The 144,179-nt window shown below is 43.5% G+C and overlaps 1 protein-coding gene across 1 annotated transcript; it reads left to right on the top strand.

Moving 5' to 3' along the window:
- The first annotated feature begins 83,427 nt into the window (after positions 1-83,427).
- On the top strand, positions 83,428-143,931 carry KNG1 (kininogen 1). Its single transcript, XM_086944352.1, has 10 exons — positions 83,428-83,770; positions 89,009-89,125; positions 97,491-97,578; positions 99,065-99,237; positions 102,204-102,305; positions 106,137-106,218; positions 109,429-109,601; positions 129,662-129,769; positions 136,953-137,045; positions 143,261-143,931. Exons 1-10 carry the CDS (start codon positions 83,576-83,578, stop codon positions 143,900-143,902), a joined length of 1,773 nt encoding a protein of 590 aa, XP_086800478.1. The 5' UTR covers positions 83,428-83,575; the 3' UTR covers positions 143,903-143,931.
- The last annotated feature ends 248 nt before the right edge of the window (positions 143,932-144,179 follow it).

Here is a 144,179-nt window from a genome sequence, read left to right as displayed (position 1 = left end):
GGTGAACCAGGTCCTCTCTGGAATGGAGAGTTTCTCTGCTGCTTACCTGGATGACATTGCTGTCTTCAGTAGCAGTTGGGAGGACCATTTGCAGCATTTGCAAGCAGTTCTCCAGGCCCTGAAACAAGCTGGATTGACAATCAAGGCCAGCAAATGCCAGATTGGGCAGGGGTCGGTTGTGTACCTTGGACACTTGGTGGGTAGGGGGACTGTGCAGCCCCTGCAGGCAAAGATTGGGCAATCATGTCCTGGGAACCCCCCAAGACACAGACTGAGGTCCGAGCTTTCCTGGGCCTCACAGGCTACTACCGTCGCTTAGTGAAGGGGTATGGCACTATTGTAGCGCCTCTCACAGAGCTCACCTCAAAGAAACAACCTCGACGGGTAGTTTGGACGGGAGCTTGTCAGCAAGATTTTGAGAAACTAAAGCAGGCGATGTGTGCGGCACCGGTCCTGAAGGCCCCAGACTTCTCCAAGGAGTTCATTGTCCAAACAGATGCATCAGAACATGGCATTGGGGCAGTGTTATCGCAACTAAATGAAGAGGGCCTGGCTCAGCCTGTAGTCTTCTTATCCAGGAGACTGCTTCCCCGGGAACAGAAGTGGAGTGCAATTGAGAGGGAAGCTTTTGCGGTGGTGTGGGCTCTGAAGAAGCTGCGGCCATACCTCTTTGGCTCGCACTTCCTGGTTCAGACTGACCACCGACCCCTTCGTTGGCTGATGCAAATGAAGGGGGAAAATCCCAAGCTGTTGAGGTGGTCCATCTCCCTACAGGGAATGGACTTCCGGGTAGAACATCGGCCTGGAGTGGACCACGCCAATGCAGACGGTCTCTCAAGGTATTTCCGCCTTAGTGATGAGGACTCCCAAGGGTTTGGGTAGTTCTCCCCACTTTCAGCTGGGGGGGACGCGTGTTAGACCTGTCTGGCTTCTTGCGTAGTCCCTCCAATTTATTATTTATTTTGTCCCCTTTTTGCCCCTCATACCTTTAATAATTTTTGTCCACTAACTTTTTCTAGGTGTTGGTCAAGGGGATAGGTGTTCTTTTCCCCCCTCATAGTTTTTCACCTCAGGCCTAGAAGCCTGTTCTGACAGGAGAAATAGTTGGAGTCACAAAATGGTGGCTACCAACTGCCCTAACTGCCAAACCCAGAACCAGCCCCATAGAGTAGTATAGGGCTTTCCAGAACCTTCTGGTCCCTTCTGGACTCCAGAGGGTCAGCCTATAAACGGCAGAATGCTGGACAGCCATTTTGTCTGTCAGTGAGGAGCAGCTAGAGTGAAGGCTGAGGTCTGGTAGGGGTAGGATCCTGAAGGGTGGATTGCTCTACAAGGGTAGCCCTCTGTCAAGGCTTTTCCACCTCCCATCTCCTGTTGTCCTAGCCAAGTTAGTTCATCCTGCTGACCCTGGACAGTTAGGTGAAGGGGTTAATTCCAGTAGTCTTTGGAGCTGAGGAGGACCCTGCCCTGGGAACTAAAGTAAGAGTTCCCCTGTGCCCCTAAGTCTGTCCAGTAAGGAGGGATAGGGGCTCTACTCTGAAGGAGCCCCCCCTTTTACCCCCCTCCTCTCTATAGTGTGGAAAGGAAGCACTTACTTGGTATAACAACAAGATTTCCTTACTACTGACTGGTCCTGTGGTGTGTGGCAAGCCTTTCAGCCTGTTAGGTGGAAAGTGAGGGGCTAGGAACTCGTTCTCTTCATTGAATTGGGAGCGGGACCCCTGGGGCACCGATTGCGCTCCGTGTCAGCGCCTTCACAGGATCCACTGAGCCTGAGAAGCCTTGTGAGGCTTTTCTTCGTGAGCGGGCCCCCGGGGGCGCCTACCGCGCTCCAGTCGCGTTGCTGTGCAGCGCCCCGGTTGTCAGGAGAAAGTGAGGGCGAGACACTGCCAAAAGGCGCCTTCACGCATGCCCAAGTCGTTGCAGTTATCCCTGGCCCAGGAGGGGCCTAGGATCGAGCAGGCCCGGGAGTGAAGCGTCCTTCCTTTGAGCGGGCGCAGTGGGAGGCGGCACCAGCGCGAGCGCTACCGCGCATGTCCGCTGGAGAAGTGTCCTCGCCGACCAGCGCTGAGGAGGGGCACCGGTTGCTTCTTCAGCTTGAACACGTGAAGTGTGCTCTGTCTTCTTCCTGCTCGAGCGCCACACGGAGGAGCTTTCACGAGCAGGGAAGGAGAGTTGAGAGGCTCCGTAGGGGCCTGGGGGGCATCGTGGTTTCTGCCTTTGTTTCCTTCCGCTCGAGCGCCTCACAGAGGAGTCGGCCCGAGTGGGGGAGGGAGCACGGAGGAGCCTTCTGAGGCGAGAGAGCTTTTCCAGCCACGGTTCCTGGGCCCCATCATCTAGTTATCCCCCTTGTTTCTGGCGCATGAAGGTTCCAGCTTCAACCTAAGCACAAGTAAGGAGATATTCACGTGGGGGAAGTGACCTTTACAACCAGGGTAAGACTAGTGCCCGTGATTGAGCTCTGACAAGTAAATGAACAGAGAATCTGTCCCCAGGAGTGCAGTGCCCTTAAGGAATCCCTGTCGGGACTTCATTGAATGCTGTGTTAATTGGTTATCACTAGTTATTCTTTGGTTCATAGTAAAGGGGAATTGTAGGGGTACCAATGTAATGGATATTGCATACCTAACTAAATATAAGTGCTGATCTTGCCTCTTCTGAAGTAATGCTGTAATGAAAGGTTTGGAGAGCCAAACCAGCAGAGTTGAATGTAATGTACTAGTGATGTCAATTGATGATTTAATTTAGCAATTCTGCAGGGATTGTATCAGTTTTAGGACTAAGCTGTATTGAGCTGTGAACTCTAATAGGAAAACTGCTTAAAATGTTGATTTAGTAACTTTGATAGACTAAGTGTATTGACAGGATTAAATGTACCATACTGAGCTGTGATTTTAGAAGTATAAAGCAGAGTATATTATTTTTATAAACAAGCTCTTATTTTTCTATACTTTGGTGTAGTGTCCTTTTTGTGTGTTATTGTGTGGATTTACTGCTGGGTGGTTTGCAACCTTCACACTTGTGCCTCTAGAATTGCATGTCTTACCCTAGGCCAGGCTACCCTAGGTGACCTGACATCCCAGGTTCCAACACATGGTCTTTTGCTAAATAGGGTGGACAGTATTATAAGTAAGCTTCCGATGGATCGTACTCCATTGGGCCATTGGAAGAGGATGTCAGCAATGGAGCCAGCGTAGGCTTCTTCGATGTCATTCGTAAGGGTTTATTGTAGCGGGTGCTCAGTTGCAGTTGTGAAGGAATACCTTCTCCAGCAAACTCTAGATCAGGGCCTAAGTACTTAAGAACAATTAATTTTGAATGTTTTATATGTTATGCAGAGCTTTTAGATCTTGTTTGAGGTTCTTCACTGTCTTCCAAAAGTGTGTAGCTATTTTGTCAGGGCCTGCTTACATCAAGAGCAGTTAGGCAATGTTTGTAACAATTATTACTACAGTCCCTAAAACCACAGGAACCAGGTGCAACTGAAAGTTCACTGAAATGCCAATGATTCTCTTTATGCTTGGACTTTCAGGTGGTATCACTGTTTAACAGTGAATGCTTGCTCTCAGAGGGTGGTTTGGTGCAGAATATCTAGCAGCAGCACATGTGTAGTTGGTAATATGTATAATGGCCGAGCCTTGATATTCTTTTGTATAATATATGACTTTTATTATTATTATTATGAAGTTGACATGCTCAGGAACCTGCAGATGTTTTCTTCCTTAAACATATTTTTTCTGAAAGTATATCAACAGTTCTCTTGCACTTACTGTTCTGATCTAGATTTAATATAAAGGGACTGCTCTCTGCTTTATAGCCAAGTACAGTGTCTGCTGGGAGAGTTATTATGAGTACAGTTTGATACCTGATTCAGTTCTTCAAAGTCTTGCTGGACACCTTCAATTACCCACACTTGAGTGTGGACCTAGCGCCTTGCCACCAGTAGCACAGTTGAAGGACCACTGAAGATGGGCCATGTGGGAATCATAGTTCAGGCCAGATGTGAGAACAAACAGCAGGATGGGTGATTACACTGGCCCTCTCCTTTGAGCTGGATATTCAGGGGGGAAATGGGAGCATGGTTCTGCAGAAGCAGGCCCGAAGCACAGTTCATAGGCTAGCATGTATCTCAGTTGTGGAAGGATATGTACAGTCTATAGCATACAGGCTCACATGGCAGTCGGTTGCAGAAGGAGGTGTGCCGTAACACATGGTGCATATAGGCTATAGTTACCCCTGGCGCACCCGCAGAGGAGCAGAAAAAGGGTTGAAGAAATGTAAGGTGTAGCAAAGTCTCAAATGGACATTGACCACTGAGAAATGAATGACAAATGGAAGATGCAGCGCACAAGCTGACAAAAGTGTTAGTGGCAAGAGCAGGAATTTGCTAAATGTAGGGTGCAGGCATTCCAGATGCACCTTCTCATCAAGCAAGGAAGAAGTGTGACTGTCTATGAGGAAGAAGTGCCATAAATGCAGGCAACACTAGCCGACATGATCATCCTGCTCAAAATGCTGCTCGAGTAGCGTTTGCCAGATGAAACCCATCGGTTTCTGGAACCGGTTGTATGAGGAATGGGATCCATCTTTCTCCACACAATTGTTTTGGAGCTGTGAAAGTCAAAAAGTCACCAAAGCAGAATATGCAGATGTAAGTTGGGAATCCCTGTTCATTGTAACATGTCTGCAGCAGTGGAGTAGTGAAACTTAAGGCGGCCCCCCTGCAAAGTACATGGAGGGAGCCCCCAACGCTCTAGACCCACTCAGGAGCTTTTAGGCCAGAGGCATGCTGTGCCGGAGGGGGCCCCCTGGAGTTCCGGGGCCCGCCGCACTTCGGTGGCTATTGTTACAGTACTGGTCAGCAGATTGGCCCTGTCTTTGTGTTGGTGCTTCCCATGGTCAGTCATACAGGGTAGGAGACTGCTTGAACTGGTCTACATAGGTATTACCTTCTCTTCCTTTCAGCCAGACAGCTGCACTTGGCTTTACAAACAGTTCTAGAGTGAGGAGGAATGATAGTAGCAGGGCAAGCTTGCATGGAGATGGGAGAGAGCAAACACTGACTGTCACCAACCCTCTGAAGCAAGCTACAACCTGTGGGGTTCAATATTTCATTTTCCTAGGCACTCTCATATATATATATATATATATATATATATATATATATATATATATATATATATATATATATATATATATATATATGTATATATATATATATATATATAGTGTTGGACCTGGCCCTCTCTGCAGGGTCACCCAGAAAACAGTTGTCGTTTTCCCCCATTTTATGTTGATAGTTAAATAGGAGTATACTCATTAAGCGTATTTAATTTACATATAAGACCCTTGTAGAGTGGTATACCATATACCGAGGGCCTGTAAATTAAAAGCAACTAGTGGGCCTGCAGCACGTATTGTGCCACCCACTTATGTAGACCCTTACAGCATGTTCCAGGCCTGCCATTGCAGCTGTTTTAAATTGTCTGGTCAACTTTGCATTAAAACCCCCTTGGCAAGCCTTAAACTCCCCTTTTATTACATGCATATCGCCCCTAAGTTAGACCCTAGGTAGCCCATAGGGCATGTTGCTGTATAATTAAAAGGTTGGACATGTGTTTTACACATTGTAGTGGAGAAAAACTCCTGCACCCTTTTTTCACCATTGTGAGGCCTACTCCTCCTGTAGGATAACATTGGGATGTGTTATTACATTTAATAAGCTGTAATTTCCAATTGGGAACAGGTAGCCATACCATGCTTGGTGTCTTTGGAATTGTAATGAAAACCCATGTTTAACAGTGAAGTCAGTTTTTGATTACAATTGAAAAAATTCTACTTTTAGAAAAGTGGCATTTTTCTGCCCGTACCCTGGGCTGGGTCACATGACCTGGGTGTAACTGACAGCTAGACATTGTGAACTTCTCCCAGACAGTCATACAATAGAGGAATTAGGTGTGCCTATATGGGCCATCTGCTGGCAGGATGGATGGGTGGAGCTGAGCACAGCCCCACTTGCAACTGAATAGCCTGGGTTCTGCCTTCTTACAAATGACCTAAGAACCTCACATTGACACTGTAGCCAGCTTGGAGCCAGGGCAGGTGAATTAGGAAATTCCATGTACTTCAAAGCCACTGACTAGAAGCTTTTCCCACCTTCCAGAAGGAAGGCACCAGGGTATAAAAGAGGCCCTCAGATACCAACACTTCAGTAAATCTTTGGACCTGTGGATGGATAATCTGCCAGGAAGAAGGACAGCGGTGCTGCTGGAAGGACTACCACTCTGCTGCACTGCTGCTCAGAGCGACTGCTGCCCTGCTGGATTGCTGCCCTGCTGTACTGTTTCTCTGCTGGCTTCTGTCTGGGTACAAGGACTGAATCTTTAACTGTCCCAGGACCTCCAGGGTGACTCACAAGGGATAGTTTGCTGGCCTCCTGTTCAGAGCCCCAGGGATACAACATGCTTCCTTCATCTTACACCCGCACATGGACCCAGCCTGAGTGAGCCCTGGCCCTCCAAGTGGTACCCATTTAGTCCTGGCCTCTTGTGAGTAATGCTTAAGGTACCCAGGTAGACATATCAAAAAGTGAGGACTTAAAAACTTTTGACAAAAGACTGCTCTGAGAAACAGCAGACTGGGACCAACTTATTTGCCTATTCACCTGAGGTACATTGCCGGTCAGCTTGTCCCGCTTTGTTCTCTGACAGCAAATCCATTTCAGCCGTCCTTCACCAAATGTGTAGCCAGCCTCATGGAACTGTCTGTGGCTGCAGCCTTCTGCCTCATCCCACTGGAGATTTTCAACTTCCATTTCAGAGACTAAATCTAAATGTAGAAATCTTCACTGTGGCTTCAACCCAAGGCTAACTGATGATGAAGGCCCCTCTTTTGACACCTCCTGCAGCCTTACCCTGCTGAATATTACTGTCTCAGAACATTTTTCTCAGAAATTCTTCTAAGTCCGAAAGTAAGGGCAGACCGGCCCCAATCCACTTCTTGTATCCGAAATGCGCTCCATTGTGGCCAGCCATATTTTTCGACTTTGACCCAGTCCATCATGGCTAGATGACTGCAGTTGGCACTTTGACCTTTTAGGTACTAGTTTTTACCTTAAACCTTTATAAATTCATAACTACGGTTCTAATGATTGGATTTTTGTCATTTTGGTGTCAAATAATTCATTACAATTTACGCTATGTTTCTAAATTGGTTTGGGATTCGTCTTGTATTGGGTTTTCACTTTATTACTGTTGGTGTGCTGCATACATAATTTACACATTGCCTCCAAGTTAAGTCTTACTGCTTTTGTGCCAAACTACCCAGCTTTAAGCACAGGTTAATTTGGTGATTTTTTGTGGGTCACTCTGCGGATTGTAGCTGTTTCTTAACCAGGGCTCACACCCCAGTCAGCAATCAGCACAATTGCACAGATACAGATTTAACAGGTATTTAAAACGAAAACTCAACACACAGAATCCCACTGTGGTTCAGGTAAGAAGGCCTGTCGCCCACTACTGTAAGAGAACTACTATGGGCCGACCCCAGCCACCCTATAGGGTTCAGCGCTCTACTGGTGAGCAACATGCCATAATCATGAAGCACTCTTGTCAGGAGACTTGTGGCATGAGTCTTCCACATAAGAAAACATATAGGCTCTGTGAGAATGTGTAAATGTAAAAGGTTGTCACTTTGGACCTGTCCCGGGGTCTTTTGAATCTACACATTTCTTTGATACATCTCACTTGTAAAACCTTGAAGAGCCTTTGATCTTGATGTCTGAAACCCTTACTAGGGTCATTGCTGTAAGGAGAGTCTGGTTTGTGCCTGTGTCTATGTATGCACCCATTGCTTCATGTTGTGTACAAAGCAGGCACATTTGAAGAGGATCCCCTTACCAATAATATGCAATCATAGTTTTCAAAAATTGGTGCAATGCACAGGTTCCTATTAACATACCAGTCATCACTTGTTGTTCAAAATAGGGGGTAAAAAGGGTTGGGCAAATGCCCATTCATGTTTCACAACATATACCAAAAGTATACTCCCGTAACAGAACTGCCCAATCTTTCGTGGCCCAAGCCCTCAATATTATCAATGCCCAATAAACTGGAGCAGGGCCACAATGAACTCTGAAGCCCTTGTGTTTTGTCCTGTAATGTTGCCTTTTAGTGGATATATATTTCCAGGATCGTGAATCGGGCAACTGGAGATCTTTTGTTTCAGGAATTCCTCACAATTCTCCATGTGCCAATATATTTATCCAGTCATTTTCAAAAGAAAACCTTTAATTAGTTTGGCAATTTTTCAGCAGAAACATAGGGGAGAATGTTACATACAGGACATTTTCTTTTCAGGGTTTTAAAACAAACATGAGCCTTGTAGGGATTACCCAGAAAATATTTTATTACGAATACAATTTGACAAGCTTTACACTGGATTGGGCCATTTATTCTAAGACGTTTGGTGAGAAATTCACATATAGCAAGGTTAAGCATAGAAGATGGCTGCTAAGGTAACTCAAACCAAGGATGTACTCTTAACTGAATTTAGAATTAGGCCTCATTTAGAGGTTATCATATGCCAAGGCCCCTTTAGAGGCACTTTCTGTCTGCCAAGCCTTCCCCAGCTCAAGCACACTGTTATTTTATTTCCAGTGTGTTTATAGAAGGTCTTCTTCATATATTTTGTGTTGGCGTTGCCAGGGAGATTGACGTCTCCAAGTAATGTGGAGTGGCCATCTTGGATGGAGGTAGAGATGATGAGAGCTGAGATGTCTTCTAGGAATTGCTTGGTTGGTTTGGATGGTCTGTAGATCAGATGAAAAGTTACTGATTTGACGGCTGAAGGATGCAAATGGCAGAAGTGGAGTACTAAAGACTTAGGTGAGTAGAGTTACTAACACTGCAGAGCCAGGATGTCCTGTGCCGGAATTCAAGTCCCCCTCCTGTTTTCAGTGTGCAGTCTATGTGTTGGATGCTATAACCATTAGGGATGAGTATGTCCAGGATGTGTATGGAGGATGGTGTTAACCAGATGTTAGAACAGTGCAATACGGTTGTGTTGGGTGATGATATCAGCGATGTTTGTAACTTGTATGACTGCAGATTGTGCATTGATGAGCATCAATTTTGTAAGCCATGTTGTGGGATGTTGGTGTGTTATAGTGAGTGCTACGTGGATGAGGTTAGAGGCGTTAGATGTGCCTATGGGGTGAACGTGTTTGTGTGAGATGGGTGTGAATGTGAGAATGGTGTTCGCAAGACACATGATAATGCTAGTTTACCTGGAACAGGGATTCTGATCATAGTTCCTTCCAGGTCCAAATGGTGGTGTCCTTGTCTGAGGCTCCCTTACCTGGGGTTGCCCTGAAGACTTGACTAAAATAGCGGAGGAGGGTAGAAAAATATGGAAAACAATTATGTCAGATGCAGTAGAAATGGATGCAGAATGTAGTGATCTCTAAAGTGAACAAACGTACAGGATTGTCATAAGAAGCCAAGTCCTCTTCTTTAAAATTGAACTATGTATATGAAAGGTTATCTTTTAAAGGTGATAACCCACCACTGTTGGTGTCTGTATCAAGTTTTTTCATTGTATACAACTAATTGACTGATTTTAGAAATGTAAAGTATGGAAGAAATCCTTTTTGTGTATATGGTGTTAAATATATGTTCTAATGGGGGGGGCGTGGCTAGCCGAGCAGCGAGATGGCCGCTCTTTGAGTGAGCTCCGCCGGCTACTCCGATTGATCCTTGAATAATCCTGTTCCTGGGGACTGCGGACCCCCAGACCTCCCGAGTTCTGCTGCCTATGCCCAGGGGAACCTCCGATCCGAGTTTGGAGCGTGGGGACGGTTCCCCTTCGAAGCGGAGACGGACTTCTTTTTTGCCGGCTGGCGGGCTGGTCCTGACCCGCGCCGGAAGTGCCGCTTGCTGGGAGCCGCGAGACACTGTGGGCCGCGGCTGTGGGGGCCCCAGCTGCTTGGGCGGTACTTGCCGAGGACACCCCGCTGGTGCACCCCCGCTGCTGCCGGCGGAGAGTTACCGTGGCGGAAGGCTGCGGGGAGATAGCGGAGACCGGCGCGGATTGACAGAACAGCCGCGCCGTGGTGCAGAGATCCTTTGGCCGCTGGAGGAGGCGCTGGCCGGTGTCGAGCCTGGTGGGGATCTGAGCAGTTGAGCCTGCGCCAGCTATATCACGGCGAAGATCGGAGAGGAGGTGAGAAGGCGCTAAGGAGGGTCGAGGTGCCCTGTCGATTCTGCCGTCCCACTGCAGCGCCGAGGCCTCCCGCTGTCATTCAGCTAGGCGGGACACACCATTACACACACGAAGAGGCGCCTTGCAGCCCAGAACCCCCTGAACCCCTGTGCTGCGATTTTCTAGTGCTGAGAGCAGATCCCTGTTTGCACTGTGGGAGCCCGCCATTTTGATTCCGGGGAAGGCCCTAGCTACACGTTGAAGTTTGCTGAGCTCTCTAAGCACCTACAGAGGGCACTATCGCGGCTGGCGCACACGGGCACCACCTGGACAGTCGCGCTCATACGAGACGTTTGCTAGCGGTGGCGCAGAGAGGTGCTGCCCCATTGTGTAGCCGGTAAATATCCCTAGCCTGCTAAGATGGGGAAAAATGACGCCAAACAACCTAAGCTGACTTTTGACAGTAGGAAGCCACCAAAGAACGCGACGATGGAGTCGGATGTTGATGCATCGTCATCGCAGGGTGCTGCCCCGGACATAGACTTTGGGGCCCTCATCATGGAGGTGAGGACTAGCCTGAAGAGCATAGATGCAAAACTTGATAACATGGCGGCGCAACTCGAAACCGTGAAGACTAAGGTGGACACACACAAGAAGAGGCTTGACTGTCTCGAAAATAGGCAGACTGAATGTTGCGAATTCCAGCAACAGGCTAAGCGGCACATCACGACGCTGGAGCGGGAACTAGACAATCTGCGCGCCAAGTCGGACGATTTGGAAGCGCGCTCCAGAAGATCCAACATCCGCATTACGGGCATTCCAGAGACTACAAACACAGGGAAGATGGAATCGTTTGTGTCAAACCTCCTGCATGAACTGTTCGACCCAGATTTGTCCCCTGTGTTCACGGTGGAGAGGGCACACAGGTCCCTAGGGAAAAAACCCCCGGTGGGAGCCCCACCTCGTCCGATCCTGGCCAAACTACTTAACTACCAAGATAGAGACATCATTCTACGCTTGGCGAGAGAGAAGGGTAAGATCACGCATCAGGGTAATCAAATCTCCTTCTATCCAGATTTCACACCTCTGGTGCAGGCGGCCCGGAAGGAATTCTTACCGGCGAAGAAAGTTCTACTACAAGCCGGCGTGCCCTACTCCCTCCTATACCCGGCGAAGCTGAAGGTCCACCACGAAAACACCTCTCATTTCTTTACTGACGCCAAATCAGCCCTCAAGTTCGCTAAACACATTAGTGCTGGGGCCAGAAGGAAATCGCCGAGACTTGAGGAGGCTTCGGAACACCTGAGTGACAATGACTGAGGTCTCTACCATGCTCACCCTGCAAGGCTGCACATTTACCCTGTGTGTCGAAGTTGGGAGCCGGATTGATCTCTCGCACAGGTTTGCTCCTCCCGAACTGACTGCGTGGGGGTAAGTTACTGGGACACTATTGTGCACCGGCTTGTGCTGCCGCCTCCGCGCTCCCACTGGGACACTTGTTGGCTGCAGGCTTTGAGGACCACGGGATGGGGGACTCTGTCAGTACCCAGGAACACTAAAGTTTGATTGTAGCCACCCCGCGTATACGGGGGTGTTTGCCGAGCGCACCACGCCTCATGGGGTGCCTCCCTTTGTTGTTGATGTTGGGGTATTTTCACGCATTGCGTACATGTTACTGGGATATGTCACGACCTGATTGGGGGGTTGCTGAGGGAGGGGGGTGGAGGGGGGGTTTACATATGTTGCGAGTTTTGGTTTGTATTGGGTGCAATGTACTACTACACATGCCTATATTTCTATGCGCTGGGTCTGCAATTATAGTGTCGAGGTGTCAGGATGGCTTCCGGGGGCGGGGATGCGGGATGGGGGTCTGGTGCTGTCAAATGCTCTAATGGGAGGTATCAAACTCTGGACTTGGAACATTAGAGGCCTTGGGGACTTCAAGAAAGCCCGTTTGTTGCATGGCGTGTTGTCAAGACACAATGTAGATATATGCTTCTTACAAGAAACACATCTGAATGCCACACCCTCGGCTAGATTGAAGAATTCAAGATGGGCGCACGTTTATTCTTCCATTTACTCAAATTACGCGAGGGGCGTGGCTATACTCATTCGCAGAGGGTTGGATTGGCGGGAGTACTCCCATGTAAGGGATGCGGAGGGAAGGTATGTCCTGCTCCATGGTTCTTTACAGGGGCGACCCATTGTCCTAGCTGCAATCTATGGCCCAAATGTGGATGATCCTGACTTTTTTAGAAATGTTTGGGCGAAAATTGTGATGCTGGATTGCCAGACGGTTGTGTTGGGGGGGGACTTCAACATAGTGTTAAATGATGACATGGATCGCAGGGGTGTGAGCAGGCCGCAGCACACTAGAGCGCGTCAAGCGATCTCTGAAATCATGAGTGAGGGTCTACTTTCAGATGTGTGGCGAGTTAGAAATCCGGGGGCAAAAGTAGGGACCTGCTACACCCACCATAAGGCTGCTTGGTCGCGCTTAGACTTCTGGTTGGTGTCTCCCGAGGTTGCGACATGGGTATCGAATGTTGATATCATGGCTAGATCACTATCAGACCATGCTCCATGTATGTTGATATTGCATCCCCCTGACACTGCACATAGAGCGTTCCAATGGCGCCTCCCCCCACACGCGCTCACTGACCCTGTGTTTGTGGAGGAGATAAGAGAAGACATCACTAACTATTTTGGTGAGAATGCTGGATCTGCCACATCTGAAGCCATTGTGTGGGATGCATTTAAAGCTGTCATCAGGGGTCAATGTATTGCACGAAAAGCAGGGGTCCTACGCACCATAAGAGACGCGCTGGCTAAGCTTGAGGGGGAACTACGGGACCTAGATGTTGCTTTTAGCTCCGACCCATCTGCGGCGACTGCTGGAGCTCTGAAAGCTAAACTGTTAGCATTTAATGAGGAGGCGGAGCGAGAGGTGCGGTTTCTAGGGAAGCAGGCAGAAGCGCGCAGGTATGGGGAGGGAGATAGGCCTAGCAGGACTCTTGCCAGACTGATTGCTCCTCGCACACAATCGACCTATGTACACACTATTTATGACAACACCGGCAATCTAGTGATAGGCCAAGAGGCGGTGTTGGGCGCCTTCGCAGACTTCTATGCTACCTTGTACACCTCAAGACAACCCACTACACCGGCGTCACTGCGAGACTTCCTTGACTCCATAGCACTCGTGTGGTTCAACAACAACCACAGACAATACATGGACCTCACCGTCACAGTACAAGATATCGCCCAGGTGATTAAATATATGTTCTAATGAATTGTTAGTCTGGGCCTTTTCTGCAGGGTCATCCCCAAACTTTTTGCCTTCGCCCTCCTGTTTTCTGAACCTGTTTTCTTTTTACCAGTGCTAAACTGTGTGTGCTCTCTCCTTTAAACATGGTGAAATTGGCTTACACCCAATTGGCATATTGAATGTACTTGTAAGAACATACCTAGTAAAGTATTAAAGTAGTACTACATGTACCCATGGCCAAATAAATGAATACTTCTAGTGGGCCTGATGCACATATTGTGCCACCCACATAAATGCCTGTATATGCAGTTGTAAACTGCCATTTCGACCTGGCAAAATATACTTTTTGCAAGGCCTAAACATTCCTTTTTAATACAAATCACTCATCCCTAAACTAGACCTTCCACCAGACCATTGAGGAGGGTGTATTGTATTTAAACATGTACTTTTTACTTTTACATTTCCTGGTAGTGAAAAACTCTTACATTTGTTTTTCACTTCTGCAAGGCCTTCCTCTACCATAGGATAACATTGGGTTAACTTGGTAAATTTATTAAGTGATAACTTTTAACTAGAGCAGGTAAGAATGTCGAGTTTAGTGTCTACAGAATTGTAATTTTAAGCCCTCTTTAATTGTAAAGTTGGATTTTGAGTCACAATTCTGAAAAATGACACTTAGAAATTTGGCATTTTCTTGTCCCAACCATTTGGTGCTGTCTGCCTGTATCCTGGGTCACATGACTATGTCTAACTGGCAGCTGGTATTTCTTTATTCCTCCCAAACAGTAAGAAAAGGAGAATAGGTGTTGGCAGGATGGGCAATCTCTGACACATCTAACACACTTGCACATCACAAAGGCTCCACCTGAGCACACGCAAAGGGTTTGACACTAGTCTTTTGTGACCCCAGACAAGCTTTGACCAGGGCATGGAGGCAGTAAATTCCAAACACCTTGGGGTGGAAACCTCCAGAACCATCTCCTACTTCAAAGTAGGCGCCAGATATAAATAATGGATCCTCAGTGCCAGCTCTTCAGTACACCTCTGGAAATGCGGAAAACTCAGAAGGGCTGTTGTGCTGCTCTGCAAGACGGACTTCCCTATTGCCCTGCTGCCTGAGTGAAAGGACTGGACCTGCATCTTGATTCCAGGACCACAAGAGTGACTACAAGGGCTAGTTGGCTGAACTCCTGTTCAGAGCCTCAAGGACTGAAAAGGCTCCATACATCTTGAACCCAGTACCTGGACTCTACTTGCTGTGAGTTTTGCTTATGCTTCACCCTGACAGAAATTGCGGTTGCTACTTGAGAAGGGTTTCATCCCTCTCTCCAGCAGTAACCCAATTACCTACATAAACGTAAAGTGGAACTTAATAAAGATTGATTATGTTTTTTTTATATTTGCTCCCCACAATGATGTATATTTAGCTGCATCAAAGGCTACAACTCCCCAACATTCAAACAGCACCCAGGATGAGAAAGATCTACTGGGTATTAGGGTTGGAATAGAAAATACCAAATGATATCAGAGCTTCCAGCATTAGGCCGGTGCCTTCGCAAACAGTGTGGCTTCTACCCACTGTCTTTTTCTAAATGAAATTGTAGGGGACAATAGAATTCCCTATCAAGGGTGTTCATGCCTTTTTCCTTTAAGTTTAGCGCTCTCATGGAGAACACACTAAAACATGTGGAGGACATGCTAGCAGACTCATTATAGGTGCTCCCCTGACAAGGAACCTATCAGGTTTATCCAGAATGATGACATCAGAAACGAGACACCACATACTCACTGTATTATATTTAATTGGTATTAATAGTACTTCCTTTACTCCTCAAAAGGCGTAAAGCGATCTATTGTGAATGGGACTTCGCACCTTAAACTCAATCATAATATGATAAAAGATTTTCCTTTACAAATATTTATACACAAAGGACATGATTGACAACTTCTCAAGTTAAGAGCACATGGCACTATTCATGCAGTGCTGAATTTGCAAAAGAATAAGTGTCAGGACCCAAAGTTTTCTTCAGAAAGATGAGGCCGGCCCTATCTAAGGTCAGGGGGCAGAATACCAAGGCTGTGTAGTCTTCATTCCACCTCGAGCCTCTTTCATTCACAACCAGACATTACCTGATTCTTTTCCGGACCCCTGCAGGTTCTTCTTCAGCCCTGCTTTCTGGTTTTTGTTACTGTTTTTCAGTCTTTCTCTTCCTCCATCCTTTTCGTGTTTTTTTCTCCCTTACACTGGATTTAAGTCTCTTGAGGAAAAATAACTGCCCTCCTCAAAAATAAATGCCACACCCACAACCACCAGCTCAAATTAAGCACTGCAATTAGGCATGTCAATGAAACATCCTGAATGTAGTTCTCACACCCAAGCCCGGTCCACTGGGCAAGGAATGGCGATCAAGAGACATTCCATCGTTTTAGGTTTGGAATTTTCTGCTGTTCAGCATGACAGGCAATTCTCCAAAAGCTGCAAAAGCTGCTAAAAGCAGAAACATTTTAGCACAATACATATAATGCACAAGCGATAGACATTATCGATTGTTACTGCACAAACATTATTCACGTAACAATGCACAAGTCCGGGGTCAAACGTGAGAACACAGTTGTGTGTCCAATACAACTCTGCCAAATGTTAAAACTAACACAACTTGTATAGGCAATGCTTGGGACGTCAGAACTGGCAGAGACAGGGTCGGACTGGTCTACATTGTAATTAAGGAGTGCCCCAAGGGCTGCTCTGACAGGCCACTGTAAGGGCCATTTTTTGGGCTGTTTTGGGCCTTTTTTATGGTCTGCCGCAAGTTTTTACTGTTGATTTCGCTGACATTAAAAGAAAAAAAAATAACTGCTGTAAGCTCAAGTACATGTAGTCTGTAGTCTTAGATACCTTGAAAAAAACTTAAACAGCCTAGGACCAATTCACGAAGGTAACCGTACACTTTTATGTAAGTTTAAGTTTTGTTTTCTGTTCGCAAAGGTATTTTACTAGTAGTATCTTTACGCCTGTAAGACTGTCCTATCTTTTTATGTGTGGAGACTCCGCACTACAGATACTATTGATAAAATGCCTTTGTGGATTGCAAACAGTCCTAAACTTACACAAAAGTATAAGTTTATCTTTTGTGAATCAGGCCCCAGGACTTTATAAGTACAAAATGGCCCCAATTTGCAAACATGGGCCACTTTTTCAGCTAATTCACTAATAGGGCTACTCCTATTTTGGTACCCAGGCCAATTTTCTGTCCCAGTCCGAGCCTGGAATAAAGATGCTACTTCATGGATCCTGGAGCAGTGTTGTGTGTCTCTCCTGCAGAAGAGGTGCGTGGGCGACTGTGCTGTGACAGCAATGTTTACTTGGACTGATATAGTCAAGGACTAACAAGTTGAACAACCAGAATTCTCTCTTCTGAAGAAGAGGTGTGTGGGCGTCCATGTTGTGAGGGCAATGTTTACTTGGACAGATAGAGAGTCAAGGACCAACAAGGTGAACAAACCGTAGTCTAACTGTTATCTGGACTTCGATGCTGAAATGCACTGCCCTTTGCTTTGTTGACTGCGCTGCGATTGCAATCAGGAAATATCTGATGCACGTTGAGCAAGCCTTGTGGTTAGTAAGTGCTCTGGCACTCACGAATACACAAAATGCAAGAATGATAAAAATGCAAGAACTATACCTGAGGAATCAAAAACAAGTATCCTGGGCATCTCTAGTGCTTAATTTGTAAAATATTAAGTGCCAGGGCTCTGACCGGGAGGCCACTGCAGCTTGCACCTCCCATCGCCCTTGTCATCGCTGCCAAAATAACTACTAATCATCTCTCTCACATGTAAATGCGACAGTTCAGATTATTCCAGGTCCCCAAAGCTAGAGAGATGGCTGGGGAGGCACGTACTTGCAATTTTAATGTATGTTGTATCCCTAAACAACCGTTGTTCTGCTCATCTCTAAATTAGATGAGCAGCGCCACCAAGTGGTAGACTGTTCTAAGGATGGTGCTGACAATTAGGTGTCGGTGCTGAGTACCGGAAACTATTTAAGTGCCAGTGCTTAGCACCGGAAAGCCCCGGCTCAAATTAAGCACTTTACCATACGTTTGTTGGCATCTAGATCATTTTTCAATGGGGAAACATAGGAGCTTATTTATAAGCACCTTGCGCCACCAGTGCGTCGCTTTTTTGACGCTCTGGGGGTGCCGAAGCCTGGTCCATATTTACCAGGCAGCACTAAGCCACTTTTTTGGCTTAGTGCTGCCTTGTAAATAGTGGTCCCTTTAACGCAGTCATCTGCGTTAAAGGGCCGTGCAATGGGTGTTGCTGAGGGCGTTCTCAGCCACATCCATGGCTTTTTGATACTGCCCCAGATTTACGAGAAATCGTAACTCCGAGGCAGTGCCGAAAACTTACGCCTCCCCAGGGGAGGCATAAGGGAGGCACAACAAGGCAATATGGGCCCGATTCACAGACCTAACTTAAGACAAAGTCCTAAACTTACTACTTTTGGTATTCACAGAAGTTAGGATTTTGTCTTAAGTCTGTCTTAAGACAAACTTAAGACAGACTTAAGTCAGACTTGAGTTAGGATTTTGTCTTAAGTCTGTCTTAAGTCTGCCTTAAGTTTGTTTTAAGACAAAATCCTAACTTCTGTGAATACCAAAAGTAGTAAGTTTAGGATTTTGTCTTAAGTTAGTTCTGTGAATCGGGCCCTATATCTTTATTTCTCCTCGTTTTCTCTTTTTCTCATAAAAAAAAAAGAAAAAGCCTCTTGCGATTGTTTTTGTGCAGGAAGTTTTGCCTTCCTACATAAAAATAATCATCCCCGTTACGCAGGCACCCAAAAGGGCTCGCGTTGGCACGCGGCAGTCCATTGTGCACCAGCGCGGAAAAAAGGAATAGGAGTGCGCCATACCTGATAGATACAGCGCATTCCTGCCCTTTTCTTATGCTATATGGCAGCGCTGCAGGGAGGGTTGCGGCGCTGCCCTATGGCAAAAACTCATAAATGAGGGCCATAATGTCCAATTACATTAATAGTAATTGCATTACTCTGATTCTTGTTCCCTCGCTTCCAATTATTACAAAATGAGGCCATTCCACCTTACCAGACATCAACTACCACGGCACAACAAACATAAAAGACCCTCCCTCCTCCACGCCTCCGGTCAGTTACAAGGTACAACTTATTCAACTTCGGTAGACCCGCAATGACTGCGAGGATGGGAAGGGATGTGATAATTGGAAGTGAGGGTACAGGGCTCAGAGTAATGCAATTCCCAGTGAGTAATTGGAGCATTACCTCATAGTCCTTAGCCTTGCTTCCCCTCATTACAGAATGAGATATCTTGAGCTACACCAAGCTAGCTAAAGGTTGCTGCAAGGACCCAAACATTATTGATCTCATAAGATATGATTGAGAATACCATTTTTACACCATAGTGGCGAAAACTTTAAAATCAAAAACATCATTGAATCCTACCTCTTCCACAACTCTATAGGGATGTACGTTGTTACAACGCATGCTTTTACCACGCATGCCTTTACAACGCAGGTTTTTCAACGCAAGTCGTTACAACGACTTGCGTTGGGGGGTGCTGGATAGTGAATAGTTTAATTTACTATTTCAACTCCAGTCCCCGTGGATAGTAGGGAAGGTGTTGGATAGTAAATTAAACTATTACCTACCCTACAGCGCCCCCCAGCGCAATTCGTTGTAATGACTTGCGTTGAAAAACCTGCGTTGTAAAGGCACTGCGTGGTAAAAGTTACGTCGTGAAGGATGTTTCCCCTTATAGTGAGAAGCAAAAGTCATTCGGAGAAACCCAAGTAGAGCGCCTTACAGATTTCAACTGTTTAGCCCCCATGAAGTTCAGCACATTAAGTACACATATTCCTTGTAGACAAGCCTGTGCCCTTAAATGATATGTTTGTCCTACAGGCTCATAAGACAAGGAGATCAAAGACCTAACCCACCATCTTAAAGAAGAATTAGAAGGTTTAAACCACTTTTTTACCATCCCAAAGATGACAAACAATGACTCTGACAGCCAGAAAGAAGCTATTCTGCCCAAATAAATCAAAACTACTCTCCGAACATCAAGATAGTGTAGCCTGATCTGCTCCTCTGTAGTAGGATAACCAAAGAGAGTATGCAAAATTAGCTCCTGGTCCTTATGAAAACTGGTATTCATTTTGGGAACAAAGGAAGGAAAAGGTCGTAAAATCACTCTTTCCCCAAAAACACTGCAAAAAGGATGCTTGAAAGACAAAGATACCCACTTACCCGAGTACTTAGCTGTAGTTATTGCCACCAAATAAATGACTTAAGAGTCAACATCTATACTTTCTAAGGGTCCAAAAGGAGGATACATGAGAGCCTCTAAAATCAAAGAAAGATAAGATATAGGGGTTGTATTATAAATGCAGTGCCTTTCAAAACGTGCACTCTGAGCTAACAAGGAGAGTGTGCCGTATTAGACCGAAGGCTCTGTCCCCTGGGCAGCCTCAAACTCTTGCTCCTTGGGGGTAGTGCAGTCAAGTGAAATACGGGGCGGCTTTGAGACAGCCTCTCCATGTTCCACTGTGCAGGTGTCAACCCGTCACACTTTTAAGAGGGGCTAGACATCACCTTGCAGGTGGGTGCAGAGAGTGTCTGCACTCGCCTGCAAGGGGATGTCATGGGGGTCCATAGGACCACCTTTACCCCCTTCACAGGGCTGCCATCAGGGGGCGCACTGACAGTGTGGCTCCTTTTAGGTAGGGCACTGTTAGGGTGGATCCTGGCAGCTTCTTTACCTTTGCACCAGCATCTATAATATAGTACAGGGGCAGAGGCAAAGAGATTCTCTCATTTACATGGGGTCATGCCCCGGTGCAAATGTGGGAACACCCTCTGCTGATAGCGCTGATGCTATATGTGCACCAGAGCTATGTGTATTGCAGAAGGCAGCACAAGTGTCTGCGGCCCCTTCTGTTATATCAAAGTGCCCAAGGGTGCATAAAGCGGGCACAAATGGCAGTTGTGCCCCGGGCACTTTGTATAATATGACCCCAGGTAGCCTTCCACATTAGAGAGGTTCTTCCTTTTAAAAGCTTTAATTGCTGCCCACTGCAGTTTCAAGGGATATACCTTCAACCCTAAAGAAAATTAAATCCTGAAGGAAAGTCATCACTGAAAATAAGCACATATAAAGGGTGATAACAGATTTTAGCCACAATATGCAACATTTGCTGAAGGTACTATACTTATCTTAGGAATTGTGGTGCATTCTAAGGTGATTTTATCCTATGTAAAATGATAATCATCAGCTGGGATTCGATGAACCATGTTCGAGAGAAGACTGTTTCCTCTCGTGGTTTTCTCATAGAGATTATTGAAGCTGCTCCGGAAGCTAAAATGAGAACATCTTTTTTTGTAAATCCAAACTATCTTCCTCAGCTGTGTGAGAAACAAGTCTGATATAATGATTAAAACGTGTCCTTTCAGCAGCAGCAGCAGCCTGTCAGTTGATTCCTTGTGTTCTACTGCAGCCTCCCTCAGTGTTCTAATGAACAACTAGAGCGCTAACTTTCTCAGGCAGGAAGCTGGACGTTCATGACAGACACAAGGGGCTGTGAGGTGACAGCACAACAGATCACACAGGTCAGATTAAAGGGGCAGAGGCAGCATTACGGACCATGAAGGGCTGGACGGAGGGGATGGGGCATGGACCCGGACAATCTCAATACTCAATTATTAATGTATCATTTCATAGTTAATTCCTTAGTGTTTAAAACTTAATTTGCACTTAGAGTCAATGTTATCTTTTCACTTGGGGGCATATGTACCAAAAACGATTTTGCAATTCTCTAATTGCGATTTTTAGCAAATCGCAATTAGAGAATTGCAAAATGCAATGTTTCTAGGATTTGCTAAACATTTTGCGAATCCTACATATTCCTTATTTGCGATTCGCAAATTGAGTTTCACAAATAAGGAATTCCTTCCCATTCATTCCTATGGGCTAGGAGGCCCATAGGAATGAATGGGAAGACATTCTCAATTTGAGATTCGCAATTAGAGAATCTCAAATTGAGAATGAAATTTCAAGGGTGCCAGAGTGTCTGTTGAACCCCTGAAATATGTTTGTGGGCACATGTGGCGCACATACATGCCCTAAGGGCATGTATGTGCGCCACATGGCAGTTTGAAAAATGCAGAAAAGGGCATTTTTTTCAAAGAAATCGCAAATTACCACCAACTTGAAGTTGGTGGTAATTTGCAATTCCTTAAGGCCAAATTGCACTTTTACTGTGCTTCTTACATTGCATTTAAGGAATCGCAATTTGTGATTCCTTAAATGCAACCGCAAAATAGGGAATCGCAAATTTTGCGATTCCTTATTTTGCGAGGCAGTTTTTCATTGATACATACCACTAAACCCAATTGCAATCGCAAACGCCGAAATTCTGCAAATTTCAACGTTTACGATCGCAATTTGGAATGGTACATATGGCCCTTGATGTTTTATTTGCACCAAATTATGTATGTAAATAAATACATCTATGAATAAAAATTTAAAACATGCGTAGACCTTTGTCCGTTAGAGGGATCTGGTGCATTAATCCCCTTTTAAGATCCATGTCATGCCAATATCAGTATTCATGCAGCACAACTTTCTGATTCATCTAAATTACCTTCCCATGATGTAGTAATCGTTTACGAGCGGTGAGCGCCCTCTTGTGCCACAGTGCCATTATTGAATACATTTCGTCTAGATTAACCATGAGATTATCAAATGATCGATCTTTTAGTTCTAAAACACTGTAGTACACTGGTAAAAAAGGAGGCATTCTTATCAGTAATTAGAACGTGTATAACCAGCAAAATTAATTATAAAATCCTAAAACAACACTCTCAAAGTGCATTAAGAGACATCACAAAACACTTGTATCTATCGGGCTGCACACAGAGATCTAACTCACTAAAGTTGTAAATATTTTTGACTCCAGTTTCATTTTTAGAAAGAATTTTATGAGGTTTTGGGCGTTTTCCTAAATAATTCCTTAAAGTCCTCCTAAAGTCCAGAAATATGACTGAGCCAAAGTTTTTTTTTTACCTGAAGATCCCATAAGGTGTCCGGGGGTGGGGGGAATCAATGGATCGCCCCTGGCCTAACCACGTACTAAAAGGAACAGCAACATCCCATTCACAAACCCCTTAGTTCAAGAGCTTCCTCCTATACCTTTTGAAGAGTGGTGTCACCCCAACTCACAGCTTTAGAAAATGTCCTGCCCAATGTCCATTTGGTTGCTAACAAATAATCAGAATCCACCACCTGCTGGAAGAAAAAAACACAGTGCCTGCTCAACAGCTTCTCCTGCAGAGACAACTGACTAAAGAGACAAAGAAAAGGGCCATTGACAAAGGAGTCGCAGCACCCTACTGCAAAGCACAGCATTCTTTGAATTTACAAGCACGTTTTATACCCATTTTGAATGTTAAATGATGCTATGTTCACCAGCCACTTCTTTTTAATCTAATTCTAGGTCATTTAACCGCAGGACACATTCACCAGTGCCAAGGCCGCTGAAATTATGCGATGTTGGTCGCATTTACCACATAAACCAACATCTGCTAGATAATCTGTTGACTTCAACAACAAAAAATTGTTTCTAGCTCAAGCAGATCAAAAGTTACTAGTAAAAACGCAGCAACACGTTACCGCGCAATGGAAGGCTCTTCGCAAAGGTTTACCAGTCAGTTTTCAGTTGTTCAAACCTGTAGTTGTATGCTAAATTGGCTCCAATGAGGTGAAATCATTGCCCAGAAACTGTTAACGTGAAAAAATGTCAAAACAATTAAGTAATATCATCACATGCCACATACGTCATCTAACTTGCCTTTTTTGCCACATAATTTAGTTGTCTGCCATATAATTGTTGTCCTCCCCTGCCGCATAATTCAGATGGCTCTGACCAATGCATGTTTTTCCTTGCATGTGCGCTTCACCCGCTCCGAACCCTCTTACCTTTTGTTTTGATTGTCACTGCTTCTCCAATCCTTCCCCTGTTGTTTTGAGAGCAAAGTGGCATGACACCTTCTTGATTAAATTTTAGTGGGTGGGCTGCACTCGTGATGGTTTTTGCTTTCTTTTTGGGGGTGCTGACCCATACCCTCTTTTGCCTGTCCCTTCATGCAGTGCTGGCGGTGAATTGATCATACGTGTGTGTAGTGAAGGAGGTCCACTCAGGAAGGTTGTATTTCAAGATGCTTTATTCATAAAGATGACAAGTTGTAAGGTACAGGACATCATGTTGAGAAGTGGTACATCAGAGCCCCACCAGGAGCTGCCTGTCAGCTGCTCAGCCCATGACCAACTGTCTCTCTCTGCCTCTCTCAGTCCCAACATTCTGAGGCATCATCAGACTCCAACATTCTAATGAGTCAGAGCACAGGCACTGGCAGAGCAGGGCTGGTAAAACACCTTACAGAATAATATGCAGGATACTACAGTGTGGTGTGTGGAAAAAAAACTGCATACCCATTAATTCCAGCCCTTATCCGCATGGATGACATTTAAGGGTCGCCAGGGGTTGCATTGGTGACCCCTGCCCCTTGCGACCCCTGCCACTGCCATTGTGACCCCTGGGTCAGAGGTGGCAAGATCAAGGCCACAAATGCAGGGACTGTTCGCCCTTATGGATGTCGGTTGGGGCTTCACTCACCTTGTTTTCTGTAAATTTATTTATTATACTAATAATGAATAATATTGCATTATTCATCATTAGTGTATTAAAATCGAGTACAATCAGCTGAGATGTGACATTCCTATGCAGCTGAAGGAAGTAAAAAAAATGGTGCGTTTAAATGTATGTTGGGTGCTTGCTTGTGGGTGAGAGTGTATTTATATGAGAGAGATAGTTTATAAGTATAAATGTGTGTGTATTTGTCAGTGTGTGTGTGTTTGTGAGTGAAAGTCAAAGGACATGGGATGTCATTTCTGCTACCCCTTGAATTTTGGTAAATTGACGTCAATGCTTATCTGGCACATATCATGCATGTTGCAACCTTGGTTTGGTGGCAGACCAGACAATAAACATGAAGTAAAATAACTGGTATCCCTATGGTCTTACTAACTGGTGCAATACCCTCTTTAAAGATAAGAGCACACCTTAGACCTGATCAATACCTACAGCGTAGAGTCAAGAGAATTGACAAGTCTGCCACAAACATGGGCTTTCAATTTCTTTAACTCACCATCAATAAAGCCCCCAACAAAACCTCCCATACTTGGGCCAGTCAGCCCACAAGACTGCCATGGTGATTCTGAAAATAAAGAGCCAAAAGTTGATCCTGTGGTGAAAAAGCCGGAGGGTCTTATTTATGAGAAGTGTTGCATCTCTGCGTGAAAGCAGCGATGCAACACTTCTCAGTGCGCACTCCTCGCGACATGCAATACTGATGTATCTGTTGGCGCAAAAGTGGCGCATTGCTGGGGTATGTCTGAAAACAGGCGCAACTTCAGCAATGTGTCCTTTCACATTGGCAAGCCTCATGTAAAAGGGCCTGCGTCACCCTTATGCCTGCCATGAGACAGGCCTAAGGTTTTAACGCATTGGCGTCCTAGAAGTGGCACAGTGAAATCTTATTGATTTCACTGGGCCACTTTTACAACCCTTTCTTCCGGGGGAACGCCCACCCTGCATATATTACATTTGGCGCAGGTATAATGTAGCGCAGGGGTTTACGAAGTGACACATCTGCCTAGATGCGTCACTTCGTAAATATGGTGCAACACGGCGCATTATTTATGCCGCCGCAGCATCACAAAAAGTGAGGCAACGGCGGCGTAAATGTGGCGCAGGCCTTCATAAATAAGGCCTTCAATGTACAAATGCAGATGTAAACTACACCAGCCAAAAAAACGTATTACATGGCATGAACAACCAGAGTGAGCGATTAGGTTGGTAAACTATTATTTATCTTTAAGCCCAGAACATGGGCTCTTGACACCAGCATGACAAAGCATACACTGATGCCCACCCTTTCCGAAAAAATTATGGTGGATCCTAACAACCTGGCAAACTACGGCTCGATCTCTAAACACTGATTATGAAGCAAGAAAATAGAAGGTTAGGTCACAAGACACCTTGGGGGATATTTACAATAAAATGTCTGAGCACATGTTACTCCAAGACTGGTAACACAGTGCTCCGAATTTTTTTTAACGCAGTGATGGGCAACATTTACAAAAATATGGCGCACCCCTGCGTTTCTGCTGGTGCTAAAAAGCTGCCTAGCGTCAGCGCAGGCACCCTTGCGCCAAGTTGCAAGGGTTCCTACATGCAGGAGTGCTTGTTCATGTCCAGAAAGTGATACCTTCCTGCACATATTCTTGAAAGGTCATTTGATGATTTGGTGATTTGATGTTTCTATGTGTGCTGCAGAATGCAGCACACATAGGAAGAGCAAAATACGAGGATAAATTAATCATTTCTCCTCATATCACCATCCTAAGACCTGGTTTTTGGTGCTGCCCCATCTGTGTAAATATGTGGCAGCGTCAAAAAGCAATGGGTGTTGCGGCGGAACGCCCACAGCACCACCCATTGCACGCCCCTTTCACGGTAAGTGAAGGATGAAAAGGGGCCTCAATTATTAAGCAGCTTTAAGACACGTTAAGCAGCTTAAAGCTGCGTTGTAAATAAGGAGAAGGGGATATCTCAACCAGAACATCACTAAAAGTGACATTCTGGTGCCCATATCCTCTTGTCAATATGCCACTATATGTCCTTTGTGTAGACTCACAACATCCTTCTTTGTCATCAGCCTGGATTCAGACTATTCAGATTGACGGAAATGGTGTTGGTATTCTTTAGAGGTAAGTTGTTTATGTCTCTCGAATCAAACTAATCCAAAGCCCTGATTCTTCTAGCCATGTTTGCAGAGGATAACATTGTGGACAACAGAATCATTCTAGACCACCTGGAAAGGTTGGTGCTGTCTTACCTTTTGACTGGACTCAAGAACTGAAAAGAAGGTCAACACTCACATGTAAAGGAAAAACATCTTGGGGCAGATTTGCAAGCCCCTTGCTTCACTTTTGCGTCTCTGTTGTCGGTGTAATGTATTCAGGGTGGGTGTTCCCACGCAGGAAAGCCTTGCAGAAGTGACCCTTTGAAATCTACAAGATTTCACTGTGCCACTTCTAGGACGCCTGCTGTGAGCAGGTGCGAGGAGTGACGCAACACAGTAATTATAGCCCTAACCATGCATTGCTGGAGTTACGCCATGTTTGTGACACGACTCTAGCAATGCATGACTTTTTGCGCCAACAGATGCCTTAAAATTTCTGATGCGTCTGTCAATCCCTGTGCCATGGTGTGCCGTATTGTAAATATGGCGCATCCATGGTGGCGCAAGGGTTTCGCAAGGAGGCGCATGGAAACTGACACATTGATACAGATGCGTCAGTTTCTTGTAAATTTGCCCCCTTGATTTTTGTTTTTACTCAAGATGCCTCTAGCGGATCAGTACTTTCATAAAAACCGTAACTCACCTGCATGTGATGGTCATCAGAGTATTCACTCACCTGTAACTGGATCACCAAGTCCAAATCCTAGGCTTACTGGTTGTGGAAGCACTTCTGCAGTAGTCTGCATCACCGGTCCTAAAGATCCAAAATCAAGTTGCAAATGATCCAAAATTAGATTGCTAGACTTTTTTAGAATGGGGAAAACAGACCACATTCCTGGTTGAAAGTAGCTCATGTTATTCCCGGTGCAACTAAGAATTGCCTTCAAATTGCCCTACAATCAAAACATTCACCCCCAGTCAAGAGATCTGGGTTAAATCCTTCATTCTTTTGCTCACCAGGCCACCCCAGTTTAGACCTGCTGGCCATATGCAAATCAGTCTTGACCCTGTGCCTCATGGGAACAGTCCAGCCGGAGCTGCCAAGCCAGGTCCTCCCTGGACCGGAAACAAGCATCCTAGGACTGGTTTCGGGGTTTCACCCTTCTTCAGCCAGGATAGCTTGATTGTACTGGCACAGTGAGCCCAGGACCCACGTCTGGGCATACCTTGTGCCCTTAGGGCGAGAAAGCAAAAGACAAACAATTGATGGACGGATTGCAGAACAAATCTAAACTGGGGTGGCATGGTGAGCAAAAGAATTATGGATTTAACCCAGATCTCTTGACTGGGGGTGAATGTTTTGATTTGTTCTGCATTTCGTCCATCAATTGTTTGTCTTTTGCTTCAAATTGCCCTAGACATGCCTAAAACCACCAGTGTTTTATTCTTCAAGTAACTGAGGAAGTGTGTCCTACAATACACATTGGGTCGTAGGTTCAGTTGAGGTAACATAAGGATTGCTGTGAACCTGGCCAACAATAGGCCCTACAAGAACAACAAGGTGATGGATGGAATGCTCAAACTAATCTCGGCCACTGGCAACTGCTCAGCCCAGATTCCAGTCTATAATTATTCACCACCGCCACTCCAGACAAAGGCCCACCTTATGCAAACTAGTACTGACCCTGTTCCTCATTATAACAGCCCGTCCTTAACAGCCAAGCGAGCCCCCCTCCAAAAGGGACCACAAGTAACCCCAGACCAGTTTCTACCACTTACTTCTCCTTAGTGAGATGCATCTTGAATGCTATAGCACAGTGAGTACGGTACTCATGTCTGGGCATACCTGTCATACCCCCAGACGAGAGTCCCATGCTCATTGTGCCGATGGACTCAAGCTACACCTGATAACTGCCCCAATCATTGCAAAGCTGATCTTGAGTTGCATGTCTTCCAGTTTAGGTAGACCTGGCATGGCAGTTCGGGCTTGGCTTCTCCTATTGGAGTAGAGTCAAAACTGAGTTGCATATGGCTGGATCCAAACTGGGGTGGCATGTAGTGCAAAATAATGATGGATTGTTATGCAGTCCTCAAGAATTAGTGACCGAGATTAATTCAAGCATTGCACCTAAAACTTTCAATATAATTCAGTGCAACGCCCTACGGGCGCTGGATATTCTCAGACTTAGGTCACATGCTCACTGTGCCACTGGAACCAAGCTACACATGACTGAAGAGCCCCAATTAGAGCAAAACTAGTCTTGGGTTGCTTGTGTTCCAGTTCAGAGAGGATCTTGCCTGGGAGTTCGAACTGGCCTGCTCATTTAGAAACAGGGGCAATACTGACTTGCATATGCCTCGGTCCAAGCTGAGGTGGCATGGTGAACAAATTAACAATGGACTGGGATGCATTTCCGAGTAATTACCAGTGGCTGAGATTAATCCAAGATTTCCACCTTTCACTTTTAGTATACTTTAATGCAAAGCCCTAAGTGTGCCACTGGAACCAAGCTACACCCGACTGAATAGCCGAATCAAGGTGAAACCACTCTTGTGTTGGTTGTGGTTTCGGGAGCACCAGGCCTGGCAGGTCATACAGTGTCAAAACTGATTGTCAAATGGCTGTTTCTTAGCTGAGGTCCTTCTCGATACCCTCTCACCAGACGTCTCCTTCTTTACAGAAACCTGGACCAATGCCTCCTCTGCCCCGACCTTGCCACCGTCATCCCTGACCGATACAAGTTCCAGAGGAAGGACCGCCCAACCGCCCAAGAGGAGGACTCGCCATCGCACACAAGAGCTCCCTCCGACTTACCACCTCCAGCACAAGTGACTTCTTCTCCACCACTGAACACCTTCACTTCCAGTTCCAGCCCCGCCCTAGAACCACACTCCGTGGCAGACTCTCCAACATACCCCCCAGACCCCACGCTTCGTTCGCCGCTACCAACGCCGACCTTGACGCCCCACGCCATCGTCTCCATGGACTGCAGACTCATCTGAGACTTGAAATTCCACCTCGATAACCCCAGCGACCCCAACTCCACCCCCCTCCTAGACAGCCTTGCCTACGTCGGACTGAAATAGTTTGTCATCGTGCCTACACACAAGTAAGGACACACCCTCAACCCCATCTTCGCAGGAGGTAACAACATCCACTTCAGCCACACCACACAACCCCCATGGATGGAGCACCAATACGTACATTTTCACGTCGACAAACCCAGGACGCCCGAACCTGCACCGCGCTCTCCACGAAGGAACTAGAGCAAAGTCACTGAGGAGTAGCTCAACTCCACCCTAAACCGCGAAGCCCCAACCATTTCAACAGGCACCAACTTCGCAGCCAAAGAACTCCACGGATGGATCTCCAACTACACAGACGAGCTCGCACCCATACAGAACCCAGACAGATAGCGCCCGAGGAAGGCCACCTAGTTCACCGCTGACCTCCAAGAAACCAGACGCACCTACAGACATCTCGAGAAGAACTGGAGAAAAAGCAAAACGTCAGAAGATTGCACCACCTACAAGAATGCTGACTGTGTAGAAGAATGTGTGGGGGATTATGCTTTCAGGAAAAATAGTACAGGCCACGGGATATTAAGTACCTAACCCGCTCTGTGTCACCCTTCTGGTAAATCAACAATTCAAACTAGGAAAGGAAAACAGTTTATGCAAATGTATTGTGATACCTTCTTATAGGGGTTACATTCTAGGTTTAAAAACATTAGTTAAAAAATATTATCATCATTTTTTTAAAAAACATGACATAAACGTTAAAACAATGACAGTCAAAAACAAGAGTCGACGCGGCGTTTCGGTGACTTTACAATCTTTGCACCTTCTTCAGGACATTTGGTAATATTTGACTGGTACTCTAAAAAAATTAAAAACAGTATTTTAGATATCTATTAGGAGTGACACAAACATTCTCTGTTCCTAGCGTCTATTTGCCATGTACTATCGTTATGCTGACATTTTTTAGAAAACACATTTTTTGAAGAAAGCATCTATAACTTCACCCCATATTTTTTCTGCATAGATTTAGTCAGGCATAAACCCTGAAATGAACATGCCCTCATAGTAACTACAGTTGTATAGCCCAGTACCTCAAATCGTAGACTTTGGAAATTGTAGTCTTAGTCGATTGTGGTCTTAAACGATTATACTTCTTCTGGTGGTAACAATATCCTTCGGGGAATATAGAAAACCAGATTTTCTACAGTTTATTACCGTTCATTTTGGTACCCATGATCTTAGTTTCTATACTTAGATATTCTTTACCTTCATATTATTATCTGTGCTTGTAGATCGGCACAGAGGAGCCACCGTAGTTTTCTTTATGGCTTTTTTTCAATTGAAATTATCAGATCCCTTCTTCACATTGGAATCCCTGCTGGTAAAAGAATTTTTTTCATGGTATAGTGATCTCTATTAATGATGTCAAAGTATCCGCTATCTTTTTATCTATTTCCCCTTTTGAATGCACACTTACCAATTGGAGTGCTCGTTATTTGCTTGTTAAGAGGTCGATTTGTCCCATATAGGAGGTTAGATTCGCTTCCTCTGGGTCACCAGTCTAGGGGTATAATTACATATATGTATAGTCAAGGCACAATGTGACTTTTATTTCCTAAATGTATATGCACATGAAACATCATAGTTTTTCTTTTTTAGTGCAGCACACTACATTATTCAGTGTGCTGTTCTGTTGCCAGTTATTTAAGCTGCCTGGGAGAAATTGCATGTAAGTGCAGTCAAAGAACACTATATTATTTAGTGTGCTGGTCTACTGTTAGTTGTTTAAGCTGTGTGGGCTAGGTATTGTCCACTCAGCGTCTTAACAAGGATTGGTAAAAAAGCGGAAAGATATGGGGCATATGTTGCTGAATAATGTAGTGTTCATTTCAGGGTTTATGCCTGACTAAATCTATGCAGAAAAAATGTGGGGTGAAGTAATAGATGCTTTCTTTAAAAAATTTGTTTTCTAAAAAATGTCAGCATAACGATAGTACATGGCAAATAGACGCTAGGAACAGAGAATGTTTGTGTCACTCCTAATAGATATCTAAAATACTGTTTCTAAAATTTTTAGAGTACCAGTCAAATATTACCAAAAATGTCCTGAAGAAGGTGCAAAGATTGTAAAGTCACCGAAACGCGGCTCGACTCTTGTTTTTGACTGTCATTGTTTTAACGTTTATGTCATGTTTTTTGAAAAAATGATGATAATATTTTTTAACTAATGTTTTTAAACCTAGAATGTAACCCTATAGGGAGGTATCACAATAAAATTGCATAAACTGTTTTCATTTCCTAGTTTGAATTGTTGATTTACCAGAAGGGTGACACAGAGCGGGTTAGGTTCTTAATATCCCGTGGCCTGTACTATTGTTCCTGAAAGCATAATCCCCCACACGTTCTTCTACACAGTCAGCATTCTGACCTCACTGCCTATACAGGCTACAGGGTTTTTACTTTTTGTTGCTTTCACTCCGCCCTGTTAGCACAACCAGGGGAACCTTCCAAATCTTTTGTTTGTGCCACCTACAAGAATGCCATAACAGAATACCACCAACGCATCAGATCCACCAAAAGGACTTTCATCCAAAACAAGATCCTTGCCAACTCCAGCAACTCCAAGGAACCCTTCAGAATCATCCAGGAATTCACCAACCCCACCACACCTCTTCGACCATGCAAGGCATCCACTCAGGAGCCCCCACGAACCGCTGCCACTGCACATCTTCCACAGAGCCGCCATCGCTCCAGAACTATGATGCACTATCAACGCCGCCTTCAAGACCGGCATCTTTCCCAACAACTGGAAACATGCAGAAGTCAGACCCCCTGCTCAAGAAGCCCTCAGCAGACCCCACGGACCTAAAAAAACTACTGACCCATCTCCCTCCTCCCCTTTGCAGCCAGTCACTAAGAAGACCGCCAATGCACAACTAACAAAATTCATTGAAGAAAACTCCATCCTTGCCCCCTCCCAATCTGGATTCCGCAGCAACCACACCACCGAGACCGCTCTACTCGCCGCTACAAATGACATCCACACCCTTCTTGACCAAGGACTCTCCACGGCCCTGACCCTACTCAACCTCTCTGCAGCGTTCAGCACCGTCTCCCACCACACACTTACCGCCAGACTCCATGACGCCGGCATACAAGGAACCGCCCTCGACTGGGTCAGCTTGTTCCTCACCGGCAGAACCCAATGAATCAGGCTGCCACTCTTCCTCTCTGAACCCACGGAAATCAACTGCGGAGTACCCCAAGGATCATCGCTCAGCCCCACGTTCTTCAACATGTACATGAACCCTTTGCCACGATCGTCAGACAGCACATACTCAGCATAGTATCCTAAGCCGACGACACGCAGCTCATCCTCCCCATCGCCAAGGACCCAATCACCACCAGACTCAACTTCCAGGAAGGAATGAAAGACGTTGCATCCTGGATGAGCAGCAGCTGCCTGAAGCTCAACTCAGAGAAGACAGATGTCCTCGTCCTCCGACCCTCCCCCTTTGCATGGGACAACACCTGGTGGCCCACCACCATCGGCAGCCCTCCCACCCCAACGGACCACGCCCAAAACCTCGACATTGTATTCAACTCCTTCCTCTCCGTGAGCCGACAGGTCAAAGCTGTTGCTTCCAGCTGCTTCAGCACCCTCCGGATCCTCTGAAAGACCTTCAAATGGATCCCTCCTGAATCAAGGAAGGCCATCACCCATGCACCCATCACCAGCAGACTGGACTACGGAAACGCCCTCTACGCTTGGATTAACAAATCTCTGCTCAGCATGCTCCAGACCATACAGAATGCCACAGCTAGACTCATCCTTGGCATCCCTCGACATGAACACATCACCCAACTCCTTCGGAATTTTAACTGGTTCCCCATCGAGAAGAGAGTTACTTTCAAGATACTCTCCACACCTACTAATGCCTCCATAACACCGGACCCCAATACATCAATGAGAGAACCTCCTTCCACACACCCAAGGAAAGTCTCTGATCCACCGATCTCGCCCTCACCAAAACCCCACACATCCGCAGAGCCAGAACAGGTGGAAGAGCTGTTTCCTACATCGCGGCCAAACCTGGAACGAGCTCCCAATTGACATCAGACATCTTCTGGAAGACACTCAAGACCTGGCTTTTCGACTGAACAGAGCTGCTAATCTCCCCCCCCATGCCCCCCAGGTGTGCAATTATCAATGGACTGGGATGCAGCCCGAGTAATTACCAGTGACTGAGATTAATTCAAGCATTCCACCCTTCACTTTTTGAATACTTCAACCTTGGACCCTGGCCTGCCAGTACCCTTTCCATAAAGCCCTGAAAATAGTGCTTAACACATTTTAGGACATCAACCGTGCTTTAAACTTGTGCTCCCTTTAAGAAAGGACTGTATCTGGACATCCCAACACTGTACTAATTAAGATCCCCTCGTCTGAACTGCTTCCACTTATCAAATAGGAATATAGCCTTATGCAACTCACAACATTGTGTTGCTAAGTTCTCACAAGATGACAAGTGGAATGGTATCTTATAAAACATTACAAATTAACTAAGTTTACAAACTATCAAAGATGTACCAAAGAAAAAAATTAAATATTTCTCCATAGCGAAGGCAAGATGACGGCCGATCAGTCAGCTGAGTAAGTTCTTTCACTCGGTCAACCCCTCCTGCCATGTCTCAAACTGTTGGAGTTAGACGTTCTGCTGTGCGTCTATAGAACTATTTGATATGATCTGGGATGTCTAAAGCACCTATTTCCATCAGCATTTGGTACCATTATCCCAGCTTATCTAGTGCCTCCCTCGTAGTTTTTGGTTGGTCCTACTCCAAAATCCTAATGTCGCTGAAGATGGCGAGAGGAGCCAAGGCTCACAGCTTGGCAGACGCTTCCAGGTCAGCGAAGGTTGACGGTGGAGTGCAGCATGCTGGGTCAGTGGCTGCATGAAATTCTGAGCATGCCACAGAGAAAATGTGATGCAGTGGGCCTAGGAAGAAATCCCCCCGACGTTCTTTCTTCCCCTCAAAAAAGTAAGTTGCCAACAATTTATGACAGACAGTGCAACTGCTGGTGATGTTGCTGAAAGTCGAGCTGCCAGTGTATGCGTCCATGAGAATCGGCGAGCGGTGGTTGGTGTAACTGGCCAGGGCACTGAGGTGAGCCTAGTCAAGTGACATAATGTGAACAAAGTCTCTGAGAAGGAAGCAGCGCTGGAGGGGGTCTGGTGGCCTCTGGTGGTGCAGTCTTATGGCCTTCTCTTGTATCCTCAATAATGCTGGGAACAGATGCAATTGACAAGCACCTAAAGGCAGCCAGATAAAGGACATATCCTTAACAGCAACATCTAAATGAAGGTTGAAGAAGCCTAAGACGGTGTACCATAAGGGCCAGAGATGGGCGGAGCAAGTTGAAAGTCCTGATAGTCCTGAAGTCTTGAAGAAGACAGACTCTTGTGAGAATTTTATTTTCCTTTCGAATCCATCCAACTCTTCCGGGGACGAGACTTCTTATGCCTTAAAGCGGTATTCAAGGGAGTGTCACCAGGTAGCAGAGAGAACTAATCGCGCAGCCTACACTTAGAGGAAGAGGAGACTGGAAGTATAAATGCTGAATCAGGCACTGTACGGAAAAAAAGGAATTACCTGATGCAGCTGAACAAAGAGAAGCTGCAGGAGCTATATCATGGGACTAGTCATTTTCTACTGTACTTAGTATTGGTGGGGTTGGTGTGCCAAGACAGATCATTCCAGGTGCGCTTGAGCGCTTTGAGGAAGCCTCACTCTCTGTTATCTACGAAAGTATTATGGCACACAGGGAAAGAGCAGGATGGAGAGCCAAAGAACTCAAGGGGCTTGCCGCAAGTTGCAGAATTCTATTCCCCGAGTTGCCAAGTCGTGCTCAGAATTTCCTGAGAGGATCAGTGAAGGGGAGAATCTAATTTCAATGTTAGAGGATGAGCTTACAGCCCAGAGAACTCTAACTGATATGTTAAGGTCTCAGAAGGACAATACACAATGGAAGCTGGCGGATTTTGAGAATCGTCGTGGGCTAAACAAATTCAGTGTTCTTGGCATACCTGAGGGTGTGGAAGGATTGGATGTCCAGAAATTTATCGTTGAACTCTTTACAGAAGCATTCTCCAAGCTTATGCATTGGTCCTGGGATCTAGAAGTCCAGAGAACTCATTGGTTCCCATTTAAACAAAATAATTGCTCAGGACAGAAAAAACTTAAACCAAGGGCAATTCTTATCTGTTTGAATAACTTTCAGACTCTGCAAGCTCTCCATCACTTAGCACGACCAGATACGAAAAGGATTGGGAAGGAGAATGAGTTCTTCGTCATGCCAGATTACTGTCATGTGACAGTTGAAAAACGCTGGCAACTCTGGCAATTGGTTCCAGTTTTAGCCCAGTTTTTCTCATCTGAGGTGAAATAAATTAAATTAAATTAAATTAAATGGAAATTTATAGAGCGCAAACAATCACCCAAGGGTATCATGGCGCTGAAGGCAAAGTAATCCCTGTAGTCAATAAATGGTTAAAGCTGAGATTCTGCTGCGAGGGGTCATAGGTCAGAAAGTGGCTGTTTGGCAGGTTGGCAGGAATGGATAACATTTTAAGGTTGGCGCCACAAGGTAGTCTTAAATGACTTGGCACGGCAGTACATATTAGACGGGGGTGACTGTAGGCGGTAGGGGGCTTTCCATCATATTGGACTCTCGGGTCTTATTGCCTCGATGTTTGGGTTGGTAAGGGGGGCCCCACCAAGGGGTGATGGGGTTGGGTGGGTCTGGGGGGCACTGTGAGGGTGATGTTGGGGTCACAGGGGGAGGAGAAAGGGGGTGTTCATTGGGGAAGGGGGAAAATAAGCCATGTTGTGGTAAGGTTGGAGCAAAACAGCTTCATTCAGGCTCTTATATTAACTATGTCAAATTTATCAATAGGGAAGGTACACACCTGGTTGAACTGGAGAAGGAGTGATGTCCATTAGGCTACGCATATGTTCCTTTAATGTTTGTGGTCTCAACAAAAGGGCCAAAAGACAGAGAGTTGCTCAGGAGCTAAGAGTAATACAACCTGATGTGGTGTGTGTTCAAGAGACTCATATGCCTTGGGGGAAGCGTAGAATAATCTCGGAATTGGGGTATAATCTACTAGTTTGCACGCAGAAGGGCACAGCACCCCGAGGTGTGGCCATTCTCGCAAAGCAAACCATACGTATTGCTGGTAGGACACTCGTGGATAAGTACGGGTGTTGGCTGAATGTGGAATGTGCTGCTGGCTCTACTAAGTTTGTAATATGTTCAGCCTACAGTTCCAATACAGACGAAGCACAGATCCTGGATTTCGTCAAAACGGATCTTGCATCTTGGCCTATACCTGGTTTTATGTGGGGATTTTAATATTCATCTAGATGGTTCCATGGCACGAATGGGCAGTAGCAAGTACAAGGGGAGGAAAGGTATTTAGGGCGTTACAGCGGCTTTTATCTGATCTTGGAATAATAGATGTTTGGTCAAAATCTAGGTATTCCGACCCTGGTTTTACATACTATTCCTGCCCACATAATAAACTTTCTAGATTAGATTTTTTTAATATCTTTGACATATGCAGCAGAGGTTAAAATACAGATTTTTCCTAGAGTCTTGTCTGATCATAGTCCCTTGTTGTTAGACATCCTGGTTCGGGGCTTCTCCCAGCCACAAAGGTCTTTCTCTTTTGACAGGAAACTTCTGTTTGATGCTTTGTTTGTCAGTCATATCCGGCAGGGGACAGAACAATTCCTGGAAATCAACCGCAATACAGCTGCTTGTGCAGTGGTATGGGATGCCTTAAAGGCCGGTCCTAGTGGGGAAGTTCTCAGCTTCAGTCTGCATATACAAATACAGCGTAAGCTCTTGATACAGGGCTTAAACAATGATCTTAGGAAGGCTGAGCAGAATTTAGTACAATGTTTGCAGGGCAATTTGGCAATTACCTCGACACAAACCGAGGTTGTCCACTGTAGAGCAAGAATTAATCTACACTGGTATAAGGAGAATGCCTGTAAATACCATTTGCATAAAAGGGAATGTTACGAATATGGTGAGGCCACAGGAAAATGCCTGGCAAAACAGATTAGGTGTAAGGAGGTCGAGCGTGTGATTGCCTCCTTTGAAGATCCTTTAGGTAGACTAGTTAAGACACCTTTGGAGATTCTCACAGGGCCGGATTCAAAGAACTAACTTAAGACTAAATCCTAAACTTACTACCATTTTGGTATTGACAGAAGGCACTTACTCATTTTGGTATTCACAGAAGGCACTTACTCATTTTGGTATTCACAGAAGTTAGGAGTCCTAACTTTAGGACTCCTAAATGCCTTCTGTGAATGCCGAAAGTCTTAAAGTCAGGATTTTTCTCAGTTTAGGAGTAGTAAAGTTAGGACTCCTAACTTTAGGACTCCTAAATGCCTTCTGTGAATACCGAAAGTCTTAAAGTTAGGATTTTTCTCAGTTTAGGAGTCCTAAAGTTAGGAGGCGGCAACATTTTATAGAAATCTATTGCTATGGCAGAGAAGATTTTGCTTTCTTCTAATTTGAAGGCACAGCATTCTAAAACCATTTTAATCTCTATTATACTCCAACCAAAATATCTAAATAGGGTGGTATATATGATGGAAGAAGACTGGTGGAGGTACATCCACAGAGACAGAATCCACACCCCTTGAGGAGAAGGTGGAGTCCACCATACAGCCTGAAAGCATCAGCGGGGTGCCAGACATCAATAGCTTCGACATGCCCAACCCAGACAAGGTAAGATGCATGCTAAATCCGCCCTGACACATTACCAACATAATAACACACCCAGGAATGCCCCAATTATGTAGTAACAATGCAACTCCATTCTACATTTTCCAGCCCACCCAGCAATGCATCATGGGAGATGCACTCACACACATGATACAGTTGAGCAATGACACACAGCAATGTATAAGCAGTTCAAGCTAATTAGTAAAGCCAAAAAGGCAAGACAGTACTTAGGTAACCTAAATGCAGAAAACTTTATTCAGTGAACAATGGGACGCAAAACACACAATAAAAAGCCCTTTTTTATTTACAGTTGAACCTGAAACACAGGGTGACAACACCGAAGCCGAGGAGGCAGCACACACACATTACCAGGCAGGGGAGAGGATATAGAGCAGACAATACTGCCAACACCTGTCCCAAGGGGACACTGTCACAACCGGTGTTGGAGGGAGAAGCGGAATCCGTAGAGGATGAGGTACAGCCAGAGCAGGAACATCGTGCACATCAGGTCCATGATCAGCCCCCTATGCACCGTAGGGACGAGAGTTGCAGGAGACGTAGGCTAAGGCCACAAACCAGGGCAGACCCTGTAGAGTATCCTGCGGTATTTTCCAGCCTGGAAGGCAACATGGTGAAGGTTCAGCGCCTGCAAGCCAGAAGTATGAAATTAATACACAGGCAGCGGGTGTCTGTTAACCATAATCTTACAGACATGAAGGAGGGCATCAGAGAGCTCAATCTGAAAGTCGGTGAGGCACTTAAGACCTTTGCAGACAGCATCCGGGAAATGACAGGAGCAATGAAAGAACTCTGCGCCACAATGAAAAGAGACCAGGCATCCAGACACAGGGGAAAACAATGTCTGTTCACCTGTCTGGACACATGTATCAAGGCGGTCAACCGCTTGTCAAATGCCACACGGTGACCATGCAGGTCGAAATGGCACACTGCTGCCAGGATTTTGCCAAAGGGTTGGTGCAGGTCACAAATGCAGTTGACCAGCTGCAGACAGCTACTATAGGCGGAACAGGTCTCCTGGGCTCTGGGGACAGTGAGGAGCTCTCCAGCCGAAGCAGCATCACCCCACCAATTGCAGAAAGCAAGGCGGCGTAGTGTGAGGCAGGGAACTCCATCAGATGCCTCGAGGAAGAGCATTCAGCACCCTTTGCGTACAACTACAGGACTTGCACGCAAGAAATGAACTGTCACCACAGCAGAATGCTAATGGGTGAAGTAACCCATATCATATGGACATTTGTTAACCCATTACCCATGTCCCTGTGGACATGACATGTGCAACAGGATGTGTCGCACATAAAGTGTGTTTGTAGGCTGAGTGACTGCTATTTACCTGTAGCTAAAGTACATTAAACCACAGTCATTCTTAAATCATTATTTGCATTGTGTCATCATTACTCACCTAGAAATAGTTGTGTGTTATCTCATCACGTCTCAGTCGGCCCGCAGCTGCCCCTACACCACCTGCTGGTCTGCAACATGGACCTGGTACCTTATCCTCATCTGATTCTGTATCTGTGAGGTCCATTGGTATGCCTTTTCTAGTCACAAGTTGTGCAGCATGGCACAAGTAGACACAATCTTGCAGCAGGCCTCTGGGCTGTATTGTAGTGCTCCTCCACTTTTATGCAGGCAGTGGAAAATGCTCTTCAGTATATCAAATGTCCGCTCAATTACACAGCGTGTTGACTTGTGTGCACGATTGTATCTTCGCTCTGTTGGATTAGCTGGATTGAGGTACAGTGTGAGGATGAATTCGAGGACTGCTTATGAACTGTAACCTACAGGATGAAAGACATACGGTTAATCACTGTCCTCTCACTTCAGCCCTTAACTGTATGTAAGAGTGCTTGACATGCATTTACCTAGCAGGTATCCCTCGCCAAATTCGCCCACAGTAAGACGTATGTATATCCCACTGTGTCTAGAAATGAAGGAATCATATGTACTGCCAGGGTATTTTGCCACTATATAAGTTATGATATATTTTGCATGGCAGATGACCTGTATGTTGAGTGAATGGTAGGATTTGCGGTTTCTGAAAATGTACTCATTGTTTTAGGGTGGTGAGAGGGGTACATGGGTGTCATCTATGCAACCAATGGCATGGGGAAGTTGGGCAATATGGTAGAAGTCCAGTTTGGTTTGCTGCAATGCCCTGTTGTGTGGCAGGGAATGTGATGTGATGATGTAGCCTCTGTACCATTGCATCCAAGAATACATGGAAAAAGCGCGACAGGCAACTCTGGTAGACCCCTCCTGTTGTCTCTATCACCACCTGGAAGCATCCGGATGCCAGTAAGTGCAGTGAACACAGGACCTGCACATGTGGTGGTATGGTTTGGGTCCTGCGGGTTGGGTGTTCAAGCATTGGTTTCAGCTCAACAATCAAGTCAATATGGTAACTGAGTCCAGCTTATACTTCTCATGTATCTCTTCCTCTGTACGCACTCTGAAGACTCGTTCCTGTTGCCTCCTTCTCTGTGCTGCTGCTTGAATCTGCATCCTCCTGGCTATCACATACAGTGCTGCCATTGTGGAAAGCCCTGTGGCATTGTGGGCCTGTTTAAATAGGTTGCACCTGGTTACCACCTGCTTTGAGTTTGTGGTAATCAGGTGTAAAATTGTGAATTTTAAAGATTCGTAATTTGTGAATTTTTTATACATATGTTTACGAATTCGCAATTTGAAAAAATGCTTTTTGCGATTATCGCAAATAGCGTGTCAGTATTTGTGAAGTCGCAAAAATAATTCAGAGTTTGTGGTCCTCGCAAAATAGGTATTCAAAATTTTTGTGAATACCTATTTTTCACTGCAATACTCAGTTATACATAGTAGGAAGATATTTTGCGATCACAAACACTGTTTTTTTGCGATTCACAGCGTTTGCGAACTCAAAATAGCTTGATAAATATGCCCCAACGAGTATTAAAGTGAATTTGAGAAGCTGAAGAAAGAGCTGGAAGGGATACAGAGTATACCAAGGTGTTGTCCAGATCATGAGAACATAATATAGATGGATGCCAGAACTTAGTTGCTGTCTTGATACAAATACATGGAAATATGGAAAACACTATAATTTTTCCTTCATGGAATTTAAAAGATTTGGAAAAAATATATAATATATAAATATATAGACAGAAGCTTTGGCAGTGGTTTGTGCCATTAAGAAATCGAAGAATTTTGTTTGGGGTAAGAGATTTGCCCTTAAAATGAATCATAAGTCCCTCAATAATTTATTTTCTAATAAATGGAATAGATAATAAATCTAGCAGAGTAAGCAGATGAGTTGCTTTACATGATATGAATTTATTTGAGGGTATGTATGTTCCCAGCAGGTGTAATATTGTGTCTGATTGCAGTACAAGGCACAACAGCCAAAGCCAGAAGTGTTACTACTGTCCTGATGCTCCACTTGCTTAACAGGAATGTGGCATTTCTCGTGATGCCGCATTCCAAGCGTTTGGCTATCCTATGCCCATGGACGCTGCGCAAGCCCGGAGTGTTGAGCACAATTTTCTTTGTTGGATCTTGGATACTGGGAAGCACAAATTTCCCAGCTGTTGGGATCACAACAAATTTAACAACAGGTGCTGTCACAACAACAGATCAAATATAAGTTGTCGTCAGCAGCGTATTCATTTTTTTTAATGTTAATGTTAAATGAATTCTGAAATACAGTGAATTGCCCACTCCACTCAGTATATATTAGTCGAAAACTGTATTCCAATTAACACCCAGGGTTAATCCTGCTGACTCGAAGGAGAACAGTTTAATAGTTGAAGGGGGCTCATATACCTCATCGTAAAGAGTGTGAGGGGGGGAAATTGGTTCCTGGGAGTCACAGTTACCTTAAGAACAGAAAAGAAGTGTTGTACTTATCCAGGTTTACACTCATGGTGCAGTTCAATTTCGGCTACACCTTTACTCGTCAAAAACTACATGACATGAATGTGCACTTAGCACACATTTCTTGTGTGGTCTACTAACATTAAAATGAGTGTTGCACTTGACATTATTACTAAAGTGCATTCACTGTAGGATTAGTGAATTTACTCATACGGTGTGCCTTAACCATATTAAATCATACATTCTTTGAAGTCATGATGAATAAACTCTCTCAACCCAGTAGATATGTACTTACTATAAAACTAATTTGATATACTGAATGTGCACCTTAATCCATTAATTGACATTTACCTTTTACATGTTCGAGGAGAACCGAACCCATCCTCACGTTATGAAATCTCATTTTTATTAGGAACGATTTATGATTCAAGTAATGTGTACAGTAATGTTTCATATATTGCATTAGAACACAGGTACTCATAGTACGGCCCGCGGGACGCCAGCGGCCCAGCAAGCCTTCCTTGGCGGCCCGCGGACCCTGCAGACATTTTACCTGTGTTTTTTTGTGTGTGTTTTTTTGTCGGGCGATTCTAGCGATATATGGAGATCCAGGGGCGCTAAGAAGAGGTGAAATACAACAAAGCCTCATTAAAAAGTAAATGGTCATTTAAAGACCTGTGAAGTACTCGGGTGCGGCTGTGTGTGTGCCCGGGAAGCTGTCTCAGGCTGACACACATGCGGGGTGAGGTGACAGAGGGTGATAGACAGAGGGAGGCAGACAGGGGGAGGGAGCTAGAGGGAGGGAGACAGAGGGATGGAGACAGAGGGAGAGAGATATGACAGACAGAGGGAGACAGAAAGAGAGGGAAACAGAGAGAGTGAGGGAGAGAGAGGGAGACAGAGAGATAGAGAGAGAGAGGGAGACAGAGAGAGAGGGAGACAGAGAGAGAGGGATATAGAGGGAGGAAGACATAGGGAGCGAGAGGGATGGAGACAGAGGGAGGGAGATAGAGGGAGGGATATAGAGGGAGGGAAACAGAGGGAGGGAGACAAGACAGACAGAGGGAGACAGAGAGAGGGAGACAGGCAGAGGGAGACAGAAACAGAGGGAGACAGAGACAGAGGGAGACGGAGGGAGAGAGAGGGAGGGAGGGAGGGAGGGAGGGAGGGAGGGACAGAGACAGAGGGACAGAGACAGAGGGAGACAGAGAGGGAGACAGAGGGCGACAGGCAGAGGGAGGGAGACAGAGGGAGGGAGACAGAGGGAAGGAGACAGAGGGAGGAGACAGACAGAGGGAGGAGAGTGACAGAAGGAGGGGGCAGAGGGAGGGAGAGAGACAGAGGGAGGGAGACAGAGGGAGGCAGAGAAAGACAGAGGGAGGGAGTCAGAGGGCGACAGAGGGAGGCAGAGGGAGGGAGACGGAGACAGAGGGAGGGAGTCAGGGGGAGACAGAGGGAGGTAGTGGGAGACAGAGAGAGAGGGAGACAGAGGAGGCAGAGAGAGAGGGGGAGACAGAGGGAGACAGACGGAGGTAGGGAGACGGAGGGAGGGAGACAGAGGGAGGGAGACAGACAGAGGGAGGGAGACAGACAGAGGGAGGGAGACAGACAGAGGGAGGGAGACAGAGGGAGGGAGACAGACGGAGGAAGACAGGGAGAGACATAGACAGAGACAGAGGGCGTCAGACAGAGGGAGACAGAGAGGGAGGGAGACAGACAGAGGGAGGAGGGCGACAGAGGGGGGAGACAGAGGAGGCGAGACAGATTGAGGGAGGTAGAGAGACAGAGGGAGACAGAGGGAGGTGGAGGGAGAGAGAGGGAGGGAGACAGAGAGAGGGGGACAGAGAGAGGTAGACAGACTGGTTGAGACAGAGGGAGGCAGAGGGAGACACAGAGAGAGAGAGAGGGAGAGAGAGAGAGAGAGAGGGAAGGAGGCAGAGAGAGAGAGGGAGAGAGGGAGGAAGACAATGAGAGGTAGAAAGAGATAGAGAGAGGGAAGGAGACAGAGAGAGAGAGAGAGAGAGAGAGAGAGAGAGAGAGAGAGAGAGAGAGAGAGAGAAAGATGTGTGTATGCCGGGTCTGGTGGCTCAGTGGACAAAGGCGTCCGCTGCAGGGGCCTGTGTTCAACCTCTTGTTCACAGTTTTTTTTCTCTAGCCCCACCCTCCTCCCCCACTAACCCCGCACCCACTGGTGTGGCCCTCGGCCACAAACCACACAGTAAATTTGGCCCCGATAGAAAGTTTGTGAGTACCCATGCATTAGAATGTAGTTCTTCGACATACTTACACGTATACATTTAAGATTGTACTGTATACCACATGTAATATGAGTCTAATGTACCTACAATTGGTATTCACTTGTGTTTCAATGTGCACATGCTTATTAAATATGCACCATTGAGTTCATGCTTTAAGTAGTCTTTAGTAGGCCTGTGTACCAATCTTCATAAAATATTTCTTTCCATTTTCAAATAATATGCCATTTCTGGCAGGTTAGTTTGAGAACAGCTACATCACTGTACTGGTGATAGAAGAAGAAAGCTTGACGAAAGGAGCTGGAAAGTTAATTGAAAGGCCTATTCAGCAATGTTACAACTAAACCTGAGTGTGAGAAGACAATGTCATTCCCATGTCCAGTGTTAAATCTTTTGGGAATGTTGCAGTCTGCAATGTGAGACTGTCAGAAAACAATAGTACCCCTGATGATGCATACAGAGGGGCGTTGCTCTCAGGAACCTGATTGAAATAACTGTTGTTCACACCATATGAGGTTACCGTACTTTCTTTGGACTTTGAGAGGTTCAGACCTCTATGCTTCCTTTGATTCTTTGCTTAGGGGGCCCAAGTCTAACATTTTCTTCGCTGACCCAAGAAGACTCTTGACCAAGCTTCTGAAATGCTAACATCGTCCTACTTATTTTTACTGCTGGTTCTATTTCCTTTATGGAATTTCCTGATCTTTAGATTCCTTTGATCCCAAAAACCTTATAACCACACAACCACTCACTCACTCACTCACTCACTTATACAACCACTTATTCACCCTTATAACAACTTACACATCCAAACAATCATCCATACAACTGCTCACACACCCAACCAATCATACAATCACTCAGGCAGCCACTCACTCATTCATACAGCATCTCGACAGACCTATTGACACACTTATATACTCACACACCCACTCTCACAACCACTTACATTCCCATTCACTCATCCCTGCAAGCACTCATATGACCACTCACTCACCCACATAGCCACACACAGATATTCACTCTCCAATACAGCCACTGAGTTAACCAAGTACCCACTCAAAATGCCACTCACTCTCCCACACAACCACTTACATACCCACTCACTCACCTATACAGCCACTCACACAGCCACTCAATCATCCATTCAGCCACTCACACACCTACTCACACTTCTATGCAGCCACTCACACATCCACTCACACTCATTCTCCATACAACCACTTGTACAGCCACTCACTAACCCATACAGCTACTCACATACCCACTAACACCAGTGCTTAATTTGAGTTTGGGCTTTCCGGGGGCTCAGCACCGGCACCTAATTGGTGTCCGGTGCTCAGCACAGGGACCTATCTGTCAACACCATACATAAAACAGTTCACCACATGGTGACGCTGTTCATCTAATTTAGAGATGAGCAGAACAAAGGTAGTTTAGGACATTAAAATTACTAATACCTGCCACCCCAGCCTCTCCTTTAGCTTTGGGTACCTGGAATAATCTGAACTGTCACATTTACATGTGAGAGAGATGGTTAGTAGTTGTAGTGGCAGCGATGACATGGGTGGTGCAAGCTGCAGTGGCCTCCTGGTCAGAGCCCTGGCACCTAATATTTTACAAATTAAGCACTGACTAACACATCCATAAAACTGCTCACACACCCATACAGCTACTCAGACATCTACTCACACACTGATATAGAAGTCAGTCAGTCACACAGATAAGATATGTTAGAAATAGTATGACTAATTACTATTACAGAAAGAGTAGTAATTTATTTTATCCTGTAGCTTAGGATATATCTTTAAGTCTCAGAAGTGATTATGAAACACAGGCACTGCATGATGTCATCAGTGATGTCATTTGAGATATCATCAGTGGTGTCATGAGGGATGTCACTGACCATGCCATGAGTGATGTAATGTGTGAGGTCATAGGCAGTGCATTTCCAGGGCATAAGTTATAGTTCAGGTAACTATAACTGCTGAATTTCTGTGGGTTTCTGAGTAGCTGTGTGGGTGTGTGAATGGTTTTATGAGTGTGTGAGTGGTTTTGTGAGTGTGTATGTGTGAGTGGTTGTGTGAGTGGCTGTGGGTTGTGAGTGGGTGCATGAGTGGTTCGATGGGGTTGTAAGCTGGTCTGTAAGTGGTCATATGGATGTGTGACTAGGTGTGTGATTAATTGTATGGATGTATGAGTGGGTGTGTGAGTTGTGGGGTGTGAGTGGGTGTGTGAGTGGTTGTGTGGGTATATAAGTAGGTGTGTGAATGCATGTGAAAGTAGTTGTATGGGTTTGTAAGTGGGTGTGTGAGTGGTTTTATGGGTGTGTTATTGGGTTGGGTGTGTAAGTGAGTGTAGGCGAGTGAGTAGGTGTCTGAGTGCCTGTATGGAGGAGTGAGTGGGTGAGTCAGTGTCTGTATGGGTGAGTGATTGTGTGTGTAAATTCCTGTATGGGTAAGTGACTGCATGTGTAAGTGGCTGTACAGGTGTATCAGTGGGTGTTTGAGTGGCTGTATGACTGGGTGTGTGAGGGGCTGTAGGGGTGAGTAAGTAGGTGCATGAGGGGCTGTATGGAGTGAGTGGGGGTGTGACTAGTTTTACTGGCCTGCGAATGGGCATGTGAGTGCTTATTTGAACATATGAATGGGTGTATGAGACTGCAGGGGTATCTGAGTGGATGTATGAGGGTGTGTGACAATGATGTCATGAGTGATGTTATTTGAGATGTCATGAGTGATGTCATCAGTGATTTCAATGGGCATGTCATGAGTGATGCAATATGTGAGACCATAAGCAGCGCATGGGGGATGTAAATTATAGTTAACTCAAGTAACCATAAACTGCTGAATTTCATTGGTTTTATGTATATGAAATAACTCGGTATGTTCGAGGCACTGGAAATCGAAAACTAATACGGACGTTGCGACCGCTCACACGACGACAAACCAGGAAAGTCGGTTATGAAATTGAACGAATATTGAAAGCGAATAGCGTACCATCCGAATATCTTCACCTACGCACCCTGTGGGTTGGAATTATCACCACAATTAAAAAAGATCAGGACAAGTGACGATTGAGCCTTGAAAAAGTCATGGGTCTATATTCCCAATGTGGCGACGAAACACATGTTGGCTGGCTAAGAACATGTACAAATAAAAAAAAAAAGAGGAAAAGAATAAAAGAATAAAAGAAAGGAAGAACCTCATTACTGTGTTTTTTGTAATTGCGTGTGCTTTCGCATGTTACTGTTGTCATGTCTTTGAAATAAAAAACGTGTGCTGGGGATTGCAATTTCGTTCATTTGTAGCCTAGGCCACAGGTTTTGGGGCAGCCGGTGGTTCTCTCAACCCCACAGCATTGTTGTATTAACACAGTCCTATATATTGATATTTTGTGACATCACCCTTTTGGCACCAGTTTTCCTACCATTAAACACCCAACCATTTGTTTCGCGTTTTCATTTAGCCCCAGGGAGGTGGCGGTCCCTGGGACATGGGGCTGCCCGAGAGGCCACATATTTATCTATGGTAGCCCCAGGGAGGTGGCAGTCCCTGGGACATTAGTGGTCTAAACACTCCCCCCCCCTATTTCTTTGTATCTATCTCGGGATGGGGCAGTCCCCGGGGCTCGAGGGTGTCCATGTGGCCCACATAATTTATTATTAATACCTCAGGGAGGTGGTGATCCCCGGGGTTTTATAAACTCTAGGAGGGGGCCCCATGCACCCCCTCCTTAATTTTTTACACGCCCCAGGATTTGGCCCACCCGGGGGCTTTCTGAAAAAGACAATTGGGAGACTGTGCATCTTTTTTTTATTTTGGCTTGGATCCACCTGAGAATCAGCAGCAAAACTAAATTTTAAAAAATGCTTTTAACCCCCCGCTGGGTCCCTGTGGGACCCCGTCATCACTCCTAGGGGGGTCAGGGTATCCCTACCCTGCCCCCCTTTCTTTATTATGTCTGTTTTTGTTTAGACTCAGTTTCGAGCAGAATCGCAAGATGGCTGCCAACAATTCCTGGTTGAAGTGTCGGCAGCCAATCAGATTACAGCACGGGGACTATTGGATCCATGGGTAACCCGCATCCTCAGATATACAAATTTGTTTTCCAGTTAGTATCTCCCAAACTACTGAACACATTTTCACCAAATCACAGAAAGCTCGATCTGTGTACCAACATCTACCTTCCTGGCAAATTTGGTGTAATTCCATCCAGCGGTTTGGGCCAGAGCAAGATTGGGAACCGAAAGCGGCCCTGGCAAGGAGCACGGCCGGCCCGGGAGGAGACAGGAGGGGGAGGGGGCGGGGGGGTTAGTGGAAAGCTTTGTGCCGCTTTTATTGCAGGGAGCCAATATTGCAGCTATCTATCAGGGGTATAAAACCGGCCTCCACCCAGGCAGCCTACTGGGGAAACGCCCGGTGCCCTCTACGGCCGGTCCGGCCTTGGTTCAGGCCTATGGGAATTAATATGGCAAGAATATGTTTTGGGACCCCCCCTTATTTCTCAGACTCCACTTGATGACCTACCCCAAAACTCTTCAAACAGTGCCTGCAGTACCGGGCTAATTGTTTTGGAAAGGTTCATGGAGATTCATCAAGTTGCACCAAAAATATAGGCACCTGAAAATGGCCTTTTTGATAGAAACTCCATCCTCACTATAACTTCCTACTGATGCCCGCCAGTAGTATATACATGCATATATATATATATATATATCGTAGCAATCCTGACCGCTATCAGCGTGGTTTCAGACAGGCGCAGACCTTTTCTCCTCTTTTTCAAATGAATTCAAGCTTTGAAGTAAAGCGCCATGACACAATCGATCGTGTCAGCAGTGGTAGTTTATTTTCAGCAATTTACAGAGCAAGTGCTCTCCTCGACGCGTTTAGCTCCGCAGGCGGAGCTTGGTCACATGACGCGCCAAAAGTAGGTATTGCATTATATAGTGTTTAAAAAGCTCAATCACCCATCAAAAAAGGGATGAAAAGCAAGGATAAACAAAATGGCATAATAGCACTTAATAAGACGTTCATGACAGCTTGTATGAAATACAAACATAAAAAATACAAAGCAACATTGGGAGCATAGTGCTCCTATCACAAATTAATGACGTGGCCAGATGGAATTAGTTGTGTGATGGCATGTGCCTAATCACCGAGAACCACAAAAGCAACATTACCAAAAACTAATTAACAACAGTGCGCACAAAAATACAATTAGAATAAAAAACAAATGCAATATTCAATAAATTGTGCACATAATAAGCGTTAAACAAAATTCATCCAAAGGTAAAGTGCAAATGAATTCTCTTATGGCCTCAAAACATTATAAATGTATTGTCTGTAAAAAGCGATGCAAAAAAGATGTTAAACATGATATGATATATGCCAAATTGACTAAAGTGCTAGTGTCTAATGGGTGAAAAAGATATACAATTAAAAAAACATTTTTGACAAAGACGGCTGGGACAAAGTTATGAAAAACCTACTAATTCATGTGGGTATGTATGAACTTCAATTACAGTGAATTCATAAACCTTACGTTTTTCAAAAATAGCCAACACAAGGAAATAACACTACAGAAACAAAATGATGGAGACTAAGATGCCTTATTTACAAGAAATTATGGAGTTCATCTATAGCATTCAATCCATTAGGTGCCTTAGAATCTAGCAGCAAAATAAAGTACGTTTCTTTTTGCCTAAGCAGTTTTTCTCGGTCACCCCCCTGTCTGGGGTTAGGGACCGATCCCAAAAGCGTATACTGCAAATCTTTCAATTTGTTTTCATGGACAGCTTTAAAGTGGCGAGCCACAGGATAGTTGCTGTCCGAGTTAACTATGGCTCGCACATGTTGTAAGATGCGTTGATTAGCCGGCAACTTTGTGCTGTAATATATGACAGGTTACAAGTGTAAGTTAATTGGTAGATAACAAAATCACTGCGACATGTAAGGTATTCATTAATGGCGATAAGTTTATCATTAAACGCTGATTTATAATGCGTGCCATTTCTCGCAAATGTACATGCGCGGCATGACGTGCATTTGAAAAAACCTGTTTTGGACAACCAAGTGCATTTGGGTGTTAATTCAGGCTGGGTCTTATCCAATGCATCTTTCATGGAGGGTGCCCTCCTGAAGGTGATATCAGGTATTTTAGGTAAGATGGGACCTAAAATAACATCTGTCAAGACAATAGGCCATTCTGAATTAACAATCCGTCTCAATTTACGTTCCTGTGAACAGTAGGTGGTAATGAGGCGGACAGAGCCAACAGAGGTCGAATGGAAAGGGGCGACCACTCGGTCCCCCCGAACGTATGGCGGAGTGCCTCGATCCCCCCGGGAAGCCATTTTGGGGCGGGAAGCGCGTCTCAGCTGGTATGCCCGAAGCGGCGTAGCCGGGGCGCGCTTTTTCCCGCCCTAGAGTGGGCTGGCCTAGACACCGACGTAGCCAGCCCCGCCCTAGGGGCAGGCAGGGGCGGGTTTTCGCCCGCCCTGAAGACGGATAAAAAGAGACACAAGACCAGAAGACGTCCTCTTGTTCTTGTGCTCCGAAGCTGCACCTCCTCGCTACACGTGAGCTCGGGACGGAACGAAGAGCCAATTTTGAGCGTTTTGATCTTTTTTCTTTGTCTTCTAGATACTTCCTCGGAGAGATGCCCAAGAAAGGCGCAAAGAGAATGACGACCGACCAGATGGTGCGGGCCCTTTGCAAAGAGATGTCCGACATAAAGAAACGGTTGGCGGAGCGAGACGGGGAGGAGGGTTCGGGCCCTGCGCCGGCTGGAGGGAGACCTAAGAGGCCGAGAAGGGTTCCAGCCGGTGGAGACGTCCCGGTTCCCTCTGCCCCGCTCGAGGCGCCGACCCCAGTACCGATGGAGGGGAATCCAATCCCCGTTGTCGTCACCCCGACTTCCAAGGAAGACATGCCCCCCGAGCTGGCAGCACAGCTAGCAGCATGGTTGGGGGATAGTAGTGATGGCGCCACGGCTGCCGAGGCACAGGCGCTGATAAAAGGGCTTCGTGAGAAGAGAGATGCAGCTAAAGTGACTGCGCCGTTGGCGGGAATAGACAAGCCGCAAGCGGCAGATGCTGCGTCCGGTTCAGGTAAGCGGCCATTGCCGATTGCAAGGGACGAGTCAGCACCCTCTCGTAGAGAGAGATTGGGACAACATGTGCCTTTAGCTATAAAGGAAAAGATCTGGGCGGGGGAGTACGTGAATATTTTCTCCTTGCTTGTTGATCATTATGAGGTGGAGCATGTTAAAAGTCAGAAGGACCTAATGCATCCGAGTGTTTGGCGCGCAAAGATGGCCGCCTTTAAGGTAAATGAGAATATTGGCAACTGGGGCAATGCGTGGGGTATTTTTACATCAATTTTGGGGGAACGTAGGCCCGAGTTGCTTCCTGAGTTTCCCATTTATCAATCACGAATAATGGGTTACTCGACAGCGTATCAAGGTAACCATTGGTTTTGTTATGACAATCTGTTCAGGAAAGAAAAGGAACATAACAAGAGTTTGACTTGGGATTGTTATGATTCTGTAACATGGGATAAAATGAAAGAATCGGGAATGTTAAGAATACCATTGGTTGGGAGCACTGCTGTTGATTACTCCCGCCAAAATGTGGGGACGCCCTTTCGACCAAGTACGAGCACCGACGATCAGTCGAGGCCCGCAGGCAATACAGGGAGAAAGGGTTTCTGTTTTAATTTCAACAAAGGGAAATGTACCAGGCCTCCGGGATCGTGTAAATTCAAACACGAATGTAGTACGTGTGGGTCGTCCCATCCTGAGTCATCGTGCAGAGCCAGAACGGGTGAGAATGGGGGTAAGGGAGGCGCCAAACAGGTCTAAGCTAGTCCGAGGGGCGCCTTTACCAACCCCGATTGATACCTTGGCAATGATTCCCTGGCTCAGCGAATACCCGGATCGTACTTCTGCTGGGGTGCTGCGGAACGGTTTTACACATGGTTTCCGCATCCCGGTGGGGGACTTTCAGGGTGTAGGGATGTGCAAAAATCAACTTTCCGTTTTACAACATACATCTGTAGTGCAAGAGAAAATTCAGAAAGAAGTTAGCCGGGGACGGGTCGCCGGCCCGTTTAGTGTGCCCCCGGTACCGGATTTTGTTTGTTCTCCGTTAGGGGTGGTCCCCAAGAAGGACCCAGGTGAGTTTCGTTTGATCCATAATCTGTCAGCTCCACATGGTCTTTCTGTGAACGACGCAATTGATCCAGAAGTTTGTTCGGTGCGATACGCATCGTTTGATGAGGCAGTAGCCATCTTGAATCGCCTGGGGCCCGGGACGTTGATGGCGAAATCAGATATCGAGTCAGCGTTCCGGTTGCTCCCGGTACACCCAGACGATCAGCGTCTTCTGGGATTCGGGTTCCAGGGGTCATTTTACATGGATAGGTGTATGCCAATGGGATGCTCTATATCATGTGCTTATTTTGAGCAATTCAGTACTTTCCTGCAATGGGTGTTCACTAAGAAAACAGGTTTCCGAAATGTAATGCACTACCTTGACGACTTTTTGTTCCTTGGCCCCGCCGGAAATCCCGAATGTGCTCAGGCCTTAGCTGAATTCTGTGTGTTGATGGGTCATTTTGGCGTGCCATTGGCACCGGGTAAAACTATGGGTCCCACGACTTGCCTCGAGTTTTTGGGGATCGAGTTGGACTCAAGGGAGGGGTGTTTCCGTTTACCAGCTAGCAAAGTGTTGAAATTCAGGGCAGCCCTCCAAGTATGTTTAAATGTATCTAAGGTTACACTGCATCAGTTGCAACAATTAGTGGGAAAGTTGAACTTTGCCTTGAGGGTGATCCCAATGGCTCGCCCCTTTTCCCGCTCAATTGCCCAAGCGATGGTTGGCCTAAAAGAGGGTCATCATCGCACGAGGTTATCGGCCGAGGTCCGCCAGGACATGCGGATTTGGTTAGCATTTTTGGCGGACTTCAATGGCCGAGTCGTCTGGAACAAGCCAGCCGTGTCCTCCGAAGAGCTTGGGCTATGGACAGATTCAGCAGGAAGCATAGGCTTTGGTGCCATCTTCGGCACAAAATGGTCGGCACAAAGGTGGCCCCTATGGTGGCACGAGAAAGGGCTGACGAGTAATATTGCCTTCCTTGAACTATTTCCCATTCTGGTGGCCCTGAGAACCTGGCCAGAAGGGTTCAGAGATCATTCTGTCGTGTTCTGGTCCGACAATATGACCGTGGTAGAATGCATCAATAGTCAGGCAGCCCGTTGTAAATTGATTTTGAGGCTGCTCAAAGAAATTGTCTTACTGTGTATGCAACTGAACGTGATATTCAGAGCAAAACATGTCCCAGGGGTGATGAATCAGGCTGCTGATGCACTGTCTCGTTTTCACATGCAGGCTTTCTCGGGTTTCCTTCCTTCAGCGGACCCAGAGCCGGCACCCTTCCCCGAAGCTCTCTGGTCTCTCGGTGCCCCGAACTTCGTCACCTCGTGGGAGAGAGTCTAGCACCCAGGACAAGGAAGGCATATGAAGGGGCGTTTCAGGCCTATTTAGCCTTTTTGGGGGCAGAGAGAGGGGGACTTTGGGGTCAGGAAGAGTGGGTAGTATTTTTTCTGATGTCCTTACGTAGGGCTGGGAAATCGGTGGCTACGGCCCAAAGGCATTGTGCCGCCATTTCCTTTGTTGCCAGGGCCCATGGCATCCAGGACCCGACAGCGTCTTTTTCAGTACAAAAGGCGCTGCGTGGGTGGCAACGCCTAGAGGGTCGCAGAGTAGACGTAAGACGACCGATAGGTCTGGATAGGTTGTCCCAGTTACTGGCCACACTCCCTAACACATGCTCGTCTCCTTTCGAGACCTGTTTGTTCCGGACTGCATTTACGCTGGCATTTCACGGGGCTATGAGAGTTAGTGAGCTGGTTGCAAGGAACAAACAAGATGTGGCGGGGGGCTTGTGCAGGGAACATGTTCAGATCAGGGGCGATGCGATGGTTGTCTCCTTTCTCAGGTCCAAGACCGACCAAGATGGGAGGGGGGACTGTACGATCATTCGCAGGATCCCCGGGTCATCCATGTGTCCGGTACAGTGCTTAGAAGATTACCTAGCACGAAGGGTGGCATCATGGGGGGGGGGCATTGTTGAGGCATGCAGACGCCACCCCGCTGACGAGGTTTCAGTTTCAGCGGGTGCTTGCAATGACCATTGCCGCAGCGGGCTTGGACCCGGGCGAATTTGGGACCCATTCCTTTCGAATAGGGGCTGCCACTGAAGCTACAGCCAGGGGTCTTAATGTAGAACAAGTGAAACGTGTGGGGCGCTGGTCCTCCAATTGTTATAAAAGGTATGTGCGATTGCACATGTTGTGAAGCTGTAATCATGTACTCACGCTTCTTGTCTTTTGTTTGTTTTCAGTTGCGCAAGCCTACGCGGCAGGGCGGACTGTGCAGTCGACCCAACACCAGGCCAGCGGTCACACATCACCGGCTGAGAGAAAGGAGGTGTGGGTCGTAGGCCACTCATACGTGAGACGGGCCGCAGACGTATTCAAAGCAGGTGACATGATTCACGTACCTGGGGAATACGGGTACAGAGTGTCCTTCTACGGAAGAGGCGGTCTCTGTATTGACCAGTTTCAAGCATTCTTTGAGGGTTTGTTAGAGCGGATGAGGTCACCGCCGTCCATAGTCATAGTGCATTTGGGGGGCAATGATTTGGTCACCACCGGTAGACGACTTCTCCTGGAGGCTATGCTTTCCACGGTAAGTTGGTTAGCAAGGAGAGTTCCGGGGTGCATAATTGCGTGGTCTCATATGATCCCACGAAAAGTGTGGCGGGGGGCTATCTCGATCCCTGCTTTGAATCATTCCGTTAGAAAATTGAATAACAAAGTGAGTAGGTTGTTCCGTTCCAAGACATTGCATTCGATCTCGCATAGTTGTATTAATGATGACAGTATGTATTTGGGGGATGGTGTGCATTTGTCGAGGGTTGGGAATGAGTTACTCATAGGAGACTTCCTAGCTTGGTTAAAATCGTTAAAACATGACCTTTAGGTAGGAGTTTTGTGGGGGGTCCGGATAGCCGGTCAACTATCCGGACCTGTGGCGGTAAGGTCATGATCGGTGAGCACTAATTGGTAGATCCCTATGAGTGGGCGTCACCCAACACGGATGGGAGCGCTCGGGAGAGGTGGCCATTGGCCCCTCAATGGGGAGGCGGTCCCGTCTAAGGGCGGGTCGCCGGAAGTAAAGGAAAGGCGGTCAAGGCCCCTTCCTTTGTAGGAGGGGTTACAGCCCCCTCCTGGGGAATTTCCCGGGGCCAGTGTCATCTGCGACGGCAGATGCGGTAAGTTGTGTGGGGTGGGGGGAGGTCCACGATACCTTCTAGATACCACACACAAGTCTTCGAACGACCTTTAAATGGCGTCGAGTCTTAAGTGCCCCCGTCAAGTCAAGGGAAATTGTTAGTAGTTGCACTTGAGGTAAGCCTCTGTGCTGTCGCCCCTCCCAAGTGGGAGGGGTAAGTCTGGTTAGGGATCTTGACACCGGTTATGACCTTGCCGTTGGCCCTTAAACGTTAGGATGTACAATTTCAGTGTTTCTAGAGAATGTTTTTTGTAGGATGCTAGTTCGGCTAGGAGAACCTCTGTATTAGAGAATATGTTAAGGTTAGCCAAACATCGCAATGTGATAATGAAATTGTACATAACATGAAACGTTTAATGTTTTAATTTTTTGTTTTAATAAATACGGCCGGGATGGTTACTCCATCCCACATCCAAAAACTTTAAGAACTGTTTCCGGTTTTCCTCCTTTTGGGGATTGTGTTGAGAGGGGGTGGCGGGTATCTCAGCCATATGGAAAGGGGCGACCACTCGGTCCCCCCGAACGTATGGCGGAGTGCCTCGATCCCCCCGGGAAGCCATTTTGGGGCGGGAAGCGCGTCTCAGCTGGTATGCCCGAAGCGGCGTAGCCGGGGCGCGCTTTTTCCCGCCCTAGAGTGGGCTGGCCTAGACACCGACGTAGCCAGCCCCGCCCTAGGGGCAGGCAGGGGCGGGTTTTCGCCCGCCCTGAAGACGGATAAAAAGAGACGCAAGACCAGAAGACGTCCTCTTGTTCTTGTGCTCCGAAGCTGCACCTCCTCGCTACACGTGAGCTCGGGACGGAACGAAGAGCCAATTTTGACCCACCCACCAGCCCCTGAGGACAGCAAGTTGTTGTGCAATAAAGCGAATTTATAAGTTTGCTCTTTCCATTTCGTTTACAGGCTGTGAGAGTATCAGTTTGTTGTTGATCATAATAAAGTATGGTGAATATCGTGTAGGTTGTTATGATTAAAATGATTTGATGTAGTGTTGCATTTTATGCATGTTCTTTCGGTCGTAGCGACCAATGTTTTCATAGGTTTGAGTAAGAATTGTCGTATTTATTTTTTGGTAGGCGGTAAGGTCATGATCGGTGAGCACTAATTGGTAGATCCCTATGAGTGGGCGTCACCCAACACGGATGGGAGCGCTCGGGAGAGGTGGCCATTGGCCCCTCAATGGGGAGGCGGTCCCGTCTAAGGGCGGGTCGCCGGAAGTAAAGGAAAGGCGGTCAAGGCCCCTTCCTTTGTAGGAGGGGTTACAGCCCCCTCCTGGGGAATTTCCCGGGGCCAGTGTCATCTGCGACGGCAGATGCGGTAAGTTGTGTGGGGTGGGGGGAGGTCCACGATACCTTCTAGATACCACACACAAGTCTTCGAACGACCTTTAAATGGCGTCGAGTCTTAAGTGCCCCCGTCAAGTCAAGGGAAATTGTTAGTAGTTGCACTTGAGGTAAGCCTCTGTGCTGTCGCCCCTCCCAAGTGGGAGGGGTAAGTCTGGTTAGGGATCTTGACACCGGTTATGACCTTGCCGTTGGCCCTTAAACGTTAGGATGTACAATTTCAGTGTTTCTAGAGAATGTTTTTTGTAGGATGCTAGTTCGGCTAGGAGAACCTCTGTATTAGAGAATATGTTAAGGTTAGCCAAACATCGCAATGTGATAATGAAATTGTACATAACATGAAACGTTTAATGTTTTAATTTTTTGTTTTAATAAATACGGCCGGGATGGTTACTCCATCCCACATCCAAAAACTTTAAGAACTGTTTCCGGTTTTCCTCCTTTTGGGGATTGTGTTGAGAGGGGGTGGCGGGTATCTCAGCCATATCAGATGTAGTCACGTTTTGGGGGGTCAATAATTCATCTCTCGAAAGTGAAGACGCTTTCAAGAGTGCACGGTTTAAAAGATCTAGCTTGTAGCCGCGCTCAAGAAACCTTTGAACTGATTCAGCTAGGCACTGGTTTGATGTAGTTGGATCTCTGCAAATTCTCTTAATGCGAATAAATTCGCCAAAGGGTATGCTGTTTATGGTGTGGAATGGATGGGCACTTCGGGCGTGAAGAATGGCATTCCCCGTCGTTGTCTTCCTGTGCAACTTTGTATGAAGCTTGCCCTGATCTATGTAGATATACACATCTAAAAACTCAGCCGAGCTATATATGATTATGGCAGTGAATTTCAAATTACGAGTATTGATGTTAATCTCATCTACAAAAGTTTGGGCCTGAACCTGCAAACCTTTCCAAATGATACATATATCATCTATGAAACACCAGTAATAGGCTAGATGTGGAAGCCACTGGCTATGCACTTTATGTAGCACATGCTCCTCCCACCAGCCAACATGTAAACATGAATAGCTGGGGGAGAAGCACAAGCCTATGGCAACTCCTCGTTCTTGGTGGTATATTTCATTTTCAAATTGGAAATGGTTATTTGTTAAACAAATCTTGGTCATCTCCAACAGCATGGTATTATGGTCTCGCAGGACTGCATTGCGTGTATCTAAATAATATTTAATGGCCTCAAGACCCTGAGAATAGCAGAAGCTCGTGTATAGAGATTCAATATCCATCACCAAAAAACAGAAATCAGAACACCAATTAACATCTTTAATCTTAACCAAAAAGTCTGTAGTGTCCTTGAGATAAGAAGGAAGTGAAGTCATGTGAGGTTGAAGAAAAAAGTCAACATATTTGGATAAATTTTCATTAATACTCCCACGTGCGGAAATTATAGGGCGTCCAGGAACAGGAGTTATAAGTTTGTGAACTTTGGGAAGAAGGTAAAAAACTGGGGTGATAGGATGTATAACGCTCAGAAACTTGGCCTCATCCTTGGCGAGGAGACCCTTTCTTTGCCATTGGTAGATGTTTTTCCTGGTGGATTTGTTGCTTTTCAGCATGGCAAATTTGGTGGTTTTAGTATAACACGTGGGATCCCCCAACTGTCTTGCAGTTTCTTTAAGATAATCAAGTTTAGCCCATAGAACCGTGTTACCACCTTTATCAGCGCTTTTTACAATCACAGATGGATTATCCTGAATTTTCCTTATTAATGACAAGTATTTTTCATTATTATAATCTTGTTGTTTCTTTTTTCCCAAAGTAACCCTATTTCATTTCTTTAATTCAATGACTACTCTGTCACTGAAGACGTCTACTGCGTCCTTTGGCATGAGGGGTAGAAAAGTCGATTTGCTCCGAAAAGGACTGGATGCTGGTTTGTTGACTGTGACTACCTGGCTGACAGAAGGTGGTCCTTGCGTGCTGTCTTCATGGGCTAAAGATAAAAGTGATTGCAGGCCTTCGAGATTCCTAACCTGCAAGGGAGCTACTGCTGTGTCTGCTTCTACGTTGTCACCTACTTTGTTTTCTTGCATAGGGTGAAATTGGAAATATTTCATCAGTTTAATCTTTCTAATTAACTTAAAAATGTCTATGCGTGCTTGAGTGTACGAGAAGTTGTTAGATGGGCAGTAAGACAAGCCCAATGACAGAAGCTGTTCCTCCGCTATTGATAGAACAAGGTCTGTCAGATTAATCACAGTGTTTTGTTGTTTCATTGTTGTTTGTTCCAGTTCCTGCTTGAGTTGCCCCTCGCTGTGCCTCGCTTTGGAATTGCGCCTCCTGATGCGGCGCTTTTGGCTGCTACTCTGCCTTGTTGTTGCTGACGGTTGTGGAGGCGCAGGGAGTACCGCCGGTCCTCGCTGACAAAATTCAGCTCGTCAATGACAGAGAAATCTGTTAGATCGGTGGAGTCTACGGAGATAGCTGACTGGCTATCATCTGACCCACTGTGGGATGTCAAAGACATATTATCCGAGTCTATGGGATCAATATTAGGAATTGACGATTGACTAGTTGCTGGACCAGATTTTTGCTGTCCCCTTATTTCTCAGCCTCCACTTGATGAACTACCCCAAAACTCTTCAAACAGTGCCTGCTGTACCGGGCTAATTGTTTTGGAAAGGTTCATGGAGATTCATCAAGTTGCACCAAAAATGGTACACCGACATAATATCGACTAAAAAATATCAAATGGACATAATATCGAGTCCAAAATATAGGCTGGACAAAATATCGAATGGACAGAATATAGACATCAAAAATATTGTTTTGAAGGTAAGTAATGTAATATCGAATTTTAAAATATAGATATTCAAAATATCGAAGTACATAATATAGGTTAATAAAAATATCGAAAATTTAATAATTATATCGAATTTTTCATAGTGTATTTTATGTGTTAACATTGTTTATTTATGTTATAATGTAATTTAATTAATGAATTTAATGTTATTTAAATTATGCGTAATTTAATTCTGTAGCGGGTTGTGGGTTTATAGGGGAATAGGGTGGGAAGTAATTTAAGTATAATTAATTAAATATGTAAATTTATTTATTTGTATTTGTTTATAAATAATTGGGAATTAATTTTTAGTTTGTAATTAATTAAATGTTAATTGCCAATTAATTTTATTTAATTGATTAATTGATAATTATGTTAATTTAACTAATTTATTTTCTGTAGCGGGTTGTGGGTTTATAGGGGAATAGGGTGGGAAGTAATTTAATTATAAATAATTAAATATGTTAATTTATGTATTGTTATTTATTTATAAAATAATTGTAAATAATTGTTATTTGGTAATTAATTACATTTTAAATGACAATTCATTTTATTAAATTTATTAATTGATAATTATGTTAATTTTAATAATTTATTTTCTGTAGTGGGTTGTGCGTTTATAAGGGAATAGGGTGGGAAGTAATTAAATTATAACTAATTACATATGTTAATTTTTTGGGGTATTTATTAGATTTTAATTGTTAAGTAACTTTTTAATTACTAATTAATTAATTGTTAATTTGTAATTAATCAGTATTAATAGATAACTAATTGTGATGATTAATTTAAATTAGTATTTGTAATTAATTGATTATTATATTATATTACATTGGTAATTACTTTTAATTAATTTATTTATAGATATTAATATATATATATTTTTAATAATATATGAAGTATCTACTTTCTCTACTGTTGCACTCACTGGAGTGGGAATAGTAATTTTTATCCCTACGCTATCCAACGCTTTCCCTACTGTTGCACTCTCTGGAGCGGAAATAGTAATTTTTACCCCTACGCTATCCAACCCTTTCCCTACTGTTGCACTCTCTGGAGTGGGAATAGTAATTTTTACCCCTACGCTATCCGCTTTCCCTACTGTTGCACTCTCTGGAGTGGGAATAGTAATTTTTACCCCTACGCTATACAACGCTTTCCCTACTGTTGCACTCTCTGGAGTGGGAATAGTAATGTTTACCCCTACGCTATCCAACGCTTTCCCTACTGTTGCACTCTCTGGAGTGGGAATAGTAATGTTTACCCCTACGCTATCCAACGCTTTCCCTACTGTTGCATTCTCTGGAGTGGGAATAGTAATTTTTACCCCTACGCTATCCAACGTTTTCCCTACTGTTGCACTCTCTGGAGTGGGAATAGTAATTTTTACCCCTACGCTATCCAATGCTTTCCCTACTGTTGCACTCTGTGGAGTGGGAAAAGTAATTTTTACCCCTACGCTATCCAACGCTTTCCCTACTGTTGCACTCTCTGGAGTGGGAATAGTCATTTTTTTACCCCTACGCTATCCAACCCTTTCCCTACTGTTGCACTCTCTGGAGTGGGAATAGTAATTTTTACCCCTACGCTATCCGCTTTCCCTACTGTTGCACTCTCTGGAGTGGGAATAGTAATTTTTTCCCCTACGCTATCCAACTCATTCCCTACTGTTGCACTCTCTGGAGTGGGAATAGTAATGTTTACCCCTACGCTATCCAACGCTTTCCCTACTGTTGCACTCTCTGGAGTGGGAATAGTAATTTTTACCCCTACGCTATCCAACGTTTTCCCTACTGTTGCACTGTCTGGAGTGGGAATAGTAATTTTTACTCCTACGCTATCCAATGCTTTCCCTACTGTTGCACTCTCTGGAGTGGGAAAAGTAATTTTTACCCCTACGCTATCCAACGCTTTCCCTACTGTTGCACTCTCTGGAGTGGGAATAGTCATTTTTTTACCCCTACGCTATCCAACCCTTTCCCTACTGTTGCACTCTCTGGAGTGGGAATAGTAATTTTTACCCCTACGCTATCCAACGCTTTCCCTACTGTTGCACTCTCTGGAGTGGGAATAGTAATTTTTACCCCTACGCTATCCAACCCTTTCCCTACTGTTGCACTCTCTGGAGTGGGAATTGTCATTTTTACCCCTACGCTATCCAACGCTTTCCCTACTGTTGCACTCTCTGGAGTGGGAATAGTATTTTTTACCTCTACGCTATCCAACGCCTTACCTACTGTTGCACTCTCTGTAGTGGGAATAGTAATTTTTACACTTCTGCTATCCTATGGTAATAATATTGGATACTTTTCAATTAAATTATGTTACTATATATATATATGTTTTAACAAATATGATTGTAATGATTTTTTTTTACTTTAAATAATTATTTAATTATTATAAGGTAATTTAAGTATTCCTAAATATATTTTAGTAATTCATTTTTAATATTAATTTAATTTAACGTTGTTTTTAATAAAGTCGATATGTTTTTTAAACTATATTTTTGTAAACAATATTTTTTACTCGATATTTTTGTACTTACCTGTTTGTAGATACAAAGTCGATATTCTGCCTGTCGATATTTTGTCGCCGATATTTTTGATAGTCGATATTATGTCCCTCGATATTATGTCAGTGATCCACCAAAAATATAGGCACCTGAAAATGGCCTTTTTGATAGAAACTCCGTCCTAACTATTACTTCCTACTGATGCCCGCCAGTAGTATATACATGCATATATATATATATATATCAGTCACACACAGTTGCTTGCAATGGAAGACGCCCACAGAACAGGTAAGATTCAGCCTTGATCTTTATTTGAAGCAGCAGCGAGGAATGATGCAAATCAGTAACAAGGTTTGTCCTGCCGACGCGTTTCATGCTTTCTGCACTTTCTCAAAGGCTACGGACATCCAGAGGTAACGGCAATACAATTTCCAACACCACACTTTAAATAATGAAAGTCCCGCCTCAGTGGGCATGGCCACCCCGCGGCCCGATGGTACTTGTGGTGCCAGTATTCCTCAAGTGAGCTGCCATGCCCTTACGTCCAAAATTAAAAAACCCCAGTGGGTTTGAACTGCCATGTACACTCCCTCATTGCTGTGAATCCTCTCCAAATAACCAGCACTGTTCTCCATTGCGGAGGCGTCGTTATGCGTCTCCGCTGGTGGGCCGCCCGCAGCCCCAGGGCATTTCTTCCGCGGCTTCAGGCAAGCCGCTCAAAATCAGTCACACAAAGTTGCCTGCAATGGAAGACGCCCACAGAACAGGTAAGATTCAGCCTTGATCTTTGACGCATAACGACGCCTCCGTGATGGAGAACAGTGCTGGTTATTTGGAGAGGATTCACAGCAATGAGGGAGTGTACATGGCAGTTCAAACCCACTGGGGTTTTTTAATTTTGGACGTAAGGGCATGGCAGCTCACTTGAGGAATACTGGCACCACAAGTACCATCGGGCCACGGGGTGGCCACGCCCACTGAGGCGGGACTTTCATTATTTAAAGTGTGGTGTTGGAAATTATATTGCTGTTACCTCTGGATGTCCGTAGCCTTTGAGAAAGTGCAGAAAGCATGAAACGCGTCAGCAGGACAAACCTTGTTACTGCTTTGCATCATTCCTCGCTGCTGCTTCAAATAAAGATCGAGGCTGAATCTTACCTGTTCTGTGGGCATCTTCCATTGTAGGCAACTGTGTGTGACACACATATATATATATATATATATATATATATATATATATATATATATATATATATATATATATATATATATATATATATATATATATATATATATATATATATATATATATATATATATATATATATATATAGATATATAGATAGATATATATATATATATATATATATAGATAGATATATATAGATATATATAGATATATATATAGATATATAGATATATAGTTATAGATATATATATATAGATGTATATATATAGATAGATAGATAGATATATATATACATATGCAAAATTCCAAAACACGACTCACGCAGACTCGCTGATTAGCGCAGCTTGCCACAGTCTGGACACGGACCCAAGGTATGTGCGTCAAGTTTCTTTTATTCCTTTTCTGTCAAGACGCATTTTGCAGCCACAGCCGCTTGTTCACTCAACCTCAATTGCTGAAGCAATTCTTGTGAACATGTTGTAAGGCTCGCTTCAGGCCGTGGAGGCGACGCACTGCCCGATTTGATAATGGCGGGTCCGCTCGAGGGGAAAATTCTCCTCAGATTAGGCGTTGGAAGTGCAGTGAATTTAACAGACAGAGTCTCCTCCAGAGGCTCAATGGGGGCTGCCTAAACTGTCCTTGATGTAACGTGAGCAATTGAACCCACTGGTGGGCTTAAATTGATGCAAAACGGACTATGTAGCCCAGCATGTAATGTGAATGCTAAATGGAAATGGGCACACCGGAGGCCAATCCAACAGATCTAATGAACATGCAGGGGCTGCTGGTCATGCACGACATTTTTGCAACTGTTCACGGTGGCCTCTAAAGAAGATGAAAGGTATTCATCGAAATGCGTAAGGTCAGCAGGATACAGACACGGGAGGGGAATCTGCCTGTTATGAATATATAAAGATGTTATCTTACCTTCAACGGAGTGCGGCTTCAATTGCTAAAGCAATTCTTGTGAATATATATATATATATATGTATATATATATATATATATATATATATATATAGAGAGAGAGAGAGAGAGAGAGAGAGATAGAGAGTTAGATATAATAAATAAGAGACCTTTACGCCACATCTTTAAATCACACACATAGACAAAGAGATCTTATTGTACCCAAAGTGATGTCATTCATAATGTTAATGGTAAAATAATCTCTCATGTCATGAATGAGATCATTTATGTAATTGGTGTTTCACTAAGGGAATTTGCATGAGTATGGAATTGGGTGGGTGAGGTATTATTTGCATGGTTAATATGTGAACTATGGTTTTCAGAGCTAAACATAACCATAACTGAGGTGTTTCCGGGTTGTTTTGCTTTTGTTTAGTAACCATAACTGCACTTTAAATGTGTTTTTAAGTACATTTCAAAGTTGTGTTTAATATATGTGGGTTTGAACCAAAGCTAGTCTAAATAATGCTTTAACTCTATTTTTCAGTGATTTTCTACTTTTTTTTTAAAAATAATATACTGCATACAACTTGTATTAAAGTGACCCCTTTCACAGGCAGCTAACCACTGCTGTAACTGGGTTCAGCTGATGGATTGCCTGGGGGGTTGGCAGAAGGACCTGGTGTTCAGCTTGGCCATGCTCCCAACCCTCCAAGGCAGCTTTCTATTGTGTATATAAATGTGTGTGTGTGTGTGTGGAGGGGGGGGGGGGTGTAGGTGTGTGTGCGTGTGTGTGTGTGTGTGTGTGTGTGTGTATGTACGTATGTTTACAATTATAAATATATATTTAATTACACACACACACACAAATACATATATCTATATATATATCTATATATTCACTGAAAAAACCATAGGTTTCACACCAGTTATAGTTAGATGGAAATTTTACTCGCATAAAACCATTGAAATTCCCACGTTATAGTTAGTTGGACTCACTATAACTTGCGCGTGCAATGCACTGCTGATGACGTCACATATTACATCACTCATGACATGGTCAGTGACATCTCTCATGACATCACTGATGACATCTCAAATGACATCACTGATGACATCATCCAGTGAATGTGTATCTTTCTGAAAAATAAATATTTTTTATATATGTATATCTAAAGGTTGATGGAAGAATAAATGGGTAAATAAATGTCTAAATGGATTTTTTTTGTGTAAAATTGATTGGTTAACTGACTTATTAAATGTATCTTAGTGAATACATATATTACCGAGTAATGTTTAAATATTATATGATATCTTGTACGTATTCACATATTGTCACAAATTAGCACCACTTTTAAAGGCTCTCACGATATTTAGGTGAGTAGTCCTTTTTTAGCCTTCACTTATTTTTTGGAGAATATCGTTTATATGGGGGTCATAATCAATTACAGTTTTTGAGATCAATGCATGTTTGGGTCTTGATTGAGACATTTCCCCAGAAAATGAATTTGTGTTAGGCATATATAGAGGTCCTACTCCACTATAATGAGGGATTATATATATATATTTTATGCCGCACATACAAACTGTTTTTGAATTTTCCACTAACCAGTACCCGTTGGTACAGTAGAAAGGTAGCCTAGTGGAAACTCAGGGGTCATATACTACAGGATGTATGTATGTATTTGTACAGTTAAATCGAAATATGACCCAATCTAACGCATGATAACACGTAACGCATAGTCACAATGTGTATGCATAAAATCGAAAGAAATGTGATTTATGTAGGCTGCATAGCTCAATGTATTTTACAAAAAGCGCATATGAATAACCCTGTATTTGTACAGTCATATTAGAGCACTATTGTAACATTGCGCGTTTTGGATCATGTGTATTTAATTTATACAACAAATGTGTAATTACACAATATAAACGGCCTACGATTTTGGGATATAACACATAAAGTGATATATGTGATAGCAATCGATATGCATTAATGATAATGTTGCGACCGCTTTTTCCCAGAGCAACATGGCGACTGTAAAAACACAGAATGAAGGAGACTTGAGTCTCGAAGCCCTTTGTCTATTTCAATTACTTGTTGGAAAGGCGCGAAATTGCAATGTTTTCGTTCCCCTTAAATATATGGTTTCTCCAAATCCCTCCCATCAGTGAGCAAGGACGCCAGTCCGAAACGCGTCTGATGACTAGCACCACCACTACCATGAAAATGAAATAAATCTTTTTTTGAAAAAGAGAAGTCTGGCTTGGGTGATTAACTGCAGTCTGTGTACCTGTTTGTTTGCCGACGGTTGCTGGCGACAAGTTGGAAGTATATATATATATATATATATATATATATATATATATATATATATATATATATATATATATATATATATATATATATATATATATATATATATATATATATATATATATATATATCTGTAGGTACTGGATCCCACCAATTAGAAGGAAGCAGAGACGGCACACCAGGAAACCTTGCACAAACCCTTTATTGTGCACTCGTTAACCCAAGACGACGCGTTTCTTCTTCTGCTGGCATTCCGCGTCCTCTTCCTCTTACTTTTTTGGTGCTGCTCTTGCCCCTCGATGTTTGGCCCCTCGTTTGTACTCTGTTCTGTTGGCCTGGTTCGTTCTTCTGGTTCAGAATTTCGAACTCCTGGTGGATGGTCAGCGGAAGCTCGTCTAAAGGGATACCTCGGGTGCGATCCTCCGTGTCGGTACTTAAGTCAGAGCTTGATCCGGATGTGACTGTCGTAGACTTCTTGTTGCTTATTAATTTGGCCCTGATGTTTTTTTGTGCTTTGTCGTATTTTCTGGCATACGTTAGTATCCGTCCCTCGGCGTAGTCCCGTTTGTCCCTAATGAACTTGCGTTGTTTCTTTTGCTTGATGGTTTCCTCGACATAGCCCAATCCGCTAGTTTTACCTACGCATCATAATCAGGGAGCTCCCATTGATTTTCTCGGGACTCCTGTCCCGATCCGCGGTATCAAACTACATTACCCAGGATACCTAGCGGTGACTCGCCAGCCCATGGTTGGAGTCAAACCGATGCAGGCATAAAGTTACGAGGGTATCTACCTTCATCATTGCACATTAAACTGTTTACAATTATTTTCGGCAGGGTTCACGGTCAATTATTACGACCTCAATAACTTTGCCAGCGGGGTTGTCTGACATCACCTACTTTCCGCACTAGACGCACTCACCCAATTGCATACAATGAATGCTGAATTGTTGACATATTGAAACATGAAATATAATTTGTTGAATTGATTTTTTTCATTGAAAATGTTTTACCATTAAGTATTTTCTTTATGTCTATTATGTGCACGAAATAGTTGTGGGACTATAAGTATGGCAAAAAACAAAATGGTGGTTACTTGATAAAGGCTTACGCCGAAACGCGTCGTCTTGGGTTAACGAGTGCACAATAAAGGGTTTGTGCAAGGTTTCCTGGTGTGCCGTCTCTGCTTCCTTCTAATTGGTGGGATCCAGTACCTACAGACATTAAGGTAGCGGCTGCTGCTACCGACGGCATCAGCGTTGTCTGGTTGAGGGTCGTTCAAGCAGCAGTGTGGACGTGATATATATATATATATATATATAAAATTTATATGGCAAAATGAAACCCCTCATTTTGTTCCTTTTCAAATTAAATGTATTAAGTGTTACCACTTTATTCCAATCAAGATGACTACAGGTGTGCCATACTTTTGTCATAAGTAAGACTGTTAGCGTTCTAGTTGTTCTTTAGAACACTCTGGGACATTCTGTCATTGGGCTATAGTTGGGCTACATCTGGCTGATATTTGGGCTACATTTGGGCTCTTTTGTCTCTGGTGACCATCTTGGGAGACTGCATATCAGAATTTTTTTAATGAAATATAAGAGGATTTGAGAAGTCATTCAAAATGTGCCCTAATTTTTCTTTCTTCAGCACTAATCATAATTTCTATGGCAAAATGAACCCCCTCATTTTGTTCCTTTGCAAATTAAATGTTTTAAGTGTTAGCACTTTATTCCAATCAAGATGACTTCAGGTGTGCCATACTTTTGTCATAGGTAAGACTGTTAGCGCTCTAGTTGTTCTTTAGAACACTCTGGGACATTCTGTCATTGGGCTATAGTTGGGCTACATCTGGCTGATACTTGGGCTACATTTGTTTTTTTTGTCTCTGGCGGCCATCTTTGGGCTACATTGGGCTACATTTAGGCTCTAACATATATATAGCCCATTGTAGCCCAATATATATTTTTTCAAAGTTAATTTTCGTAAAAACCACTGGAGCACATATCTTGAGACATAGCAAAGGCACATCGGGCTACCAGTCCCTTCAATTTTGCCAGGTTTGGTGGAAATCCATTCAGCCGTTCGGGCTAAAAGTGAGGTCGACCGCCCTATGGAAATTAACATGGGAAAAACACGTTTTGGGACCCCCCTTTTATCTCGGCCCCCGCTTGACGAATCCCCCCGAAACTTTCAGGGTCAGACCGGAGCTCCGCGAGGCAAATTTGAGGAAATTTTCAGGCAGATTCGTCAACCGGCACCAAAGTTATTCACAATAGAATTTTGAGATTTTGCATTGAAAAAAATCCTAACTATAACTACCTACTGGCGATCGAGGACGTGGAAGCAGAGGAGGAACAGGAGGAACAAACAGGCAAAAAAGAGGAGGATCAAACGCCACACAAGCTCCAATGGGAATGGCGACAAGGAGCAAAAATTCGAAATGAATATGACTGTGGTGAACCTTTCCCGCCATGTGCAAACTGAAGGTGAGAGAGAGATCTTGGCACTTGGCCTTTCCTTCTGTCCATCACAAAATATAAACTTTGCACAGACCCGTATTGACTTGTTTTTGTTTGCAAGAAAGTTAAAATTGAAAAAATGGTACTGCACCAAACCTAAGGAAAAACCAGCTGAGTCTGCTAACAATATGCTCAGTAATCTTGATGTAGATGACATTGTACTGTTAGAGGACATTCATAGGGACGGTGTGAATATGGGAGAGGAACCGGACTGGGAAAGCTGGGGTTTTGACCTAGATAACAACCCAGGGTCGAAATTCAAACCCAAAAGTGTGTTCTTACCTGCAGTTCAATGTGACGCGATAGATGTGTTAAAAAAGGGGTGTATTAAAAGATCTTTTGAAACTAAGATATAAGAAATTACCCCAGAGTAACAAGAATCTGTCTCATATCCAACAATTGTCCATTGAATCCCTCAGAGCGGACAAAGAGATAGTGATACGACAGTCCGACAAGGGGGGGAATGTGGTGGTCCTTGATAAGCAAAAATACCTCCAGGAAGGCTTGAGACAATTACAGGATACTGCATGTTACTGCAGATGTGATAGGGATGATGTTTTAAGATCTACCAGCAGCTTTAGAGATTTACTTCTGGAGTGGAAGGATAAGGGGTTGATAGAAACCGAGGAATATCAATACCTATACTGTGCCCACCCGAAGATCCCAATATTGTATCTCCTCCCAAAACTCCACAAAGATCAATGTAATCCACCGGGTCGCCCCATTGTTTCCTCTATTGGTTCCCTTCTTGAACACACTTCAAAATACATCGATCATTATTTGAGAACCTTTGTGGTGGCATTACCATCATATGTCAAAGATACCACCCAATTTCTGAGTATCATCAATGGGATCCATTGGGAGACAAATTTTACACTGGTCACCCTTGATGTTAGCAGCTTATATACCAGCATTCGACACGAACATGGTTTGAAAGCGTTTAAACATTATTTAAACACCAGGTCGATTTCACTGTTACTGCATTCACAAATGCTCTTGTCTATGATAGACTTCTGTCTCACTAACAATTTTTTTTATTTTAATGACGTCATGTACCGCCAGTCACAGGGCACAGCCATGGGAACCTGCTTCGCCCCCAGCTACGCGAATTTATTCATGGGCTGGTGGGAGGAGCAGGTTGTCCAAGAAATGGTTGAATTCAACAATGTGTCCCTGTGGCTGCGGTACATTGACGATATTTTTTTTATTTGGAATGGGGACATGAAATCTGCAAAACAGTTTATTGACAAATTGAATGTCAACACTCTGAATTTGATCTTAACTGAACACATTAGTAAGACAAAGATGGAATTCCTAGATGTGGAAGTAGAAGTGGTCAACAACATCCTGACCACTAAACTCTTCAGAAAGAGCACATCAGGGAACAGCCTTTTGAGAGCTTCTAGCTGCCATCCTAAGAGTCTTGTTTACAGCATTCCTTATGGAGAACTACTGCGCGCAAGGCGCAACGGTAGCACACAAGATGGATATAAAAGAGAAGAAGTTGTGATGTGTCAGAGGTTTAAAGAGAGAGGATATGGTAAGAAGGCAATTGCTAAAGCAGTAGAACGCAGTAACATTAACCCTTTCGATGCTGATGACGAGCTCAGCTCGTCATCACCCACGGGTGTCATGTGCTGATGACGAGCTGAGCTCGTCATGCAAACAGCAAAATGGTAAATCCCAGCACAGGAGGGGGAAAACGCCTAGCAGCCAAGAGGTTAAAACCAGGGATGAACTATTAGCTCCAAAATTGCCCCAGACAGAATCTGAAACAATCAGATTTATCACTACTTTCTCGGGCAATCCCAAGATGTGAGAAAAGTTTTTAAAAAATACTGGCATGTTCTAAATACCGATGAACATCTTAAGAAGTATTTAAGTGACAACCCCCAGATCACGTTCCGGAAGGGCAAACCCTTACGGGATGAGCTTAGTCAAAACTATGTAACAGACAAAAGTCAATCAGGTCATGCTACGAATGTGGGGTTTATATGCTGCAGAAAATGCAAGGCTTGCAAATTTAGCAAAGATTGTAAAAACTTAACGATACCGGGAACATCAAGAGAATTTGCAATCAAAAAGAAATTAACATGCAACACCCCATACAGTATTTATTTACTAATATGCCCATGCAATAAATGGTATGTGGGTAGCACCAAACACGAGGCCAAAAAGAGGGTGTTAGAACATCTGAGAGCGATACGAAATCTTAATAGACAATATCTGGTCGCAAGACACTTTTTTGAATATCACATGCAAGATGAGACCAAATTACGCATGGTAGTTATTGACTGTGTTGATCTGGGAATACGAGGTGGCAATCACGAACTTTCCATGAGAAAACTAGAGTCTAAATATATAATTGACTTTCAATGTTTAACCCCATCGGGGCTTAATACGAGTGAGGAACTGTCAGTACATCTGTATGAAGAATAAGTATTTACAAATGTAAGTCATTAATTAGAGAATTTGCTGTCTGTATTTTAAACGTTTTAATTTTATTCACAGGTAATGTGGGATACTACTGGATACAATGAATCTTTCGAATACTATCATCGATTTTGTTGGGACACTATGTGCTAATTATGTATATGATTTGCCCACTGGGGCGGGGACGAATCCATGAATTTGGAAATATCAGCAACATTGGCTTATACAATTACCAAACCCGGCAACATATATATACAATTTCAGCCCACTGGGGCAAGGACTTTTGCCAGCTGATACGTGACAATAATTCAAGTGGTTCGATGTCTGCTATACTCGCCCACTTGGGCTGGACTGTCGAGCAATATGTCAGTATTTTACGTGTTGTTGCTATCGCATGTTATTGACATTTCGTATCTTAGCAACGTGAACCAATTGCATGAGGCGTAATACGGGCCTGCTACTGAATAGCCTATGAGAACCTAGGTAACGTGTAGGTATACATCACGTGACCGCGACTGATGATATCATAACAAATGTCGGGTATTGTGAAATAGCCTGGGTTACATTTGGCACTTTATGGGTTCATTGAACCATTTTATAGGCTTGAATGTTGCGTGGTTATAGTAATGGTGGTATTTACGAACATGTCCGACAAATTATGAAAGTTGTTCACAATTCAATTTGTTCAACATGATCGCGTTATATTAACGATATATCAAATGGCATAATGAGCGATTATGGTACCAATACAATGTACTTTTATTGAATCAGTATATATATTGTACAAGTATCCTCACAAATATGGCTGCCCGCATTACCATGGTGATGTTATGTATACACTTGGGGGTGTGTTTTGAGCACTTTAAAAATGGCCGTCATTGTAATCAAGACGAGCGTGAGCAAGCCTTATCGGCGAAACGCGTCGCACTTTTTCACTCTGCCGAATAGACTCTGCAAACAAACTCCAGGTGTCCTGGCTTACTTCTGGAAAGAGGAGGTATTTGGGATATAATTTAAGGACTGTCGGTGGTCTATCCGGGACCGTTCTGTGACAGCCCAGGGTGCACTAACCGGCACTGGAGGAGAGTATATATATGTATATAAATATATGTATATATATATATATATATATATATATATATATATATATATATATATATATATATATATATATATATATCTCAACAGTGACTCCCAGGAACTACCTCCAATCCAGCAGGACCGGGGAAGCAGGAAACAGACCACAGCATTCGGGTAAGTATTTTTTATTTTCCAGTTCTTTCCCGCTACCAACCAAACATGACGCGTTTCGGGCTTTGCAGCCCTTGTTCACATGCAAGGCATAAGTGCTATTTTCAGTGCTTATAAAGTGCTTAAAGTGCTCCGCCTACCGCCCTGTTCCCATAAGGGTCATGTGACCACTATAACAAGGGAAAACAGACTATCTCGCAGTAAACTCAAAACAAGCAAACAAAGATTTTCTTTAAACATTACAATTCCTGCATAAATGCGCAATGTGCACATTGTGTAAAAACACCTATTTTTACATCTATTTACACATAAGTCGAATTGCCGCATACATGCCGCCATTGTAATCAAGACGAGCGTGAGCAAGCCTTATCGGCGAAATGCGTCGCACTTTTTCACTCTGCCGAATAAACTCTGCAAACAAACTCCGGGTGTCCTGGCTTACTTCTGGAAAGAGGAGGTATTTGGGATATAATTTAAGGACTGTCGGTGGTCTATCTGGGACCGTTCCGTGACAGCCCAGGGTGCACTAACCGGCACTGGAGGAGAGTATATATATATATATATATATATATATATATATATATATATATATATATATATATATATATATATATATATATATATATATATATATATATATAACAAAGGTACGCAGCACTTCAGAAGAATGTAAATATGTAAAAAAACAAATTTCTACTTAACGCCCATCCCCAGCCTACGCTCATAGAAAACCTGCACACCCTCAAAAAATATATAAAACATTATTAACTCGATGTGCCAACTGCTAATTATACATCAAAGCAATCAACATCATACATCAACAAGCACACAATGATAAGCAAACACAACTACTTGTATCTGTGCATCCACTCATAATCATACAACAATACAGTGGAGAAGTGTGGCTCACCGGTTAGAGGAGGCAGACCCAGAAGCAGAGGTCGGCCCGGGACCAGGGTTCAATTCCCGTCGTGGCAGGGTTTGGAGCCCAAATGTCCACGGACCTGATAATTCTCGCTTCGGTGCCTACTTGAATCAGGGGTTCACGCTCTGCAACTCTGGGCAATAGCTTGCTCAATCTCCACTACGGCCCCCGCGGCGGGATGCCTGGCTTTCACCTTGGGGGTGCCCAGCTGGGCTATCCCACAGGGAAAACCAGGACGGGTTCTCAAAGCAAGCGCCGAGATACCCTTTGTGGTGATACGTGCGCTATATAAGAAACTGCATTACATTACACTAACCATCATCCAACCGTCCAACTAACATACAGTATGACAGCATACCTAAAAGATATGTACTCACTGCTACTACTATGTAATTGCACTCACCCTTTCACCCAACTACACAGCTACATTAATATGCCCTCACCGACCAATGTATGTGAATACACCCACTATCAAAACTTCACTCAGCCACCATCATACACCTAGACAGGAGCTATCATGCAAAAACCCACAACAGTAGAGGCTCTGAACTACCAACATAAACATAAAATACCACCATCATATGCCAACACACAAGCCTCATGATCACACACCTACAATGCCACTCAAAAAAGTGAGTCAAGCCATCATTCACCCTTTTTCAAACTTACAAATATTTTCAACAATCCCTTCAAAAACACCTCTTCTGCAGCCTTCTCAAAAATAACAGCTATAGGAGCACCTTAATTCATGAATTTTATGATGTTTTAGTATTTATGGATAAGGGTCTGTGAAAACAATTGACAACCTGAACTCCTTTTCAATTTTAGTTTTTTAGCTAATTTTATATTTTGTATTACTTTTTTATCTAGGATGTGTGAATGTATGAAGGTGTGTTCATATATGATGATGGTTGTGTGGACATCGGCGCAGTTAACCATGGCATCATGCTGACCCGTCTAGAGGAGGTAGGAATAGTGGGCACTGGTTTCGATCTTATCTTACCGGCAAGTGTCAGACAGTGGCTCTACCTCCGTTTCAATCTGCCTTTTCCAACATCTGGCATGGTGTTCCTCAAGGGTCTGCCATCAGCCCAATTTTGTTCAACATTTATTTGAGCCCATTGATCAACATAATTCGGGCTCATAATGTAAAATTGGTGAACTATGCTGATTACACCCAGATTATCCTGTCCTTGAATGGAACCCAATCTAACGCCTTGGAGGACTTCATGCCTGTATGCATATTAGTGTGCAGTGGCTTCGTAATAACTCGCTACAATTCAACTCGAATAAAACGTAAATTCTACACTGTACAGTTGGGAAGGTTACTCTGCCCCTCCCTCACAAATTTTGCCCCCTTATAACTTCACCTCCCTTAGTCCCGACCAAGACGGCGCGCAATTTAGGAGTTACGTTCTGCGCCAACATGTCACTGGAGAAGCAAGCGAATAAAACGGTGGGGTGCTGTTTCGGTCTGATCAGAGCACTGAGAAAGATCCTCCCGTTGCTCCCAAACTCGGCCAGATCCCCAATAGTACAAGGCGTTATTTTAAACATACTTGATTATTGCAACACCCTACTATTGGAGTCTCCAAAGTATCTGAGTCAGTGATTGCAACATGTCCAAAATATGGCGGCCAAATTAGTTCTGTCTAGACCACGAGACTCTTCTGCATCATTGTGCTTAGCCGAGTTACCTTGGCTCCCAGTGGTGCAAAGAATACATTTTAATTCCTTATGTATAGTGTTTAGGGCCTTACACTGATTTGGGCCAAAGCCTTTACAGAAGAAATTGGTTTGGTACACTCCCACCCGGAGCCTCCGTTCCTCTTCTGCTTGTCTGGCGAAGGTCTCAAAGTTCAATTAGGTTAGAATGGGAGGGAGGGCTTTTAGTACTGCTGCTGCGAAGCTATGGAAGGAACTACCACTTGAAATTAGAAAATGTAACACTCTGTCTTTGTTTAGGAAAAGGATCAAAACGTGGCTGTTCCCCAGAATCTGATCCTCTGTCTGTGAGTGCTGTCTACTCGGGTTTTACTCTTCCAGTTTTATGAGTGCTTGCGTCACGTTCTATAGTGCCAGGGTACACGTAGGGTGTTTGTTGCGCTTTATAAATGCTATATACATTACAATACAATACATATGAAGGTGGGTGTTTTGGTGTATTATTTTGGTTGTGTGGACATACAATGGTGGATGTGTTGGCATAGGATAGTGGTGGTGTTGGCGTATATGGTCAGTGTTCTAATGTCTATATTGGAGTATAATAGTGGGCATGCTTGCTCCACCCACTCTCTGTGTATCCCTGCCTCCTCTGCATCCCATGATTGTGACCCCTGTGTGCACCCAAATTTGCCCCTGGTGGTCTTCTGTAGGCTTCTGTATCCTCACAGCCCTCTGTATGGCCCACACATGCCTTGCTGCAGCTTTGAATGGTCTTTATCGCCTTTCAGCCCATCTTTATGCAAATGCTTCCAGCACATTTGTGTGCACCCCTCCTCCCCTGTATTTTCTGCAGACTCCTACCCTGTATTTTCTGTAGACTCCTCATGCCCTTGTGTGTGCCCTGCCTCTGCAGCCCATCTATGCGTCCCTCCACCCACCTGGTCTCCTATACCCCTCACTATGTACCTTACCCTCTATTCATTACACTTTTTTAACAATTGTAATACTGAATAACACTTTCCTCTTGGTTTGCACTGTGACATTTTTATGTTGACAAGGAAGTCGCAAAATCATTGTCACTGTTCTAAATAGGTATTACCGCTAATATTGATACAAATGCATAGGCCAGGTACCACAATAATCACATGCTATAACCAAAACATTCTTTCCCAGCTGCATATTTTAGTTTCTTACCTCTATGCTAATGGTGAAAGCACACTGAAGCATGATGAATGAGTGGCAACACTTTAGCTTCAAAGGAGAACATCTGATTTATATGAGTTAAAATGTACAGTTTCAGTCGTGAAGACGTCTAGTGGATGTAATGTAAAGACTTAGGGAGTGCAGTCCATCAGGGTGGCAGAGGGCCTTATGTCGTCCACCCGGACAGACTACCACCTACCAAATGTAAGCTCTCCGCTGGCCCAGCAGTGACCACTGTACCATGATAGCAATGCAGTCATTGTGATTCTTGTCAAAGTAAAAAGAAAATTGAGGACGACCGCTGTCGGTTTTGAGGGCCATTCTCCAAACTCTTACAAAGTTTTTATTTTTCAGTAACAAACTCCCAAAGTGCAATTTTCTTATTAAAAAAGCAAACAACTGGTGACCCAGTCAACAAGGGACGATTTCCCTGGGTGTAGGGGTCATTATTTGTGTAATTGTTGCTCCTCAGTGCCGTGGTTAGAAAAAAAGAACATTACACTTTCCCCCTAAATAGTGTGGGTAGTGTAATGCCCCTTCTTCAACAGCCCATACTCCATAGGGCTATCGGAGGCAGCTTTCTGTCAATGGAGTCAACATGGGATCTGCTGACGGATAGCTGCCCGTCTGACCAACAATAAAGCATGCAGGGGGACCGAAGGTTTGACGGACAGGGAACTTCATCAAGTCAAGACCCTCATGTGACATGCACAATATATGTCTAGGAAGTAAGATCTTTTTAGGAGTAAGAGATGCAAAAGACACAAGGTGATGGACGGAATGTTGCACATTGGCAACACATTCACCCCCAGTCACAGATCTGGGTTTAATCCATTGTTATTTTTCTCATCACGCCACCCCAGTTCAGACATGGCCATATGCAAATCAGTCTTGACCCTGTGCCTCATGGGAACAGTCCAGCCCGCACTGCTAAGCCATGTTTTCCCTGGACCGGAATCAAGGATCTCAGGACCGGTTTCTGGCTATCAGCCATCATCAGCCAGGCACCTGCAAAGAATACTATATACATATACCTTAAAGATTGATGTCAGAAAATATTATTTGACATAAAGCAATTTGGACAAACCCTAAAATGCATAAACTTAAACTCTGTGTACATAAGTTAAATAAGTTTCTGTATGTTCAACACACAGGGACTTTTACTCAACACTATTTAAAGGTATGCATTCCTTTGCGATAAATGTATAAAGGGTACATTGTTTGCATTAGTCTAGTTTTTAACATCCATAGGCAATGGATGAACTTGTTGTATCCCTACTTAAACCTTTCAAAATTATTTTGCTGAACTAGCAGATGAGTGTGGCTTATTGTTCAACAGTAGCTAGAAAAGTCAAACACTTCTGAATAATGCAGTATCTCGTCTCTTGGGGAAAACAACCATTACAACGCAGACATTTCAATTCACTACTGTTACAACCCAGTAATTACAATGCTGCTGCTTTTACATTGCATGCCATTACAACGCATGCCATTTCAACGCATGTCACTACAAGGCATGCCATTACAACGAATACTATTGCAACGCATGCCATTACAACGCATTATAAGGTAAGTAATGGGGATTTTTTTAGTTTTAGGGTGGGTATGGGTTTTGAGGTACATGGGGATAGTATTTTTACCCATACACTATCAAACACGTACCCTACTGTTGCACTCACTGGAGTGGGAATAGTCATTTTTACCCCTACACTATCCAACACTTACCCTACTCACTTACCCTACTCTTGCCCTAAAAGTATTATGCATTGTAATGTTATGCGTTGTAATGGAATGCGTTGTAATGGGATGTATGTCGTTACTATGCATGCTTTTACAACGCATGCCTTTATCACGCAAATTTTACAACGCAAGTCGTTACAACAACTTGCGTTGGGGGGCGCTGGATAGTGAATATTTTAATTTACTATTCCAACTCCAGTCCCCGTGGATAGTAGGGAAGGTTTTGGATAGTAAATTAAACTATTCCCTATCCTACAGCGCCCCCCAGCGCAAGTTGTTGTAACGACTTGCGTTGTAAAAGTTGCGTGGTAAAGGTAGTGTGTGGTAAAAGTTGCATTGCAAACGCTGTTCCCCGTTGTAATGGAATGTGTTGTAAATGTAGTTTCTAAAAATGCGTTTTGATGGCATGCGTTGGAAAATCATGCGTTGTAATGGATGCTGTGATATAAAAACCATGTTGTAAAGGCATACGTTGTAATTGTTTGCGTTGTAACGTCATATATTCGCCTCTAGGAGCGTATTTACTTTGTTTTTCCAAATCTTCTGGTTGTTTTTTGAAGTTTTCGGGCCAATGTTTGAGAATATTGGAAGAAAAATGTGTGATCATTTAGTGTGCATGCACAAGTGTTGTGCATGTACACTGGCATCTAAGAGGCTCGAGCTTGGCCACTTGGATGTTTGCAGACTTTTTCTAATATGGAAACAGTTTGTTATGTATATTGGACATTCATATTTTGCCTTTTATCTCCAAAAGAGCTAAACGAATTTTCAATAAGAATAAGCACCGAGGAGGAGCTACGCTACGATCCAAGATGGCCGCATAAGCTCCCGGCTCCGCCGACCTCCACCGGCAGCTCGTATATCCTGCCCTTTATCCTTCCAGCACGCCGGACTCCCACATGTATGAAGTGCTCCTGACTCCTGCGGTGCAAACCCAGACCCTCCAACTTACCGGGTGACAAAGTTACGTCGAATTTACTTCTCGGCCTATTCCAGAGCTTCCACCAGTACCTCGATTTCTGACCCATCCGGGTTGGATGTGATCAACATCGGCTGTGGGACCAGGGTTGCTTCCGGTCTCCCGACCTCGGTCCAAACCTTCTAATTCCAGTTGGCAACTGAGTAATCGGCTTCATTCAAGGACACGGCACAGTGAGGCATGTGATATCGGTGACCACGGTCGGGGGTCCTATGCCCGGTGACCCCCTGGGGAGCCCGGGTTGTCGGGCTGGCCCCCGCGAGTGGCGAAATACCGACCCTGCCTGTTGTGTGAGCGCTCGTTGTTGTCATAAGCCCCGTGTGTGCCTGGTTCCTGGACGGTGTTTCAGGGATCCGAATCCTGCCTCGTCTCATGTCGGAGGAGATGGGGGATACTGACGGTACACCAACACTGAGGTCCGTAATGGCCGCCATTGGGGCGCTCCGCTCTCACTTTGCCGTCCTGTGCCAACGGATGTCTGTAAAGCTGGATAACGCGCACTTGGAACCGGAAGCGGATAATCCGACAAGCTGTCAGCATGCCTTGGACCCCGTGGATTATTCTCCGCACCATTTAGAGACCCCCGGACGGAAGCCTGTTTTAGCCTATTTTGATGACTCTGGTCTTATGGAGGGTGCACCTGTGATCGTCGTTGGCTTTCCCTGCTCCATTCCTGTTCGACGGAACATTGTTTTGCTAAAGGTTTTTACCGCCAAGGACAGTTCTTCAGTGACTTTCGGAGTGGTTTGCCTTCCTTCTTCATCCTCAATTGTCGAGTTTTCAGATGCCGCCATTTTGTCTCCTCTCCTCGATCCGTCGCCATTGTTTTGAACTGTCTTGGACGCTTTGCCTTCTTCGCGATTGTTGTGGCTTGGACGACATGGGCTTTCGTGAAGAACCGAACTGGTCAAGGTTGACTTTGACATTCGGGGTTAGCTTTTCTATCTGTTTTATGCCAGATATGCACCGTGTATGCTATTGGGAGACGGGAGGTTTTTATTGGAGTTCTCCCCATGTACGTGTTCAATACTTGCTTTAATAGTCGACATGGAATTTGGGGAGGCTGCTGCTGGTGGGGTGTAATGAGGACCGGGAGTGTGTCTATTGCTCTCCTCCTCCGCTTTCTTTCCTTTCTTTAGGGCAGTTCTGGGGCGACAGGCACGCTGTTAGTGGGGTTGGCCGTAGCCATTACAGGGGTGCAGGATGGTGGGTGTTGGGGGGGGGGGGTTATTATTTTAGTTTGTTTTGTTCTATGGTCTCTTTCTCTTTCTTTTCTCTTTCTCTCAGGTGGGGCTTTCCTTCCTCTTCAGTAGGTTGACTGTCTCTCTCTATCTCACTTCTTTCTCTATCTGGCGTCTATACTTGCCTATGCCTTACTTCTCTAGAGGGTGGGTTTTTCGGGATGATGCTCTAGCTGAATCGCTCGCTAGTATACTGATTTTGGCTCCTTGTTTGCCTTAGCGGGCGTAGTATGTTTAAGGCTGTAATGTTCATCATCTGGTTCTGATTACATTGCGGGGTGCGTCCCCCCATCTCTTCTTAATTCTATTCTATGGTGTCACGCCATCGATAGTGCAGCCACTACTGCTTCTTCATAACCAAAAAAATGAAACCTTTGATATCCTTTGCTTAATGGCACATGCAATCATAAGCTATGCTTGTCTCGTTGATATTACGCGGTCGTATACATTTGCATGCCACCTGAATCTATATCCTGAGTTTGCGGCCGGCCCCTGTGGTTGTAGGCCTGCGCTTGTAATGCTTTGATAATTCAATAAAGGTTTTTAAAAGAAAAAAAAAAAAAAGAATAAGCACCGAATAACTGGAAAGAAGACGAACCATAAAAATGTGATCACCACCCCATCCGTTCAGTGATTTGTAGACAAACTTTTTCAATGAGACATTCCGTTTTTGGGTGAGTGAAAACCAATTCAGGATACTCACTTATAACATTTGAACTCTTGGATTGATCTGCACCAAATTTGACATAGACTTAAATATCCATTAACATATTTTCGCCCCAGATTTGCTACGGATTGGTCAAGGGGGAAGGGAGCAAAGTCACTCTGTAGTCAAGGTTACACCTCTGTTAAAATTGAAAATGTATCTTTAGTTCGCTTATTAATTTGGCAAATGTGCATGAAATCTGACACTTGCCAAGTGTATTCCTGTAAGTCAATTTCTGTGCTGATCTGTCCATGGGATGAAAGGTTACAGGAGGGAACAACAAATTGTGTTACCTCCCATAGGAAAGTTTATTCACTGATGAGGTAAACTCTGTTAAATTAAATGATACCAAACCTGGCATGAAACTAGTATTGCACCCAAAATAGGGCTTTTTGAGGCTTGTAGTAATTCCGTGTAATCACTAATGGACACAGAGCGAGAGAAAGTGTATAATCAGTTGCACTCTCCCACTACTGAACATTAATATCACACAGGCAACTGATTCAACAAGGGTTTCGTAGAAATATATCCGACTCCCTCTTCATAACGGAACATCAGGTGTACTCTCTGCTTACTTTCTTACTTCTAATGGGGTATCCAAAGAAAGGTAGTAATTCCGCTCAGTAGTTTTTTTTAGATATTTGTGAAACTAAAAATTGCTTGATGGGCAGCAAAGCATTAATCAGAGAGAGACGTTTGTATCCGCTAGTTCACAGACCTCTACAGGTCTGGATCCAAGACAGATCTGGGAATACACATTTTGAAAAATTAAAAAAAATCCATAAGCAGAGGATATTGTCTTTTCCTTCATCCAATCCCATATTCTGGAGTAATAAAAGTGGAGGAAGCTGGAAAAAAGAGGAAGATGGTGCAAATGTAGGCATTTGCCTAGAAGTGCATTTTGGGGAGCCTTTACATGTTTCTCTGGTGCACACCTGTCAGCCTGAACCCTATGACAATTTATTCGGCAAAGACGAACATCTGCAACAATTGCACACGGTTTTCTTCTGATCTTTACTTCACATGCACATTCTTTAACTCTCGTGTGCTCCACACAGTGGTTAAGGACATCACTCTACAGTTTTCAATGCTCTCGAAAATTCTCACCCATTTTCAAATAATGCATAGAGAGGAACGAAGAAGAGTCATGCTTATGGCACCCCTTAATGATTAGAATGTTTCCTACACAGGTTGCCTTAAGTGTCTCAATGGAGGCTGCAAATATTCCAAAATCAGGTAAACATATTCTTTCTCATGCTCCAGAAACGAGACCCTATGAAACATGCCCTAAGATCACTGTATTTTTCCAGGTTTAGTCAAGTATTAAAGTTCAGATTCTGACCTTCCTTGTGCATAACCCTAGAACAGCTTCATTAGATAAACTGAACATACTGCCTGTGTGATCAACTGTCAATGAGATTAGAAAACAAGGTTTCAAAAGAGTACCATCTTGAGGCAGAAGACTGGGAGCAGAGGTTTCGAAATTCTGAAATTACAGAAACTCAAACATATGCTGCCTACTTCTAAAAAAAAAAAAATTTTAAAGAAATTGTGAGACGTTTCATGTTTTTTTAATGCACCTCGTTTTGCTTTATGAAAAAGGAGCCGCATTAAAAAAAAAAAAAAATTGCTTTATTTAAAAGCAATCACAGACATGGGGATCTGCTGGCCCCAGGAGGCCACCATCCCTGTAATGGCAACAAATCGTAGTGGGTCAAAATTTGCGGCATGAACGAGGTAAGTCGAATTAGGACTCATTATGATTGGGTCTTTTGTGAACCGATCTACTAGTACATAAGTCGGTGCTTAAATACCTTTACTGGCTGGAAAAATGCTGGCCATAATTTGCAACTTGCATTTTGTTATCAGTAAATAGAACCTATGGCCCAGTGTGAATATATATTATCTGTAAAGGCTTTCGGGACATTAAGGACATAATAAAAAGTAAATTTCCCCTTGACCTCCTACGCCTCGTGGCCTGTACTGTTGAAATAGGGAGGCTGCTGAATCAATGATTCTCAACGCCCACTATCTCCTCAGAGAGGTTGACAAACTTTGTGTCCTAGTGAAAATGTTTGCATGAACTTGCCTTATTTGAACTGTTGAAACAAGGTAAACAGGGGGCAAAGCTCGCCCTGCTGCTTCTCATCAATAACAGGTTACTAAACTAGGGTGGACTTTTGTGCACAATCCTCTCCAGGAGCCATCCCTGCAAGGCAGTGGGGTTGGTCACCAGCCATGAAGTGGTTAGCTGTGCTGTTCCTCTGCTCCCAGGTTTTCTCCAGCAGAGGGGACCCCTCAACCATTCAAGATGCCAACTGCAACGACCCGGGCGTGTTTGGAGCTGTGGACCTGGCCCTGAAGAAGTACAACGCGGGCAGGAAAGAAGGGAACCTGTTTGCACTGCGGAGGATCACAGAAGCGGGCACCACAGTAAGGGCGTTCTGTATCCTTGTAGCATCTTTACATTGCCTCTGATGCCTATGGGGGCGCGCTGGAGGGTAAGGGCTGCGCCCGCTAGAAGATGCAGGTTTGCATCTAAAGAAGCATTGGTAGTGCACTGTAGTTTTGGCCATGAGTCAAAGCTCTTTGGATTGATTGATCTATATACCCGTTCTGTGGGTATGTAGTTTACTCCAAAGGTTTTGGCCATGAGTCAAAGCTCATTGGATTGATTGATCTATATACCCGTTCTGTGGGTGAGTAGTTTACTTCGAATGTTTTGGCCATGAGCCAAAGCTCACTGGGATGAAACTTGGATAGACCTGTTCTGTGGGTATGTAGTTTAATTTGAAGGTTTAGGTCATGACTCAAAGCTAATTGGATTGATTGATCAATTTACACATTCTGTGGGTGACTAGTTTACTCTCAACGTTTTGTACCATGAGTCAAAGCTCACTGGTTTGATAGATGGACAGACCGGTTTTGTGGGTGAGTAGTTTACTCCGAAGGTTTTGTACTATGGTATGATAGAACGATAGACCCGTTCTGTGGGTATGTAGTTTAATCTGAAGGTTTTTACCATGAGTCAAAGCTCATTGGATTGATTGATCTATATACCCGTTCTGTGGGTGAGTAGTTTACTCCGAAGGTTTTGGCCATGAGTCAAAGCTCATTGGATTGATTGATCTATATACCCGTTCTGTGGGTGAGTAGTTTACTCTGAAGGTTTTGGCCATGAGTCAAAGCTCATTGGATTGATTGATCTATATACCTGTTCTGTGGGTGAGTAGTTTACTCCGAAGGTTTTGGCCATGAGTCAAAGCTCATTGGATTGATTGATCTATATACCTGTTCTGTAGGTGAGTAGTTTACTCCGAAGGTTTTGGCCATGAGTCAAAGCTCATTGGATCAATTGATCTATATACCCGTTCTGTGGGTGAGTAGTTTACTCTAAAGGTTTTGGACCATGAGACAAAGCTCACTGGGATGATAGATGGATAGACCCACTTTGTGGGTGAGCAGTTTAATCCTTACTTACAAAGTGAATAGGTTTGGGTTTTGTGTAGGGGTACTGGAATTATGCGGCAGGAGAGAACTAAATTATATGGGAGCGGTGACTAAATTTTGTGGCAAGAAAAGGTCACTCATGTGGCGTAATGCGCCACATTTTGTGACAGTATTTCTGACTTACCAAGGTTTTCGCCTCTTTAGTACCAATTTAACACCCAAATACAGCAATAAGATACTGAAAGGTGATCAGTCAAACTTTGGGAAGGGCCTTCCATTGAATGGCAACTCAAGCCACCGCACCTTTAGTAGCATTTGATCCGTTTGAGCATTTTTAGTTACAATCTGCAAATCATGTGGCAAATTCATAATCATCCTGTGAAATGTCACGTCTGAAGAATCGCATAATTCCAGTGAACCTGCTTTTGTGTAATCGCGCACACAAGGGGCACTCATCATACAGGTACACTTGCTCATTAACATATAGGCAAATGACAGTGTGTTTCCACTGATCTTGTAGTTCTGGTCTCAATGATCTGCTAGATTGGTTTGTCAGGAAAACACATAGAGCTTGGTGGTGGCACCATCCCTATGCAAGAACCTTGAAGTCCCTCAAATCTTTTGGAGATTTTAAAGTCTTGTCGGTCAGCAATGATCCACTTCCTTGATGCCATTACTTTTCTATGGGAAGGAAGTCTTTTCCCATGCTTTAATGTTAAACAGACCATATTACCTGAGTCCTTTTGCCGAGCAAGATTTGGCACCAGTCTCATAGAACTCAAGACCAGATAGAGTGGTGAGAGGCCCCGTTGACAGCGCATGGATGGGACAAGTGCCCAGATATGGATATCAGTAAAACCTTTGCTGCTAGAGAAAGGCCTCAACTAAGGCTAGGGTCTTGTTTGGGTTTGTTGCAGACTAGGACAGAAGTGAGTTAATGGCGGCCACTTCAGAAGCTGTCTAGCATAAGTCAGTTTTCTCCATGTGAGACGACCTCTGCAGTTATCCGTGTATTGTAGCACTAATGGATTGGAGTGGGTCTGCTGATATTGCACTGAGGGCATGCATATGTGTATACTGTGGATTATCTGCTTATGATTTATGACACTCAGATGACCCGACCTTGCCTACCATTTTCCTCCCATGTTTGTGTCCCCCCAGTGTGTTAGTCGGACATCGGCTGGTGTCCCACGTCCATCACACTCTGTGTCGTATTCCTCTTGTATTATTCTTATCAAGATATTAAACTGTCCGGCTGGACATTTCGTAAAAATATAGTTCTATTTAGTCTATATTTATTCCCTGAACATTCCCTTTCTTGTCTAAGGACCACTGGATGAATTTGTGACAAAGATGGCGCATGAGGCTGCCCTGATTTAACTGAAATTTACCTATCTCAGGCAATACCACCAGATTGCATTTAATTGCTGTGTGTTGCAGGATACTTGGCTTGTCAGAGAACATCATTTTACCATGTAGAGAAGTAATTGCCACCAAAGACTAATCTGGGGAATATCTGGAGATAATGATGGGAAAATCATGGGGTGCCCAATCCTTGTAGTCAGAGCATTTTGAGATGGTTGACTCGAGATGTAGCTTCCTCCAAACCTCCTGAGCCTTTGTAAAAACATGCAGCTCAATGGCCAGAGCTGGCAAAGGTGCGGATGTGCAACAACCACCAAAAAAGAAATGCCCTTGTTCTCTACTGAGGACACAGGATAATGTTTCCAAACATCAATAGCAGGGTAGTGACTTGGATGCAGGTTCCTATGGTCACTAGTACTGGTGTGAGGGTCAGTGTCCAGTTCTTCCAGCCAACCTCTCATACTGTAGTACTGGGAGATGTATCTATGAAGGGTTCGTCCATTACAGATGGGCTTACTGGAGTGGCTGGGAATGATGTTGATACTTGCACTTGAGAAGAGACTGGTGGTTCCTGTTCAGACATTGGACTATGGGGCATTGAGACTTGTCTCTGAGGAGGTCCTCAGTCCTTGGAAGATGTTGCGGCATCTAAGGGAGCAAACCATGAATAGCAGGATCTACACCAGAGCTACTTCCATTGCCTTCAGCTTCATACTCATAACTGCCAAAAAACTATTCTCTACTAAGGATTGAAAGCAGACAGAAGGCATCAACCTTCACCCAAGGCCAAGGAGCCTGTATAAACACAAAAAAAATTAAGTGCCTTTTTTTGCTTTTGTTGCTCTTGAATATAGAGGTTACAAAACGCTTTGGCTGTCCACTGCCATTGAAGCAGCTCTAATGATTTTCCCTTCCTTGCATTTCTCAGGATAGCATGGTAGTTAATGATTAAAGTCATAATTTACCATACAGTGGCTCACTTTTGGAAGGTCAGTCTGGTTTCCCCTTCTTAACAGATGGCATGGCTGCCAAGTGACCCATGTCGGCCAAGTAACTTCATGTCATGTGTGATAACAGAACACAGTTCTGATGTTTTGTAAGCCGCAATCACATTTCATGACAGGATTCTAGAGCCTATACGTCCAAAGCTACAAGCTGAACTACAATCCTAGAAAGCAGCTTGCTATAGGCTAAAAGGTCTAGGCTGGCTTAAAGTGCCACACATGGCATCGAGCCACTTGAGAACTATTGTGATGAAAGTAGTTGGAACGTGCGGCTCTCAGGATGATCCCCAAAGCCAAAGTTATTAAGGGTTGGAGGTTTAGCCGCAAACTAAACAATTCAGGTTACACGCACATGCACACGCTACTCAGATCAGGTTGACTTACCTCCATTCCCCAGAATCCTCTTAGGCATACCTTGAGGGTCCTGTAAGGCACATCGGACAGAGGATATGCAAGAAGATTCCAAATAACTCTCCCACCTCTTCAACTTTCAATTGCTTAGAGGGTCCTTTATAATTTGTCTGGTGGCCTGCCATCTCACCAGGTTGGTGGAAGCCCTCAACCCCTCAGTGGAGAACCACCCATCATATTTAGATCTGTGTTGCAGAGATCTAATAGCTGAAAGTGCATCTGCAGGTTTCAAAGGTTTCAAAGAAGCGCTTTCGACAAATATGAATGCAGAGTCCGCGGACATGTTTTTCGTACCCGTTTAATCTTTCTTTTAGTTTTTCACATACTACCAACATGGAAGTTTGTGAATATCAAAAACACAATACAACTCAACCGCAGTGAATTCTCTCAATGTATGTGGGCCCATTGTTTATTTTCAGGAGGACCACCCTCAATAAGCGGGCCTCCCAATGCTTCAACAGTAGTGTGCCCGAGATGGATGAGGGGCTGCTGTTGATTGACTGCAGGTGGGGCTCATGGAGGCCCTACCAGTGGATAATCTTTGGTCTTCCACTCTCTAAATCACTTTTGAGATGTTTTGGGGTCTCAGTGGTGGAGAAAGTAAAAGAGCAGGCCCTTAATTTTCTCATTCAGTGCAGTTTCAGTGAAAAATATGCACATATAAATTTCTGCTACACAAGTGAAAATCATGCACTTTTATCAATTTCTACTTCCTGTTGATCAAGTTCACTATCAACGGGCCAGTCATGTCTGCTGCCAATCGGTGAGCTGATCTCAATCGAATCATTGGTGGATCTCTGTTTTTATTCTCATTGCTCACACTATCAAGATAAAATTGTTACCACCCAACTAATCTTGTTGAATGATGGGATTTTGTAAGTAGAGTATTGGCACTCCCCCTCTTGGAATCCTAAAGGCTATGAAAGGTATCGCATGTAATGCTGTAAAAAGCACCTTTTAATGTCTCTCTTAACGTTTGTATATATTAACAAGCACTGACATCCCAGAGGGCCTCACTTCAATGTACTAAGGGATAGAAACAAAGGTTTAAACAAACAAAATGTTCATGCATTAGCACATTTCAGGGGCGGCTTTAGGCATGTGCAAGCTGTGCACCTGCACAGGGACACCAAACCCCAGGGGCCACCACACCAATATATATCCTTAATATAACAATCCTCTGAGGATGGATACATATTTGCGTGGTGGCGGCCTCCGGCTCTGTTCCACTTCGAAACACCCTGACCCCCCCCCCTCTCTTCACTGGCCTCCGCGCCCTGCCCGGACACCCTCTTTCGGGGGCCCCTACCTATGCTCCCTGCCCAGGGCCGCCATGAGCCTAGAGCCGCCCCTGCACATTCAAGCAGGAAAGTGTATTTGCCAGTGTTTGTTTTTTCTGTGCATACACAGGTTAATAATATATGTGGTGTTTTCTCCACAGGTTACAGATGAAAGTGAGCAACAATACCACGTGGCCTACGAAATCATAGAAAGCATATGCGCTGCTGGGGACGGTCACGAGTGGCAGTATTGTCAGTTCAGACCTATCATAGATGCGGTATGTTTTCAGATGGTGATAGAAAATCACAAACATGTATTGGCTAAACTTGACTTTTGCATTTAACTTGCTTAGTATGTTGGTCACCTTGTTCTCTTGTGGCCTCAGTTATGCTAAAAAATGGAAAATAAATAAAAATAAAAAATGGAGCAATTCTACTTTGCACCATTTTTTCAAATGTAAATGATGGACCTACTTAAAACCATAATATATAAAAAATATTTTTAAAATGTTAAAAAATATGTAGGAAGGAATATCCGTTTGTTTCAAAGTAATTAAGTAAATATAGTCAAGACCAGCGTTGACTATAGATCCTGGCACTTTCTTATTCAAAGTACACAGTGGATTCTGTCAATTTGCATTATCGTTTTACCCACCACAGGTTACAGCATGTTGCAATCGTCTTCCCAATTTACCGATTGGCTCACTTGACTTTGTGGCTGCACAGAGCCTGTATATATTGATCAGTTCCACTAAAAAGAGTTTTTTTCTCTTTAGTTGCAAATCTGGTCGAGTGTTTTTTAAAAATATTATTGATACAAGAACTTTAAATACCAGCACTTTATATTGGCACTTTTTATATAACGCGCTAGCCGAAAATGTTTGATTTTACTAAAATTATACGTAGAATATATTTATTTAGAGGGACTTTCGACCACCTCTCTTCATCCACCGGTTTGTTATTGAGTCATTTATGTTTTCTTTCACCCACTACAGCACACAGCTTTGGGCAATGGGTACTGGGTACTGGGCATTGGGAGTCTGAGAGACAGCATTCAGTTCTTTCACTGGGAACACATCTGCACACAAGTAGTTCTATACAGTGTCAAAAACTTCTATGGCAAAGGTGTTTTTTTTAAACCAAAAAATACTATTGCTTTTTGTCAATGTTCTTTTTAATACAATGACAAGGACCCGACAGCTCTCGTTAAACTACATTTTTTTTTAAAACCCTGGTAAAACAAAAATAAGCAATAAAAAAGCCATTGCCAGGCCCATTAGCTTTGCCAATACTTGTTTGTTTCGACTTTTTTCTCTCTGCCTTAAAATGTAGATAGCGAATTAAAATTTTCTGGTGACTGCCTAAAATTCCAAAAACTTGCAGAACATTTGCAAAATGCCTGACATCGCAATGCTAGATAAAACTGCTTTTTACAGGAAATAAATCTGTTTTAATGATCAATATTCCGGAATTAATCATCTTTTTTAATTGCAGTTTTATATAGCGCGAACTCGGCCCAAGGGCATCGGGGAGCTTTACCTAGCATGAAGTTAATTTTTTTCAGGGACAGGAAAATGAATTGATTTGGTCAGAATCACGGGCTCATGCGCCAACGCCAGGGCTTGAAGCTGGTTCCCCAGTACCAAGGTCAGCCGCTCTCGCTGTAACGCCACATCCCCTCCACCTCACTAGGGGCCAGATGTAGGTCACCAAATACCAGTCGGTAACGGCCTATTTCGGCCGTTACCGACCGGTATTTGGTGATTGAGATGTAGGGGGCCTAAATTTTACAGAATCAGTAAATTTACCGAATCTGTAAATTTACCGATTCTGTAAAATACCGATTCGGTAACTTAACCGAATCGGTGAATCTATATGTAGGTGGCACTGCAAACAGTGCCACAGGCCCCTAAGAATTCGTTATTTACCATGTAATACTATTGCATGGTAAATAACGAATTCCTGTGTACATGCACATCTGTGCATGTACACCTGTGCCATGTGGCACACAGACATGCCCTAAGGGCATGTATGTGTGTCATATGGCACACAAGCCTAAATCAGGGGTGCAACAGGGTGTCAAAGTGACACCCTGTCCCCCTTGTCAATTCGGAAATTTTACCAAATCGGTATGTACCGATTCAGTAATTGCAGATTCGGTAATTGCCATAGGTTCCTATGGGCCTCAAGGCCCATAGGAATCAATGGCAATTACCAAATCGGTAAATACCGATTCGGTAATTACCGAATCATTCCGATTCGGTAAAAATTACCGAATTATTACCTACATCTTATTTACCGAATCTAAAATACGAATCGGTAAAATTCGGTATTTTAGAGTCGGTAAATAAGGTTCACCTACATATGGCCCTAGATAAGCAAGATGAGTGCTCCAAACAATCAGTCCTTCTTAGAATCCCACTCAGCACCTGTGCCACATGCTTCCGGGTCTACTCACACTTTTATCTCCAAACATTTAATTATCTGGACTGTGCCACACACCCATACATGCAAACATTTAGGAAAAAGAAAGTGGGAAGTTTAAAAAAATAATCAGGAGAATATATTTCCACGATTGACTTCTATTGGAGCAGAGGCCATTTCAGGCAGGCGATAAATAAAGTAATTTTTGGCTTTAATATCAGGAGTATCCTGCCTGAATCGGGTCTATTGGCATGTATGTACACGAGACAAGGGTCACCCTAACCCATAGAGGCCACTCTTCCCACCTCTGGGTCTATTCAATTTCTATAATTTTATATTAACAACCCCTCTTAATTTTATTGTCTGTAAATTAAATCACATGATGCAATGCCATGATAGTCCTATTCATTACAGGAGCTTATGTTCACACTGCGTAAGCCAAACTCAGTACATTTCTCCTGTATGCTGTCTGCAGTCTGCAGAATTTGCACTTTTCCCAAACAACTACTCCAGCTTTTTTATTGTAAGCTTTGTGGTCACTCTGACCGTTCTAAAAGACATTGTTGATCCAGCATTTTCTCAAACTTTACTTACTCTTGATCCTCAGAGGGACCATTTTAGTCACATTGAGGGGAAACTAATTTAGCATTTAATGACTTCTGATTTATTATCCAGTGCAACCCATTAGCTACACAGTGAGGACCAGGAATTGGTATCCAAGTTTAAGAATTTTCATTACAAATTTGTAATTAAATTCAAATAAATCACTCTCAATACCATACTATAAAGATACAAGGTTCTTAAAGAAATGGCGGCGGACCCAAATTATACAGACAATCAATTCAGTGGCAGAGATGCATAATAACACTACCAGTAACTGGTGTTCAGAAAACAGTAATCTAAATATTCCAAGCAGAGTCCAAAGGAGAAGATGGTTCAGTTACTCTAATAAGTCTCAGAAATCAACGAGTTCCTTTTAGGAAACAGGGAGGGACAGGGCAAGGTAAATTAAGTAGAACAAGTGTCAAGTGGTCAAGATTTTTCAGTGGGTCGGAAATAAGGGTTAGCCTAAACCACACTTAGGGAAGAATCCGAAGGAAGCTTAGAGATCTAAATCTCTCAAAGTCCATTCAAGGGGTAGTGGGGAATTATGGAAGGGGCCTGCAAGGAATATGAGGGAAAGTTCTGCATAGAGTCTGCAGAAAAGGGAGTTCAGCAAAGAAGTCAGTGGAAAGTTTAGCAACGCTCTGGAGAGTTTCTCCGCAGAGGTTTGGGGCAGCTCTCCTCCAGTCAGCCAGGGTGAACGGTTTATTATAATCTATACAGTCTGTAGGTGACACCACTTTAGTCACACCATCACAGAAAGTCCATTGTCCATGTTTGTTCACATATTGCAGATTGCAACATTCACTAAAGGTCCCACACTAGATATGGGGACAAAATCTTATTCTCACACCCAGGTCAGGAAAGAATAGTCCTTTCATTAGTGCTCCAGTTTCCCATGTGCTTTTGTCATGGTCTGCTTCTCAAGTTATGTACCTATCTCTAGTACAAAAATGTATCTATTCTAATCTAACAATGCACGTGAATACCCACAAGAACCCACGTTAGCAGAAACTGGAATACAGTAACTTATGAAATGCATCATGGTGAAATACAGGCCTAAACCATTATGTTAATTTAAACATTTAATTCTATGGTTCACATTTAATATGTGTGTGCACAATTAAACATATACAACTTCTTCAGTACATTTACTTCATATTGAATAAGGCATTGAGTTAATAAACAAATTACTCAAAGATAAGTATGACTGAGAACTAAGTTTGAGTATACATACATGTAACATTAATGCATATATCACACGTTTTGTGGTTTGAGTTGAAATGACATTCTACACATGTGAGAATGGTTTTGAACTAATATTCAAATCACTAAATGTTACTCAGACAATACCCATTTAGGAATCATGAGTAATATATTAGCAGTAAAGCACAATAACATGAGGAAGGTTTTAGAATTCTAATACATTCAGCTGTCAATGCCCACCACTTTACTAAACATACATCAAATGATTAATTCTCGGTCATCCATTTTATATATGTCTACAAAATACAGATGAGTTCTTAATCGAACATCAAGTAATACTTCAATTAACATAGTTAAACACATACTTGTAAGTACATTCTCAAGTTCTACAGTAAAGGTACTCTGTATTATAGTAGTGTCGAGTGAAAAATTGTCATAAATCATTGAATAAAGTACAAACATGTGCTAAGTACAAGTTCATTGTATGTGTCCGTGGACATTATGTGTAAAGAGCTGCCCTGTGGTTTCTTTTGTTTATTATCAGTATTATTGCTGTTTATCCTTGTTTACTAGTAAAAACTCAATAAGACTTCTTTGAACAAAAAAAATAATAAAAAACCTAAAACGTGGCTTCTACAATTGTTCTCTGAACTCAAACTGCCCCCTAGTGGTGCAACCCTGTTAGCACGCCATATTGGAAAATACAATAACTTTAAGGAAGGCAGCAATTGTTCTCATGGTGGTATGAAATGTCGGAAAAATAAGTTGTTGCGCATCTTGACCTATTTAGATCAATGTAGGGAGCGACCAGGAACTCTGCTTCTGAACCCAGATGCTTACTATCATGTATTTTCTAAACATAATGACACCTGGGAAATTGGAACCCAGTAGAGTAGCAAGGTTGCCAAGGTTCCCAGTGCATGTGGGGAAAATAGGTTGCATGCCTGCTAGGGGCGTAGCTTCAAGGGGGGAGGGTTTTTTCGTATGTTACGCCCCCCCCCCCTAATAAATGTATTTTCAGATGAATAGTTGGGTACAGGTGCTTTCAGTCAGGTATGATGAGATGTCTGTAAATGTAAATCCGTATTTGTAAAGCGCGAACTACTCACCCTTACGGGTCTCAAGGCGCTGGGGGCCGTCGTGGAAATTAAGTGAGCTATTGTCCAGAGTCACATGGTGCTGAGCTGAGCTGCCACCGCAGCCGGGGATCGAACCTTGAACCATGTGCTCCCAAGTCAGCTGCCTGGCCCCTGCACCTCACCTCTCTATCTGTCAGATGTCACCTGGCGTTTTTGCATGCATAGATAGAGTAACACAACCACACACACTCTTTCTCATCTCTGTTTTGAAAACCCTAAAAAATATTAATTATTTTACAAAAAATTGTGTTTCTCTCACTTAGCGCTCCCACCAATCCCCACTCCTCTCTCTTTCACTGCCTCTTAAACCTCTCTGAAGCTCACGCTCCTCCAGTCTCACTGACCAAGCTACATCTTTTCCGGTTCGTTAAATAAATATAGAAATAATCAGGGTTTGGTTGCCCCCACAGTACTTGAGCCCGGGTGCCACTGCACCTGCTGCACCATTCAGCCCTTGTCCAGTGCTGGGAATGTCCCTTATGTTGCTGTACGGGTGCATCTTAACACATTCCTTCCGTCATTCGTGCAATCTTTAGTAAGCCTTCTGATAACTATAACGAGCATCTTTAGAAGGAATGATTTTGGATTGCATATGGCATGCTTTGAAAGCTATTACATATTCATAATCCAGAGCATGGCTTGTATTTTAGAACTCTTGCACTCTGCTCCTCCCTCTTCACAGCCTTCTTCCGCTAAGATCTCTACACCAGTGGTTCTTAACTTGTGGACTGGGACCCCTGGGGGTCCGCTGCTGCTTAGAAAATGAAATAATATTAACAGATTAATAAAGTGTATACAACGAATAGGGCACGTTACAACGTAAACATTTCCAACGCATGCTTTTACCATGCAGTTTGTACATTGCAACATCTGTTACAACGCATGATTATACAACACACGCCATCACAATGCATTTTTAATAACTACGGGCCTGATTCACAGAACTAACTTAAGACAAAATCCTAAACTTACTACTTTCCGTATTCACAAAAGTTAGGATTTTGTCTTAAGTTTGTCTTAAGACAGACTTAAGACAGACTTAAGACAAAATCTTAACTTAAGTCCAGCTCGTCATTAGCACAGCTCCACTGTGCAGTATGACGAGCTGAGCTCGTCACGAGCACCTCGGCGCCGCGCGCGGCCCCTCCCCCGCACCGCGGGGGAATTAGCCCCGCGTGGAAGGGGTTAAAGACCGTAGTGTGTCTTTGGACTTGCTGCTGAAATGCAGTGAGAAGTCTGGTCTGATCGCACTCTACCCCGAGGTTGTGCATTATATAAGGGGAGGAGTGCATAGCACCCCTGTCCAGAGGTAACTTGAGGCCCAGAGATGCCATCGTCTGAGGCCATGCCTTATAATAAGGAGAGGGGGGTTGTGACCCCATCCCCTGGGACACTGTAGTTTCTTTGCCCATTAGAGAAGTATACCTCATGCCCTAAACAACTATAACGCATGCCCTCACAATGCACTGACAATTACCTCACACACATACACATGCACACACACATATATATATATTTTTTATATTTATATTTTTATATATATATATATCATGCTCACTGGGGTGTCCAAGAATTGAGCGGCACTCGAGCTCCAAACCGCTTGTTCCCCATCAAGCCTTTATTAGGTACAAACAGCACGCATTTTCCAGTCTTTTAAAAAGCAGCAGACCGCTGCCTGACGCGTTTCGAGATCAACTCTTCCTCAGAGGCAGTGGCGGTCTGGAGAGGCATGTAAGACTGCAGCTTCCTGATATTTAATTGATCCGGCCTGGATGAGTCACACTTTGCAGCCTGGGAGTTGGACAACACAGTGAGCATGATATATATATATATATATATATATATATATATATATATATATATATATATATATATATATATATATATATATATACTAAAAAATAGTCTTGGCTAATGCCAGACCTAAAAAGAAGACTATTCCTTAACCCTTAATTCCTCAATTCTATCCCTAGACTTCAAAAACTAGTTTGGCAAAAAATTACTTTGTTAACATTTTAATATTTTGAAAGATAATTTAGCTAGCAGGAATGTTTCAAACACAGACCCACTGAAAGCATTACAGAATAAACAATTGAGATCTGGTTGCAGGGCTTTGAAGGAGATCAGCCCTCATTTGCCTCCTAATACAGACATTAGGTGAGCGTTTGTGTAGCACTGTATTCTTCTACGCACCCTCCTTCTCCCACCGTATTTCACCTGTATGCAGATGACACCCAGTCTCTGATCCCTCTTAGACTGAAGATCTAGAAGATGATATAGGCTCTCTTCAAGAAAGGAAAACCTCCCTTGCCCTGAAATTGAAACCTATGAAGGCTGAGTTGATCCTTCTTACAAAATAAATCCCACATGTCTATTGATGACATAAGCCGCTACTCTATTGAGATCTCCTCAGTTATGGTCCCTCATGCAAAATCCCTGTGCTTCATACTTTAAATTGCGGAAATCGCGTATAATGAACTTTTAACAACTTTTAACAATGTTTTACTATTTGTAAAGATTTTAATTAATCATGTACAAATAAATAAATACTTACTTACTTATAAATACCTCGCTTCATACTGGGTGGGTGTCTTAACGGTGGAACCCTACATCACCCAAATAGTTGGGGCTGCCAACTTCAAACTCAATATCCCCAAAAAAATGAACTCCATGTTTTCCATATAAGACTTCAGGACTACTGTCCCATTGTTGGCCCTCCCGCTTGTTCATAGGAACAATGCTGCACTATCAGATTGCTTGCCCCAGAAAAGGCTGTTCACCTCACAACTACCTAGCCAATCGCGGGTGCCAGGCTGCCTCACCCATTTATTTGTCAACCCCAGCTGGCTCCCTTTATGTGCTTGGATCACTTTCACAATTTGATGCCACAAGGATCTACCTTTCTACCATAACAACTAGCTCACTCTCCCTGCAATATAAGAAGCACAACCTGCTCAATGGCTTAAGATCAAAATGATATATCACGCTTCCTCTTGAGCGACCTGAGCCTGGAGCTCTGATAGGGATGAAATCTATCTGTGCCTCACAATTTTATCCTTCCATTTGTTTTTTTTTGTTTTTTTCTTTTCTTAGTTAGTTCTTCTGGTATGCCCTTTTCCCATTACAGTCTTCAGAAGCACTCTCTTACTATATGCTTTATTGTTATGAATTTCTATTACAAATGTAGCAACCTATTTAATATGTTGCCTTAAAGATGCCATATTTCTGCTAAAAGGCTTCAATGAGGCTCACACTTTTTCTTTGTTTTTAGGCAACAGGCATATGCAAAGCTCATATTTATATCAAGAAGGCAGAGAACCGAAGCAGCATCATTTCTCAGCAGTGCAATATTACCCCAGGTATGTAACTATTAATAATGGTACAAAGGTCAAGCCAGGTGCCTGGCTCTGTCTCAGCTCCAGGTTCTTTTTGACCCTTGAGCCCAAACAAAGTAAGTAGAGCTTTCATGTGGCTCCTGCCTGCAACCCACACTCTAACCTCATGCCACAAGAATTGAACACAAATGATTAACCTTTGATGTAAAAGAAGAAAGAGCAAGAGATGCCTATCTAGTGGGTGCATTGCACAATGTGAAACCAGAAAGCCAGGCTTGACAAAACTGTGATCTTAGGCAAATAATTCCTTTCAACAAGCTTTTGTTTTCTTCATTATCACACGAGAGCACCGTGAAAAACAAACGTTTAGGATGTGAAATATATATAAATCTCTTAATACACTGTAATATTGCTCCATCTATATTAAGTCTCTAGGGCAAATACAGGGTACACATGACAATTGACTTCCCACGTACTTCACTAATGTCATTGTGGTCGGAGCGGGTAAGGCCAGGCATGCACCTATGTTTATGTTTAGAAAGTGTTACTATTATTAGGTGCCTCACTGCAGTGAATATAATCTGATGTACTAAGGTGAAATGCTTCTGCATGTTAAAGAAATACACTTTTTTTAATTTTGAAGAAAAGTTATCATTTTTACATGATGTTTGTGATTTAAATGCAAGAGGTTTGCATGGCTCAATTCTTGCAATGGCTGTCAGGGCCAAGCCAGATCCTTGGCTCAGCTGTCCTGTTAATTTGTGGCTCGCTCATCTCTAATAAATGGCAGCCATACATATGGAAAACATATGTCCTCTGCAGTTGGTTTAGCAGTGCTCAAGTTGCATGTTACAAAGAGTTGCAGTGAACCACCTAAGCTTCAGGTAGCCTCTGTAGGCAGTCTTTGTGCCTCTCATTTTCACATGCCTGCTGGCTACTAAACTTCAGTAAACTAGCCATAACCCCTCCTAATGAATAATAAACTCTCCTTCTGGGTTACAATTCCTGCAATGCCACAACCTATCTAACCTATCTACTCCATCAGCTCCCACAAATCACTATGTCTCATTCTGTTTACCCTGTGCCTGATACCTCACAATATCTAATCTCCTCCACCCTATTTCCTCGCCATACTTTTTCACCACACTCTAATAATTACACCTAACTCCTAATAACTTGATAAATCAGAACTTGAAAATTAAGGAATTTACCCAGTTTACATACAGCACAATACTAACCCAATAACCAACAATTCTAATGAATAACTACTGGATTAAACTTTAACTTTGGGTTACTGATTAGTTCATAAAATGTTTGAATGCTTCGTCAGGAGTACTAAGTGCTGTGCCAATGCAATTAATTTAGAACTAAAAAAAATCCCAATAGGTGACACAAATCACATGCCATTGGGTGGAACAACAGAGATGCTGTCCAAGAGGGAGGGAGAGAGAGAGGATTGAAAGGCAATGCTACTTGCCTGAAGCTGACATTTTTTATGTTGTTCTTTAAGCTGAAGGTCCTGTGGTTTCTACACATTATACGTGTCTTGGATGTCCACATCCCATACCCACCAACAGTCAGGAGCTGGTGCCCATCCTCAAAGATGCCGTTAAAATATTCAATGACGGAAGCAACCAACCTAATCTCTTCAATGTGACAAATGTAAAGAAGGCGACCAGGCAGGTATGTATTTGCAATATTTGTATGTGTGCTGCTCAGTGAGTGTCCCTTTCCATATGTTTGGGGGCTATATGTTCTTTCTGACTGTGATTTTATGGTGGATTAATTGCAATGTCTTTTAAAATTGTCTATGTACACTTTTATGATTTCTATATGGAATCAAAATAAAGTTATTTGACTTGACTTGACTTGACTGAAAGGGATTGCATGTGTGTTCATGCGGGCATAGAGCCAGGGGTGAATCTACCAGGTGTACAGCAAGTACAGTGGCACCAAGGCCCTTGGAAGTGAGGGTCCCTCAAGAGCCCAGGTATGACTGTCCCTTCCTGCGGTTGGGTCAGTCTCCTTGCAGGCAGCTTGGATCCATGGTACCCTTGTTAGACCACTGAATAGACAGGCTACATTTAAGGGGTACTGCATGGATCATAGAGTATGGACCTGAGGGAAAGAAGTCACTCCGCCTCTCAATGATCAACACTGCTATTTTGGTAAACATCCTTTACAACGCGGTGTTTACACCGCGCGTCCTTTACTACGCAGCCATTACAACGCAAGTTGTTACTACGACTTGCACTGGATGGCGCTCTTGTTAAAGGAATAGTTTGATTTTCTATTCCAACACCTTTCCTACTGTTACGTGGGCTGGAGTTGGAATAGAAAATTAAACTAATCCACAATCCAGCGCCCTCCAACGCAAGTCGTTGTAACGACTTGCGTTGTAATGTCTGCGTCGTAAAGTACTGCAATGATTTTGATCGTGTTGTACTGACGTACATCCGCTATTTTGCACCACTAAGGTTTTGGTCTACCTCCCACCCTCTGATTCTGGACAATTCTTGTTACAGGCAAGCTTACTTTGCTCTATAAAATCTCACACACAAATAAACACAACTACTTTTAATAGCACATATTCAAATATCCATAACAACCAATCATTGGCAGTGCCAAAAGGTTTAGCATATGTATGAAAGGGCCTTTTTTGTTTTTAAAGTTTTAGGCACTCGGCAGGTCCTCATACAAGCACTCTGTCACTCATCTTTGCACGCATGCATCCATTAATCCATCCACAGACTCATTCTTGCATTCACCCTCTGACACAACCACAATAAAACACACACAAGCTCAACAATATACGGAGGATGAACTAAAAGAATACAAGTAGAAAGAAGAAAACATACTGTCATCTAAACACTACTACATATGCTTGCAATAAGTAATCTAAGCATAGCAAAGGGTGTCTGTACTGCAAAGGTATCGTAAATAGTCTCTTGCTTTAAAGTGGCCGCTGTATTTAGAACCAACGTGTTTGCTATCTTGGTATGGTAAAACAATGATATACCATGGACAACCGAATTCTATATTGGGCGTGTGGTTTAAAAGAAGTGGCTATGTAGGACGTGGTGCACTGCAGATGAAGTGAGCGGCATGCAGACAACCCGTTAGCACTGCCCGGAGAGCTGTAGTATCCTCTTAAGAAAAAATAAAAAAAATGGAAAAGCAAAGCAATAAAAGGGGAACTATATGAGGAGAAACTATCAAACTAAAGACTGGTCAACCATCCCTGACACTGAAGCGCACTAACTTTCAGATCATTTACACATATAATCATTAATACCAAAATGCACAGGGCAAGAAAGTCAATGACTTTACTGGACTGAACCATTACCCCATGCAGTTTGTTGTCATGAATGGAAGTCAGTGCTTAACTTGTAAAAGAATGAGTGCCACTTCCCGGGGCTCTGCTCAGAAGCACACGGCCAGAGCAATTGAAAGTTGGGGCACACAATACCAAGACGCGTAGTCCTGTATCCACCTCACGCCACTTTAATCCACTAACAGACACTCCCTGCCCCTTTATCTGTCTCCTACAGGTTTCTGCTTCTTCCTTTGTAACAGTGTTTCATCTTTCTCATTCTTTGACCTTTGTGTGTTTCTCCCTCTCTTGCTCTTGTAAATGTCTGACCTGAAAATATATGTGTCGGTCCTCAAAGTGAGTGCTGGTGGCCCCCACCGGCAACCATCAGCTCAAATTAAGCACTGATGGGGGGCATGGCCAGGGAGGAGACCCAACAATACACGTCTCTCCTGCGTTCTGCACAACAGGGCCCCCAATCCACCCCTAAATGGCAGGTTATCAGCAATAATTTCCCCCCTGGTCCTTCCTTACCTCAGGGACATGGCAGAGCCCAAGCAGGGGCCGTGGATGCACGGGAACTGGAGGGCAACAAGAGTGAAAATGAATCAGCCTTGGTGAGCTGAGGCGGCGGCCATCTTATGATTTCACCGGCCTACACATCAGGCTGCTCCGGAGGTAAGAGAGAGCCGTGCTGCCTGGCGGCGGCCCCCTCGCCCTGTTTCATGGGGGACGCGTGGGTTGAGGATCCCTTTCTGAAGCCTGCCGGTCCCCTTGCTGAGGTCCAGCGCCAAACGCGGGTCTAAGCACGAGGTAGGCTCAGGCCTAGGCTGGGTACGCCATCCTTGTGTTGTGGGGGAGGGGGGTTGGCTAGCTCGCTTACCCTCCCCCCAGAGTCTCCCTCCCCCTCCCTTCTTATCATGGGGGCAACGGATTGCTGGGCGTGTGTCGGCTCAGAGGTCAAATCGGGCCATGGCCGCACACGCTGTCACTGGGGGGTAGGGGAGTGACTTGCCCCTGCGACCTACCTTAAGTTTTGCTGGAGGTGAGAAGTGGCGCCTTAGGGTTTGGGGCGCGTGTGGGCTCTGGGGGCTCGTCGGGCCCAGGCCACCTGCAATCTATGATTTCAGATTCGGTACCTGCAAATGAAGGCAAATAATTGTTAAAACTCATATACAAGAATACTAAAATATCTTTTCACAATTTCAGACTAGCGGTCATGTATTGTGCTCCGGTGTATGCATTTAGCTTTTATGTATTGTTTATAATTTCTTTACGTAATTTACATTTAAGCATATTTTAAATTATTCATATTTTTCATGCATGATTATTACAGGTAGTAGCTGGGTGGAACTATGACATTGAATATACAATCAAAGAAACTGACTGCGTCAAGAATACAATTCTAGAATTAAATCCGGACTGCAAAATGGGTGAGGTAAGTAGATCATACAAGTAACACATGTTTTACCAATGATATTAGGAACCAGGGTAGGTGTCCTACATTTCTTGTGCTAGTGTGCTACAAAGGTTACAACATAGAATCTTAATATAGGGTCTAATTTAATTTTTGGTGGGAGTCCCATTTTTCAACCAGACCGGCAGAGTAAATTACGCTGTTGCCCTGGTAGAGATGCCACCTGCCAATTTAGAAATGACCACAGCTGGCAGTCATTTCTCAAGCATTGGCAGGAACACCCGTCACGGTGGTGCAGGGACCCGTCAACATGGTGGAGCCTTGCACCAAACAGTTTTATTTTTCTCGAAAACAAAAATTCTGATGCAGGATTTTCTTTTTGAAAATAAAAAAGATATTGTCACCCTCGCCATGGGAGTCCTCGCCCATGGTGGGGAGTGGGGTATTTTGTGTTTTTTACTGTCTCTTACGGAGTAGTCACCGTCATGGCCAAACTTAAAGTCTGCCCGCATTTACATTGGGTGGGCGGACGACTATGTTGGCGGGGAGGGAACAAGATCGCCATTGCAACAGAGTGCTCTCTCCGCAACATACAAAATTAGGCCTTAGTGTTTCTTAACCATGTTTGAAAGTCAGTGTAAAACTTTTTGTTTCACTTTCCTTCCAGGCACACTGAAGTCAACATGGCAAACTGTACTTAGATTAACCTCTGTCCCACCTACTCACACATGTTTATCAGCAAAGTCAAGAAACTTCTCGTAACAATGGTACCTACACAGGAGCATTGTAGGAATAACAGTGTCACTCGTGCACTTTTTCGATAGGGTGATTCTGATGCTAGGGCATAATCAAATCCTTAGTATCCCACTGCGTATGTGTTCTTGAGCCTCAGGTGCTCATGTTGTGGAGAAACAGCATGCTCCAATGGGTGTAATCTATTTTCACCCCAACTCATAAAGGAACACTATTATTGGGGTATCAATTTTATCCAGACCTACAGCACTAATGGGAAAAGTGAAGAAAAACTGTATTGAAGTCAAACAAAGTAGCTTTTACATTTCAAAGGTGACCACAGATTAATTACATGAGTACATGAGTTACCTAATTGTTTGCTTGCAAGCACAAAATTTAAGACCAAGAGAAGACATCTGAGATCTAAGAAATGTGATTATGTTTTGTAAGTTGACCAAATTTGCCTCTTTGGAGCAGGTTCAACCACCAGCTCAGCAGAATTGGTACCTATGAGTTGAGGCTGTGTGTTGTGGCTTCAGGCCATTGTGGAGGCCTGGGGAATAGCAGACAACAACTGCAAGAGATTGCACCCTTTAAAACCTATTAAAGTTCAGAATACAAATATGAATAGCAATGTACACAAAGAGGAGCTTCTGGAAACGTCTGCAGCCCCCAACAGACCCTTCTCTTTTGGAAGAACAAGAACTACCCTCTGAGCACTTCTATAAACAGATGACCTTGAATTTGTATACCTTTCAAGGAGATAACCTTGTGTAAACTCACACCTCTACAGCCTTGCACACATGGAGTTCTACAACCTTAGATAAGATTCAATGTTCAAGAGCTTGGTAACATCACTGATAGTTTTAAAAGTAGAGATGGTCTCTTGTGATCCCTTGATTGCATTATGTTGTACAATGTAACTGATTCCCTGTGACTTAAGTCGTCAATCCGGAATATGTCTTGTCTCTTGCTCCTGAATCAACATGGCGAATTTTGTTGATGATGCTTACTAAAAAGAATTATATGAAAAAAAGTAGAGATAGTCATACACAACCATGTCATATTCCTTTCTCAACCCTCAAAGATTGTGCTCTCAGTACTCAACTTCACAACCTCAACTTGGTCAAATTAGCATGATATAAAGTAATGATGTACCATAGGATTTCTTTTCTACGCTCATGTTGGGCAGTACAGGCCTCACCTGTCCTCTGTTTAACTCATCAAAGACAATCCTTAGATTGATGAGGAAACAGAGATTCTGACCTGTGTGATAAACCGCCTTTGACACTAGAAGGCACAAATTCTTTGCTTCGTCTATCGTTTTTCTCAATGGTTGGAACCAAAACTGGGTTTCTGGAATAATCTAATTTCGCCTAACCAATTTTATCCTCAACGTTCGAGTCATTTTATCAAACAATTATTCAAGGGACTTTATAAAATAACTAATTAACAGGCAAATATAGCTATCCAAAAAAATGGGCATGATTTGTCTTTTTTTAAGACAACACAACCTGAGGTGTAGCTGCTTTTTTTGTTAAACACTTTAATAAATAATAAGACCCAGACTAGAGGAGCACTCTTGTGAGGATTTGCGGGTATACAGTGTGGCCTTACACCTATACAACATTTTACCAATTCAGGATTATTTTTGTTTTTCTGATAAATAAAGGAGTTATACTAACACTGCATGGGTTGCATCTGTTAAGTAAATGTGAAGATAAACAGATGGATGCAAAGTAAAAAAAAACTCTGAGCATTAGTTAGAGGTTAGCAGTCTAGTTACTTGATCACAAAAGTGGTAGATATCATGTCCACCATGTTTAATGCTTGAATTAATCTCAGCCACTGGTAATTACTCGGGCTACAATTTAGTTTATCATGTTTTACAATCTGCTACCATAGACAGTGGCCAACCACCACCGCATCATCCTGACCCAATAGGGCAGCCCCATCAGAACTGCCATGCAAGGCCTGCTTTGGATTATAGCACAAGCAACATTTGACATGTATCACTTTGCTGGGCCTCATCAGTTCAGTTCACAAACTTTATTCGGATAACCAATGTATCCATAAAAGTGCAACAATAATTAAAAAGAGAACATTTAGCAATATATAATAGCAAGAATTGCAGTTGTATAAACACAATAACATGAAATTTTTGAGGTGGGCCTCATCATCATTCAGATGCATCTTATGTCCTATGGCACAGTGAGGCATGGGACCCATGTCAGAGCATATCCAATGCACTTAGGGCACCTCACTGAGACCAAAAAGAGGGTGAGGGAATGCTTGAATCAATCTCAGCCATCGGTAATTACTCAGCCCTTAATACAGCCCATAATATCTTTGCACTTTAGACAGGGAAACAACATGCAATAAATAAACAATTAATTTTCCCTCGTCATCGTCCGTCGAAATTCCCCTCCACCCGACCCCACCGCTATTACCTGCATGGGCGCGGCTGACTTCATCCCAACATGCCAGGCCATGTCCCAGCCGCATGCAACCCCAGACATGTGCCAGCTTTGCTGAGCCTTGTTGGGGAGATCCAGCTGGGGTCCTAGGGAGCTACAGGTCACGTCTGGAAATGCCCACCATTCTTATAAGGTCTCACTGGGAAAAACAAAATGTTGAGCCAATGGTAGTTACTAGGGGCAGAATTCCAGTCCAATTTGTTTTGCTCAATCGCAGGTATGCCTGTCTTGGGCCTGTCCTGAACGGGGCAGTCCAGCCAGATTTACCAGGAAAAGTCCCATCTGCATGGGAATACAAGTAACCTCGACACACTTCCGCCTTCGTGGGCCGAGCAGTTTGCACTGGACTGTTCTAACTGGAGCAGGACCAAGGCTGATTTGCATGTAATTGGTTCTTTTTTGTAATACCCCAGACAAGCTAGAAAACATTGGATTATTTTCATGCATGGTTCCAATCATTACGTGAAATTTCAGTCACCTGTTTTGGCCATTTGCAGGTCACTAAAATGCCACTGTAGGTAGAAATAATTATTGACTAGATATTGCAAAATTAATGGTATGGCATGTAAATTATTTACATTTCTGTTTCCTGTCTTCTCTGTGGCTCACTTGACAGTAAGCTCCATTTTATATTTGCTGACAGCTTTCAGGTGTTTGCAAGGCTGCTGTGTACGTCGCCACCAACGGAATCATAGCTGCAATTCATCAAGACTGCAAAGTAGAAGGTAAGATGCTAGACTGCATGAAGATGCAAGACTGTCCCTGATCCTAAAGAGGTCAGAAGATGCCAGCCATTTCTCTGTGGATGTATGATGGAACTATGCAAGCAATTACCACACGTGGCTTTACAACGCAGTCATTACAAAGACCGCTACACTACCACTCAAGCCTTTACCACGCATATGCCTTTACCTAGGGCCGGACTGGGAACAGAAACCGGCCCTGTCAAACTGCTCAGCTGGCCCCCCCTGAGGTGAGGGGGAGTGCAGCCGAGCAGTTTGCAACGGACGGTCTCGGCCGATTTTGTTACAGGGGGCATATATTGCTGACCCCCGTTACCAAAAATTACCCCCAGGGGCCCAAAACCGGCCCCATCCTAGCGGCCTACCAGGGAAACGCCGGTGCCCGCTATAGCCAGTCTGGCCCTGCCTTTACCACCAACGTTACAACAAATTTTGCGTTGTTAAAGCATGTATAGTTAAGGTATCTGCGTGGTAAAAACTTACCAGGTAAGGATAACCCCAAATGATATATATATATATATATATATATATATATATATATATATATATATATATATATATATATATATATATATATATATATATATATATATATATATATATATATATATATACTCTTAAAAAATCGCATAATTGATTGCTAAAGAATAACCATGTTGAAAATCAGGAACATGCAAATGTTAACATGTGCATGATCCTGATTTTCAACATTTCTGCATTTTCTCCTACTGTTTATTTGAGTACTTTTTCTATGTTGTTTGTAAAATTGTCTTTTTAAGGGAGATTGAGCACAATGTTTGTAATTTGGCTGTGACGAAGTCCCGAGGGGTTGAAACGTGTTGCCATTAAAAAATCTGCAAACCAACACGCTGTGTGCAGGCTTTTTAATCATGATGATTGCTCAGGATTTACTTTCGTTATATATATATATATTTTTTATATATTTATATATATTTAAATACATTTTGTAGTTCTTCACCCAAACCTTTCTTATGCAGTCAGAAAAAAGGATGAACATGCAGACCCAAAGTTCTTCGTGCCGTTTATTCAAACACCCTGCATCAATGCCACCATGACGCGTTTCAGTCCCACCTGGACCTTGATCACATGATAAATATATATATGTTTACATGCATGCATACACGCTTACCACCCATAAACCCATACCTGTTTTATTGTAAATACCGTCACTCTCGGCTTCAGGCCTCGTGTGATCTTTCCTCATTTACATGGGCCAGTAGTGGCTTGCCCGATAATGACCCAAGGCCTGACAATGTCCAAAGACTTCACCTCAAGTGACCTCTTTGTGCAGGGCTGGAACCGTTGCCCACCCTCCCTCACTCCCCACCTTCACGAAGAGCAGCAGATCCCAATAACGGGCTCCAGAGTCTAGAGCATCAGAAGCATGGCAGTCCACACTGCCGCAGGGCTCAAGAATGAGCGGCCGGTATCGTCAGGTGACACCACAGCTATCTCCAGCTCTTCAGTGGTGGTCGGCATGGGTCAGTGGCGGAGGACGCTGGCAAGTAGATGTAAGAAAAAAGGAAATAACTTACCTTCTCTCCGTTTCCTCACTGTGTCTCTCCTCGGTTGTCCCTCGCTCAACTGGAACAGGAGGAACACACAGGCTCCCAATCAGCCAATCACAAATATGCAATGTAGTTTTGTGATTGGTCTGAGTGCCGTGGTTTGGTGCTCAGACGCTGACTGGGAGCCTGGGCATGTTCTCCACGCAGGCTGTAATGCAGCCTGCATGGAGAACATGCAAAGTGTGCATGAATGATTGGCTGGTCTGAGACAGCCGGCCAAACATTCATGCTACAGTGTCTTCACTACTCCCCCTGCGTGTGTCAAGAGAGCAGCCCCACCCCGCAAAGCTGTCAGACATCAGGACAAAATAAAATTATAATAATGCAAGTTATTATCATTTTCATTTTTCCTTAACTTCACTGCTAAAAAGCAGTGGGGTGGTGCTCCTCCACCTTAACGGAGGAGCCGCCACTGCAGCTCTTCACTGAGAATTACAGCCTGCGCTGAGAAGAGAGCACAATTAAGGGCATTGTGTGTTGTACCGATAGCGCGTTATTGGATAGACCATCCTGTTCTGGATGTCATACAGATGAAGTGAAGAAGACCTGTACATCAAGAGCTGCAGTATTTTCTATGGAATAGGGTGCAAATCTAGAATATGGTGTTCACTTAAATGTGCTTTAAAGGGCTTCTAGGAGCTGTGTAATATACAGAGGGAATCGCCTACTGGCAGGAACCTCTGCACTTGGTGACTGGATTAGTTGGAGAGAAATAATCAACACTAAATATGTTTTGGATAAAGCACATAAATCCTCCTAGACTCAGTACGCGTGTTCAACTTGCTGCCTTCATACCAGCTCAAACGATTACGTTTGCACATTTTGGATTGTTTGCGCATCTTCCATTTAGTGGACATACGTACATCCGAACTTTTGGATTTGATTTATCATGAGAGCTTTCGAGACTGAGTCAGTCTATATAGTGAGTCTGTGGCGTCTGGGCAGATTCACAAGTGGCCGCGGTACTCCCAAAGAGTCCAGTTGATAAACGAACTCCAAACGTACACTTCGAGATTTCCCTTCGTAATTCAAACCAGTATGCATATAGCTAGATATAGGTTCTGTTTATGACTTTTGGCAATTCTCAAACCAACCTGGTATGATCTATATATATATATATATTTAGCAGTTTTATGTATCCCGAGTAAGCTTGCTGTCAGTGTCTTTATGGCCTAAAGATAAAGACATTTGTGAGGATTTTTATCTGAAAGTCTGTTATGAAGTTCTGTGATTATGCTAGTTAATTAGCTACCTACGTCATTATCATATAAAAACTCTTTATTGAGGTCATAACCATGGCAGCCAACCCCTTTAAGAATAGGAGCTACAAATCCACTGTGGAAGACCCCCCGCAGCATCCGCTGCCCCACAAACCTATCCTTTTTTGGGAAATTACCCTTAGACTAATCAGGAAACACCTACAGATGTGGGTGCATGCCTGTGCATTTTTCTAGATTCATAATTTGTACATTTTGCTCAAACCCACATTTGGATGAGAATAACATTTGCACTGGCTCAGATGTTTTATGAACCCAATCCAATATTCCAAAACAGTTGCTTGTAATACTGGACAGATGTTCATGAAATGTATTTTATCTTTCAGTTTCAGAAGTTGTACCAACCCCTGCCCTTAGGTGCCATGGTTGCCCAACGCCGCTGGAGACCAACAGCACAGAGCTGGTGGAGCCGCTGCTTCACACGATGCAAAAATTCAACGCGGAGAGCAACCATCCTTTCTTTTATAGGGTGACGTACATCGATGAAGCCACGAAACAGGTGTGTGGAAATTGTCTTGATGTGTTCGGTTTTACCCTGGATAAGCAGCACGTTGCGAGCTTTGGCACTCAGTCAACAATAAATATTGTGGTGTACACAAAACATAAACTCACAGTACAGAGGGCCCGATTCACAAAATTAACTTAAGACAAAATCCTAAACTTACTACTTTTGGTATTCACAGAATACACTTACTACTTTTGGCATTCACAGAATGGATTTACGACTACTAACTTTACGTCCGCACTCGGGCCGGAGATTCTGGTCCGTAGGTGGGACTTCCAGCCCGTAGGTGGGACTTCCGGCCCAGAGGTGGGACTTCCCGCCCGTAGGTGTGACTTCCGGCCCAGAGGTAGGGAATCCGACCAGTGGCAGAGATTTAGCTATGGCCGAAATCTCCACCTCCGGGCCGGAAGTCCCACCTACGGGCTGGAAGTCCCACCTCCGGGCCGGAATCTCTGCCTCCGGGCCGGAATCTCCGGCCGAGTGCGGACGTAAAGTTAGTAGTCATAAATCCATTCTGTGAATACCAAAAGTAGTAAGTGCATTATGTGAATACCAAAAGTAGTAAATGCATTCTGTGAATACCAAAAGTAGTAAGTTTAGGATTTTGTCTTAAGTTAGTTCTGTGAATCGGGCCCAGAGTGAATATAAATGTTTCCCTTACTTGTTCCAAAACAAGTTTGCAAGCAACTTCTGGGGATGCTCAAACATATCAAACAAGCTATGTGGCATTAAAGGGCCTTTTTTAGACTTTGGCCGATGGGTTGCATCGTCAAACTGTGACAGATATTGTTTCTGCTGTATTACAAGTGCCAGAGGCTTGAATGCACTTGTAATACAGCAGACAGGACATCCGTCAGGTTGGAGATGGAGTATCCCATCTGCCAGGCTCTAAATAAGACCCTAAGGCCCTGATTACAAGTATACGTGCCATTTAGTGCACTTGATAAATAACAATACTATAGGGTACGCTATTTGTCTGATGCGATAAATTGGAGCTATTATGAGTTTGTGGGGAATAACATGTTAAACACACCAAAATCTGCATGGTACGGTAAATACCATACATATTTACCCTGTTAAATTTTGGCAGGTTTGACCTGCCAAAATTTACAGAAGCTTGAAGTATTTAACGCATACGATACCTGCAAACTCGTAATTCCAACCCATTTGTAAACAGGGATTTATGCCTGGGCCGGAATTAACTGACCCACTAGTAATCAGGCTTTAAGTTTTCAAAGATGTCTGAAGGACAGGGTACTATCGTTAAGGTTGAAGGTTAGCAGCCCTCCCCACATTACACATCCCCCTCAGCGCCTAGTCAGAAAGTCAATCATCAGCCAGCCACTGATCCCACCCTCTAAGTAATCCTCAATGTCCCACTTCTCACTCATCAGTTACTTAAAGGTAGTCTTCATTACACTGTATCATAATCCTTCTTATCTCAGTCCTAATGTCTTGGGTGTGACCCACCCCTCGAGAAAGGCCCTGCACCTCTACTTAGAATGAAGCTATTCAATAGCTCCTTCCTTTCCTTGAAGGTCATACAAGGGTCACCTTTATATGTGCAACTTCCTGTACCATACATCAAGAGAGCAAAAAACATAAATTAATTAGTACAAATCTGTGCTACTGGGAAGCAAGAAGAGAGGTAGGACCACAATGATGGAGAGAGCAGAACTTAGTGCAGTGACATTTACTGCAAGTAATTAAATTAGGTGATTACCACTTCATCCCACTTCCTCCTTTCAGTCCTAACATGCAGACGAAGCAGTAACAACAATAGTTATCAATATCCAGAAAGGGACTGAACCCCTAAGGATCTGTACACATTAAAACATCTACTAAATCAATATACCAGACCCTAGTCGAGCTGAGGACTCTTAGGACGGGTTAGGGAATGTGAAAGGTGAGCCCCCCTCATATTTGGAGACATAATGGATGAATGTCTGACAAAAGATCAACAGACAGAAAATTGTTCTACAAAAATATCGACACAAAAATATTGAAAAAAATATATTGTTGTCAAAAAATATCGATGTTACAAAAATTGTTTTTAAAAATGTTTTAATAATAATGTAAAAATAAGTAAAAATTACATATAATTAAAAAAATTAGAGATATAAATATTAAAACATGTTTAAAAATAATAACTAATACATATAATTTTAAAATAATTATATATCTACTTATAAATTAATACATATACTTACTCCACATACTGCAAATGTAGGGAAAGCATTGGATAGCGTAGGGGTAAAAACTACTATTCCAACTCCAGTGAGTGCAACAGTAGGGAAAGCGTTGGATAGCGCAGGGGTAAATATTACTATAGCGTAGGGGTAAAAATTACTATTCCCACTCCAGTGAGTGCAACAGTAGGGAAAGCATTGGATAGCGTAGGGGTAAAAATTACTATTCCCACTCCAGTGAGTGCAACAGTAGGGAAAGCGTTGGATAGCGGAAGGGTAAAAATTACTATTCCCACTCCAGTGAGTGCAACAGTAGGGAAAGCGTTGGATAGCGGAGGGGTAAAAATTACTATTCCCACTCCAGTGAGTGCAACAGTAGGGAAAGCGTTGGATAGCGCAGGGGTAAAAACTTCTATTCCCACTCCAAAGAGTGTAACAGTGGGGTAAGCGCTGGATAGCGTAGGGGTAAAAATTACTATTCCCGCTCCAGTGAGTGCAACAGTAGGGAACATGTTGGATTGCGTAGGGGTTAAAATAAAAAAATATCAATTAAATCATTTTTTTTTAAATGTAATTTATAAAAAAATAATAATAAATACCAATAAATTAAAATTCATATTTACTTAAATTACATTAAATTACATCCCAAACTGTTCACCCTTTAACACACAACACACTACACATACAAAAAACACAATTAATGTAATTATCAAATAATACATTAATAACATTTAATAATAAATCAAGTATAATTAATATAATTATAAATTAACTAATCAATAAATATTAATTACCAATTATTATTTAATCACCAATTACATATTAATCAACAATGCATTAATTAACAATAACAATTTATCAATTATAATTACAATAATTAACTGATAACTAAAAATGAATTATCAAGTAATAATTAATTAACACCAAATTATTAATAAATACGAATAAATAAAACAATGTTATTAATTAATTTAATTTAATTACTTCCCACCCTATTTCCCTATAAACCCACAACCCACTACACATATAAAATCACATAATTAATGTAATTATCAGTTAATCACTCAATAAACATTAATCACCAATTAATTATTAAATAACAATTAATTAATTAACAATAAAAATGAATACATTAAATATAATTCATATAAATAACTAATTAATAAAAATAAATTACCAATTAATAATTAATTAACAATTAATTAATAATCAATATCAATTAATGAAAACATATTAATTAATTAATTATAATTAAATTACTTTCCACCCTATTCCCCTATGAACCCACAACCTGCTCTGATACTAAAATACAAAATTTACTTTAACAAAATTACTAATTTCTGAACATTTATTCTAAAAATTATGAAAATACATTAAAAAAAATATTTAACATACATACAAAATACATACTAAAATACACAACACTAAAATAAATTCAATATTATTAACAATGATATTTTTTGCTTACGATATTACTGACTTTGATATTACTTACTTCGATATTAAATAAAACGAAATTACTTACCTTGGGATCGATATTCTGGTCAATGATATTCTTGACTTCGATATTCTGTTTCTACAATATTAAAAACTTGATATTAATGTAGGTCGATATTAAAAAATCGACATTTTGACTGCTCGCCATAATGGAATGCATGAATGGTTTGTGATTACAAATATGGTCACAAACCATTGATAAGTTACAGCGGCGGCTCCTCGAGGGAGTGCTGCGGGGCAGTGGGACAGGAAAGGGGCAGGGTGGGGGGTAGTAAACTCCGGCGTACGGCCGAATAGAGTTAAGTTAATAAATAAATAAATAGAACGAATTACATTGTGCACGCTGCATCCATGCAGGGTGCACAATGTAATTTGTTTTATTTATTTATTAACTTAACTCTATTCGGCCGTACGCCGGAGTTAACTACCCCCCACCCTGCCCCGCCCCTCCCCACCCCACTGCCACGCAGCACTCCCTCGAGGAGCCGCCACTGATAAGTTATTGATCCCTGATTTAGGTTGGTAACTGGTTCCCAAAGGGGAAGCTGTCCCATGGGAATCCATGATGACAGCCTCGGGGGAGCTGGTGGTTGCTAGGACCACTGTCTGTTCTCCATTATGTGTTCCCAATAGATGACATGTTTTTTAAAGCAAGTCAAGTCAAGTCAAGTCAAGTCAAGTCAATAAATTTGTATAGCGCGCTACATACCCGGAGGGTCTCAAGGCGCTTGAGGAAGGGTGGGGAAATTACTTGTCAAATATCCACGTTTTAAGTTGCTTTCTGAATGCTAGGTGGTTCTGAGTAAGGCGAAGATGAGTGGGAAGTGAGTTCCAGGTTTTAGCTGCCAGGTAGGAGAAGGATCTACCTCCCATGGTGGTTTTGTTGATGCGAGGTACAGTGGCAAGGGCTTGGTTGGAGGATCGTAGCTGGCGGGAGGGGGTGTAGAAGGACAGTCGTGTGTTGAGGCATTCGGGTCCGATTTCGTAGAGTGCTTTGTGTGCGTGGGTTAGGAGCCAGAAAGTAATCCTCTTATTGACGGGGAGCCAGTGGAGGTTTTTCAGGTGGCCAGAGATGTGTTCTTTACGCGGTATGTCTAATATGAGCCTGGCTGAAGCGTTCTGGATGCGTTGGAGTTTTTTCTGGATTTTTGCGGTGGTACCGGCGTAGAGGGTGTTTCCGTAGTCCAGTCGGCTCGTGACCAGAGCGTGAGTGACTGTTTTTCTAGTTTCGGTGGGGATCCAGCGAAATGTTTTTTTGAGCATGCGAAGAATGTTGAAGCAAGATGAAGAAACGGCGTTGACTTGTCTGTTCATCGAGAGTGAGGAATCCAGGATGACGCCCAGGTTGCGTGCGTGGTCCGTCGGGATAGGTGCTTTTCCAAGGGCCTCTGGCCACCAAGAGTCATCCCAGGCGGAGGGGGAGGTGCCTAGGATGAGGACTTCTGTTTTGTCTGAGTTCAGTTTCAGACGGCTGTGCTTCATCCATTCTGCTACTTCTTTCATTCCTTCATGCAGGTTGGTTTTGGCCGTGTTCGGGTCTTTGGTGAGTGATAGGATCAGTTGAGTGTCGTCGGCGTAGGAGATGATGTTGAGGTTGTGTTGGCGTGCGATGGCCGCGAGGGGGCTCATGTATACGTTGAAGAGGGTGGGGCTGAGTGAGGACCCTTGGGGTACGCCGCAGATGACTTCAGTGGCCTCTGACTTGAATGGTGGGAGGCGGACTCTCTGGGTTCTTCCGGTGAGGAACGAGGTGATCCATTCCAGTGCATTTCCATGGATTCCGACGTTTCTGAGGCGTTGTAAAAGGGTGCTATGACAGACCGTGTCGAAGGCTGCGGAGAGGTCGAGGAGGATGAGGGCGACTGTGTCTCCATTGTCCAGTAGAGTTCGAATGTCGTCTGTTGCTGCAATGAGGGCGGTTTCAGTGCTGTGCTTGGCTCGGAAGCCGGATTGTGAGGAGTCGAGGGATTTGTTGGTTTCGAGGAATGCGGCGAGCTGGTTGTTGACCGCTTTCTCGATGACTTTGGCCGGGAATGGAAGGAGTGAGATAGGGCGGTAGTTTTTGAGTTCGGTGGGGTCAGCTGTGGGTTTCTTCAGGAGGGCGCTGAGTTCGGCATGTTTCCAGCTTTCTGGGAAGGTTGCGGAGTTGAGGGAGCAGTTGATGACGTCTCGGAGGTGCGGTGCTATAATGGAGTCTGCTTTGTTAAAGATGTGGTGAGGGCATGGGTCTGTGGGGGATCCTGAGTGGATAGAGTTCATCAGACGGATGGTGTCCTCAGTGGAGATTGGCTTCCAGTCATTGAGGATGTTCAGGGGGGGTGGGGGTCCTGTAGGGGTTTGGGTGGGTTGGTCTTCGGGTCGGTTGTCGAAGCTGTTGTGGATGTCTGCAATTTTGTTGTGGAAGAATGAGGCTAGGGAGTCGCAGAGGGCTTGAGAGGGGGTGATGTCGTTGGAGTTGGCCGAGGGGTTGGTAAATTCCTTGACGATGTTGAATAATTCCTTGCTGTTGTGGGCGTTGTTATCTAGTCGGTCCTTGAGAGCGGCTTTCTTGGCATTCCGGATCAGTTGGTGGTGTATGCGGGTGGCGTTTTTGAAAGCGTCCTTGGTGCTGGTGGTTGGGTCTTTTTTCCAGGTCTTCTCAAGGGAGCGGCAGAGTTTCTTGGATTTCTTAAGATCATCGTTGAACCAGGAGGCCTTCTTGCTGCCTAGTTTGATTTGTCGTTTTTTCAGTGGTGCTAAGGTGTCGGCGCTGTTGGATAACCATTGGGTGAGGTTGGTGGCTGCTTGGTCTGGGTTTGAGGAGTGGGCTGGGGGGTTATGAAGAAGCGATGAGGAGATCTGGTCGATGGTGATTTTGTTCCAGTTTCTTTGCAGAGTGGGTTGGGGGTGGTTGTTGGAAGTGGGCTTGTTGTAGGTGAAGTGAACGCAGCTGTGGTCAGTCCAAAGGAGATATGTGGTGTGGCTGAAGGAGACATGTTTGCTGGAGGTGAAGATAGGGTCGAGTGTGTGACCTGCGATGTGGGTGGAGGTGGTGACAAGTTGTTTAAGTCCGAGGTTGGCGAGGTTGTCCAGAAGGGTGGTGGTGTTGCTCCTGTCCCTTTAATGGACAGGGGCTACTTAAAAAAATGTTTCAAGTTTTAGAACACAAAGGCAGGCATGGAGGTCTGTTGTCCCCTGCAAGCCTCTATCTCTGAATTCTCAGAAAGTTACAGCAGGTTGCAAATTACAATCTTTCTCATTTAGATATATTAAGAGGCTTCTTCTGCAAACCTTGTGAGTCGACAATTTGCAATTAGACCTACTAGTACAAAGGTTGCTCCGCATATTGCATTGTCAATCGCAAGGCAGTGTGCAAATTGTACATCCCTGGGTAGTAAATGGAAATAGTACATTAGACCTATGTTTTTATTGGCAAATTAAAGTATCAGGAAGACTGAAGTCATGGTGGAATGACAGCTGCCAATTAAATCTGTTCGCACCCAATCTATCCATTGTAGTTAGTCCTGAGTCCTCAGAAAAGATGGGCATTTGAGACCTTTCCATTATCAAGGCAAGCCGTACATACCTCCCCAAAGTAGAGGTGGACTGTTTCCTATAATTGTGGATAAGCCTAAAGGCAGTAGATGGTTTGCATTGGTATACAGCAGCAGCTCTTCCACTATGGCGGAGAAGCGTCGCCCTCCACCCCCCTCCAAGCCACTCCTCCAGCCAGCACTCTCAAACACGTGAAAAAGAAAACGATAATATACCGGGTTTAACCCCTTCACTGCGGCGGCTATTCCACCGCAGTGCTAAGGGGGTGGGGCGGCCGTGCGGCGGCCGCATGCTGGTGACGGAACCGCTCCGTCACCAACGTCAGTGGCGCTGTGCTTATGACGGAGCGGTTCCGTCATGGCCCGCCCCGCTCAATAGAACGCTCAGCGCAGGCGCGGAATTCGCGCCGCGCAGGAGCGCTGGGCGGGCCATGACGGAACCGCTCCGTCATCAGCACAGCGCCACCGCAGCTGATGACGGAGCGGTTCCGTCATCAGCAGGAAAGGGGTTAAAACACATTATATTATCGGTTTATTTTTCTTGTGCCGAGACTTGGGGTCGGGACCAGGGTGATGACAGGCAGGAGGGGGAGTGGTGGGTGCTGTCTTCACTGCACATGTGGGTGTGGCCGGTAATTTCAGACTGGCCAAACCCACATGCACAGTGAAGCTCTCTCCAACTCCAGCTGCATTGCTGGGTTGGAGAGAGAGCAGACGCAGGCTCCCAGTCTGTCTGAGAGCGCAAATCATCGGCGCTCAGACCAATCCTGAAGCTGCTTTCATGCATGAGAACAGCTTCAGGATTGGCCGCGGGCCAGTCTAGGAGCCTTTTCCTGTCTGCAGTGGAAAGGAGAGGAAGGAGCAGAAGAGCGCGATCCTGGGCGACAGCAGGTAAGTTCTTTCTTTTTTTCGTCTCTGTCGTCCCCCATCTACCACCACCCTGCCTGTTTTCCCTGAGATGAGCCACTCCTTTTGGTATACATAATGTACAAGCCTAGATGGAAAGCATCAGTGTGCTGTACATAGCACGGGATGGGGAGGAGCCCATGGAAAGGGAGCTACACAGGTTTGTGAATCTTACTGACTTCCAAATATATTCTTACCGAACTCCCAATGTCCTAGCACTTCAATAAAGCCTCACTCAAGGCTGGTACCTCATGGACAAGAGGGGCAAAAACATCTCCATCTGAGTGGAAGCCGGTCACAACGTTTAACATAAAAGCAGGAGCAAGATTGAAGACCAACCCCTAAATGGAGGAAAAATAAGCATTTTTCAGGGAGTGGGTCCAATAGTGAAGATTATGCAACAGCAGGATACTCTGCATCTTTTCTTGGGAGAGATTAGATTTCAGCTGCCCTTCCAGGAACTGTTTGCATCAGCAACACCTTCTAATGTAAATCAGGCTACGCCTGCCACAGCAAATCTCTATTCCTTAATCTAAAAACATAGGAACGCCCTAAAAACATTATCATGCTTGCAAATGAATCAAGTAATTACATCACCAAAACAAAATCCGGAAGGATGCAGGTAAGTAATAATGGTTACGTGAACTAGTAAAAGGAAGAGTAAAATTACATGGTAAGAAGAGGTTTAGGTTAAAAAAGAAATGATTAAGTTTTATCCTGAAAATTTAAAAAAATAAGAAAGATAGAATGGAAAAGTTAAGTAAAAAGGTGTGAGGGTTAAACAATAAAAAACTAAAGGTTAAGGTGAAAGGAAGGAAGCAGCAAGTGTGAGTTGGGCATCGGGGCTGCAGCCCTCCTCTGCATGTCTTTCAAGCATCTCAATGCACAGTCCATCGCTGGCAATCCTCTCAACGTTTCCCTCATCCTTTGTTATGTTATGTTATATGGATATTTCTTGAGCCTAGTTCACCAACGGTATCTTGGCGCTATGGGTTGAGCAGAGAGGGTTCGAAGCTGGAGCAGTCTAGTTATGAGCTACGGTAAAGAGCCAGGTTTTGAGCAATTTTCTAAAACCGTACATAATCTTCTTCAAGTCTCAGAGTAATTGGCAATGAGTTCCACAGTTTTGGGCCCAGTGTAGAGAACCGCAACCCTCCAGTGCGTTTACATCTGAATCTCGGTACAACCAGTTGATTCAGATGCATAGATCTTAGAGGCCCATAGGAATCAATGGGAAGTCATTCTCAATTTGCGATTAGCAATTTGCGAATCACAAATTGAGAATGCAATTTCAAGGGTGCAGGGGACCCCCCCCCTGCACCCCTGAAATATAACTTTAAGTGCATTTTTCACACACACATGCCCCTATGGCATGTGCGTGTGTACAATGAAACTTTCAAAAATGCACTTTTGTGCATTTTTAAAAGTTTTCGCAAATTACCATGGAGGTCAACTTCATGGTAATTTACCTCTCCCTATTTGCGAATTGGCAAATTCAAAAATGTTCATGCATTGCATTTAAGAAATCTCAAATTGCAATTTCTTAAATGTAATCGCAATTTTAGAAATCGCAACATGATTGCGATTTCTAAAATTGCGAAAAACATGATGCATCCCAATTTTGTCAATTGCATTCGCAAACGGCCGAAAATTGCGATTCGCACCGTTTGCGAATGCAATTGACAATGATGCATGTGCCCGATAGTTTGTTGCTCCACCAGAAGCCAGTGGAGTTTTTTCAGCAGTGGGCTAATGTGGCATTGTCTATTCTTTTGATAGATGATTCTAGCTGCTTGATTCTGAATCATCTGAAGACGCTGCTTCTAATGTTGCAGAAGGCCAAGATACAGTGCATTTCCATAATCAATTTTGGAAAGAACCAGGGCAATGGTGATTTGGATGCTAGCCTCTCTGCTGAAGAATCTTCTTATCTTGCGCAGCTTACCGGCTTTGTTCGAGCATGGCTTCACATTAGGATACCCTTGAAAGGTTCCATCAATCTCCCCCTTCACTTGTTTCACGGTTTTCTAAAGCAAGATGCTCCATTATGTGGTCTTCAGAGTCTGTTCATCAGATTTTGTTTCATTCTGTATTACACACATTTTTGCACTCAGTGCAAAAGCAAATACAAAAATGTATTGAAAAAATAAAAAAATACATAAAACACATCTGGATTTTAACATGTGGGATGCCACTTGTAAGAAAGAACCTGTTACGTGAATAACCTCTTAAAAATTAAACTAATGTATTTGATTCTTGGGAAAGCAAGTACAGCAAACACACCCCAACCACTCTCCAGCACAAGGGTCTCCCCTTACCCCCTTCCAGTAACCAAAGAAACCGACCCACTGCTAACTGTCCTGAATGCCCTGCCCACTCTAAACTCAGTAAGCCCACCGATACTAGTGATTACCCCCATAAACCACAATAAGATCACTGACAGAGAGAGGAACTCCCTCACTGATTCGCTTTCTCCACCTACCATAACAAATCTCCCTCCAACAACTAAGAATCGGACGCAGGACACCCAAAGCCCCAACCCCCCCCCCACCCCTCCTTCCTTGAGCATAACCCAAAGATTGGCTCGACTAGAACTCCAGCTAGGAATAGTGACCCAAAATTTCAACAGAATCCCATCTAAACTTAACATACCCTCTATTCAAGACCTACCCCCTCCACTCCCTGGCCCCCTCAACAAACTTAGACTCCACCACATAAATTCACGACTGAGTTGGAAGACAACCCCCCTCAGTAACCATCCACACAGACCCAAGAGAACGAGCGCTGTAATGTCCATGCAAGAGGCGAGGGACCTTGCTGAATCCTATAAAGCAAAGCCAACCTCCCTCACAAGTGCTATGATCCCAGTAATTATCAGTCTTGGGAGAGAAACCACAACCTCAAAATTAATGAGACTTCCAGCGCACCTCATTAACATTCCTAGGGCCCCCCCAAGCTTAGAGCTAAATAACAAGAAAATGGCCAACTGCATGCTCATCAACTGCAGATCTGCGAATAAACATGCAACTGAATCGGCAGAAACCATCTTAACACATGACTTAGACATCCTGTTCATCACTGAAACTTGGCTGAATGAAACCTCCCCACCTATCTTCGACATGCCTATACCCCCAGCGTTCTCTATCCTCAACAAGGACAGGAACAACCAAAGAGGTGGAGGGACGGCAATCATATTTAAAAAGAACATCTCTATAACAGAAATCGACTCCCTCAAATATCAAAATCTGGATTACCTGTCAGTCAACATCAAAATGTCTGACAACAAGAGACTTCACTGTCACCTTATCTATAGACCACCAGGAAACAATACTATTTTTGGTGAACAGCTGGCCGACCTGATCTCGCACTGCTCACTCTCAAACGAGAACAACCTGATACTAGGAGACCTAAACCTTCACTGGAATGAGACAAACAACCCTCTAATGCAAATCTTAAACGATCTCCTTCACAACAACAACTTGATTCAACACTGCACTGAACAAACCCACGACAAAGGATCAATCCTAGATGCCATCATTGCCCATGAGGATGCAATCACCATCATTCGCACCCTCCCAGTGGACTGTCAGATCATCATCTCATCCTCTTCCACATCAATCAAAAACCAAATCAAACTCCTAAAAGTAATGACCACTTCCACTGGACAAGAAACCTGAGACAGATCCCCTTGGAAGAACTAGAAGAAAGTCTGAACCCACTCTTCCCCCCAATGAAGATGAAAGGTCCACTGTAGAACTTACCACCCAATATAACGAGGCCCTAACCGACATGTTGGACAAATTAGCACCCTTGAAACAAAAAAAGAGCAAGACCCTCCCATCGAGATCGTGGTTCAACTCTGAACTAAACGTGGAAAGAAGACAGCTAAGAGCAACTGAAAGACTCTGGCACAATAACCCCTCGTCAACTCACCTCGAACTACTCAAAACAAAACGTAGGATGTATAACAAGCACATCGCACACGAGAAATCCTCCTTCTTCTGCGATGCACTGAACAATGCAAAAAACTGCCCCAAAGAACTCTTCAACATTATCAGACAACAAACATCTAAACCTACTCCGGCTGCTATTCCGGCCTCCAAAGAGCTATGCAACAAATTTGCTAACTTCTTCAGCGATAAAATTCTAAAGATTGAGCTATCACTGACGGCCCATCCACCTCCAAAGACCGGGACGCTACTCAGTAAAGATGATGCAAACCCACCCAGTCAACTATATACAATTGGCTAACCTTCACTCCCACCACTGTAATTGAAATTACTGAACTAACCACCGGATCCAAACCCTCATCGCACCTTGAAGACCCCATCCCTGCGCAACTGGCAAAACAACTCAAACACTCCTTAGCCCCCACCTGGACTAGGATCATCAACAGCTCCCTAGAAACAGGAAGCATACCTGACTGCCTCAAAATAGGCCAGGTAACACCACTAATAAAAAAGGCTGCTGCTGACCCCAACGATCTTAGCAACTACAGACCTGTATCCAATCTTCCTTTCCTAGCAAAATTACTAGAAAAATGTGTTCTCCGTCAACTCACCCACCACATGGACATCAACAACCTCCTTGACCCACACCAATCAGGCTTCAGGAAAGGATGTAGCACATAGACTGCCATCCTAAATATCATAGATGACATGCACAAATCACTAGACAAAAACCGCTGCTGCCTACTCATACTCCTGGACCTTTCGGCGGCCTTTGACACGGTTGACCACAAACTACTCATCAACACTCTCACAGATAGGGTAGGTGCCAATGGAGTGGTTGCACAGTGGTTCACCTCCTTCCTACAAAACCGATCTCAAAGAATAAAAATAGGAAACTTCACGTCCGACCTACACCCTATAACTAGAGGTGTCCCCCAAGGGTCAGTGCTATCACCCGCACTATTCAACATCTACATGGAGCCACTCACCATCATCCTCAAACAAGCCAACATTCCCTTCCATCTCTATGCCGACGACACCCAGATATACTCAGAAACCTCCTCCCTAGCAGACATGCAAAGACTAAACATCACCCTAAGAGAAGTACAAGAGTGGCTATCCCGCAACCATCTGAAACTAAATCAAAACAAAACGGAAATTCTTCTCCTAGCCAGCAAGGAAAAGACCCCGCAGATCACGGAATGGTTAAAGGCTATTGATGCTCTAGACTGCACTCTCATCCCAGCAGACTCAGTGAAGTCATTGGGTATCACTCTGGACCCTAACTTGGATATGATTAAACACATCAAGAGCACCGCTAAAGGTGCCTTCTTCAACCTAAAGCTACTAAGTAAAATCAAACCCTTCATCCCACCAACGGACCTCAAACAAGCCCTTGTCCCTTGTCCTATCCAGATTAGACTACGGAATCGCCACCCTCACAGGCACGGCTAAACTACACCTGGCTCCACTTAGAACAGCACTAAATGCAGCAGCCAGAATGGTGTCGGGAGTGAAGAAATATGAACACATCACTCCCGCACTAACCGAACTCAAGTGGCTCCCAGTAGAAATGCGAGCTAATTTCAGAACCGCCTGCCTTACACACAAAGCTCTACATACCGGCAAACCCACCTATCTAGCTGCCAAACTCAAGAAAGCGGGACAGACAAGAAACCTCAGAAGCACTAACTCTCTGCTTCTCATCCCTCTGAAAACCTGCAAACAAAAGACTCTATCTAGGTCCTTCACCGGAAATGCACCCAAAATCTGGAATGCCATTCCCATGCACATTAGGACGAACTCTTCCTACAGAGCCTTCAAGAGCCAGCTCAAAACGCTCTTCCTCAATCAAATCCTCACGAAGTAAAAACGGATCCTCTTTAACTCCCGACCACAGAACAAAAGACCAGAAACTACGTCAAAGCGGATTACCGAACCTCCTTAGACCTTGGACTCACTATTTACCTGAGCACTCCTGCTGTAACAATCTGTTTATAACAATGTAATTTGTTTACATCAATGTTGTAAAGCGCTCCGATACCTCCGGGTCTGGCTAGCGCTATAGAAAACTCCAAAAATAAAATAAATAAAAACAAAGCAATTCCGGTTTCTCCATGAATTTCCGTGTTGCAATTTTTTTTAAGTGTTCGGGTCTGGAGCCTTATTACACAAGCAAACATTGGCCCAAAAGAGCATTGGCTTCATTTTGCCACTAGTGCAAGTCCAGGCGGTAGTAAAGTTGTTCTCTGCACTGGTAATCTACCTTTGGGATTTATTTCCTCTGGCCATACGATTAGTTATAGGCAAATTATTTGAATCTGTCCAGTGTCCGTGTTTCTGTGGCAAATATGCCAGCGCCCAGACGCCATTTGTGTATGTAGGAACTAGAGGCCAGATTTACTAAGTTGTCACGCAGTATAGCCGTAAATGCAGGAGAACGCCAAATTTACTAAAATACGGCACTCCCCTCTCCCTAGCACCGGCGCTGAAATCAGCTGCTGTGCGCCTCGGAGACACCTTTGCGCCACGGTACAAGGGAGTCTTTGCGAGTCTAGCGTAGGTTTTGTACTGGAAGGGACATTTCCAGTACAAAACACTATGCATAGACACCTTAACCCTTTTCCCTCTATGTATGTGTGATGTACAGTGCAGCACATCACGTATAAAGGTCGGAAAAGAAAGGAGAAATGAAAGCATAACATCTTCCTTGTGCCTACTTCAAAAGGGCGCGCTAAACCATGTCTACTTTGTTGAGTAAATTGGGTTTGGCGTCAAAAACCTTGGGTGGTTGCATGGGGACGTCGTTGCAGGGGCGGCCTTAGGCATGTGCAAGCTGTGCACCTGCACAGGGCCACCAAACCCCAGTAGCCACCACGCCAATATATATCCTTTATATATTAATCCTCTGAGGATGGATACATATTTGCATGGCGGCCCCTGGCAGGGATTTGGTGGCCTCCGGCTCTATTCCACTTCCAAACACCCTGACCCCCCCTCTTCACTGGCCTCCGCGCCTGTGTTCCTCCTGGTTCCTGATTGGCTTCTTTTTTTCCCTACGCACTGTTGCCACGTTGCGTGTCAAAATACCCTCCTCCTCCTAAATTTTATGGTTCTGAGACGGAAAGAAAGGATTGTGCGCTAATTTGCACCACACACAGCGTAAACTCTCAGTAAATCTCCCCAGGTCTAAGGTTTGCATGTAAAACCAAAGGGTATTTTTTGCTATCCGGCACTGATCCGGATTTACGGTAGTTGCACCCCTATCAGTAATACAACTAGTACCACACCTTTCCCCTGCCCAGATTTTGACAGGTAAAAGCTGATGGAATTTTGTGCAAGGAAAACACTGCACAGTCTGAATTTTGAAAGGGGGGGTTAAAACATGTCATTTTTTTTATTTTGTCCCATGATCTGAGTGGAACTCGGAGTGAAGCTGTAATACCACACCAGGAAATTACCCCTAACATTATATTACTACTAGCGGCCCGTCCCGACGTTGTCCGGGTAAAAAAAGGCTAGGCAGCAATGGTTTTAGTATTGAAAATAACATATACTTCAAAACTTCATGGTACACCACATTTCGTGTTTCATGAGAATCAGGAAGTAGCATAAATTGGTTGTCGGAATTCCCTGACCTCGATAGCGCGATATATAACTGTCCATGAGTGAAGCAGTCCTCTCGTAAGTCTATCCCAATGACTTTGCATGTCTGACTTTGTGATTTGTTAATGGTGGATGCAAAAGCAATGTTAATGGGGAATTGTAAGCGTTTGAATTTAAATGGTAGATCAGTAGGGATCATGGGTATCCAGGGAATATGGGCTAACTGTCCTGCAGCAGGGCCAGTGAGAATAGTAGTCTCTATCACATAAGGTAAAAGAGATTTAACTTGTAGGCGCGTCCCATTGCAGAGATTTGGTGGATGTAGGTTTTGTAATAACATGATAGGAACACCTACTTTCATTTGGAGTGTATGAGGGGGAAGCCCTGGTTAAGTGAGTGGAGGAATTCTTGGGGATAATGCACAGCCTCTTGGGTATCTAATACTGTATCAATAGAATTATATATTGTGGTTTCACCTGGGAATAGTTGTAGTATGTGTTCATTAATATGATGCAATGCAGAGTTTCGGGCGGCAACTATAGACCTTTCGCAAATCCATGTGTAATCTTTGCTGAGAAGATGCTTGATGTCTGGGTAAACATGTTATATGAGTTCATGTAGTGTACAGAGACGCTTACCTACGTTTTGTATGTTGGTAAAGCCATTTGTGTCAGGTATGTCTCCGTTGGCCACTTCTATTAGAAGATCTACAAATTGTGTATCTCCACCTCCTAAATGTGTCCTCATGTTAGTGCGCAAGGTAATAGATTGTACAGAGTTCCATAGGTGTGATGCTTTTAAGCATGCTTTTAGTATATCAGCCCGCGTTCTTGTAGGCACCACAGGGAGAGTTTGTCGGAAGTCAGCAGCAAACACAAAAGTAACACTTCCAATTATGTTGTATGAATTTCTAATGTCTTTGAGAGTTCTGTCAACTGCCTCAATATGTGAGCGGTGTGTCATTGTACATTCATCCCACATGATAAGAGACACATTTTGAAGCAGTGTTCCCAAAGGTCAGTTTTTCCGAATAGAGCATATTGAATCCTTTTCAAGGGAAACTGTTAGAGGCAGTTCAAAGGTAGAATGTGCTGTTTTCCCAGCTGTTAGCAAAGTGGCAGCTATTCCAGATGAAGCGACAGCTAGAGCCAAATTCCCAGAAGATCGAACTTTGGCAAGTATGAGGTTGATTAGGTAAGTCTTTCCTGTGCCACCGGGGGCGTCTATTAACAATAGTTTTCCTTGCTTCTTTTCAACACTATCAACTATGGCGTTGTAGGCGAGTTGTTGATCAGGAACTAATTTAGGCAAGTGTTGAGCAAGGTAGTTATTTAGCTCTGGAATATTGTGTGCGGTAGCGATATTGTGGTATCCAGATAGGTTAGTTCAGACCGCTGGCGGCAGGCTGAAATCTTGTAAGGACTTCTCGCTTTATAGATACAGTGAGTCTTCAATTTCTATAAGTCCTTGGTTTATGATTTCATTGTTGATAGCAGCCCGTGCCGACGTTGTCCGGGTATGAATTGCTGCCGGCAAGTAGTATATTGTTTTGTAGGATTTCATTTTGATAGCATTTCTTATCTGTGACAGGCCTGTAAAACGCTCCGATTCACAGTGCACTGCTGATGCACTTAAGAGTGCGCGTTCAGTAGTGTGTGAACTCGAGTTTCCCTACTTTATTTTTCCTTGCAATATTATATAGCGCAAACTCAACAACATGGCATAAGCACAATTTACATTACAGAAGAAAACATTCATTTGTGGTAGGCATGGGAAGACAAAGCGATTTGCCTGGAATCACAGGATGTTGAGCTGATGCCGAGATTCGAACGTAGCTCCCCAGCTCTAAAGTTCGCAATTCTAGAACTTGTGGCAGGAGGTGTGTCTAAAAGTGTATGTTGGTGCTGGCCATCAATGAGAGAAGCCTGTGCATTTTTCAAATGGGTCGTGAGAAAATATGAGTATGTTGCTGGAGATGTGGGCTGCCGTGCCACCAATGTACTTACCGGGGGAGGGTAAACACCGATTATTCCGCAACTTTCTTTCCGCATACCATCACTCTGCATACTTTCATTACGAAAGTACCATGACTCCGCAATGCCATTATAACGCATGGCATTACATTTTATATGCTTTTACCACGCATACATTTACAACTAAATTCGTTGTAAATGCATGAATGGTAAAAGCAAGTTTTTTTTAATGTTTGGATAAGGTAAGTATGGGTATAGGGGTATATGTTTTGGGGTACTGAGGTATATGTTTTGGGGTGTTTTGGGTATTGTAAGGGTTCAGATATAGTTTGGGGTTATGGGGTACAGGGGTAGTTTTAGGGTTTAGGGATAGGTATGGGTTTTGGGGTACAGGGGTATTTTTAGGGTTCAGGGCTAGGTTTGGGTTTTGGGGTATAGGGGTATTTTTAGGGTTCAGTGGTAGGTTTGGGTTTTGGGGTACAGGGGTATTTTAAGGGTTCGGGGCTAGGTTTGGGTTTTGGGGTACAGGGGTATTTTTAGGGTTCAGGGCTAGGTTTGGGTTTTGGGGTACAGAGGTATTTTAAGGGTTCAGATATAGTTTTGGGTTTTGGGGTATAGGGGTATTTTTAGGGTTTAGGGGTAGGTTTGGGTTTTGGGGTACAGGCGTATTTTCAGGGTTTAGGGCTAGGTTTGGGTTTTGGGGTACAGGGGTATTTTTAGGGTTCAGGGCTAGGTTTGGGTTTTGGGGTACAGAGGTATTTTAGGGTTCAGGGGTATGTTTGGGTTTTGGAGTACAGGGGTATTTTTAGGGTTCAGGGCTAGGTTTGGGTTTCGTGGTACAGGGGTATTTTTAGGGTTCAGGGCTAGGTTTGGGTTTTGGGGTACAGGGGTATTTTTAGGGTTCAGGGCTAGGTTTGTGTTTTGGGGTACAGGGGTATTTTAGGGTTCAGCAGTAGGTTTGGGTTTTGGGGTAACGGGGTATTTTTAGGGTTCAGGGGTAGGTTTTGGTTTTGAGGTACAGTGGTATTTTTAGGGTTCAGGTGTAGTTTGGGGTTTTGGGGTACAGGGGTATTTTTCGGGTTCAGGGCTAGGTTTGGGTTTTGGGGTACATAGGTATTTTAGGGTTCAGGGGTAGGTTTGGGTTTTGGGGTACAGGGGTATTTTTAGGGTTAAGGGCTAGGTTTGGGTTTTGGGGTACAGGGGTATTTTTAGGGTTCAGGGGTGGGTTTGGGTTTTGGGGTACAGGGATATTTTAAGGGTTCAGGGCTAGGTTTGTGTTTTGGGGTACAGGGGTATTTTAGGGTTCAGTGGTAGGTTTGGGTTTTGGGGTACAGTGGTATTTTTAGGGTTCAGGGCTAGGTTTGGGTTTTGGCGTACAGGGGTATTTTTAGGGTTCAGGGGTAGGTTTGGGTTTGGGGTACAGGGGTATTTTTAGGGTTCAGGGCTAGGTTTGGGTTTTGGGGTACAAAGGTATTTTAGGGTTCAGGGGTAGGTTTAGGTTTTGGGGTACAGGGGTATTTTTAGGGTTCAGGGCTAGGTTTGGGTTTTGGGGTACAGGGGTATTTTTAGGGTTCAGGGGTGGGTTTGGGTTTTGGGGTACAGGGGTATTTTAAGGGTTCAGGGCTAGGTTTGTGTTTTGGGGTACAGGGGTATTTTAGGGTTCAGTGGTAGGTTTGGGTTTTGGGGTACAGTGGTATTTTTAGGGTTCAGGGCTAGGTTTGGGTTTTGGCGTACAGGGGTATTTTTAGGGTTCAGGGGTAGGTTTGGGTTTTGAGGTACAGGGTATATTTATAGGGTTAAGATGGGTTAGTGTTTAAGGGTGTTGGGGTATTTTAAGGAGTAAGGGTGGGTTATGATCATGGGGTGCAGGGATATATAAAGGGAGCAGGGTGGGATTAGCACACAATATGAGACATGGCATGAAGGGTGGAACGTGCCACACGCCCCCAGCGTTTGTCACACCCCCAGCACACGCCCCCAGCACACGCCCACAGCAATACGCAGACACGCCCACAAGGGACTACTTTGCTGGCACAGTTCTTTTACCTTTTAAATGTATATGGTGGGCGTCTGTATAGCCTATGTCCTTCTGCTGCAACTGCCCTTTCCAACGCTGTATTGGGTGTTGTGATTGGTGCTGTGGTTCCTGAGATTACCCGCCTCAAAGGTTAGGGCTCTCTCTTTATATTATTAGCATGGATTTATTCATGGCGTGGCACCCTGGCTACCCCACTGGACTATATAATAATGTTACTCTTTAGATGAATCCAGGAAAAAAGTCTCAGGTGCACTGCACATTCTGCCAATCTTTCTCTCTTGGATTTTGATTTTCATATTTATTTGGTAGTATTTGAGATGCCTTCATCAGTCAATAAAAACCTTCCTTTGAATGCTTTTCAGGTGGTTGCTGGGTTTAAATATGTGGTGAATTTCAGAATCAGGCAGACAAACTGCTCGAAGGAGGAAAATGTGAATCTGCATGAGGGCTGTGAGATAGATGAAAGTTCGGTAAGTAATTGTATAAAAAAGTGATCAAGTTGTTTCACATTCCCCTAGAAAATAAATGGAATAATAGATCTGATGTATGTTGCAGCTTCGTCCCCATTGTAGTGACTGTCCGTGATCATTCACTTGATCATTATTTTTTTAACCATGATCATTACTGTGACCTTCAGCTCGAGCATCACCTTTACCTCGATAACGACCTTTACCGATACCATTGACATTAAATCAATCATCCCCCAATTCATTTGCAGATCAATCAAATTTATCGAACATTTTAAGAAAAAGCAAAGCCCATTGGCAAAATCTTGACCATGGACATTGTTTTACCCCAGAAAGACATTTGTTTTTTACTACCAATTTTAAATTCTATTACTCTCACATCAGTGTGTTTTTAGTATATTATCATATCTGTATTTTTGTAATGGTTTTAATTAACTATACAATAAAGTTTCTTCTTCTTTCTTTCTTCTTCTTCAATCTTCGCCACCACATCACCCATCATCCGTCCTCCTCATTCCAGTCCTTATGATACTGAATAGCCCCTCCTCCCAGACAGAGTTTTTTAACCACTTATAGGAAGTTTTAACTATTACTATTGTGATTAACTGCATTGTATCTGATGTAAAGCCCTCCGATACCCTCGGGTCAGGCCAGAGCTATATAAAACTTCCTATATAATTTTTTTTCCTCCAATTATTAGTCCTCTTTCTATGCCCACATTCACGACGTTAGCTTAAAACCCCCTTTTCCCCTCCCATCCTTCTGTATGTTTCCTGTCTCCCAAGAACAAAGATATCTGTTTAAGTTTCATGGCTTGTTTGCTGTTCAATGGTGTCTGTCTTGTTAGGTTAGCGGATAAAAATGTGTGCACCGTTCTTCAGCGCACCTTCTGCTGGACTGGGGCGGAGACAGCATGGCGGGCCGATGACAGGCCGAGAGGATACTGCGCTGTGTTGGGTGCATAATAATGCATGCACAATGGGAAAGGCATCACTAGTAGTCAAGAGACCAACGGCCAGATTCAATATTGTGAAGTTTTGCGAGTCTGAAATAGCGATTCATAAGGAATCGCTATTCCAGACTCGCAAAACGGGATTCATGTAGGATTCGCAATATTTTTTGCGATTCCTACAGATTCCTTATTTGCGATTAGCTAATTGCTAATCGCAAATAAGGAATAACTCCCCATTCATTCCTATGGGCCTAAAGGCCCATAGGAATGCATGGGGAGTCATTCCTTATTTGCGATTAGCAATTAGCTAATCGCAAATGAGATTGCGATTTCAAGGGTGCAGGGGTGTCCAAAGGACACCCTGTAACACCCCTGAAATGTGAAATTACACAGATGTTACACACACATGTCCAAAAGACATGTGTGTGTGTAACATGCAACTTTGAAAAATGCATTTGAAAGCATTTTTCTAAGTTTTCGCTATTTACCACGAGGTTTGACCTCGCGGTAAATAGCGGCCCAAAATTGCGAATTCGCAATTTTTAAATGTTTCAAGAATAGCATTTAAGGAATCTCTAATAGAGATTCCTTAAATGCTATTCCTCGCAAATTTGCGAGTTCTTAAATAGCGAATTTTGCATTTGGGATGATGAATCCCAAATGCAAAAATTGCACTCGCAAAGGGCCAGATTCTCAGAATCTGGCCCTTTGCGAGCGCAATTACCTTTCATGAATCAGGCTGCAAGTCTCAATTGATGAGATTTGGTCGCTCTGCACTATTGTATGTACAGAAATAGCGCTGTATGAGTCCCTGCCTAATGAAGACCCAGAAGACTGTAGACAAGCGCCACAATGTAGAGTCTCCAGAAGAGTAACAGCAGATTTGATTAAATAAACAGTAAACTCTTCCATAAATTAGCCACAAACAAAAGGCAGAGAATAGATTCACAATGATCAAGACCCTTGTCCCAAAGTCATCCATAGTACTGTTAATGCTGTAATTAGAATAATTTGTAGGGATGAGGCATATGATCAGAACTCTCTCAGTCTTCATAATATTTTGTGAGTGTTTGTATGACTTGAGCCCAGAGCCAGTTCAAATAACTTATACAAGACACAATTCCATGCCAAGCCTCGTGGATTTATTGTATAATTAAAATCTTTACAGAAGGCAAAAAGTAGTTATGAATTAGCTCAACCAAAAATAGTCAAAGTCATAATCTGCGAGAGGACCAGAAGTCAATCACTGCAGCAAATCAATAGCCAGAACCAAATTTAATCACATAAATAGACTGACATAGAGTTTGGTCTCTAAGCAAATGCTAAATGTTCTAAGAATGATTCAAATAGCAGACTGACATACAGTCTGCATAGTTAGGGAAGCAAGGAAAGTCTAAGTATAAAATAAAGAAAAACAGTCTTTAATACACAGTTTAATAAACATGAATTCTGCAAAGTTAGGAAAGTAAGAAAAGTTTAAGTATAAAATGAATAAACACCATGGGGCTGATTACAATGCAGTCCGTAAAGGCTCCGACCGATGGTCAGAGCCTTCCGGGCCGCATCGTAATTGGCCACTTGGTTTACGTTCCGACCGCTGTATTGTAATGTTGGCGGTCGGAAAGTAAACCAGGCGGTTATTCCGGCTGGCTTCCGACAGGCTCAAGAAGCCTGTTGGCCAGTCGGAACCGGCTCGTAATCCCAAAGGGCTGGCCTTTCCGCCCCTGGAATTACGATGCATGGTTTTGGGCATGGTTTCCATGGAAACCATGTTGGAAAGCATGCTTGGGGGCCAACAGCAGGGCCCCCTTAGGTGCGCAGCCTCTGGTTGGGGGCCAAGAGGGCACCACATGCCCCTCTGTAGATCCCTGCACGAATGGCATGCTTCTTGAGGTGCCTGCCACGGGGTGCAAGGATGAACAACACCTCCCATTTATCAATGGGAGCTTGTGTTAGGTCCGGTTTACAGCCTTAACAAGAGCTCCCATTGAGAAATGAGAGTATGCGACCAAACAGTGTTCAATCGCATTGTAATTAGCTGGTTGTTTGTGAAGAGTGTGATAGCTTGAGTAGAAGATAAAACCATACCAGGTTGATGTTTAATGTGATCTTTCTAAGTAACCTAAGAGTTTAGTTTCTTTCACAACGTCTAATCCTTTATTATCCAATTACCAAGCACACTTATTTAATAAACAAAATCTTTATTTTCACATTTTTGGGGTATACTGCCGACCCCATCACCTCTTTAGCATTTCACTGTGGTTTCTATACCTTTCCATAATTACCTTTATAATCGCATGGCAGAGTAACATTGTCAACATCTGAACGTTCAAAAAGGTCTTCTTTCCAACCTTAAGCGCCCAGGTGACATGTTGTAAGAAACCATCTTGGTTGGTAGTCAAAAAGATATGCAGTGAAGAAATGTGCAGCAATACACAACCTTGCTTTAGATCACACTGTACTCTGACAGTTGTGTCACTTCGCCCTGTGGTTTGCTGTGCTTGTGTACCTTTATGCAGTTCAACTAGTAATGTCAAAATACATTATGCATTATGCACCTCTGTTCAAGCAAGTAATAAATAAATAAATCCAGGATTTGTAAAGCGAGGCAACTCACCCGTAGGGGTCTCAAGGCGATGAATTGTAGTCATGGGAGATTAATAGCCACATGCATCATTGTTGGAATTTGCGATTCCTAAATTGCGAAAATTAAGGAATCGCAATTTAGGAATCGCAAATTCCTATGCATCAAGAAATCGCAAAAGTTTTTGTGATTTCTTAATTTTCCTTATTTGCGATTCCTTAATTGCGATTACATTGATTCCTATGGGCCTAGAGGCCCATAGGAATCAATGGGAAGGCATTCTCATTTTGCGAATTCGCAATTAAGGAATCGCAAAATGAGAATGCAATTTCAAGGGTGCAGTGGGGGTCCAAAGGACCCCCCCCTGCACCCCTGAAAAGTCACGTAAGTTCATTTTACTCACACACATGTCCCAAGGGCATGTGTGTGTGTAAAATGTAAGTTTAAAAAAATGCATTTATTTGCATTTTTGAAACTTTTCGCAAATTACCATGAAGGTGTACTTCATGGTAATTTTCCCCTTCAAAATTGCGAATTCGCAAAAAAAAACATCATGCATAGCATTTAAGAAATTGCAAAAAGATGTCTTAAATGCTATCGCAATTTGAGAAATCGCAAAAAATTGCGATTTCTTAAATTGCGATAAATGGAAAATGAATGATGCATCCCAAAAAGTGATTTTGGAATCGCAAACGGCCGAATTTTGCGATTCGCACCGTTTGCGATTCCAAAATCGCTTGATGCATGTGCCCTTAAGTGATTTGCCCAGAATCACAGGATGTTGATACCGGTGCAGTGACTCAAACCTGGTTCCCACTGCATCCGAAGTCGGCAGCTCAGGCCGTTACGCCACATCATCTCCTAGAAATACAGCAACCAGAGCACCACATCAGCACCCCCTGCACTGCATCATATCAATCCTGCACTTTTATACCCCCTCCCTGCACAGCAACTCCACCTGCTAGTACCACATTACTAATACCCAGCACTGAGCTGCCATATCTGGCACTGCATGGCTACCCACCAGCGCAGCCACCCCACCTCTCAGCACTGCACACCACCTCCAGCACCATCCCTCAGTGCTGTGACACCGTGCATCATGACCCACCAGCACCCTAACTCCACCTCTCAGTGTGGCACCATTACCCAGCAAAGTTGTGCCACCCAATGTTGTGATATCATCTTACAACACTGCAAAATCACATCTTCAAGATTGCAGCTCCAATGGCCAGTCATAGGCAACATCTCTTAGCCTGCCAACACCACCCACGACTATGCAACACCACCCTGGAAATTGGACAAGCCCAGCATTACACCACCTTCCACCAGAAGTGCAACACCCTCCACATAACACCCAGACACTTTAATACCCCCAGCATTGCACATCTCTGCAACACCACCCTACGGTACAGTGACATTTCTCACATCAATGACAACTACTCAGCTTTGTGACACCCCATGGAACTACAACAGAATTTCCTAGACTTGGAAAACACCACCCAGCACTTCAATAACAGCCAGCACTTCCATAACCCTGCCGCTGTGACACCACCACCTGACCTTAAAACAGCAACAGCTACTCTCCCCCAATTTCGACAAGATCAATATAACACAATACAGTAAAAGATACTTTACGTGTATTTGCAAAGTTAGTTCTTCTGCTATGAAGATATACATAAATGACATATTTTTATGTTGCTTTTCAATGCTGCTTCCGGTGAATTGCTGCTTTTTTCTAGGTGTTATGCCTGTTCTGATGGCATGCAGAGACATACTTTGGTACTGCTGCACAGGTTTCAGAATGTCCTAAAGTGTGAGTTTTGTATTTAACGTTTTCCTCAGAGGTCTTTGAAGAAGGCAGCTGTTTACAAGAGACAAAGGGCCAGATGTAGGTCACCAAATACCGGTCGGTAACGGCCGATTTTGGCCGTTACGACCGGTATTTGGTGATTGAGATGTAGGGGACCTGAATTTTACAGAATCGGTAAATATACCGAATCGGTAAATTTACCAATTCTGTAAAATACCGATTTGGTAAATTTACCGAATCGGTAAATCTATATGTAGGTGGCACAGCAAACAGTGCCACAGGCCCCTAAGAATTCGTTATTTACCATGTAATACTACTGCATGGTAAATAACGAATTCCTGTGTACATGCACATCTGTGCAGGTACACCTGTGCCATGTGGCACACAGACTTGCCCACAATTCGGTAATTTTACAGATTCGGTAATTACCGAATCGGTATTTGCCATAGATTCCTATGGGCCTCAAGACCCATAGGAATCTATGGCAAATACTGATTCGGTAATTACCGAATCGGTAAATACCGAATCCTACCGATTCGGTATTTTTTACCGAATTTTTACCTACATTTCTTTTACCGAATATAAAATACTGAATCGGTAAAATTCGATATTTTAGAGTCGGTAAATGAGATTTACCTACATCTGGCCCAAGGTTTTGCGGCTACGATTTAGAAGATATCTCACAAAGGATGGAACCCCCTCATGGGTACAAAACTGACCCACAAACAGTTGTAGGTTATGTGGTTATCATAACGAATCACTATTGCATATTGTATCCATTTGTCCTCAACTGTTAGAAGAGTGGAAAGCCCTATTAAAATCAATCTTTAAAGAAAACTGGGTGAGGACATGTCGCCAAGAAATTAGAATTTGTCTCTCCGGGAAATCGCTCATTTGAATACACTGTTTGTAAATTGTATTCTTATTGCAGAAAAAAAGTTAACCTTAGAGTGTGCCACTTGATGTTAGGGTTTTATGATAACCAGTAATCGGTCTGTTCAATGATGCTGTCCCAAAGATGTTATTGTCAACTATACCCCCATACTATATTGAATGTTAATTGATGTAAGAAAGTCTTCTTTGAAAGGAACTGGACCGTGGCACTATATCCATGGCACTTTAATTATGGTGTTTTAACTTTTTAATTTAACTAAAGGGGTAGTATAAGCAATTCTTATAAAACTTTAAGAAAGGTTCCTTTGAAAGGAATTGTACAACGGCACTTTATCTATGGCACCTTATGTATGGCATTTTTAACTTTGGATTTTTAAAAAGGGGTAGTGTAGGCAATTCTTACAACATTTCTTAGAATATTTTATTATTACTTTTATATTTAACCCAGCATTGTCTTTTGTAACTCGTATGAATCATCTGATTTCTAATACTAGAAATAGGACGTCAACCTTGAAATTGGGACTTATTAAAAAAAGAGAGAAAATTAATTTTAGTAACAATGGTTCTATGGAAGATTTAATCAACCCTCAAAATGCTGCTATGGTGTGATTACTGAATTGAAATATAATGTGTCTTCAATATTATTTTACTCTTCACAATGTACTGCTGTGTCCATGCACAATTTAATGTATTTTATTTTTCCTGTTTGTAATGATTTTTATTAATCCCCAATAAAATATTTCAGTCAACTGCGGATGTACGCGTGCAGTAACTATGATCAATAACTTTGCCATCTCTGACTAATCTGACATTAAAATCACCAGGAACTATCAGGGTGCCATTTGGAAATAGGACACACCTATTAACTATCACAACTCTATTTTGCATAACTTGATTGTACAGTACCAAACAAAGTAACTACACTAATACACTTCTTTTTTTATAGTCATCCAAATATTGCAAGGCATCCATATACGTGGCAGCAGTGCTGAATAAAGTGGAGACTCAAGAGGTCAATTGCTCCTTGCCTGCATATAAGGTAACAAGTACACCTTACCTTACAATATTTTCCTGAAATATCAATGTACAAGGGACCTCCGAAGAAAGCATTAAATTCTGGATCAGCCAGTCCATGCGGCTTATGACGCAGCCGTTGTCTGTACTAGGAGGGGTGCCCAACTGCTCTGCTGTTGTTTCACCAGTATGTAAAATCACAAAACGATGCAACATGTTGTCTTTATTTCACAACTACATAACAAAAATTTGATATGTTACATTAGAAACACATCCACTCCTTAAAAAAACATAAATAAAACTATCTTGAAATTCTGGATCTTGAACTTACCAACTCACTTGCCTCCCTACCCCTTGTAATGCCACTTTTAACAAAGGAAAGCAATCAGCAGGGACCGATAGCATGATGAGACTTGTATGACCAATAACATCCTGCTGTGAAGAATGGCCCTTAGAAAGTCTTCCACCTTAAGATGGTGATTCATCACACAACGACCTACAACACGCAAAACCAAGCAGCGTCAATTTCCTGGCACTGATACAGATGCTGAATGTAATACATTTTGTGATGGTAAAAAGCCAATATTTTTTCCACCACAATGAACCAAAATTGAAAATTGATCACTGCCTCGCTGGGACTGCAAGACTCTTCCAGGTCACCAACCCCAACAGATTTCCATGCGAGCCACTGGGATTACAGAAGACTCCCTTTACCTTGTCTGGTTTTGTGGTCTAAACATTAAGGCTTTCTCAAGTGGATAGTAAATCCCGACAAAAAACATAACTCAGGCCTTCAATTTTAGCCAATCATTGACAATTTATCTCCAAAGGGATGGCCCTAAACAGATATGATAATTTAGGGAAAATTGTAATTTTTAGGACATTTCCCCTCCCCGCCAATGACAAAAGGAGGTGATCAATTCTCCTAAGATCCCGCTCCAGGGGAGTCATATTTAGATCTACTATATGCCCATCATCAGAAAAGATACATATTCCCAGATATGTTGCCTCCTCCATTACAACTTGAGGATCAAAGTGCACAATATCTTTAGTACACACCGCTTAAGTTTTCCCCTGATTGAACTTATAGCCCAAAAACACCCCAAATATGTTTGCTGTCTTTATCTCCACTAAAGCCTGCTGAGGATCTGCTGTAACAACTGCTACGTTGTCAACGTATGCCAGCACTTTATATTCAATCTGCCCTGCTAGCATTGGACAAATCCGCTGCTTCCTTTTCAACTTTTTGATAAAAATGGTTGATATACAAGGCAAATAGTAATGGTGAGCATGGACAGCCTTCTCTTGTCCCCCTAGAGATCCGAATTTCTTCAGACTCTATCCCCATAATCCGTAGTTTAGCCCTGGGAGCAAGATATAGTGATTTAGTAGCTTTAATGAAGCCAGGGCCAAATCTATATCTCCTCAGAACTGCCCATAAGAAGCACGACGAAACCCGATCAAATGCCTTCTCAGCATTGAGCAAAATCAGGCCCATTTTTCAACGTTGTTTCAGCAATATCAAACAGGGTGATTACTTTCTTTATGTGATCAACAATTCCATGACCAGGTAAAGCTATGCCTTCTGGGGGCTACTAGTGTAGCAATAATTCTGCCTAATCGATTTGCCAAAGCCTTCGAATATATTTTTGTGCCACAGTTAATCAATTTTGTTGGTCTATAAGACGGGGTTTAATGGAGGTTTTTTAAACAATATATATATATATATATATCTCTTCGCTCCAAAACACCAGCCTGCCGCACTCCAGAGCGGGTGCACACGTAACGGGAGTGTGCCCGTCAAATATATACTGCTCCCAACATCCCCAGGCCCACAACCTGATAAGGAACGCAGCACTCGCGGGGGTGGTTTTCACTTCGATTTTAATGGAAAACCCTCAGCACATCAAGACGCGTTTCAGCATAGGCTTTCGTCAGTTGTTGTACAGAAACGCGCGGCGGCCATTAGTGTTTTATAAGCAATGAGCATGAAATAAATCATCGACATCAACATAGGACTAGCATGCATTCATGAGCAAAGTATAACGCCATATTGGAACATGCAAATTAGAGAGACAATAGATATCCAATGTCAATTACGTTATGTATGCATGTCTACAATCACTGCCTTCTGATGGCAAAAAAGATAACATATTAGATTAAATAGGTATCTTAAAAGTGCCGCCCTGAATGGGCATTTGCTATGCGCCACGTCCTAGGTAATGCCTCTACTTTGCTCGTGAATGCATGCTAGTCCTATGTTGCTCTTCTAACAGCAAAAGGTCTCTAAAAAGGGCCCAACTCTCACTATGTTTTTTTCTTGCAATTCTCCCCTAATTCCAGCCTTTAGAATATCCGAAAGCACTGTGGGCCAGATGTAGGACACCAAATACCGGTCGGTATCGGCCGATTTCGGCGTTACCGACCGGTATTTGGTTTTTGATATGTAGGGGGCCTAAAATTTACAGAATCGGTAAATTTACTGATTCGGTAAATTTACCGACTGGGTAAAATACCGAATCGGTAAAGTTACTGAATCGGTAATTCTAGATGTAGGTGGCCCTGAAAACAGTGCCACAGACCCTTAAGAATTCGTTATTTACCACGAAACAATATTTTGTGATAAATAACGAATTCCAGTGTACATGCACATCTGTGAATGTACACCTGTGCCATGTGGCACACATACATGCCCTAAGGGCATGTATGTGTGTCACATGGCACACAAGCCAGAATCAGGGGTGCAACAGGGTGTCAAAGTGACACCCTGTCCCCTTTGACAATTCGGTAATTTTACCGAATCTATATTTAACGATACGGTAATTGACATTGATTCCTATGGGCCTCAAGGCCCATAGGAATCAATGGCAATTACCGAATCGGTAAATACCGATTCGGTAATTACCGAATCATACCGATTCGGTAAAAATTACCGAATTATTTACTACATCTCATTTACCGAATCTAGAATATCGAATCGGTAAAATTCGGTATTCTAGAGTCGATAAATTAGATTTACCTACATCGGGCCCTGTGTCTTTAGCAGAACCCCTATTAATCTCTAAAAACTCAGCAGTCCATTTTTGCATTTGATCTAGATATTATACATTAGATAGAAGTTTGTTTTTAGCAAAGTCCACTTAGTCCATGGTTTAAAAGACCCTGCAACAGGGACCTCTACAACCAGTGGGCTGTGATCCGATAAGGCTTTAGCGAGTTTCTCTATCACAGCATGGTTGCTAAGAACCTTAGACATAGAAATATAGTCTATAAGGAATAGTCTATGATGTGGGTGTCAGAAATATGTGTGCCCCGGATCCGGAGTCTTTTACATTTTTGCCAGATATCCACTAAGCTGTGAGCTTTAACCAACGTAGACTACTTTAAAGGGTGAGAGTGTCTTCCCTGTGTATGTCTGAGAGGCATCTAACCTGTTATCAACCTCCAAATGTATATTAAAATCCCAGCTGAGTATAAATGGAGTCAGCCAATTTGCTAGTTCAATATTTAAAAAATCCATTGTATCAGCCTCATCTGTATTTGCTCCATAGATCGAACACAGTTTAAAGCGCCCACCACCAATGCCACATTCTAAAATGATTCACCTGCCCAACCAATCAGTTAAGATGCTGTGCAACTAGACTTTTTGGCACGTATGGCAACCCCTCTAGAAGTCGGTCCTTGCTGTGTGTAACCCAGGAGCACCAATCTGAGATCAGAGAAAACACCTCTCTTACATCAGGGAACATGAGTCTGTTGAAGACAAACAATATCAAACAGGAGCGACCCATGCAGGTAAGAGCGGTGGACGGTGGAGCGGGGTGGGGGGGACTCGGGAGAAGACGACTCAGGGATATTAAATAAATATTTATTTTCCCTCATCATCGTCTGTCGAGTCCCCCACCCACCGTGCCCCAACGCTCTTACCTGCACAGGCTGCTCCTGATATCAAATTTCATCAGCCTAAGATCTGATGCCAACCTGCCTCTCTTAACCCTTTCAGTTAGGCTGCAAATATTGAGTGTAGCAATACGCAAATTATTATCCCCCATGACACCCAATTATTTTATTATCTTTCATGATGCTCCCCACAGAGCTGGAGATGGCTTCAATACTGTCACATACTTCTATAGGCAGGGAAAATCAACCATAAAAGCCCTGATCCTTCTTGTTCTCTTTTCAAAAAGGGACTTAAATTATATAATTGTTACTAGACCCAAGTTCTCTTCTATTAATACATGGCTATATTTGTCCACAAAGTGCGCACATCCCAATAGCAAAGAAAGAAAGAAATCATCAGCATGTTAAGTAGAATATTTGATCATCTCCAAATAAGGCCTTGTGATGGTGTTGAGAAGTAGGAGAGATGGGACGGAGGGATTAGAAGAGATGATTAAGAAAGTCAAGATAAAGGAAATGAGAGAGAAGCATTCTGGATGGTGTTTTCATCCACAAAATGCCAGTCTCCTATGGGACAGGGTATGTGCATTGTGTTTAGCTGGACTTAGGCATTTTGTCCAGAGGAGGAGGGGTAAAGGAAGTGTAAGACTAGGAGACAATAATGAAATTTAAAATGAAAAAGGGTCACAGATAAGTGTAATGGGGTTGTACGGTTACAGTGAATTTAGCAGAGTTAGAAATATCCCTAACGCATAGATTACCAGTGGTAAGCAGCTAAAGAGGGCATGTGGAGGGAGAGCTTTCCAAGCACTAGAGAAGTAAATGTGCCCAGAGTTCAGGAAGGAGCCCCCCAAAGGGAGCCATAAGCGTAGCAGTAGCACACCTCTACTTTAGCGTTATCTGGACTAAGCTTTTAGAGCTGAAACTCTCACCATAGTTCACCCTATTGGCTGCTTCAGCAAGGACTATGTATGAAGGTTAGTTGTAGAGTGCTCTTAGCCTGCATAAAACACTCCAGTGAATATGAGAGGAGGATTGGGGCTAAGGAGGGGGCAGAAGAACAACTCCAGTCTCATATGAATTCACACTAAGGCAGCCTTACCCAAATGCAGAATTGTGAACTCAAAGTCTAACACATATCTCTATAGCAGGACCCAAAACAACTGGGTTGTACTGCCAATCGCTAAGACTAGAATGCCGGGTTTAGACTGAAGTGTTCTCCTGCCTTGGAACCATCCAACGCAGGAAGCCAATGACACACTGCCACCAACTTCATCCTTGAGCATTTAAAACTCACACACTTAGTACTGTACAACACACTTTTTTCTTGCCCAAGGATCCCATGACATAAATTCCTTTAATCTTACACACATATACTTCAAATCAGTACAGCTAGTTTCGCCTTGTGCTACAGTTTTGAGTACTTTACATGTTTAATCTGCTCTTACACTTTTGAGTAGCATTGCAACTTTTTACTATTCATAAAATCTGAGTGTATAGTTACTCTAAAGAGTAAGAGTAAGTTACATTGGTGGAATATTGAGTCCAAAATATCATCTGGACAAAATATTGTGTCAAGCATATTGAGGACAAGAATATTGTGAAGGTAAGTTTGTATGGCAAAGCAAAGTTTTACTATACTTAACTACACATATATGTACCTTGACTATATATGTCTTCAAGGTATGTAGATGAGGAGTTATGAACAGTAAATCTATACTTACCTATTTGCACTTACCTTCTTGATATTTTAATCATCAGTATTTTTGACATGATATTCTACCCACATAATATTTATGCCCTCGATCTATAGATTACATGTGTAAATTACTCAAAAGTGTACATTATCTTTGTTAATAGCCCTGCTGTTTGTAAATAGCCCCCAGGTCCTTCAGTTTGCTGGGGACATGCAAATTACACTTTTGTAAATTTGAAATAGGATGTTGTGAATAGCCAAAAAGTAGTAAACTTGCTCAAAAGTGTAAAGCACTCAAAACTGTAAAATAGCTTTGTGAACAAAGCCTTATAGAGTTACAGTGCACACTATATTTCTGATACGTCTCAGTGCGGTATTATGGCTATGTAAAGTGAGTTTCCTCTGCTTACATTATATGTTGTGTGGTTATTACAAGGTGCATTATAATTATGTGTAAATTATTAACAGTGTATAGAAATGCCACTTTAAGTACCTTTATCTTTCTAATCACTTTCAACAAAAGCAGGTTTAAGCAGAGAGTGCCATGAAAGCAACTATTTCTCCATATTCTATCCAGATTACCTTCTATGTAATAATCATGTGTTTGGAATATGAGTGCACTAATATGTTATATTTCTATTAAGAGAGCAAGAGGTATAGCTGGTATGAGCCCCTTTCGAAGAGTGAGCTTATCGAAACGTGAAGTGGGGCATCCTCCTGGGCACGCAAAAGGGCATGGGAATAAACATGAGGATAAATGTGAACATCCCCATGGGAAAAAAGACAAGAAAAACAAAAAGAAGTGCAAGAATAATGATAACAAGAAGTCTTCAGAAGAATCTCAAGAGCATTATACCCAGACACGGGTTCCTACCACGGTCAAGGGATTGGTAGAGCTTCCAAAACCCACCTCTGGAGTAGTTGCAGAAAATCCAGCAGTGGTGACCACTACACATTCTCCCTCAAGTACCTCTACACAGGGGGCAGTTGCAATTTTTCCCCTTCTCCCTCTGGATCCAGAAATTCCTGGTCTTCTTCCAAATCTCCCTGGGGACCTGCTACCTGATCTCCCAGAACCTCCAGCCCCAATGTGCCCTGGAGATCCCTGGACACCCAGACCATTGAGTCAGCCTTCTCCGTCACCAGCACATAAACCATTTGATGATATGGATCTCTTGTTGGCTGGTCATGAGGAAACAACTCCAGCAACTGTGAAGAAGCAGGAAAAACAACCAGGCACTGTTGCCGAATTCTCAGATGACGATCTCTTGTCACTTTTCTCATAACCTGCAGAAATAAACGCATTCTCATATCATTTTTATTTGTTTCAATGTTTTATTACTGTTGAACACCACAACATTACAATCACAATGGTATCTGCATTTGTAGTTTTTATGATCTTTGTAATCCTTTTTTCCTGCTAAGTGAAATATACTAACCCATCTAGCGGAACCTCCACAACGGGTATCCTAAATTGTGTTTGGCCCTACCTACAGAGGAACAGCCACACTACCTCATCCCTGTGCTCACATATTATATATGGACATATAGTCAGGGCCAATG

Source organism: Lissotriton vulgaris, chromosome 11 (assembly GCF_964263255.1).
Source record: "Lissotriton vulgaris chromosome 11, aLisVul1.2, whole genome shotgun sequence".
In the NCBI taxonomy this organism is placed as follows: Eukaryota; Metazoa; Chordata; class Amphibia; order Caudata; family Salamandridae; genus Lissotriton; species Lissotriton vulgaris.
This window is presented reverse-complemented; position numbering and strand designations above follow the sequence as displayed.

Coding starts and splice junctions, on each gene's coding strand:
- KNG1 (XM_086944352.1), top strand. CDS start 83,576: ATGAAGTGGTTAGCTGTGCTGTTCCTCTGCTCCCAGGTTTTCTCCAGC. Junction 102,306..106,136: donor CGGACTGCAAAATGGGTGAG/GTAAGTAGATCA, acceptor ATTTGCTGACAG/CTTTCAGGTGTTTGCAAGGC. Junction 137,046..143,260: donor GCTCCTTGCCTGCATATAAG/GTAACAAGTACA, acceptor ATTTCTATTAAG/AGAGCAAGAGGTATAGCTGG.